Source organism: Taudactylus pleione, unplaced genomic scaffold, assembly GCF_031769625.1.
Source record: "Taudactylus pleione unplaced genomic scaffold, aTauple2 ptg000253l, whole genome shotgun sequence".
Taxonomy (NCBI): domain Eukaryota; kingdom Metazoa; phylum Chordata; class Amphibia; order Anura; family Myobatrachidae; genus Taudactylus; species Taudactylus pleione.
The window spans coordinates 6,010,510-6,114,263 of record NW_028284655.1 but is presented as its reverse complement, the minus strand read 5'-3'; the positions used below and the strand labels follow the sequence as shown (position 1 = coordinate 6,114,263).

At 47.0% G+C, this 103,754-nt stretch overlaps 13 protein-coding genes and 1 pseudogene across 13 annotated transcripts; 3 read left to right on the top strand and 11 right to left on the bottom strand.

The window, feature by feature from the left end:
- Window positions 1-36,329: 36,329 nt before the first annotated feature.
- On the bottom strand, window positions 36,330-37,178 carry LOC148515167 (histone H2B 1.1-like). Its single transcript, XM_088480479.1, has one exon. The coding sequence runs from the start codon at window positions 37,145-37,147 to the stop codon at window positions 36,767-36,769; it is 381 nt and encodes a 126-aa protein (XP_088336605.1). The 5' UTR covers window positions 37,148-37,178; the 3' UTR covers window positions 36,330-36,766.
- A 272-nt stretch (window positions 37,179-37,450) lies between these two features.
- Window positions 37,451-38,376, top strand: LOC148515166 (histone H2A type 1-like). Its single transcript, XM_088480478.1, has one exon. It carries the CDS (start codon window positions 37,494-37,496, stop codon window positions 37,884-37,886), a length of 393 nt encoding a protein of 130 aa, XP_088336604.1. The 5' UTR covers window positions 37,451-37,493; the 3' UTR covers window positions 37,887-38,376.
- Window positions 38,377-38,717: 341 nt separating this feature from the next.
- Window positions 38,718-39,227, bottom strand: LOC148515165 (histone H3). The gene has a single exon (XM_088480477.1). It carries the CDS (start codon window positions 39,182-39,184, stop codon window positions 38,774-38,776), a length of 411 nt encoding a protein of 136 aa, XP_088336603.1. The 5' UTR covers window positions 39,185-39,227; the 3' UTR covers window positions 38,718-38,773.
- A 1,362-nt stretch (window positions 39,228-40,589) lies between these two features.
- On the bottom strand, window positions 40,590-40,901 carry LOC148515164 (histone H4). The gene has a single exon (XM_088480411.1). It carries the CDS (start codon window positions 40,899-40,901, stop codon window positions 40,590-40,592), a length of 312 nt encoding a protein of 103 aa, XP_088336537.1.
- Window positions 40,902-42,425: 1,524 nt separating this feature from the next.
- Window positions 42,426-43,135, bottom strand: LOC148515163 (uncharacterized). The gene has a single exon (XM_088480476.1). The coding sequence runs from the start codon at window positions 43,126-43,128 to the stop codon at window positions 42,490-42,492; it is 639 nt and encodes a 212-aa protein (XP_088336602.1). The 5' UTR covers window positions 43,129-43,135; the 3' UTR covers window positions 42,426-42,489.
- Window positions 43,136-72,710: 29,575 nt separating this feature from the next.
- On the bottom strand, window positions 72,711-73,559 carry LOC148515162 (histone H2B 1.1-like). Its single transcript, XM_088480475.1, has one exon. It carries the CDS (start codon window positions 73,526-73,528, stop codon window positions 73,148-73,150), a length of 381 nt encoding a protein of 126 aa, XP_088336601.1. The 5' UTR covers window positions 73,529-73,559; the 3' UTR covers window positions 72,711-73,147.
- A 257-nt stretch (window positions 73,560-73,816) lies between these two features.
- LOC148515161 (histone H2A type 1-like) lies at window positions 73,817-74,588 on the top strand. The gene has a single exon (XM_088480474.1). The coding sequence runs from the start codon at window positions 73,874-73,876 to the stop codon at window positions 74,264-74,266; it is 393 nt and encodes a 130-aa protein (XP_088336600.1). The 5' UTR covers window positions 73,817-73,873; the 3' UTR covers window positions 74,267-74,588.
- Window positions 74,589-75,097: 509 nt separating this feature from the next.
- On the bottom strand, window positions 75,098-75,607 carry LOC148515160 (histone H3). The gene has a single exon (XM_088480473.1). The coding sequence runs from the start codon at window positions 75,562-75,564 to the stop codon at window positions 75,154-75,156; it is 411 nt and encodes a 136-aa protein (XP_088336599.1). The 5' UTR covers window positions 75,565-75,607; the 3' UTR covers window positions 75,098-75,153.
- A 1,360-nt stretch (window positions 75,608-76,967) lies between these two features.
- LOC148515159 (histone H4) lies at window positions 76,968-77,279 on the bottom strand. The gene has a single exon (XM_088480410.1). The coding sequence runs from the start codon at window positions 77,277-77,279 to the stop codon at window positions 76,968-76,970; it is 312 nt and encodes a 103-aa protein (XP_088336536.1).
- Window positions 77,280-90,057: 12,778 nt separating this feature from the next.
- Window positions 90,058-90,508, bottom strand: LOC148515158 (histone H2B 1.1-like). Its single transcript, XM_088480472.1, has one exon. It carries the CDS (start codon window positions 90,480-90,482, stop codon window positions 90,102-90,104), a length of 381 nt encoding a protein of 126 aa, XP_088336598.1. The 5' UTR covers window positions 90,483-90,508; the 3' UTR covers window positions 90,058-90,101.
- A 291-nt stretch (window positions 90,509-90,799) lies between these two features.
- On the top strand, window positions 90,800-91,286 carry LOC148515157 (histone H2A type 1-like; annotated as a pseudogene).
- Window positions 91,287-92,095: 809 nt separating this feature from the next.
- On the bottom strand, window positions 92,096-92,551 carry LOC148515156 (histone H3). The gene has a single exon (XM_088480471.1). It carries the CDS (start codon window positions 92,535-92,537, stop codon window positions 92,127-92,129), a length of 411 nt encoding a protein of 136 aa, XP_088336597.1. The 5' UTR covers window positions 92,538-92,551; the 3' UTR covers window positions 92,096-92,126.
- A 1,398-nt stretch (window positions 92,552-93,949) lies between these two features.
- On the bottom strand, window positions 93,950-94,324 carry LOC148515155 (histone H4-like). The gene has a single exon (XM_088480409.1). The coding sequence runs from the start codon at window positions 94,322-94,324 to the stop codon at window positions 93,950-93,952; it is 375 nt and encodes a 124-aa protein (XP_088336535.1).
- A 1,525-nt stretch (window positions 94,325-95,849) lies between these two features.
- Window positions 95,850-96,560, bottom strand: LOC148515154 (uncharacterized). The gene has a single exon (XM_088480470.1). It carries the CDS (start codon window positions 96,550-96,552, stop codon window positions 95,914-95,916), a length of 639 nt encoding a protein of 212 aa, XP_088336596.1. The 5' UTR covers window positions 96,553-96,560; the 3' UTR covers window positions 95,850-95,913.
- Window positions 96,561-103,754: the final 7,194 nt, after the last annotated feature.

Sequence of the window (103,754 nt, the reverse complement as noted above, 5' to 3'; positions counted from 1 at the left end):
TAGGTGATTGTTCAAGTTAGCCTGTGACTAGTTGCTGAACTTTGTGAACAGCTTTAATGGCTATATAAAGGATGAATCAGCCCACATGACTCTGCTTCCAATGCCTCAAACAGTTTATGGGCTGCTACATCGCTATAGAATCTCGTCTTACAGAATGCCAGAAACGAAGTGCAAGACACAGCATTCCGCTTCCTCCCCAACTTGTCCTGCCTTGTTTAAACCTTTTGCACCTTACCTTGAAGTTTAGAATTCTGAGCCCATGCAAAATGGCAGAGTACACAGTCACATAACATCTTAGGAAAGACGATTTCATAGAGAACTTCATTTACACCTTTACTGTGCCAAAACTGTGCAATTCTTGTCTGACTGTCCTTTACAAAGAAAAAACTCCCTTGTTTAGCGTGGCAGATGGGTGGGGTGTTGGTCATGACATTATTTTTGCTAAGTATTGTTTATATGGTTACTAGTGTTTCACTTTCTGTATTGAGTATTATGTATTTCACTTTGTGTATTATGTATTTCCCCCAATATGCATCACATCACCACCTAGGAGCCATGCCTAACCCTTTCTCCTCTGACAATAAAGCAACCCAGCTCACTTTTGATGGCTTGCTTGTAACTGCAACTTTAAGCATTCTGGAATTCGCTTATTGAGGTTACAACTCAGGCAGTGTAGAGGTTTTAGAACAGAGGAGCCTGTCTGACCACAGTCAGGGCTAGATGAACAATTGGTGGATGGAGCCAGTGGCAAATGCAGGATTTCTAGAGGGAGGTTTCCAAATGAATGATTTTAGAGTGAGTGTGGCCAGTCCATGAAGAGGGCATAATTACCACTTATCCAGCTTTCATATGCGTCATACAAAGTGTATTGTGTGTCATAATTCCAGCATATACAGGACCAGCGATCACAGTAAGCCATTAGATGCGGCAGTAGGACAATCTTGCCTGAGCTGCATGTTTTTATGTCATATGTGGGCACCATTCCAGAGCATGGGAGCGAGACCGGGAGTCTGGGAGAGCAGCAGTATAACCTAGCACTGCCCTGGACATATTTGTACGGTACGCAATTGGGAAGCCGACTGCCTAAATACCGGCAGCCGGCTTCCCGACTGTCATATCCCGGCAAGGGTGAAATGCCAGGTGTCTAGATGTGGACGCCCGGAATTTCCCTGATGCCGGGAGACCGGCGCCCGGCATCCCGATCGTAGTGATGCCGGGCGCCACGAGCGGACAGCCGGGGGGGAGGGTTAGCTTTAGGTCTCCTGCGGGGGACTTAGGGTTAGGCACCCCCCGGGAGGGTTAGGGTTAGGCTAGGAGGAGGGACTTAGGCTTAAGCACCCCCTGGGGGACTTAGGTTTAGGCAGCGGGGAAAGGGGTGGTTAGGGTTAGGCACTTAGAGGGGGGATTAGGGTTAGGCACTTGGGGGGGAGGTTAGGGTTAGGCACCCCTAAGGAGGGTTAGGGGGGTTAGGTTAGGTTAAACAATACTTACCTATCCACGATCAGTATTTCCAGTGCTGTCGGGCTTCCACTGCCCGGATCTCTGCTGATGTCGGGCATACCAATTCCATTTGTACATATTGGGCTCTATAGCAGCACATCTCTAACAGTGCATGTTTCCAAGATCTCCTAGTTGGTACACAGGTGTATTTATTACTGACTGACACTTAAAAGATCCCCAGGTGGTGCTAATTATTTCATTTGTGATACTGTGAAGAACATGCAGCACTAGTAAAATTCTATTACATTACTATTTCTATTGTGGTTATGGTGTGGGCTGGGGAGGGGGGTTTCCAAGCAGATGGAAACCCCCCCCCCTGCGTTTGCCTATGGGAGCTACAGCTTCAAGCCTTCACATTAAAATAGTCCCATCACCATGACAACATGATGATGATCAGCAGCCCAGCTAGTCCCATGGTCACCCAAAAATCTAAATTTGTTTACCGCTCCACCCCTCCGCACCCAGAAATTAATGTTCACCTCTGCTCAATGTCATCATCCAGTGATAGTAGCACATGTAAGGGGTCCTATGGGGAAGCAATTGGTCTCTAAATAACCCACCTGTCAGCATTCAGGAAGTAAGCACCAATTACCATCTGCACCAGTATGGATTATTACTTGTATGATAATCTCTTCTTGTTATTCATTATATCTCAGTAATAATACATCATGCTTGCCTACTTTTGAAAAACCATTTCAGGGAGATTGTGAAAATTACACCTATGAGCACATCATTAAAATGGACGTGTACTGTTTAACCTGAGAACCATGTCATAAAGCAAAATATAAAAACAATTAATGAATTTACAGAAAGACAAATATAGGGATTAATGTAGATATAAGTGATTGCTTTTATACACTGTGACTTTAGTATTTTCTCTGAATTTTATTTCCACCCAATCCAGTGTATTATGAGCCTCTAAATTCTATCCAGATGTAGCCCTGTATTTCTTCACGTAGTTTCTCCGATTTATGAGGTTTAGCTTGTGGACTTGGGCACAAATTGTATCCACTAATGTTTCATAGAATAGTAACGATTGTATAATAACATTTACATCCACTACACAATGCTGCTACTGTTAGTCAAGCAGTTGCTCTCTAGAAATGAGGATAACCTACCCCTCATCAGAACTCTTGGAGCCCCCACCCTACCCTCTGGATAAGACATGGATTTTTCATTTCCATATAATGGCAGTCCCCACACTGCCTGTAATATGCATCTTGTCCAGGTAGTGACATGTGTCCTATTTCCCCCATAATAAGGGAAAATGGGTGGGATGGAGAAATAGAAGGAAGAATAAGGATGATGGAGAGACAGAAGGAACAGGGGGAAGAATAGAGGAAGAAAAGATGAATAGGATTATAGAGATGGAAAGGGCTTGAAGAGAAAGGGGTAAAAAGAAAACCCTGCATAACAGCTAGTGAGTTGGCGAATGAGGGTCCAAAATACTAGTTTTATAATAGCTTTTAATTCCACCTAGCATCCCCACTTACCCAGTCAACCCTGGGTGGTGCAGGAGTTCACCTAATATGAGACAGGTGGTCCAGAGACCAAGGCAAGAGTTACAAATGGCCATACTTCAGGTGAGGCTGGCATCTTTTAGAGGAAAACATGAGCAGGTAGGCCCACCAGCTTGCAGGCCCAAGGAGTGGAGCAATGATGCAGAAAACTTACTTAGGTGCAGAGCTGTGCCACAAGCAAGTGTACTGAAGAATGAGCACGTTTCTGGAGATGAAGGACTGGATGTCATGGATGAACAGCAGGAGAATGTCAAACTTGAACCTCAAGGCTGAATCCTTAGACTAGAGGCAGAGGACCGGAGTATCAGAACCACTGGAAGAAGCATTGGGCCAGCAGAGATCCATTGAGGATGCAGTGCTGTGAGGAGATTTCTATTCCAAATTACCATGCTTCAGCTCTGGCCTTAACCAATGACGGCAGGCCCAGATGTGGTCTGAGGCAGGCCTGAAGCCATGTTAAGAGGAGATGATCAGTGTTGAGAGGAGTGGGTCAGTATCCTGGAGTGGAGGGCACATAGGCATATTTATAATGGGTGCAGGGTGTGTACCCAAAGTATAGTTACCTTTCTCCGGCAAGTAGGACCGTGCCATTTTCAAAGTGACATCATTGGGAAAATGGTACTGCACAGTAGAAGCAAAGACTCTGGCATGCTTCCAGAACCTGTGCTCTCTTGTGAGTATGCGTCATCTTTACGAATATCACCAGGAAGATGGCTTTTTACAAGAGAAGGGATCCACTTTGTTTGTCGGAGCAAGTTAAGATGAGGGGCTAGGGAACCCGCTGCACAGAGGGTGCCCGCTGCACACTGCCCTCTCAGATGTTTATACATCCCTGGGACATCAAGTAGAGAGGGAAGCACAAACTGGACAACACCAGATGCCAACTGACACGAGGGCACGACTAGCAAGAAACATCTTGAGGACAAGACCTGAATCAGTTCCCCAACCCATGATGTCATGGTTGAATTTGGGTCCAGAGTGCAGGGAGTCTGCAGAGAAACTGCAGAGCAGGTAATGGGGAAAGGATAAAGGGATCACGAACTGGGATACGCCAAAGGATTTTTGGGGCACCAATGCTGGTAAATAACAAACCTGCTCGGCAGTAAAGGTCACATCAGGATCCCTTTTTCAAATGGAATTCATGTTTCAATTACATGCATTTGAAGATACAAGAATTGCCAACATGTTGAATAGAACCAGGTTGACATTTTGCCCAAACATGTTGACTTGGCGATTACATATCCTTTGGAACAGTGTGACTAGGAATTACAGCTCCTCTTTAAAGTCTTGCAATGTGAAATTCTAAGGAGGTCAACGCCAACTGTCTGTGTGGCACTAGCCAGCTTGAGATTCAAGTCAGGAAATGGTATCTTATCACAGGGGAAAATGCTACAGAATACAGACTTGCCCAATTAATCCTCATGGCTCTCTGCATCTTTGCTGCTGTTGTAGAAATATGAGAAGTGACTGCATATAATTCTGAATGAAAGACGACCACGAACAATGGTGAATTGTATAGTCTGTGTGCAAAGGTTGCTAGACAGGTATACAGGAATAAGGTGACACACAGACCCTATGTAGCAATTATACAGCTAGCAGTGCAGAAAGACACTCTCAGGCCCATCGGTCTTATCCGCAGCACTGGGCCGCTCACCTCTGGCCCGAGTCAGTTATTTCAAGGGTTGTAATTGAGGTTAAGACAAACTCACTGTACCTTGTCTGTGTTGATCTCATCCGCGGAAACAAACTACATATGCATGACAGTCAGCAATCCCTTGTGTCCTTGACAGGGCCGTAACTAGGGTGGTGCTACCTGTGCCCATGGCATAGGCCACTGCAGGACAGGTAGCACTGTTTGGAACTGTCAATTTCTGTTTATTATCATTCTTACTTGTTGCTTCATCTTATTTTATCTCAGCATCTCCTGGCCCCCCCTATCTCTTCCCTGGCCCTTCCCCATGAGGCCATGCCCCTTTTTTTGGATACGTTATATCTCTATTTGAAAAATAGGGGGGACATCAATGATCTTTCTGGCACAGGGCACCAAACAGTCTAGTTACAGCTCTGGTCCTTGACCCCTGCCCTCTTGCTACAATAATGATGGCCAGACCTAGAAAATCATGCTAGGTGATTGTTCAAGTTAGCCTGTGACTAGTTGCTGAACTTTGTGAACAGCTTTAATGGCTATATAAAGGATGAATCAGCCCACATGACTCTGCTTCCAATGCCTCAAACAGTTTATGGGCTGCTACACCGCTATAGAATCTCGTCTTACAGAATGCCAGAAACGAAGTGCAAGACACAGCATTCCGCTTCCTCCCCAACTTGTCCTGCCTTGTTTAAACCTTTTGCACCTTACCTTGAAGTTTAGAATTCTGAGCCCATGCAAAATGGCAGAGTACACAGTCACATAACATCTTAGGAAAGACGATTTCATAGAGAACTTCATTTACACCTTTACTGTGCCAAAACTGTGCAATTCTTGTCTGACTGTCCTTTACAAAGAAAAAACTCCCTTGTTTAGCGTGGCAGATGGGTGGGGTGTTGGTCATGACATTATTTTTGCTAAGTATTGTTTATATGGTTACTAGTGTTTCACTTTCTGTATTGAGTATTATGTATTTCACTTTGTGTATTATGTATTTCCCCCAATATGCATCACATCACCACCTAGGAGCCATGCCTAACCCTTTCTCCTCTGACAATAAAGCAACCCAGCTCACTTTTGATGGCTTGCTTGTAACTGCAACTTTAAGCATTCTGGAATTCGCTTATTGAGGTTACAACTCAGGCAGTGTAGAGGTTTTAGAACAGAGGAGCCTGTCTGACCACAGTCAGGGCTAGATGAACAATTGGTGGATGGAGCCAGTGGCAAATGCAGGATTTCTAGAGGGAGGTTTCCAAATGAATGATTTTAGAGTGAGTGTGGCCAGTCCATGAAGAGGGCATAATTACCACTTATCCAGCTTTCATATGCGTCATACAAAGTGTATTGTGTGTCATAATTCCAGCATATACAGGACCAGCGATCACAGTAAGCCATTAGATGCGGCAGTAGGACAATCTTGCCTGAGCTGCATGTTTTTATGTCATATGTGGGCACCATTCCAGAGCATGGGAGCGAGACCGGGAGTCTGGGAGAGCAGCAGTATAACCTAGCACTGCCCTGGACATATTTGTACGGTACGCAATTGGGAAGCCGACTGCCTAAATACCGGCAGCCGGCTTCCCGACTGTCATATCCCGGCAAGGGTGAAATGCCAGGTGTCTAGATGTGGACGCCCGGAATTTCCCTGATGCCGGGAGACCGGCGCCCGGCATCCCGATCGTAGTGATGCCGGGCGCCACGAGCGGACAGCCGGGGGGGAGGGTTAGCTTTAGGTCTCCTGCGGGGGACTTAGGGTTAGGCACCCCCCGGGAGGGTTAGGGTTAGGCTAGGAGGAGGGACTTAGGCTTAAGCACCCCCTGGGGGACTTAGGTTTAGGCAGCGGGGAAAGGGGTGGTTAGGGTTAGGCACTTAGAGGGGGGATTAGGGTTAGGCACTTGGGGGGGAGGTTAGGGTTAGGCACCCCTAAGGAGGGTTAGGGGGGTTAGGTTAGGTTAAACAATACTTACCTATCCACGATCAGTATTTCCAGTGCTGTCGGGCTTCCACTGCCCGGATCTCTGCTGATGTCGGGCATACCAATTCCATTTGTACATATTGGGCTCTATAGCAGCACATCTCTAACAGTGCATGTTTCCAAGATCTCCTAGTTGGTACACAGGTGTATTTATTACTGACTGACACTTAAAAGATCCCCAGGTGGTGCTAATTATTTCATTTGTGATACTGTGAAGAACATGCAGCACTAGTAAAATTCTATTACATTACTATTTCTATTGTGGTTATGGTGTGGGCTGGGGAGGGGGGTTTCCAAGCAGATGGAAACCCCCCCCCCTGCGTTTGCCTATGGGAGCTACAGCTTCAAGCCTTCACATTAAAATAGTCCCATCACCATGACAACATGATGATGATCAGCAGCCCAGCTAGTCCCATGGTCACCCAAAAATCTAAATTTGTTTACCGCTCCACCCCTCCGCACCCAGAAATTAATGTTCACCTCTGCTCAATGTCATCATCCAGTGATAGTAGCACATGTAAGGGGTCCTATGGGGAAGCAATTGGTCTCTAAATAACCCACCTGTCAGCATTCAGGAAGTAAGCACCAATTACCATCTGCACCAGTATGGATTATTACTTGTATGATAATCTCTTCTTGTTATTCATTATATCTCAGTAATAATACATCATGCTTGCCTACTTTTGAAAAACCATTTCAGGGAGATTGTGAAAATTACACCTATGAGCACATCATTAAAATGGACGTGTACTGTTTAACCTGAGAACCATGTCATAAAGCAAAATATAAAAACAATTAATGAATTTACAGAAAGACAAATATAGGGATTAATGTAGATATAAGTGATTGCTTTTATACACTGTGACTTTAGTATTTTCTCTGAATTTTATTTCCACCCAATCCAGTGTATTATGAGCCTCTAAATTCTATCCAGATGTAGCCCTGTATTTCTTCACGTAGTTTCTCCGATTTATGAGGTTTAGCTTGTGGACTTGGGCACAAATTGTATCCACTAATGTTTCATAGAATAGTAACGATTGTATAATAACATTTACATCCACTACACAATGCTGCTACTGTTAGTCAAGCAGTTGCTCTCTAGAAATGAGGATAACCTACCCCTCATCAGAACTCTTGGAGCCCCCACCCCACCCTCTGGATAAGACATGGATTTTTCATTTCCATATAATGGCAGTCCCCACACTGCCTGTAATATGCATCTTGTCCAGGTAGTGACATGTTGTCCTATTTCCCCCATAATAAGGGAAAATGGGTGGGATGGAGAAATAGAAGGAAGAATAAGGATGATGGAGAGACAGAAGGAACAGGGGGAAGAATAGAGGAAGAAAAGATGAATAGGATTATAGAGATGGAAAGGGCTTGAAGAGAAAGGGGTAAAAAGAAAACCCTGCATAACAGCTAGTGAGTTGGCGAATGAGGGTCCAAAATACTAGTTTTATAATAGCTTTTAATTCCACCTAGCATCCCCACTTACCCAGTCAACCCTGGGTGGTGCAGGAGTTCACCTAATATGAGACAGGTGGTCCAGAGACCAAGGCAAGAGTTACAAATGGCCATACTTCAGGTGAGGCTGGCATCTTTTAGAGGAAAACATGAGCAGGTAGGCCCACCAGCTTGCAGGCCCAAGGAGTGGAGCAACGATGCAGAAAACTTACTTAGGTGCAGAGCTGTGCCACAAGCAAGTGTACTGAAGAATGAGCAAGTTTCTGGAGATGAAGGACTGGATGTCATGGATGAACAGCAGGAGAATGTCAAACTTGAACCTCAAGGCTGAATCCTTAGACTAGAGGCAGAGGACCGGGAGTATCAGAACCACTGGAAGAAGCATTGGGCCAGCAGAGATCCATTGAGGATGCAGTGCTGTGAGGAGATTTCTATTCCAAATTACCATGCTTCAGCTCTGGCCTTAACCAATGACGGCAGGCCCAGATGTGGTCTGAGGCAGGCCTGAAGCCATGTTAAGAGGAGATGATCAGTGTTGAGAGGAGTGGGTCAGTATCCTGGGAGTGGAGGGCACATAGGCATATTTATAATGGGTGCAGGGTGTGTACCCAAAGTATAGTTACCTTTCTCCGGCAAGTAGGACCGTGCCATTTTCAAAGTGACATCATTGGGAAAATGGTACTGCACAGTAGAAGCAAAGACTCTGGCATGCTTCCAGAACCTGTGCTCTCTTGTGAGTATGCGTCATCTTTACGAATATCACCAGGAAGATGGCTTTTTACAAGAGAAGGGATCCACTTTGTTTGTCGGAGCAAGTTAAGATGAGGGGCTAGGGAACCCGCTGCACAGAGGGTGCCCGCTGCACACTGCCCTCTCAGGTGTTTATACATCCCTGGGACATCAAGTAGAGAGGGAAGCACAAACTGGACAACACCAGATGCCAACTGACACGAGGGCACGACTAGCAAGAAACATCTTGAGGACAAGACCTGAATCAGTTCCCCAACCATGATGTCATGGTTGAATTTGGGTCCAGAGTGCAGGGAGTCTGCAGAGAAACTGCAGAGCAGGTAATGGGGAAAGGATAAAGGGATCACGAACTGGGATACGCCAAGGATTTTTGGGGCACCAATGCTGGTAAATAACAAACCTGCTCGGGCAGTAAAGGTCACATCAGGATCCCTTTTTCAAATGGAATTCATGTTTCAATTACATGCATTTGAAGATACAAGAATTGCCAACATGTTGAATAGAACCAGGTTGACATTTTGCCCAAACATGTTGACTTGGCGATTACATATCCTTTGGAACAGTGTGACTAGGAATTACAGCTCCTCTTTAAAGTCTTGCAATGTGAAATTCTAAGGAGGTCAACGCCAACTGTCTGTGTGGCACTAGCCAGCTTGAGATTCAAGTCAGGAAATGGTATCTTATCACAGGGGAAAATGCTACAGAATACAGACTTGCCCAATTAATCCTCATGGCTCTCTGCATCTTTGCTGCTGTTGTAGAAATATGAGAAGTGACTGCATATAATTCTGAATGAAAGACGACCACGAACAATGGTGAATTGTATAGTCTGTGTGCAAAGGTTGCTAGACAGGTATACAGGAATAAGGTGACACACAGACCCTATGTAGCAATTATACAGCTAGCAGTGCAGAAAGACACTCTCAGGCCCATCGGTCTTATCCGCAGCAGGGCCGCTCACCTCTGGCCCGAGTCAGTTATTTCAAGGGTTGTAATTGCGGTTAAGACAAACTCACTGTACCTTGTCTGTGTTGATCTCATCCGCGGAAACAAACTACATATGCATGACAGTCAGCAATCCCTTGTGTCCTTGACAGGGCCATAACTAGGGTGGTGCTACCTGTGCCCATGGCATAGGCCACTGCAGGACAGGTAGCACTGTTTGGAACTGTCAATTTCTGTTTATTATCATTCTTACTTGTTGCTTCATCTTATTTTATCTCAGCATCTCCTGGCCCCCCCTATCTCTTCCCTGGCCCTTCCCCATGAGGCCATGCCCCTTTTTTTGGATACGTTATATCTCTATTTGAAAAATAGGGGGGACATCAATGATCTTTCTGGCACAGGGCACCAAACAGTCTAGTTACAGCTCTGGTCCTTGACCCCTGCCCTCTTGCTACAATAATGATGGCCAGACCTAGAAAATCATGCTAGGTGATTGTTCAAGTTAGCCTGTGACTAGTTGCTGAGCTTTGTGAACAGCTTTAATGGCTATATAAAGGCTGAATCAGCCCACATGACTCTGCTTCCAATGCCTCAAACAGTTTATGGGCTGCTACACCGCTATAGAATCTCGTCTTACAGAATGCCAGAAACGAAGTGCAAGACACAGCATTCCGCTTCCTCCCCAACTTGTCCTGCCTTGTTTAAACCTTTTGCACCTTACCTTGAAGTTTAGAATTCTGAGCCCATGCAAAATGGCAGAGTACACAGTCACATAACATCTTAGGAAAGACGATTTCATAGAGAACTTCATTTACACCTTTACTGTGCCAAAACTGTGCAATTCTTGTCTGACTGTCCTTTACAAAGAAAAAACTCCCTTGTTTAGCGTGGCAGATGGGTGGGGTGTTGGTCATGACATTATTTTTGCTAAGTATTGTTTATATGGTTACTAGTGTTTCACTTTCTGTATTGAGTATTATGTATTTCACTTTGTGTATTATGTATTTCCCCCAATATGCATCACATCACCACCTAGGAGCCATGCCTAACCCTTTCTCCTCTGACAATAAAGCAACCCAGCTCACTTTTGATGGCTTGCTTGTAACTGCAACTTTAAGCATTCTGGAATTCGCTTATTGAGGTTACAACTCAGGCAGTGTAGAGGTTTTAGAACAGAGGAGCCTGTCTGACCACAGTCAGGGCTAGATGAACAATTGGTGGATGGAGCCAGTGGCAAATGCAGGATTTCTAGAGGGAGGTTTCCAAATGAATGATTTTAGAGTGAGTGTGGCCAGTCCATGAAGAGGGCATAATTACCACTTATCCAGCTTTCATATGCGTCATACAAAGTGTATTGTGTGTCATAATTCCAGCATATACAGGACCAGCGATCACAGTAAGCCATTAGATGCGGCAGTAGGACAATCTTGCCTGAGCTGCATGTTTTTATGTCATATGTGGGCACCATTCCAGAGCATGGGAGCGAGACCGGGAGTCTGGGAGAGCAGCAGTATAACCTAGCACTGCCCTGGACATATTTGTACGGTACGCAATTGGGAAGCCGACTGCCTAAATACCGGCAGCCGGCTTCCCGACTGTCATATCCCGGCAAGGGTGAAATGCCAGGTGTCTAGATGTGGACGCCCGGAATTTCCCTGATGCCGGGAGACCGGCGCCCGGCATCCCGATCGTAGTGATGCCGGGCGCCACGAGCGGACAGCCGGGGGGGAGGGTTAGCTTTAGGTCTCCTGCGGGGGACTTAGGGTTAGGCACCCCCCGGGAGGGTTAGGGTTAGGCTAGGAGGAGGGACTTAGGCTTAAGCACCCCCTGGGGGACTTAGGTTTAGGCAGCGGGGAAAGGGGTGGTTAGGGTTAGGCACTTAGAGGGGGGATTAGGGTTAGGCACTTGGGGGGGAGGTTAGGGTTAGGCACCCCTAAGGAGGGTTAGGGGGGTTAGGTTAGGTTAAACAATACTTACCTATCCACGATCAGTATTTCCAGTGCTGTCGGGCTTCCACTGCCCGGATCTCTGCTGATGTCGGGCATACCAATTCCATTTGTACATATTGGGCTCTATAGCAGCACATCTCTAACAGTGCATGTTTCCAAGATCTCCTAGTTGGTACACAGGTGTATTTATTACTGACTGACACTTAAAAGATCCCCAGGTGGTGCTAATTATTTCATTTGTGATACTGTGAAGAACATGCAGCACTAGTAAAATTCTATTACATTACTATTTCTATTGTGGTTATGGTGTGGGCTGGGGAGGGGGGTTTCCAAGCAGATGGAAACCCCCCCCCCTGCGTTTGCCTATGGGAGCTACAGCTTCAAGCCTTCACATTAAAATAGTCCCATCACCATGACAACATGATGATGATCAGCAGCCCAGCTAGTCCCATGGTCACCCAAAAATCTAAATTTGTTTACCGCTCCACCCCTCCGCACCCAGAAATTAATGTTCACCTCTGCTCAATGTCATCATCCAGTGATAGTAGCACATGTAAGGGGTCCTATGGGGAAGCAATTGGTCTCTAAATAACCCACCTGTCAGCATTCAGGAAGTAAGCACCAATTACCATCTGCACCAGTATGGATTATTACTTGTATGATAATCTCTTCTTGTTATTCATTATATCTCAGTAATAATACATCATGCTTGCCTACTTTTGAAAAACCATTTCAGGGAGATTGTGAAAATTACACCTATGAGCACATCATTAAAATGGACGTGTACTGTTTAACCTGAGAACCATGTCATAAAGCAAAATATAAAAACAATTAATGAATTTACAGAAAGACAAATATAGGGATTAATGTAGATATAAGTGATTGCTTTTATACACTGTGACTTTAGTATTTTCTCTGAATTTTATTTCCACCCAGTCCAGTGTATTATGAGCCTCTAAATTCTATCCAGATGTAGCCCTGTATTTCTTCACGTAGTTTCTCCGATTTATGAGGTTTAGCTTGTGGACTTGGGCACAAATTGTATCCACTAATGTTTCATAGAATAGTAACGATTGTATAATAACATTTACATCCACTACACAATGCTGCTACTGTTAGTCAAGCAGTTGCTCTCTAGAAATGAGGATAACCTACCCCTCATCAGAACTCTTGGAGCCCCCACCCCACCCTCTGGATAAGACATGGATTTTTCATTTCCATATAATGGCAGTCCCCACACTGCCTGTAATATGCATCTTGTCCAGGTAGTGACGTGTCCTATTTCCCCCATAATAAGGGAAAATGGGTGGGATGGAGAAATAGAAGGAAGAATAAGGATGATGGAGAGACAGAAGGAACAGGGGGAAGAATAGAGGAAGAAAAGATGAATAGGATTATAGAGATGGAAAGGGCTTGAAGAGAAAGGGGTAAAAAGAAAACCCTGCATAACAGCTAGTGAGTTGGCGAATGAGGGTCCAAAATACTAGTTTTATAATAGCTTTTAATTCCACCTAGCATCCCCACTTACCCAGTCAACCCTGGGTGGTGCAGGAGTTCACCTAATATGAGACAGGTGGTCCAGAGACCAAGGCAAGAGTTACAAATGGCCATACTTCAGGTGAGGCTGGCATCTTTTAGAGGAAAACATGAGCAGGTAGGCCCACCAGCTTGCAGGCCCAAGGAGTGGAGCAACGATGCAGAAAACTTACTTAGGTGCAGAGCTGTGCCACAAGCAAGTGTACTGAAGAATGAGCAAGTTTCTGGAGATGAAGGACTGGATGTCATGGATGAACAGCAGGAGAATGTCAAACTTGAACCTCAAGGCTGAATCCTTAGACTAGAGGCAGAGGACCGGAGTATCAGAACCACTGGAAGAAGCATTGGGCCAGCAGAGATCCATTGAGGATGCAGTGCTGTGAGGAGATTTCTATTCCAAATTACCATGCTTCAGCTCTGGCCTTAACCAATGACGGCAGGCCCAGATGTGGTCTGAGGCAGGCCTGAAGCCATGTTAAGAGGAGATGATCAGTGTTGAGAGGAGTGGGTCAGTATCCTGGAGTGGAGGGCACATAGGCATATTTATAATGGGTGCAGGGTGTGTACCCAAAGTATAGTTACCTTTCTCCGGCAAGTAGGACCGTGCCATTTTCAAAGTGACATCATTGGGAAAATGGTACTGCACAGTAGAAGCAAAGACTCTGGCATGCTTCCAGAACCTGTGCTCTCTTGTGAGTATGCGTCATCTTTACCAATATCACCAGGAAGATGGCTTTTTACAAGAGAAGGGATCCACTTTGTTTGTCGGAGCAAGTTAAGATGAGGGGCTAGGGAACCCGCTGCACAGAGGGTGCCCGCTGCACACTGCCCTCTCGGGTGTTGATACATCCCTGGGACATCAAGTAGAGAGGGAAGCACAAACTGGACAACACCAGATGCCAACTGACACGAGGGCACGACTAGCAAAAAACATCTTGAGGACAAGACCTGAATCAGTTCCCCAACCCATGATGGCATGGTTGAATTGGGGTCCAGAGTGCATGGAGTCTGCAGAGAAACTGCAGAGCAGGTAATGGGGAAAGGATAAAGGGATCACGAACTGGGATACGCCAAAGAAGTTTGGGGGCACCAATGCTGGTAAATAACAAACCTGCTCGGCAGTAAAGGTCACATCTGGATGCCTTTTCAAATGGAATTCATGTTTCAATTACATGCATTTGAAGATACAAGAATTGCCAACATGTTGAATAGAACCAGGTTGACATTTTGCCCAAACATGTTGACTTGGCGACTACATATCCTTTGGAACAGTGTGACTAGGAATTACAGCTCCTCTTTAAAGTCTTGCAATGTGAAATTCTAAGGAGGTCAACGCCAACTCTGTCTGTGTGGCACTAGCCAGCTTGAGATTCAAGTCAGGAAATGGTATCTTATCACAGGGGAAAATGCTACAGAATACAGACTTGCCCAATTAATCCTAATGGCTCTCTGCATCTTTGCTGCTGTTGTAGAAATATGAGAAGTGACTGCATATAATTCTGAATGAAAGACGACCACGAACAATGGTGAATTGTATAGTCTGTGTGCAAAGGTTGCTAGACAGGTATACAGGAATAAGGTGACACACAGACCCTATGTAGCAATTATACAGCTAGCAGTGCAGAAAGACACTCTCAGGCCCATCGGTCTTATCCGCAGCACTGGGCCGCTCACCTCTGGTCCGAGTCAGTTATTTCAAGGGTTGTAATTGAGGTTAAGACAAACTCACTGTACCTTGTCTGTGTTGATCTCATCCGCGGGAACAAACTACATATGCATGACAGTCAGCAATCCCTTGTGTCCTTGACAGGGCCGTAACTAGGGTGGTGCTACCTGTGCCCATGGCATAGGCCACTGCAGGACAGGTAGCACTGTTTGGAACTGTCAATTTCTGTTTATTATCATTCTTACTTGTTGCTTCATCTTATTTTATCTCAGCATCTCCTGGCCCCCCCTATCTCTTCCCTGGCCCTTCCCCATGAGGCCGTGCCCCTTTTTTTGGATACGTTATATCTCTATTTGAAAAATAGGGGGGACATCAATGATCTTTCTGGCACAGGGCACCAAAAAGTCTAGTTACAGCTCTGGTCCTTGACCCCTGCCCTCTTGCTACACTAATGATGGCCAGACCTAGAAAATCATGCTAGGTGATTGTTCAAGTTAGCCTGTGACTAGTTGCTGAGCTTTGTGAACAGCTTTAATGGCTATATAAAGGATGAATCAGCCCACATGACTCTGCTTCCAATGCCTCAAACAGTTTATGGGCTGCTACATCGCTATAGAATCTCGTCTTACAGAATGCCAGAAACGAAGTGCAAGACACAGCATTCCGCTTCCTCCCCAACTTGTCCTGCCTTGTTTAAACCTTTTGCACCTTACCTTGAAGTTTAGAATTCTGAGCCCATACAAAATGGCAGAGTACACAGTCACATAACATCTTAGGAAAGACGATTTCATAGAGAACTTCATTTACACCTTTACTGTGCCAAAACTGTGCAATTCTTGTCTGAATGTCCTTTACAAAGAAGAAAGTCCCTTATTTAGCGTGGCAGATGGGTGGGGTGTTGGTCCTGACATTATTTTTGCTAAGTATTGTTTATATGGTTACTAGTGTTTCACTTTCTGTATTGAGTATTATTTATTTCACTTTGTGTATTATGTATTTCCCCCAATATGCATCACATCTCCACCTAGGAGCCATGCCTAACCCTTTCTCCTCTGACAATAAAGCAACCCAGCTCACTTTTGATGGCTTGCTTGTAACTGCAACTTTAAGCATTCTGGAAATCACTTATACCTCTTTTCCACCAAAAACCCAGGTCCGACCTGGGTTTTTGGACATGGTTCCAACCCTGGTCAGACCCAGGTCAGACCCATTTACACTGCACCTTTGATCTGGGTTACTCCCAGGTCAGCCCTGTTCACACTGAACTCAGGTCTGCCCTGCTAAACCTGTGAGGTCATAAAAAGTGGGAGGTGAATGCTCCACAACCACCAATCCGCTCATTTTAGGCATGATCCAGGTCAGATAACACGGGTTGCACCGTTTACACTGCACCATTACCTGGGTCCATCCTGGGTCCAACCCTGGTAGCTACCGGGGTTAGATTGCATGGTCACTTGACCCGGGTTATTTTTCAGGGACCCTTTTACACTGAGCTGCAACCCGGGTAGACCCAGCAAAAACCCAGGTTTTTGCTCTGGTGTAAAAGGGGTATTATTGAGGTTACAACTCAGGCAGTGTAGAGGTTTTAGAACAGAGAAGCCTGTCTGATCACAATCAGGGCTAGATGAACAATTGGTGGATGGAGCCAGTGGCAAACGCAGGATTTCTAGACGGGGGTTTCCAAATGAATGATTTTAGAGTGAGTGTGGCCAGTCCATGAAGAGGGCATAATTACCACTTATCCAGCTCTAATATGTATCATACAAAGTGTATTGTGTGTCATAATTCCAGCATATACAGGACCAGCGATCACAGTAAGCCATTAGATGCGGCAGTAGGGCAATCTTGCCTGAGCTGAATGCTTTTATGTCATATGTGGGCACCATTCCACAGCATGGGAGCGAGACCGGGAGTCTGGGGGAGCAGCAGTATAACCTAGCACTGCCCTGGACATATTTGTACATATTGGGCTCTATAGCAGCTCATCCCTAACAGTGCATGTTTCCCAGATCTCCTAGTTGGTACACAGGTGTATTTACTACTGACTGACACATGTTAAAAGATCCCCAGGTGGTGCTAACTATTTCATTTGTGATACTGTGAAGAACATGCAGCACTAGTAAAATTCTATTACATTACTATTTCTATTGTGGTTATGGTGTGGGCTGGGGAGGGGGGTTTCCAGGCAGACGGATACCCCCCCTGCGTTTGCCTATGGGAGCTACAGCTTCAAGCCTTCTCATTAAAATAGTCCCATCACCATGACAACATGATGATGATCAGCAGCCCAGCTAGTCCCATGGTCACCCAAAAATCTAAATTTGTTTACCGCTCCACCCCTCCGCACCCAGAAATTAATGCTCACCTCTGCTCAATGTCATCATCCAGTGATAGTAGCACATGTAAGGGGTCCTATGGGGAAGCAATTGGTCTCTAAATAACCCACCTGTCAGCATTCAGGAAGTAAGCACCAATTACCATCTGCACCAGTATGGATTATTACTTGTATGATAATCTCTTCTTGTTATTCATTATATCTCAGTAATAATACATCATGCTTGCCTACTTTTGAAAAACCATTTCAGGGAGATTGTGAAAATTACACCTATGAGCACATCATTAAAATGGACGTGTACTGTTTAACCTGAGAACCATGTCATAAAGCAAAATATAAAAACAATTAATGAATTTGCAGAAAGACAAATATAGGGATTAATGTAGATATAAGTGATTGCTTTTACACACTGTGACTTTAGTATTTTCTCTGAATTTTATTTCCACCCAGTACAGTGTATTATGAGCCTCTAAATTCTATCCAGATGATGCCCTGTATTTCTTCATGTAGTTTCTCCGATTTATGAGGTTTAGCTTGTGGACTTGGGCACAAATTGTATCCACTAATGTTTCATAGAATAGTAACAGGAGGCAATCGGGAAGCCGACTGCCTAAATACCGGCAGCTGGCTTCCCGACTGTCTTATCCCGGCAAGGGTGAAATGCCGGGCGTCTAGATGTAGACGCCCGCATTTCCCCGACGCCGGGAGACCGGCGCCCGGCATCACGATCGTAGTGATGCCGGCCGCCGCGAGCGGATAGCTGCGGGGGGGGGGGAGGGTTAGGTTTAGGGCTCCCGGGGGGGACTTAGGGTTAGGCACCCCCCCGATGGAAGGTTAGGGTTAGGCTAGGGGGAGGGAGGGTTAGGATTAGGCACCCCCGGGGGGGACTTAGGGTTAGGCAACCCCCCGGGGGACTTAAGTTTAGGCAGCGGGGAAGGGGGTGGTTAGGGTTAGGCACTTAGAGGGGGGATTAGGGTTAGGCACTTGGGGGGTAAGTTAGGGTTAGGCACCCCTAAGGAGGGTTAGGGTTGTTAGGTTAGGTTAGTGGATACTTACCTATCCACGATCGGGATTTCCAGCGCTGTCGGGCTTCCGCTGCGTCGGACTCTGCTCCTGTCGGGCTGCCGCTGACGGGAATCGATCCCGCCGGCCATGCGGCCGGCAGTATTTCATACCAATTCCATAGTAACGATTGTATAATAACATTTACTATTTCCCATTAGTATCATATTGTGTCCAATGATGCAGCTGTTCTGATTATACTCAAATCTAATATTACTCACAATATGACAGCTGATGCCTTACATACAAATGTATTTGTAATGCTTTAATAATTAAATGATCATCATTTTATTGTCAATTTTGCATCGTTTGCTGATATATTGATCTATGTGGTTTTACTGCAATTATATGCTATGATCTCCCGGGCATTTGAGTAAAGATTGAATGTATCATATTGTTTAAATACAAAACTATCACCTCCCATGGTAGACAGACAGTGTACTGTTGGCGATTACGTTATCTCTTTCAAAAGTTTTTAGACCAGACAAGAGTCCTATTTTGTAGTGATGCAATATCACCGTCTGTACTGTATGTAGGTGGCGACTCTTTGCTGGGATACAAGTAAATAATTCCTGGTTAAATTGTCTCTTCCAGACATGCTTGTTCTACCAATGTGGCAAATTATTATAAAAATTTGCGCAACTACCCTCGGCTCCTCCTTATATGCACTTAGAAGGGATCCACTGCTTGCTCTGTGATTGGTCCACTTACACAGGAACCAATGAATTTTAGGTTCATGCACAGACCAATCAGCACATGTAAGATGGGGTTAACATGCCAATCAACTTCACCTGACAAGGCTACCCAATGGCGAAGCCAGTAAGCCTTATTTGCATGGGCTGCCTATAAATACTGTAGATCTGGGGACTGTAACATAGTAGTCACAGTTTTCCTTCTCTATAGCTAGAGGTTTGTCAGTGAAAATGCCTGAACCAGCCAAGTCTGCTCCTGCACCCAAGAAAGGCTCTAAGAAAGTGGTGACCAAGACCCAGAAGAAAGATGGGAAGAAGCGTAGGAAGACCAGGAAGGAGAGTTACGCCATTTACGTCTACAAGGTGCTGAAGCAGGTGCACCCTGATACCGGCATCTCCTCCAAGGCTATGGGCATCATGAATTCCTTTGTGAATGATATCTTTGAGCGCATTGCGGGGGAATCTTCCCGCCTGGCTCATTACAACAAGCGCTCCACCATCACATCCCGGGAGATCCAGACCGCTGTATGCCTGCTGCTGCCGGGAGAGCTGGCAAAGCACGCCGTGTCCGAGGGCACCAAGGCCGTCACCAAGTACACCAGCGCCAAGTGATTGTTTTCCTTTTCCGCCGGCCTCATTTGAACACAAAGGCTCTTCTAAGAGCCACCCACATCCGCTCTAATCGGGCTGTAATCATTGCTGTGACCTTATACTGTCTTATAGTAATCTGCTGTGTTCGCAACTCTAAAGTGTCCCCTCTTAACAACAGATTTGTATATGGCTTCCTGGACAGACTCCGGGCCTGATTCAGACCCACTCGTGAGAGGCTGTCCGCTCGCAAGTGGGTCGATGGTCTGCACTGCGCATGCGCACGACGGAGGGAGCTCCGTTGTGCGCATGTGCGAGACGCGACGAGCGAAGGACTTTCCTTCGCTCGTAGTGTCTGATCAAAGGGGGCGTGCTGTCGATGTTGATTGACAGCACGCCCCCTTTGGTGGGCGTGCCGGGGGGCGTGCCTGCCAGCCGGAGGCGTTCCCTAGGGAACGCCTACCGTCAGAAGCCGGCCCCACTGACATCACTAGTGATGTCAGTGGGAGTGATTTTGGCTCTGATAGAGCCAAAATCACTCCGGGCCTTGCGGTTGAGAAACTCAACCGCAGGCTTCTGCTCTCACTGGCGATGGTCGCGATGGTCAAGACCATCGCGACCATCATCCTGCACGCTCGTATAGGCTGTGGGTGGTGACCCACAGCTATACGAGCATCCAGGAGGACGCGCCATATTTATGGAGGTGGGCCCTGATTCAGAGCGAGCGCTCTGGTCAGAGCGTCCAGCTCTGAATCAGGGCCTCCGTGCGTTGTGCTAGAGGATTTAAGTTCTGCTTAAATTGGGGTTTCGTAGTTAATAACGGACCATGCTCTTAGTCTATATTTCCATATGAAATTATTTTAGCCTTTCGGTTTGATTTACAAATTAATTGACCAAAATGAGCTGTTTTTAATGGTAATGCTCCACGTGAGTTGCTCTATTTAATACAGCCTATGCAAAACATTAAAATGGCAATTCCATTCATCAGCATTTATAGGTCATGGCATTGTCTCCCGTAGGTTGGTGTTGGCGCTCAGTTAGAACATTCTTTGCTTTAAATCTGTAATAAAAGCGAGACGGATTTTGAACATTTCACTGATCTTTGCAACAATAGTGACCTCATGTGGCCACAGAGAGAATTGCTGTCTCTATGAATTACCTGTATTGCATGATGCATTATATTGCAGAGATGAGTTTTACACCATCTTTCACTGTGATAAGAGTAGTGTGTGCCATACATCCCCTGAAGCATTTCATCCGGTTCACTTCACCATTGCCAGCACCGGATGAAATGCTTCATCTGTAATATCTGTCCCCAGGATTATTCCTGCACAATTCTAAAATGCTGCCTGGTAAATTCCACAAAGCTTTAGTTTATTTCCATCATCTACCAGGGGTTTGGGTACACAATCCTGGTGCTCAGAATCCCGACGCATTATGGTAAGTATTTTAATTCTAACCCTTTCTCCAACCCACCTTTCTTGCAGCCTAACCGTGCTGTCACCCCTTCCCTCACAGTCTGACTCTAACCCTCACGCAGCATAACTCTAACCGTCCACCTTTTGGCTAGCCCTAATACTCACTGTTGGCATTCTGGAGCCAGGATACTGACTGCTGTTGGGATTCCGGCGCCAGGATTCTGACCGCCAGCATTGTGTACGCCAGGATGCAGACTACATCCCTTACCAGGAATTCCCGACTGTGAAATCCCGGCATGGGACTAATGATAGGCGTCAAAATCCTGACGCCTATCATTATCCACCCGCCGGAATCCCAACGCCCAGAATACCAAACCGGGCGTCATGAGCGGACAACAGCCAGGGGGGAGGGTTAGGTTTAGGGGCTCCCAGGAGGACCTCGGGTTAGACTAGGGGAAGGGGTGTTAGGTTTAGTGAGCGGGGCAGGGGGGATTAGGTTTAGGCACCCCTGGGGGGATGTTAGGTTTAGGCACAAGGGGGGAGGATAGGGTTAGGCACCCCTAAAGGAGGGTTAGAGGGGGGAGAGGGTTAGTTAAAATATTTACCTTGTCGGGATCTTCAGTCTTCTGCCTTCCGGCGTCGGGATTACATCTGCCTGGCTTATGTCTGGCAGTATGTCATACCGATTCCTGACTTGCTATAGAAAGGTTCCACAATATGCTGTCTGCAGTAACGCCTCTAGGGGTGTTCGACCTCTGCGGTCGCACATGGGCGCTCTCGTAGAGAGTGCACTCCTCTCCAGCATCCCGATTTTAGCGGGTCAGTAATGTCCTGCTGTTCCACCCGTGGGCTTAAGTGGTCCACGGGTGATCAATTCAGGAGGTTGGGGACCCCCTGCGGCGGTGCCGGACCCCCGGAGTGTGAATGTGTGAATGGATGCCGCACGCATGTGCGCGACATCCATTCACTGACAGGAGAGGGCTGGGGGAAGCCCAGCCAGTGACGGAGAGCTGGGCTTTACCCCCAGCCTGACATTATTTGGAGGCGTCCCATGCGGGCACGCCTCCAAATAACGTCACGCATAGGGCGTGGCCTATGGTAATTAGGCCACGCCACCAATTTTGGTCGTGCGCTGCGAACCTGCGCACGATATAAAGGCGCCTTGTTATGGGCCGGCACAGGGTACTCCGACCCCTGGAGCCGGCCCTGGCTGTCTGATACAGATTACATAAACCATACAGTATGTGCCATTATACTCCAGAGCTTGATACACTTTTTAGAAGTACAATACAATGCATCAGGTCTGCTATGCCGATGATGGAGAAACCCTTATTTTTCCTTAAAAAGATATAAACATAATATGCATAAATTAAACACAAGACATTACATTCAAGTGTACTGTGTCACATACGAAAGGGGGTACTAGTAGAAAAGGTGTGCTGGGCGCCAAGATACTGAGATGCCCTTGCCACTCAGACTGGGCTCTGCAGTCACCAAAGTTCTGGCCGCTGCCACTACAGGGTATACTGCAGGCCATTGGCAAGAAGAGTAAGAATAGAGCAATAAAGGCTTTATTTTAATTTTGCAACAAAGTATGCAGTAGATCGCACAGCAGAAAGGCGCTTCAAGGAGGAGCATCAGAAGAAAGAAAAGATAAGCTTAAGTGATGAAAGAAACTGATGCCATAGAGACACATGGGTGGGGTGGAGAATGGGTTGCTGGAGCCAGGGAGACACTTAGTGGCTAGCTTTATGAGGGGAGTTGGAAGCGAAAAGATGGGAGTGGGGATGGAAGAGAGGGGTAAGAGGCTGGATCCTTCTGGAACCTTCTCTCGGAAATGCTTAAAGAGCATTACTGTGTGGCATAATGTGTATAAGGGGCTCTACTATGTAGTGTAATGTGTATAAGGGGCAATACTGTATGGCATGATGCATATCAGGAGCTCTACTGTGTGGCGTAACGTGAATAAGGGACACTACTGTGTGTAGTGGTGTAAGGTGAATAAGAGTTTGAAATAAGTAAGAGATAGAAGTAGCGGTGTACCTGGAGAAACCATGTTGCAATGAAAGGGGTGCAAATACATTTATTTGATTTATTTTTGCATGTGGGCTAAATACTGGCTACTTTTACATGTAGCCCAGAAATGCTGGACAGCTTTATTTTTACACTGCAATTTAGATGTCAGTTTGGACACTCCCCTCCCAAATCTAACTCTCTGTAAACATTTTAAATCTGCCCCACCTGCAGTGCAGAATGGTTTTTAGCATGATCCACAGATACTTGCTCTTCCTTACATTGAATCAGGCCAAGTCTGAGGTGCTTGTTAATTATACTGGCCCCACTTGACATGGTGACAGGGCCCAACTTTTATATCTCTGCAGATTTGGAGGATTGAGTTTAAAAAGCCAACTCTCCATAAAGTGGATGGGAGCAGGTGGACTCTGCAGTAAGTACTGTAGCTGTAACATGAACACACACACATATTATATTTATATATAAATGTATATATATATATATATACTATAGATTAGGGATGAGCGGGTTCGGATTTCTGAATCCGAATCCCCCCGAGCCCCCCCCGATCCGAGACGCATCCGAGTCAGGCTCGACTTTTCCCACCTGACTCGGAACTGAAATCGAGGCAAAACATCATCATCCCGCCTTCAGGATCTCGCGGGTTTTGGATTCTATAAAAGGTACCCGCGTCGGCGCCATTTCTCACTCTGGCTGTGGACAGTGAAGAGGGAGGGTGGGAGCTAGGGCTGGCTGGGCTGTGTTGTGCTGCTGTTGTCCATAGGGGCTGTGACCACTCAGTCCATAGAGGCTGACTGGGCTGAGTTGTGCTGCTGTTGTCCATAGGGGCCGGCTGGGCTGTTTTGTGCTGCCGTCATAGGGGCTGGCTGGGCTGTGTTGTGCAGTCAGTTGTCCATAGGGGCTGTGTCCACTCCAAAGTCTATAGGGGCTGGCTGGACTGTGTTGTGCAGTGTCCCATAAAGGCTGTAGTCCTAGAGGGGTGCTGTAGTGTTGTCCAGGGGGTGATCTGTGCATCAGGGGTGCTCCCACAAAGTGCACTCCAAAAAAAAAAATTTTTTTCTCTGTTTGTGAATTGTGTGCGCTGTAGCCGCACATGCATCAACAAAGTAACGCCAAGCGTGCGCCTGTGTCATAGGTAAAGGGCCAGCTGGCTTGACCGTTAAAGGGTGCTGTAACCCCCAAAGTGCACTCCAAACAAAATAAAAAAATTATTTTCTGTGTTTGTGAATTGTGTGCACTGTGGCTGCACGTGCATCAACAAAGGAGCAGCGACAAGCGTGCGCCTGTGTCCCATAAGGTGACGTAACCCCCAAAGTGCACTCCACAAAAAATAAACAATTCTTTTTTTTCTGTGTTTGTGTGCGAAATGTATGCGCAGTAGCCACACGTGCATCAACACAGCAGCAGCGCCAAGCATGCGCCTGTGTCATAAGTCAAGGGCCGATTTGGACATCTGGTCCGGACTGAAGGACGTGCCAACAATGTCAATTTCTGACATGTCTACTGTCACTGCATATGATACTGTCACCACTGACAGAATGGTGGAGGAATTATTTTCTGTGTTTGTGAATTGTGTGCACTGTGGCTGCATGTGCATCAACAAAGGAGCAGCGCCAAGCGTGCGCCTGTGTCATAAGTAAAGGGCCAGCTGGCTTATCCGTTAAAGAGTGCTGTAACCCCCAAAGGGCACTCCAAAAAAAAAATTTCTGTCTTTGTGAATTGTGTGGGCTGTAGTCGCACCTGCATCCTCAAAGCAGCAGCGACAAGCGTGGGTCTGTCTGTTAAAGGGTGGTGTAACCCCCAAAGTGCACTCCAAACAAAATAAAAAAATTATTTTCTGTGTTTGTGAATTGTGTGCACTGTGGCTGCACATGCATCAACAAAGGAGCAGTGCCAAGCGTGCGCCTGTGTCCCATAAGGTGGTGTAACCCCCAAAGTGCACTCCACAAAAAAATAAACAATTCTTTTTTTTTCTGTCTTTGTGAATTGTGTGGGCTCTAGCCGCACCTGCATCCTCAAAGCAGCAGCGACAAGCGTGCATCTGTCTGTTAAAGGGTGGTGTAACCCCCAAAGTGCGCTCCACAAAAAATAAAAAATTCTTCTTTTTTTTCTGTCTTTGTGAATTGTGTGCACTGTAGCTGCACGTGCATCAACAAAGGAGCAGCGCCAAGCGTGCGCCTGTGTCCCATAAGTAAAGAGCCAGCTTGCTCATTTCTTAAAGGGTGGTGTAACCCACAAAGTGCACTAGTCTCCAACAAAAATAAAAAATTATTTTCTGTGTTTGTGTGCGCCTTAGCCGCACGTATATATCAATATAACATAAATGGAGGACCAAACTCTCTCCGATAAAAATAAAATAGGGAAATATCAAGAACCACTTCCTCCTAGTGCTGAAGCTGCTGCCACTAGTCATGACATAGACGATAACATGCCATCAACGTCGTCTGCCAAGGCCGATGCCCAATGTCATAGTAGAGGGCATATACAATCCCAATGACAAAAGTTCAGGAAAATTACCTTAAAAAAAAACATTTAAATCATCTGAGGAGAAACGTAAACTTGCCAATATGCCATTTACGACATGGAGTGGCAAGGAACGGCTAAGGTCTTTCCCTATGTTCATGACTAGTGGTTCAGCTTCACATGACAAAGGAAGCCCTCCTCCCGCTACAAAAATCAAACGAGTTAAGCTGGCAAAAGCACAGCGAAGAACTGTGCGTTCTAAGAAGATATCACAAATCCCCAAGGAGAGTCCAAGTGTGGTGGCGGTTGCGATGCCTGACCTTCCCAGCACTGGAGGGGAAGAGGTGGCTCTTTCCACCATTTGCACGCCCTCTGCAAGTGCTGAAAGGAGCACCCACAGTCCGCTTGCTGATATGCAAATTGAAGATGTCACTGTTGAAGTACAACAGGATGAGGATACTGGTGTAGCTGGCGCTGAGGAGGAAGTTGGCGAGGAGGATTCTGATGGTGATGTTGTTTGTTTAAATCAGGCTCCAGGAGAGACAGTTGTTGTCCGTGGGATGAAAGAGCCCATCACGGTAATGCCTGGGCAGAAGACCAAACATTCCACCTCTTTGGTCTGGCAATATTTCTATCCAAATCCGGACAACAACTGTCTTGCCATATGTACCATATGTAAAGATGAAATAACTAGGGGTAGGCACGTTAACCACCTAGGAACATCCTCCCTTATACATCACCTGCAGCGCGTTCATAAAAAGTTACTGTCAAGTTCAGAAACTTTGGCTAAGACCGTAAGCAGTCCAGGGACACCTAAATCCATTTGTCCTGTTGTATCCAAGCGTCTGCAAACCACACCGTCAACTCCCTCCTCATCAATTTCCTCCTCAGTCAGGATCGGAAGTAGTCCTGCAGGCCATGTCACTGGCATGACTGACTCTCCTATCCGGGATTCCTCCGGAGGATCCTGCATTGCTACGCCTACTGCTGCCGCTGCTGCTATTGCTGCTGGGAGTCGTTCATCATCCCAGAGAGGAAGTAGGAATACCACTACTTTTACTAAACAATTGACCCTCCAACAGTCCTTAGCGAGGAGGATGAAGTACGACAGCAGTCATCCTCAAGCAAAACGTATAACTGAGGCCTTGACTGCTATGTTGGTGTTAGATGTGCGTCCGGTATCCGCCATTAGTGCAGTGGGATTTAGACAATTGATGGAGGTACTGTGTCCCCGGTTCCAAAGCCCATCTAGATTCCACTTCACTAAGCAGTTAATACCGAGACTGTACAGAAACGTCAGAAAAAGTGTCCTCAGTGTCCTGAAAAATGCGGTTGTACCCAATGTCTACTTAACCATGGACATGTGGACAAGTGGAACAGGGCAGACTAAGGACTATATGACTGTGACAGCCCACTGGGTAGATGTATCACCTTACGCAGCAACAACAGCAGCGTCACCAGTAGCAGCATCTCAGAAACGCCAGCTCATTCCAAGGCAGGCTACGCTGTGTATCACCGGTTTCAGTAAGAGGCACACCGCTGACAACCTCTTAGAGAAACTGAGGGAAATTATCGCCCAGTGGCTTACCCCACTTAGTCTCTCCTCTGGATTTGTGATATCTGACAATGCCACCAATATTGTGCGAGCATTACATCTGGGCAAATTCCAGCACGTCCCATGTTTTGCTTACACAATAAATTTTGTGGTGCAGAATTTTCTGAAAAGCGACAGGGGCGTGCAGGAGACGCTTTGGGTGGCCCGAAAAATTTCGGGCCACTTTTGCCATTCAGCAACTGTGTGCCGAAGACTGGAGCACCAGCAAACACTCTTGAACCTGCCCCGCCATCACCTGAAGCAAGAGGTTGTGATGCGGTGGAACTCAACCCTCTATATGCTTCAGAGGATGGAGGAGCAGCAAAAGGCCATTCAAGCATATACATCCACCTATGACATAGGCAAAGGAGGGGGTATGCACCTGACTCAAGCACAGTGGAGAATGATTTCCATGTTGTGCAAGGTTCTCCAGCCCTTCGAACTTGCCACACGTGAAGTCAGTTCAGACACTGCCAGCTTGAGTCAGGTCATTCCCCTCATCAGGCTTTTGCAGAAGCAGCTGGAGAAAGTGAAGAGGAGCTGAGACGGAGCAATTCCGCTCGGCATGTGGGACTTGTGGATGAAGCCCTTCATTCGCTTTGCCAGGATTCCAGGGTGATCAATCTGTTGAAATCAGACCACTACATTTTGGCCACCGTGCTTGTTCCTAGGTTTAAAGCCTATGTGGTGTCTCTAATTCTGGCCAACACAAGCCTGCAGAGGTGCAAAGACCTGCTGGTGAAAACACTGTCAGCTGAAGCGGAACGTGACATGTCACAGCTCCTTCTTCACTTTCTCCCGCAAGTGGGGCTGCCAGGAAACAACTTAGGTATCCTAAGCAACCCGCTGGTGGTGATGCAGGGCAGGCAGGACCAAGTTTGGACATCTGGTCCGGACCGAAAGACCTGCCAACAATTGCTGACATGTCTACTGTCACTGCATATGATACAATCACCATTGACAGAATGGTGGAGGATTACATCGGTGACAGCATCCAAGTAGGCATGTCAGACAGTCCGTACCTGTACTGGCAGGAAAAAGAGGCAATTTGGAGGCCCCTGTACAAACTGGCTCTATTTTACCTGAGTTGCCCCCCCATCCAGTGTGTACTCTGAAAGAGTGTTTAATGCAGCCGGGAACCTTGCCAGCGAAAGGTGTAGGAGGTTGCTTCCACAAAATGCGGAGAAGATGATGTTCATAAAAATTAATTATCAACTCGTCCAGGGAGACCAGCCTCCAGAACGTACAGAGGGACCTGTGGTGGTGGATTCCAGCGGGGACGAATTAATATTCTGTGAGGATGAGGATGTACACAACACTGAAGAGGGTGAAGAATCGGTGGATGAGGACGACATCTTGCCTCCGTAGAGCCAGTTTGTGAAGGGACAGATTAATTGCCAGCTTGTTTTGTGGGGGCCCAAACGAACCAATCATTTCAGCCACAGTCGTGTGGCAGACCCTGGTGCTGAAATGATTGGTTTGTTAAAGTGTGCATGTCCTGTTTATGCAACATAAGGGTGGGTGGGAGGGCCCAAGGACAATTCCATCTTGCACCTCTTTTTTTTCTTTGCATTATGTACTGTTGGGGCCTAGTTTTTCAAACTGCCATCCTGTCTGCCACTGCAGTGTCACTCCTAGATGGGCCACGTGTTTGTGCTGCCCACTCATGTCGCTTAGCATAGTCATCCAGCTACCTCGGTGCAACCTTTTGGACTAAAACAATATTGTGACGTGTGAGGTGTTCAGAATAGACTGGAAATGAGTGGAAATGAATGCTATTGAGGTTAATAATAGCATAGGAGCAGAAAAACCCACAAATTCTGTGATTTTAGCTGTTTTTATGCTTTTTTTCAAAAAAATACAGATCCAAATCACAAAACCCAGAACCCAAAACACGGAAGGGTGGTTTTGGCAAAACCAATCCAGATCCAAAACACGAAGAGAGATCCAGATCCAAAACCAAAACACAAATCACGAAAAGTGGCCGCTGCACACCCCTACAATATATATATATAGTTATATACATATATATATATATATATATATATATACTCCAAAGCTGTAGACGGCACTCCAAAGTAAAGGTGTATAGCCAGGGTGCACTTCCGGAAGCCCTCTGCAGAACCCTTCAATACATAAGTAATGGCAGCACTCCGTGGACTTTAAAATAAATACAGTACTCCGTCTGGTATGACCAACGTTTCAGATGTTTACTACATCTTTTTTCAAGGTCCTTGAAAAAAGATGTAGTAAACATCTGAAACGTTGGTGATACCAGACGGAGTACTGGTAATCTGCCTTCCTCTTTAAAAGGGCCCCACTATTCTTAATCTGGCCTCACAACAGTACCATTATGACACAATCGCGACACTTGCCCGCTACACGCCTCCCACAGTGCTGACCTGGCTTCCCCCTTCTAGGTCAGTAGTGAAAGGCATAAGTAAAAAAGGCAACCATGAGAAGACCAGGGTTATTAGAGGGCAGCCAAGTACAAGACAGCACCTGTCAAGGTGACAAGGCTCAGCAGTAGTGTGCAGGGGCGTTTTAAGAAAGGAGGGGGCCCGTGTGCAGACTCAATGTGGGCCCCCTCCTCTTTCTAGCAGTGGCGCAGCAGTGCCAGAATACACTACTCATGCGTGGGTCTCCAGGGAAATGGCACCCGCGCCACTTTCCCAGGGACAGCAGTACTGAGCATGCACCACCATTTTCCCAGTGACTTTTGCTGCTCTGCAGTCCCGGAAAGTAGCAGCACTACTGGAGATAATGGACAGATACATACAGTGTCAGACTGGGGCATGAAGGGCCCACCAAGAAAATGCAACAGAAGGGGCCCGCTGAACAGAGCCGGCCCTAGGCATAGGCATAATAAACAAATGCCTAGGGGCGACTCTAATGTCTAGTGGCATTACAGGGCTCTGCCACGTGTTCACCACCACCGGCGCTGCATGCCCCTCCTCCCTACCATGCTGCTGCCGCGATCTGAGCGTTGAGCCGCCCAGGTCAGAATGAGCTTCTGTTCAGAAGCTCATTCTGGCTACAGGAGGAAACAAGATGGCCACGGGAGGTCATGCTGCGCATGCCCAGCCGCGTCCATTCCTCCCATGGGCCTTTGCGGAGCAGAGCCGTGACTGACACGGCTCTGCCTCCACCTCCACAGGACCAGGCACACGGTGGTAGTGTGGACCGCACATAAGTGCAGTCCGCACTACACTGCCAGGGACAAACACACAGCCACCGGTGCCGGCAGCTGTGTGCATGTTTTAGCAGCCGATGAGAGTCAGACAGACTCTCATCGGCTGCTGTGCCCACTGCCGGAGCCGAGCTTCTGGCTCCCGCAGTGGCTGATGGTAGAGACGTAATGGAATTTTTATTTTTTTTCCGTGTGTGTGTGTCGGGCACTGCTGGGGAGGGACTACTACCATTTGCACTGTTTGGGGGGATCTACTACCAGGGGCACTGCTGGAGGGGGGACTACTACCATTTGCACTGTTAGGGGGGACTACTACCAGGGGCACTGCTGGAGGGGGGACTACTACTATTTGCACTGTTAGGGGGGACTACTACCAGTGGCACTGCTGGATGGTGGGGACTACTACCATTTGCACTGTTAGGGGGGACTACTACCAGGGGCACTGCTGGAGGTGGGACTACTACCATTTGCACTGTTAGGGGGGACTACTACCAGTGGCACTGCTGGATGGTGGGGACTACTACCATTTGCACTGTTAGGGGGGACTACTACCATTTGCACTGTTAGGGGGGACTACTACCAGGGGCACTGCTGGAGGGGGGACTACTACTAGGGGCACTGCTGGGGGGAACTATATATATATATACTGTATATACATATATAATATATATGTATATACACACACATTATATATATGTGTGTGTGTGTATATATATATATGTATATATATACACACTTACTGTATATACACACACACACACACACACACACACACATATATATATACACATACATTCAGCCCGACACTCTGGATATATTTACTGGTAATCTCGAGGGTGCCCTCCTAGCATAATAAACTAATTCCTATACCGAGCTGAACATCCCCTCAGGAAAAAAACATGCGGCACTCCTCAGTAGTTGTAACAAAGTGATATTTTGTCACAAATCACATAGGTTCTGTTGATGTTTCACGACCCATTGGTTTTTTCATCATGACATGTCCTGATGAAAAGACAGATGGGTCTTAAAACGTTGACAGCACCTACTGAGGAGGGCCACCTGTTTTTTTTCCTGAGGGGCCATCTGGCTTGCGACAAGACCCTAGTAGTAGGGTCTTGTTGCCGCAAGCCCCAGAGAGATTTCGACTCTAACAGAGCCGAAATCTCTCCCACTGACATCACTCGTTTGGGCAATCAATCTCTCCCCCTCCCTTTTGGGCAGCCACTCCCCCGGTCCGCCCACCAAAGGGGGCGAGGTGTCACTCAACATCGACAGCTCGCCCCCTTTGTTGCGAGACCCGGAGCGACGGAGTGCCCGTCGCTATCTGGGTCTCGCGCATGCGCACGATGGAGCCGGCTCCGTCATCCGCAAGCGCACTGGTCCACCATCGACCCGGTTGCGAGCGCATAGCACTTGCGACCGGGTTTGAATCAGGCCCAGTGTTACTGGAATCTCTACTCTAAATCTGCCAATATGTCCCCAAAATATAATACAAAAGGTGCATACACACGTAACGATTTTTTGAACGATTTAATGATAACGACGTCGCAGTTGTTCAAAAAATTGTTCACTTTCTGAGTTACAACGATGAACGATAATCGTTCAAGCGCGCTCCCGTTTGTACTGTAGTTTGTAGTTCATCGTCCATTTCAGACTGTCCAACATAACGATTTTCATTAAGGGAAGGAACATTTTTCGTTCATCATTCAAAAAATCGTTTTCAAGGGAAAAACTGAACGAAAATCGTTCATTAACAAAATCGTTACGTGTGTATGCACCAAAAGGGTTAACAAAACTGCCACAGACTGGTGCACACACAAGTACCACATGCCTGCACTGACAGGGACATAGGTAAGCCCATACCCTCACAGATAGTGGCATAGGTACGTCCATGCCCGTACAGACAAGGGCACAGACAGGTAAGCATATACCCACGCAGACAGGTGCACACACAGGTGACCACATGCCAGCATAGACAGGGACACAGGTAAGCCCATGTCCGTACAAAAAGGGGCACAAATACGCCCATGCCCATCCAATGGGCACAGGTAATCACATGCAGATAGGGACTCAGGTAACCCATGCCTGCACTTACACAAGTACAATGTACAGGTAAACACCACACAACACATTACTGTACAGAAATCTGATAACCCCAGAACGACACAGCCCCTCCCCATTCTACAATCTAAGAATCAAGGTAATAGGGGATAGGGTATATGAATGGTGATGGCTCTTCCTCTTTATAATAAAGTAAAACAGCAGAAAGTTTGTGTTATAATATATACAATTCTATAAATGGATGTATATGGGATATTTTTATTATTGTAACTTTTCCAATATCTATTATGCTGGGTTTGCTGTGTACATGGAATGACTGCTCCAGCCAGATGAGACAGTTTATGGACTGAGGGCCTGATTCAGACCCGGACGCTAACCGCAGTGCGCTCGCTATTCCCGATGGTTGCTAATCTGCGCATGCCTATGCATCGCAGTGCGCGTGCACAAACTACACAGTGCGTTCTCAGATTCCTCGTTCGCCCAGCACAGCCAGCCCAGCACAGCCAGCCCAGCAGAGTGAGTGACAGGAGAGGCCGTTTGTGGGTGGTGACGGGGGCAGTCCAGTAAAAACAGGGGGTTGGAGATGAGAACGCAGGCGTGCATAATAAACAGGCAGCGGCATAGTACACGTCACCAGCCATTTTTTTACTCTGTTTTCCTCGCAATGCTTGCGGTAGAAAAAAGCTGCCACAAGCACTGCGTTCACATCCGATAGTGGTCCATGTACCAATGTTTTCACAAACTTCCAGGAGATGACGTGGGGCAGTGGGCGTCTCTGCATTCGCTAAGGGGAGTCTGCATGCACAAAGCGAACGCTCGTACATGTAAGATGGGCGTGCTTATGCCTTGGCGAGCAGTCGCTCCCCGCCGCATCACTTTCAAATATTTGCATACACATCGAGCGAGCGTACGCTCATAGCGACCGGGTCTGTATCAGGCCCTGAGTGCTGTCACGGCACACACACACACACGTAGTCTCTGCAAGCACACAGCCTCAGCACATATGTATACACATATCTTGTAGTCCCAGCACACACCATGAGTTCTTAGAACACACCATGCAGTCTCAGCACACATGCACACACCATGCAGTCTCAGCACACATGCACACACCATGCAGTCTCAGCACGCATGCACACACCATGCAGTCTCAGCACGCATGCACACACCATGCAGTCTCAGCACGCATGCACACACCATGCAGTCTCAGCACGCATGCACACACCATGCAGTCTCAGCACACATGCACACACCATGCAGTCTCAGCACACATGCACACACCATGCAGTCTCAGCACACATGCACACACCATGCAGTCTCACTAGGGAACTACTGTAGCCAGAACTTACCTTTAGCCCTATAGCAAATGATAGGTGTTGGGATTTCAACACCTATCTTTAGTCCCATGTCGGGCTTTTAGTGTCGGGATTTCGGCATCCGGGATAGCGGCCGCCAGTAGGGTTAGGCACCACCTAACAGTACGTCACTGGTGCCCAGCTGCTAAGAGTGTTACGATCGCTTATACAGCAATGTGTATATAAACCCCATGTCCTTGTCCTGCAAGTCACTGATTTCTTGTTCACTTGTTTATGCACTTTAAAAGGTTCTGCGGAACACTTGTGGCGCCATATAAATATAATTACCTTTGCGGTAATCATTAATGATGAACAAACTGCACGATAGCTGAAAATCAACCGCAGTGGTGTAACTAGGGGGGTCGGGCAGGGTGCGTGCCCTGGGCGCCGTGGGCCCGGTGGCGCAGGGGGGCACCGCCGGCCACGGTCCGGCCCGCCCTAGTTAGCCACCAGTGTAGCGCCGACCGCAGTGAGTGCGGCCAGTGCTACACATTTAGACAGGACCGGTGCTAGGCTTCCAGCGCCGGTCCTGTGCTGCACAGCTGAGCCCGTTCCCTCCCCCTGAGTGCTTGCCCAATAGCGCTAGGAGGCGGGCTCAGGTTGTGCATAACACACGCATCGCCGCCAGCGCTGGCGGCGATGCATGTGTTAAACAGCAGCCAATGAGAGTCAGATAGACTCTCATTGACTGCTGCAGCACCCACTGCAAGAGCCGGGCTTCCATCCGGCTCCTGCAGTGGGTAATGGGACAGACGTCATGACATCATGACGTCTCTCCCATAATGCTGAGCGTGCCAGCCTGGGAGGACTGGCAGGCGGCGGCGGGAGAGATGTCGCGGACCGGAGCAGCAGCAGTGTGGATTCAGGTAAGTATATTTTTATATATTTTTTTTTTAAACCTGTCTGCACTACTGGGGGCACAAAGGGGGAGGGGGTGGCTACTACTGGGGGGACCTCTACTGGGGGTGGGGGCACAACGGGGAGGGGTAGCTACTACTGGGGGCACCATTATTGGGAGAACCTCTACTGGGGGGGGCTACTACTGGGGGCACTTAATCGGGAGGGGGAACCTCTACTGGGGACTACTACTTGGGGGGGGTATCTACCACTGGGGGCATTATAAAAGGGGCCTACTACTAGAGGCACTGCACTGGGGGGACCACTACTGGGGGCAATAATAGGAAGGGGGGACTACTACTGGGGGCACTATATAAAGGGCACTGCATAAGGGTATACCGCTACATGGCGCACTGCATTGTGGGGACTGCTACTGGGGGCACTGCATAAGAGGGAACACAACATGGGGCACTGCATTTGGGGGGCCACTACTGAGGGTACTGACTAAGGGGAACTAACTGGGGGCTGTATAAGGGGGACCACTACTGGGGATACTGTATAAGGGGCACTACTATGGGCCTGCATAACAGGGACCACAACTGCATACTGGGGGTACTGTATAAGGGGTACTACTGGGGTTAAGGTGCATATGGATAGGAATGTTCAGCGTGAAAATAAAGGGGTGTTTCATGTTGACACGCCCATTTTTTCCTGCATGTGCACATCGGGGGTGGGGGGGCTCCCTTTTCAAATTTGCCCTGGGCTCCAAATACCCTAGTTACGCCACTGATCAACCGTATTCTTATTTACAACAAAATAAATTTTAGGCTGTTCAGTATGACTCCAGCGTTGACAATGCATACAGTCTAAAAAAAAATTATTATTATTTATTAACAGTTTCTTATATAGCGCAGCATATTCCGTTGCGCTTTACAATTGTAAACATTAATAGAACAAAACTGGGTAATAACAGACAGATATATAGGTAGGGAGGACCTGCTCGCAAAAATGAAAATCTACATGTTAATCAAGCTCATTTGGATTATTGTAGGTGGCCCTTAAAATGGCCTTAGTAAGGGTTTTTGAAAACGAGATCATCTGGACCTATTTAACCTCCAAAGCCTTACAGAGTGCGGCCCTGGCGCTTGAGAGCATAGACCACATCCATAGCGGTCACAGTCTTCCCCTTGGCGTGCTTGGTGTAAGTGACGGCGTCCGGATCACATTCTCCAGAAATACTTTCAGCACCCCGCGGGTCTCCTCATAGATGAGGCCAGAACTGCGCTTCACGCCCCCTCTCCGGGCTAGACGTCGGATGGCGGGCTTTGTGATACCCTGGATGTTATCCCGCAGCACCTTCCTATGACGCTAGGCTCCACCTTTCCCGAGTCCCTTATTGCCTTTGCCTTTCCGTGACATCTTGCAAACTGCTACAGATCAGCACCAAGCTAGAATAAGCAGCACGTGTACCAGCTGCCATGTCTTAAGATGAATGCGGACCTGATGGAAGACATATTTGAGAGGAGGAGCCTTCTGCATTACTCCCTTTCTTTTCTAAAGACAGGACATAGTTCTCTGTGAGGCTACTTATCACCATTAAATTGCAGTCTCTGAAAATCAGCCGCAGCGTAACTTTAATTCTATCTCAGCTGCCTGAGACTGTTAGTAAAAAGAACTTGCAACAGTATCCATTACAATGAATACTATTTCAAATTCAGAAATATGTAACTTTTTCTAAGTCCTTGAAAATCAGCAGCAGGCCAACCACACCGATCCTAACAATTCCGCTGCCAGTGAAAACAGGATTCAAGATTAAATTATCATTATAAATCTATACCAATATAGTTATTTCCAGTATACAGTATGATGTGGATAATGTGCTGTTATTCTCTTATCCAGATTTTAATCAATCAAGGGTTGTAATTACATGTTTGTATTCTTTCAGAGATCAATTGTAATTATTTTTTTCAAACAAAGCGAGTGTTAATTTTCATGTACATTAAATTTAAAGCTGGAGGGTGTGTGTATACGGTCAGAAGAAAATCAGTCTATATAACCTCGGTTACTGCCATTCAGCCATGTGTAGGGAGTAGAGACAGCACAAACTGCGATTGTTACAGCCCGTTTAGGGAGGAGATGGGTGGCTCTTAGAAGAGCCTTTGTGTTCATGTGGGATTGGTGTGTTCACTTGGCGCTGGTGTATTTGGTGACGGCCTTGGTGCCCTCGGACACTGCGTGCTTGGCCAGCTCACCCGGTAACAGCAGGCGTACAGCGGTCTGGATCTCCCGGGAGGTGCTGGTGGAGCGCTTGTTGTAATGAGCCAGGCGGGAAGATTCCCCTGCAATGCGCTCAAAGATATCATTCACAAAGGAGTTCATGATGCCCATAGCCTTGGAGGAGATGCCGGTATCAGGGTGCACCTGTTTTAGCACCTTGTAAACGTAAATAGCGTAACTCTCCTTCCTGGTCTTCCTACGCTTCTTCCCGTCTTTCTTCTGGGTCTTGGTCACCGCTTTCTTAGAGCCTTTCTTGGCCGCCAGAGCAGACTTCGGGGGATCAGGCATTCTTAACCAACCAAACCAATATATCCAGGAACAAAAGAGAAAATGTGTTGCTAATCTAGCCCAGATCTACTCTATTTATAGCACCCCATGCAAATGAGGCTTCAGTCTTCTGGCTGCACTATTGGGTATACGTTAATTTGCAGCGACATCATAACTCCACACTCTACATGCTGATTGGTTTGTGCATGAACTTGAGCTGCATTTCGCACTGTGAAAAGAGGACCAATCACAGAGCAAAACTTTGGATACATATGTGTGTGTGTATATAAGGAGTAGGGCTGGATTATAATAGAAACACATTTATTGCGCAGTTTTAACGAGAGTTTATTTACGCTAGTACCTCATCATGTCTGGAAGAGGAAAACAAGGCGGCAAGACCCGGGCTAAAGCCAAGACTCGTTCATCTCGGGCCGGTCTCCAGTTCCCGGTTGGTCGCGTTCACCGTCTACTGAGAAAGGGAAACTATGCCGAGCGTGTTGGTGCCGGGGCCCCGGTGTATTTGGCTGCAGTACTCGAATACCTGACTGCTGAGATTCTAGAGCTTGCAGGGAACGCCGCCCGTGACAACAAGAAGACCCGCATCATCCCCCGCCACCTTCAGCTCGCCGTGCGCAACGATGAGGAGTTAAACAAGCTGCTGGGTGGGGTGACCATCGCCCAGGGAGGAGTCCTGCCCAACATCCAGGCCGTGCTGCTGCCCAAGAAAACTGAGAGTCACAAGGCAGCTAAGGGCAAGTAATGTGATGCGGGTAACTTCCACCACAGAACCGATGTCCCTAAAACACAACAAAGGCTCTTTTCAGAGCCAACCACGTCTTCCCAGGAGAGCTGAGAGAACTGCGCTTTAGTTGCTGCTTTGCTTTATTAGTACTACGGTTTATAACTTCCATACACAAGCAGCATTGAGACTGGATTAGAGTGGCAGTGTGTCTACAAAACGATCTGTGCACGGTACTGTGAGATGTTGCTCTATGCTTGCATAGAAGCCTTCACCTCCCAAGAAAGATTTTAGGGGAATTGCCAAACTACACAATCATTTTATATCAATTTGATTAGGGGAACTAGGGGACTGGTTGGGCAACACGCATAAGTAACTTACCAGTGTGAGACGCTTACACCTAGAATCCTGGTACTGTGTGAAACGTCAGGAGAGTGGAGCCCAGGTGTCTCTGGTCAGACACCGCCCGTATCAGTTCTTGGAGTTAGTAGGAGAGTAGTGCAGAGAGCCTACTATGTTCGTCGGGTAAAATTCTATATGTAGGATGAAAAGATGTGGTGGACAAAGTGACGATTTAGCCACAATCACTGATTTGGCTGAAATAGTGCAGTTTTCACTGTAGAAAAAGAATAGCTAGCCTTGGCGAGGGAAATAATCAGTTACATTGTAGTTTGACCGTATGTGTAAGTGGATGAAATTATTCACTGACGTGACCCAAAATATCATGACAGTACACAGTCAGATCCAATAAAGGGTCCTCGTCTCCTATCTGTCCCGCTGAGCTAAGGATTTATCAGCAGCCTATCGCACCAACCCTAACATGCAGTTTATGCTTCAGCTCGTTTCGAAAGATTTGGTGGCTCTGAAAAGAGCCTTTGTGTTGCGTGTTTACTAGTGCCGAGTATCATCTATGCCCTCTCCCCTCGAATCCTGCGGGCCAGCTGGATGTCTTTAGGCATGATGGTCACCCTCTTGGCATGGATGGCACACAGGTTAGTGTCCTCGAAGAGCCCCACCAGATAAGCCTCGCTGGCCTCTTGTAGGGCCATGACGGCAGAGCTCTGGAAGCGTAGGTCGGTCTTGAAGTCCTGGGCGATCTCCCTCACCAGACGCTGGAAGGGCAGCTTACGGATCAGCAACTCGGTGGATTTCTGGTAGCGGCGGATCTCTCGGAGAGCAACAGTTCCGGGACGGTATCGGTGAGGCTTCTTCACGCCACCTGTAGCTGGAGCGCTCTTCCGGGCGGCTTTCGTTGCCAGCTGTTTGCGGGGAGCTTTCCCGCCGGTGGACTTCCGAGCTGTTTGCTTGGTCCTGGCCATGCTTCCAACAAAAAAACTACAAACTCAAAAAGAATGAGAAATCTGTCTACTAACAATCCTATTTATACGTAGTGATGATCGCTGATTGGAAGATGTAAGCAAGCCCACTCCACCGATTGGTGTTCAGTAATCGTATGATTTTAATTGTTTTTTTTAAATCCCGCAGTTAATATCGTTGCAGCCGCCTCTGTCAGTTTCAAGGAATAAATTATCTGGGCGGAAAGGTGTTGATTCCTTTTCATCAATCGTACAAGAGGTTGATATATTTATATGTAATTTAACCACATTAGCAAGCCATGCTCTAACAGACATGCTGCACCTTCATAGAACTGATGCAATGTCCAATGGTTTGACTTTGTACACAGACACAAAGGCTTTGTGCCGTCTCAGTAATAAGCCCATGGTCTAACGTAACCAAATAGACGCTGTCACTGATGACATAGCGTCAAGCTATGAATCAGGCCCATAATGTTGAATAACATTTTCTGATGCATTTATGAGGCGGCCATCATTGCAAGTACTGAGGTTTTCAGACGACTATTCCTTTGTGTAGTGTTTGGTGAAACTAGCCTACATTGTAGCTTTATCACATGTAACAAGCCGTCAGCGATTGCTACAATGTTGCTTAAACTTTAACCACGGGAATCCCCTGCAGCCAGCATACACGACTTTGTCAATTTCATGTACAGCTTCCAAGTATGCAGCTATAAAAGATTCATGTTTTTCAGCAGATTTCTCTCGTGTATTGGTATAATATCATGATGGTCACTTGCTATGATCATGGATTGCACGTTGACTATACTATTTTACTGGGGCAATATGCAGCTTTATTAGTCGTAGTCTCGGTGATCTAATGAACTATTCTTTTCCCAGATTAGAGCAGATACACTTCAGGCAGACAAAAGGGTTGCAGTGCCTTTAAACAGAACATGGAATTCTTACAGTTAACTCTTTATACATCTCCTTAGCCGTTTATCTACGATTAAAAAAAAAAATGATTACTTGTATCCATCAGACTCTACAGTACCAAACAAATGACTAAACTATTTCTAGCATTAGAACGTGAGAAGCTGCTCACCCAGCACTAACGTGTATAAAACAAAACATTCACTAACCTCTATTAGCCAGCTGTACCGTTTAGATTTGGTAACTTTGTGTCAGATATCGATCTGTATAGAGATCAGACTAGAATGAGCAACCACTAGTACTTACGCGCTTTATACAATGGAACAAAATCTTATGAAGTATATAAATTAGAACCACGTCAGTCCTCTCCCTAGAGTTATAGTCGGAAAGCTGTCAAGCACTGTAGTGAAATGCTAGTACGTTATTTTAGCTCTCTAATAAAAGAGATGGGTGGCCCTGAAAAGGACCTTTGTGTGGGGGATGGGATGCGCATCAGTGTTTAACCCCCAAATCCATAGAGAGTGCGGCCCTGGCGCTTCAGAGCATACACCACATCCATAGCGGTGACCGTTTTCCTCTTGGCGTGCTCGGTGTAAGTAACGGCATCCCGGATCACATTCTCCAGGAAAACCTTCAGCACCCCGCGGGTCTCCTCATAGATGAGGCCAGAAATGCGCTTCACACCTCCTCTCCGGGCCAAACGACGGATGGCGGGCTTAGTAATACCCTGGATGTTATCCCGCAGCACCTTCCTGTGCCGCTTGGCGCCTCCTTTTCCGAGTCCTTTTCCGCCTTTGCCTCTACCAGACATGTTTCACCGGGACAATGCTCTCACAAGACACAACCAAACAAAAAATTCTCACTCTGACACTACTGTTGCAGCGAAGTCCTCCTCTTATACAGTGCAGGCGGACCTGATAGGAAACCTCAGAGCTATGGGGGAGGAGTCCCTGTAAGCGTCATATTCTGCTCCTTGTGACACCGATAATATTGGGACAATATCAGTTTTCGTCCTACTCCATCTGATGCAATTATTGATGTTTCTCGTCCTTCATACTGTACATGTATGGACTTAAGACTGTTTGGTGTCTTGTCTATATGTACCCCTTATTAGCTAATAAATATGTCATTCATTACTTTCATTATGCACTGGTGTGTCCCTTTCTCATTTTGAAATATCACTTTTTACTATAGCACGAAAGACCAACAGAAACACTTTAATTCCCTCAGATTCACTGCTGGTATCTCAAATACAAAACCACATTATTTTTAGAACTGCAGTATTTGATGTACAGGCGGCTGTAGAAACAAATTATAAAGCACTACAACTACTTATATGTGGCTACATTGAACTGGTTTGGCAACACTGTTACATTTCAAATTCATTGCAAGACATAAAACTGTTGGCACTTCCTCTAGTGAAAATCGGTGCAATACTGCCTGGATTAAGGAGACATATAAACAAGTATTTGGGTACATAGTGCTCTATTCATCAGGATCCAGTGAATATTACCTGATATTGGAGCTTTATACATTTTTTTATTATGAATACTAGATATCAGGCACCTGATGCAATAAGATCTCTAGATAGACTGTATATATGGGAGGATTTTTATATTTATTATGTATGCGTGGCTAATGTAAATTTTCCAAAGTTTTATTTTTTACTTGTGGTATATTATATGTTTAATAAATAGACCAACGCTATTCGATACTTGCGATCTATTAATCAGCGAATCCTTTCATGTAACCCCGACTCCACCTGATGCAATGTATTAATGTTTTCTACATGAACTCATCCTTAATACACTGTTTGGACTAAGACCGTTTATGTGAATACTGATGTGTGTGTCCCTATTACACAATAAATGTCATTACTTTCTTTATGTACTGGCGTGTCCTGCCCGTGACCCCAACGTTCTCTCCAGAACGCTTATATTTATAATATGACACAGTTCGAATTCGTTCTTGCCTCTGATCATCTGCAGTCTCTGCGGAGATTTCTAAACTGCCGGGTGACCATTTTAGATACACCTGGTTAGAGCCTGCCTTACTGTACATTTGCTGTACCAGCACCTGTAGTGGATAGGGAAGGTGTTGGTGATCCCAGAGTTTTTGCCAGGCATCCTCAGCAGGAAGAGGCTACAGAAATTGAGCGGGGCTCATGATTTACAGACGACATGGATCGGAACGGGCAGCATGATCACGTGTCGTATACCCCAAGTTTGAGAAAGTAAATGATTAAACCCTGGATGCTTACAGGTTTAGGGGTCTATAGTCTCTAGACACGGAACATGTGAAACAAAAAGGTGCCTTCAGCTCTGCCGAGACAGGGTGGGTGGCTCTGAAAAGAGCCTTTGTGGTGATAACAAGGAAGCGAGGCTGCCGCGGCTCATCCATTACTTCTTTGCCGCAGATTTCTTGGGCTTAGCCGCTTTCTTGGCTGGACTTTTAGCGGCTATGGGCTTCACGGCTTCCTTGGCTGGACTCTTGGCAGCTTTGGGCTTCGCTGCCTTCTTAGCCGCCTTCTTAGGCTTCACGGCTTTAGGCTTCTTTGGGCTTTTGGCAGCAGCCGCTTTTGTTGGTTTCTTGACCTTCTTCGGGCTCTTCGCTGCACTCGGAGCTTTCTTGGGCTTCTTCGGGGATTTAACCACTTTCTTTGCCGCAGGTTTCTTGGGCTTCTGGGCGGCCTTCTTGTTTTCCAACTGGTTCTTGTTGAGCTTGAAGGAGCCGGAAGCGCCGGTGCCCTTCACCTGGGTGAGGGTTCCTTTGGTCACCAAAGCTTTCACACCCAGTTTGACGCGGCTGTTATTCTTCTCCACATCATAGCCTCCGGCAGCCAGAGCCTTCTTCAGGGCGGCAAGAGAAACCCCACTGCGCTCTTGGGAGGCGGCCACGGCTTTTACGATCAGCTCGGAGACACTGGAACCAGAAGACTTGTTGCTTTTCTTGGCTCCTCCTGCAGCTTTCTTCGGCTGCCTTTTCTTTTTGGCTGCGGCCTCTGATGGAGGAACGACGGCTGGTGCAGTTTCTGCCATATTTAAGAACAAGAAGCACTAATACATTGTCTGCAGCTTCTGATGTCGCTTATATATACTGCCGGCTGTGTTGTGATTGGCTGCTCAACGTGGTGCTCCCATTGGTGGAATAAGCAGCCGTGCAAATCTTTCCATGTCTGAGAATAAGGGACAATCTACTCTTACCGTGTGTTTCCTAGGGCAGAAATAAAGTCTTTTATACGGCATAAGAAGCGCAGCCAGCTGGCTTTCTGCACCACAACCTTACTCCAAGGTCTGTCCTAACCTTTTATGGCCCTTGCTGGTTTAGGCGCTAAGAAGGAGGGCCGGAATACCCACTGGCAGCTCACCCACACCAGGCTGCATCTGCCCGGCATTTAACACATCTCTCATCTCTGTGAGGCTAATATGTCCCATCAGGGCTTTTTTGTCTCCTCTTGATCCTGGAGATAATGAAGGTGCTCTGCGCCACAATCTGTGTAAAGCAGGGCACATATTGAAACACTTACAAGTAGTGTGTGGGCTCTTGTACACCAGGGTGGATAGCACAGGCAGGCTGCCTCACAAGGTAATTGCACTCTTGTCTAGGAACTCTAGTTACAATGACAAGGTAAGTATACTTGCAAGACTTAATTACAGGTTAATCCTGCCTGGGACTTTTCTGATTGTGAAGAATGTGACTGGCATCTCCCTTAAATGTTCTTAGTGATTCATACTGTATGGCTAGTCGCTTCAGTGCATTTATGCAATATACAGTAGATGTGTCGGTAAGATAGCTATGCTTACCTGGTCCCATTACTTTGAGACTGCTACGAAACAAACCTCCAGCCAAGGAGTATCAGGTTACCTTGGGCCAGCCCAGAAGCTTAAATCTGGCTTGAGTGCTACAAATGGTGGAAAAGATACTCATAGGTAAATGTTAGGATGATTCCATCACAGTGGCAGGACCAGAGTGCCAAGCATCCACTACACAATGCTGCTACTGTTAGTCAAGCAGTTGCTCTCTAGAAATGAGGATAATCTACCCCTCATCAGAACTCTTGGAGCCCCCACCCTACCCTCTGGATAAGACATGGATTTTTCATTTCCATATAATGGCAGTCCCCACACTGCCTGTAATATGCATCTTGTCCAGGTAGTGACATGTGTCCTATTTCCCCCATAATAAGGGAAAATGGGTGGGATGGAGAAATAGAAGGAAGAATAAGGATGATGGAGAGACAGAAGGAACAGGGGGAAGAATAGAGGAAGAAAAGATGAATAGGATTATAGAGATGGAAAGGGCTTGAAGAGAAAGGGGTAAAAAGAAAACCCTGCATAACAGCTAGTGAGTTGGCGAATGAGGGTCCAAAATACTAGTTTTATAATAGCTTTTAATTCCACCTAGCATCCCCACTTACCCAGTCAACCCTGGGTGGTGCAGGAGTTCACCTAATATGAGACAGGTGGTCCAGAGACCAAGGCAAGAGTTACAAATGGCCATACTTCAGGTGAGGCTGGCATCTTTTAGAGGAAAACATGAGCAGGTAGGCCCACCAGCTTGCAGGCCCAAGGAGTGGAGCAATGATGCAGAAAACTTACTTAGGTGCAGAGCTGTGCCACAAGCAAGTGTACTGAAGAATGAGCACGTTTCTGGAGATGAAGGACTGGATGTCATGGATGAACAGCAGGAGAATGTCAAACTTGAACCTCAAGGCTGAATCCTTAGACTAGAGGCAGAGGACCGGAGTATCAGAACCACTGGAAGAAGCATTGGGCCAGCAGAGATCCATTGAGGATGCAGTGCTGTGAGGAGATTTCTATTCCAAATTACCATGCTTCAGCTCTGGCCTTAACCAATGACGGCAGGCCCAGATGTGGTCTGAGGCAGGCCTGAAGCCATGTTAAGAGGAGATGATCAGTGTTGAGAGGAGTGGGTCAGTATCCTGGAGTGGAGGGCACATAGGCATATTTATAATGGGTGCAGGGTGTGTACCCAAAGTATAGTTACCTTTCTCCGGCAAGTAGGACCGTGCCATTTTCAAAGTGACATCATTGGGAAAATGGTACTGCACAGTAGAAGCAAAGACTCTGGCATGCTTCCAGAACCTGTGCTCTCTTGTGAGTATGCGTCATCTTTACGAATATCACCAGGAAGATGGCTTTTTACAAGAGAAGGGATCCACTTTGTTTGTCGGAGCAAGTTAAGATGAGGGGCTAGGGAACCCGCTGCACAGAGGGTGCCCGCTGCACACTGCCCTCTCAGATGTTTATACATCCCTGGGACATCAAGTAGAGAGGGAAGCACAAACTGGACAACACCAGATGCCAACTGACACGAGGGCACGACTAGCAAGAAACATCTTGAGGACAAGACCTGAATCAGTTCCCCAACCCATGATGTCATGGTTGAATTTGGGTCCAGAGTGCAGGGAGTCTGCAGAGAAACTGCAGAGCAGGTAATGGGGAAAGGATAAAGGGATCACGAACTGGGATACGCCAAAGGATTTTTGGGGCACCAATGCTGGTAAATAACAAACCTGCTCGGCAGTAAAGGTCACATCAGGATCCCTTTTTCAAATGGAATTCATGTTTCAATTACATGCATTTGAAGATACAAGAATTGCCAACATGTTGAATAGAACCAGGTTGACATTTTGCCCAAACATGTTGACTTGGCGATTACATATCCTTTGGAACAGTGTGACTAGGAATTACAGCTCCTCTTTAAAGTCTTGCAATGTGAAATTCTAAGGAGGTCAACGCCAACTGTCTGTGTGGCACTAGCCAGCTTGTGATTCAAGTCAGGAAATGGTATCTTATCACAGGGGAAAATGCTACAGAATACAGACTTGCCCAATTAATCCTCATGGCTCTCTGCATCTTTGCTGCTGTTGTAGAAATATGAGAAGTGACTGCATATAATTCTGAATGAAAGACGACCACGAACAATGGTGAATTGTATAGTCTGTGTGCAAAGGTTGCTAGACAGGTATACAGGAATAAGGTGACACACAGACCCTATGTAGCAATTATACAGCTAGCAGTGCAGAAAGACACTCTCAGGCCCATCGGTCTTATCCGCAGCACTGGGCCGCTCACCTCTGGCCCGAGTCAGTTATTTCAAGGGTTGTAATTGAGGTTAAGACAAACTCACTGTACCTTGTCTGTGTTGATCTCATCCGCGGAAACAAACTACATATGCATGACAGTCAGCAATCCCTTGTGTCCTTGACAGGGCCGTAACTAGGGTGGTGCTACCTGTGCCCATGGCATAGGCCACTGCAGGACAGGTAGCACTGTTTGGAACTGTCAATTTCTGTTTATTATCATTCTTACTTGTTGCTTCATCTTATTTTATCTCAGCATCTCCTGGCCCCCCCTATCTCTTCCCTGGCCCTTCCCCATGAGGCCATGCCCCTTTTTTTGGATACGTTATATCTCTATTTGAAAAATAGGGGGGACATCAATGATCTTTCTGGCACAGGGCACCAAACAGTCTAGTTACAGCTCTGGTCCTTGACCCCTGCCCTCTTGCTACAATAATGATGGCCAGACCTAGAAAATCATGCTAGGTGATTGTTCAAGTTAGCCTGTGACTAGTTGCTGAACTTTGTGAACAGCTTTAATGGCTATATAAAGGATGAATCAGCCCACATGACTCTGCTTCCAATGCCTCAAACAGTTTATGGGCTGCTACACCGCTATAGAATCTCGTCTTACAGAATGCCAGAAACGAAGTGCAAGACACAGCATTCCGCTTCCTCCCCAACTTGTCCTGCCTTGTTTAAACCTTTTGCACCTTACCTTGAAGTTTAGAATTCTGAGCCCATGCAAAATGGCAGAGTACACAGTCACATAACATCTTAGGAAAGACGATTTCATAGAGAACTTCATTTACACCTTTACTGTGCCAAAACTGTGCAATTCTTGTCTGACTGTCCTTTACAAAGAAAAAACTCCCTTGTTTAGCGTGGCAGATGGGTGGGGTGTTGGTCATGACATTATTTTTGCTAAGTATTGTTTATATGGTTACTAGTGTTTCACTTTCTGTATTGAGTATTATGTATTTCACTTTGTGTATTATGTATTTCCCCCAATATGCATCACATCACCACCTAGGAGCCATGCCTAACCCTTTCTCCTCTGACAATAAAGCAACCCAGCTCACTTTTGATGGCTTGCTTGTAACTGCAACTTTAAGCATTCTGGAATTCGCTTATTGAGGTTACAACTCAGGCAGTGTAGAGGTTTTAGAACAGAGGAGCCTGTCTGACCACAGTCAGGGCTAGATGAACAATTGGTGGATGGAGCCAGTGGCAAATGCAGGATTTCTAGAGGGAGGTTTCCAAATGAATGATTTTAGAGTGAGTGTGGCCAGTCCATGAAGAGGGCATAATTACCACTTATCCAGCTTTCATATGCGTCATACAAAGTGTATTGTGTGTCATAATTCCAGCATATACAGGACCAGCGATCACAGTAAGCCATTAGATGCGGCAGTAGGACAATCTTGCCTGAGCTGCATGTTTTTATGTCATATGTGGGCACCATTCCAGAGCATGGGAGCGAGACCGGGAGTCTGGGAGAGCAGCAGTATAACCTAGCACTGCCCTGGACATATTTGTACGGTACGCAATTGGGAAGCCGACTGCCTAAATACCGGCAGCCGGCTTCCCGACTGTCATATCCCGGCAAGGGTGAAATGCCAGGTGTCTAGATGTGGACGCCCGGAATTTCCCTGATGCCGGGAGACCGGCGCCCGGCATCCCGATCGTAGTGATGCCGGGCGCCACGAGCGGACAGCCGGGGGGGAGGGTTAGCTTTAGGTCTCCTGCGGGGGACTTAGGGTTAGGCACCCCCCGGGAGGGTTAGGGTTAGGCTAGGAGGAGGGACTTAGGCTTAAGCACCCCCTGGGGGACTTAGGTTTAGGCAGCGGGGAAAGGGGTGGTTAGGGTTAGGCACTTAGAGGGGGGATTAGGGTTAGGCACTTGGGGGGGAGGTTAGGGTTAGGCACCCCTAAGGAGGGTTAGGGGGGTTAGGTTAGGTTAAACAATACTTACCTATCCACGATCAGTATTTCCAGTGCTGTCGGGCTTCCACTGCCCGGATCTCTGCTGATGTCGGGCATACCAATTCCATTTGTACATATTGGGCTCTATAGCAGCACATCTCTAACAGTGCATGTTTCCAAGATCTCCTAGTTGGTACACAGGTGTATTTATTACTGACTGACACTTAAAAGATCCCCAGGTGGTGCTAATTATTTCATTTGTGATACTGTGAAGAACATGCAGCACTAGTAAAATTCTATTACATTACTATTTCTATTGTGGTTATGGTGTGGGCTGGGGAGGGGGGTTTCCAAGCAGATGGAAACCCCCCCCCTGCGTTTGCCTATGGGAGCTACAGCTTCAAGCCTTCACATTAAAATAGTCCCATCACCATGACAACATGATGATGATCAGCAGCCCAGCTAGTCCCATGGTCACCCAAAAATCTAAATTTGTTTACCGCTCCACCCCTCCGCACCCAGAAATTAATGTTCACCTCTGCTCAATGTCATCATCCAGTGATAGTAGCACATGTAAGGGGTCCTATGGGGAAGCAATTGGTCTCTAAATAACCCACCTGTCAGCATTCAGGAAGTAAGCACCAATTACCATCTGCACCAGTATGGATTATTACTTGTATGATAATCTCTTCTTGTTATTCATTATATCTCAGTAATAATACATCATGCTTGCCTACTTTTGAAAAACCATTTCAGGGAGATTGTGAAAATTACACCTATGAGCACATCATTAAAATGGACGTGTACTGTTTAACCTGAGAACCATGTCATAAAGCAAAATATAAAAACAATTAATGAATTTACAGAAAGACAAATATAGGGATTAATGTAGATATAAGTGATTGCTTTTATACACTGTGACTTTAGTATTTTCTCTGAATTTTATTTCCACCCAGTCCAGTGTATTATGAGCCTCTAAATTCTATCCAGATGTAGCCCTGTATTTCTTCACGTAGTTTCTCCGATTTATGAGGTTTAGCTTGTGGACTTGGGCACAAATTGTATCCACTAATGTTTCATAGAATAGTAACGATTGTATAATAACATTTACATCCACTACACAATGCTGCTACTGTTAGTCAAGCAGTTGCTCTCTAGAAATGAGGATAACCTACCCCTCATCAGAACTCTTGGAGCCCCCACCCCACCCTCTGGATAAGACATGGATTTTTCATTTCCATATAATGGCAGTCCCCACACTGCCTGTAATATGCATCTTGTCCAGGTAGTGACGTGTCCTATTTCCCCCATAATAAGGGAAAATGGGTGGGATGGAGAAATAGAAGGAAGAATAAGGATGATGGAGAGACAGAAGGAACAGGGGGAAGAATAGAGGAAGAAAAGATGAATAGGATTATAGAGATGGAAAGGGCTTGAAGAGAAAGGGGTAAAAAGAAAACCCTGCATAACAGCTAGTGAGTTGGCGAATGAGGGTCCAAAATACTAGTTTTATAATAGCTTTTAATTCCACCTAGCATCCCCACTTACCCAGTCAACCCTGGGTGGTGCAGGAGTTCACCTAATATGAGACAGGTGGTCCAGAGACCAAGGCAAGAGTTACAAATGGCCATACTTCAGGTGAGGCTGGCATCTTTTAGAGGAAAACATGAGCAGGTAGGCCCACCAGCTTGCAGGCCCAAGGAGTGGAGCAACGATGCAGAAAACTTACTTAGGTGCAGAGCTGTGCCACAAGCAAGTGTACTGAAGAATGAGCACGTTTCTGGAGATGAAGGACTGGATGTCATGGATGAACAGCAGGAGAATGTCAAACTTGAACCTCAAGGCTGAATCCTTAGACTAGAGGCAGAGGACCGGAGTATCAGAACCACTGGAAGAAGCATTGGGCCAGCAGAGATCCATTGAGGATGCAGTGCTGTGAGGAGATTTCTATTCCAAATTACCATGCTTCAGCTCTGGCCTTAACCAATGACGGCAGGCCCAGATGTGGTCTGAGGCAGGCCTGAAGCCATGTTAAGAGGAGATGATCAGTGTTGAGAGGAGTGGGTCAGTATCCTGGAGTGGAGGGCACATAGGCATATTTATAATGGGTGCAGGGTGTGTACCCAAAGTATAGTTACCTTTCTCCGGCAAGTAGGACCGTGCCATTTTCAAAGTGACATCATTGGGAAAATGGTACTGCACAGTAGAAGCAAAGACTCTGGCATGCTTCCAGAACCTGTGCTCTCTTGTGAGTATTCGTCATCTTTACCAATATCACCAGGAAGATGGCTTTTTACAAGAGAAGGGATCCACTTTGTTTGTCGGAGCAAGTTAAGATGAGGGGCTAGGGAACCCGCTGCACAGAGGGTGCCCGCTGCACACTGCCCTCTCGGGTGTTGATACATCCCTGGGACATCAAGTAGAGAGGGAAGCACAAACTGGACAACACCAGATGCCAACTGACACGAGGGCACGACTAGCAAAAAACATCTTGAGGACAAGACCTGAATCAGTTCCCCAACCCATGATGGCATGGTTGAATTGGGGTCCAGAGTGCAGGGAGTCCACAGAGAAACTGCAGAGCAGGTAATGGGGAAAGGATAAAGGGATCACGAACTGGGATACGCCAAAGAATTTTGGGGGCACCAATGCTGGTAAATAACAAACCTGCTCGGCAGTAAAGGTCACATCTGGATGCCTTTTCAAATGGAATTCATGTTTCAATTACATGCATTTGAAGATACAAGAATTGCCAACATGTTGAATAGAACCAGGTTGACATTTTGCCCAAACATGTTGACTTGGCGACTACATATCCTTTGGAACAGTGTGACTAGGAATTACAGCTCCTCTTTAAAGTCTTGCAATGTGAAATTCTAAGGAGGTCAACGCCAACTCTGTCTGTGTGGCACTAGCCAGCTTGAGATTCAAGTCAGGAAATGGTATCTTATCACAGGGGAAAATGCTACAGAATACAGACTTGCCCAATTAATCCTAATGGCTCTCTGCATCTTTGCTGCTGTTGTAGAAATATGAGAAGTGACTGCATATAATTCTGAATGAAAGACGACCACGAACAATGGTGAATTGTATAGTCTGTGTGCAAAGGTTGCTAGACAGGTATACAGGAATAAGGTGACACACAGACCCTATGTAGCAATTATACAGCTAGCAGTGCAGAAAGACACTCTCAGGCCCATCGGTCTTATCCGCAGCACTGGGCCGCTCACCTCTGGCCCGAGTCAGTTATTTCAAGGGTTGTAATTGAGGTTAAGACAAACTCACTGTACCTTGTCTGTGTTGATCTCATCCGCGGGAACAAACTACATATGCATGACAGTCAGCAATCCCTTGTGTCCTTGACAGGGCCGTAACTAGGGTGGTGCTACCTGTGCCCATGGCATAGGCCACTGCAGGACAGGTAGCACTGTTTGGAACGGTCAATTTCTGTTTATTATCATTCTTACTTGTTGCTTCATCTTATTTTATCTCAGCATCTCCTGGCCCCCCCTATCTCTTCCCTGGCCCTTCCCCATGAGGCCGTGCCCCTTTTTTTGGATACGTTATATCTCTATTTGAAAAATAGGGGGGACATCAATGATCTTTCTGGCACAGGGCACCAAAAAGTCTAGTTACAGCTCTGGTCCTTGACCCCTGCCCTCTTGCTACACTAATGATGGCCAGACCTAGAAAATCATGCTAGGTGATTGTTCAAGTTAGCCTGTGACTAGTTGCTGAGCTTTGTGAACAGCTTTAATGGCTATATAAAGGATGAATCAGCCCACATGACTCTGCTTCCAATGCCTCAAACAGTTTATGGGCTGCTACATCGCTATAGAATCTCGTCTTACAGAATGCCAGAAACGAAGTGCAAGACACAGCATTCCGCTTCCTCCCCAACTTGTCCTGCCTTGTTTAAACCTTTTGCACCTTACCTTGAAGTTTAGAATTCTGAGCCCATACAAAATGGCAGAGTACACAGTCACATAACATCTTAGGAAAGACGATTTCATAGAGAACTTCATTTACACCTTTACTGTGCCAAAACTGTGCAATTCTTGTCTGAATGTCCTTTACAAAGAAGAAAGTCCCTTATTTAGCGTGGCAGATGGGTGGGGTGTTGGTCCTGACATTATTTTTGCTAAGTATTGTTTATATGGTTACTAGTGTTTCACTTTCTGTATTGAGTATTATTTATTTCACTTTGTGTATTATGTATTTCCCCCAATATGCATCACATCTCCACCTAGGAGCCATGCCTAACCCTTTCTCCTCTGACAATAAAGCAACCCAGCTCACTTTTGATGGCTTGCTTGTAACTGCAACTTTAAGCATTCTGGAAATCACTTATACCTCTTTTCCACCAAAAACCCAGGTCCGACCTGGGTTTTTGGACATGGTTCCAACCCTGGTCAGACCCAGGTCAGACCCATTTACACTGCACCTTTGATCTGGGTTACTCCCAGGTCAGCCCTGTTCACACTGAACTCAGGTCTGCCCTGCTAAACCTGTGAGGTCATAAAAAGTGGGAGGTGAATGCTCCACAACCACCAATCCGCTCATTTTAGGCACGATCCAGGTCAGATAACACGGGTTGCACCGTTTACACTGCACCATTACCTGGGTCCATCCTGGGTCCAACCCTGGTAGCTACCGGGGTTAGATTGCAGGGTCACTTGACCCGGGTTATTTTTCAGGGACCCTTTTACACTGAGCTGCAACCCGGGTAGACCCAGCAAAAACCCAGGTTTTTGCTCTGGTGTAAAAGGGGTATTATTGAGGTTACAACTCAGGCAGTGTAGAGGTTTTAGAACAGAGAAGCCTGTCTGATCACAATCAGGGCTAGATGAACAATTGGTGGATGGAGCCAGTGGCAAACGCAGGATTTCTAGACGGGGGTTTCCAAATGAATGATTTTAGAGTGAGTGTGGCCAGTCCATGAAGAGGGCATAATTACCACTTATCCAGCTCTAATATGTATCATACAAAGTGTATTGTGTGTCATAATTCCAGCATATACAGGACCAGCGATCACAGTAAGCCATTAGATGCGGCAGTAGGGCAATCTTGCCTGAGCTGAATGCTTTTATGTCATATGTGGGCACCATTCCACAGCATGGGAGCGAGACCGGGAGTCTGGGGGAGCAGCAGTATAACCTAGCACTGCCCTGGACATATTTGTACATATTGGGCTCTATAGCAGCTCATCCCTAACAGTGCATGTTTCCCAGATCTCCTAGTTGGTACACAGGTGTATTTACTACTGACTGACACATGTTAAAAGATCCCCAGGTGGTGCTAACTATTTCATTTGTGATACTGTGAAGAACATGCAGCACTAGTAAAATTCTATTACATTACTATTTCTATTGTGGTTATGGTGTGGGCTGGGGAGGGGGGTTTCCAGGCAGACGGATACCCCCCCTGCGTTTGCCTATGGGAGCTACAGCTTCAAGCCTTCTCATTAAAATAGTCCCATCACCATGACAACATGATGATGATCAGCAGCCCAGCTAGTCCCATGGTCACCCAAAAATCTAAATTTGTTTACCGCTCCACCCCTCCGCACCCAGAAATTAATGCTCACCTCTGCTCAATGTCATCATCCAGTGATAGTAGCACATGTAAGGGGTCCTATGGGGAAGCAATTGGTCTCTAAATAACCCACCTGTCAGCATTCAGGAAGTAAGCACCAATTACCATCTGCACCAGTATGGATTATTACTTGTATGATAATCTCTTCTTGTTATTCATTATATCTCAGTAATAATACATCATGCTTGCCTACTTTTGAAAAACCATTTCAGGGAGATTGTGAAAATTACACCTATGAGCACATCATTAAAATGGACGTGTACTGTTTAACCTGAGAACCATGTCATAAAGCAAAATATAAAAACAATTAATGAATTTGCAGAAAGACAAATATAGGGATTAATGTAGATATAAGTGATTGCTTTTACACACTGTGACTTTAGTATTTTCTCTGAATTTTATTTCCACCCAGTACAGTGTATTATGAGCCTCTAAATTCTATCCAGATGATGCCCTGTATTTCTTCATGTAGTTTCTCCGATTTATGAGGTTTAGCTTGTGGACTTGGGCACAAATTGTATCCACTAATGTTTCATAGAATAGTAACAGGAGGCAATCGGGAAGCCGACTGCCTAAATACCGGCAGCTGGCTTCCCGACTGTCTTATCCCGGCAAGGGTGAAATGCCGGGCGTCTAGATGTAGACGCCCGCATTTCCCCGACGCCGGGAGACCGGCGCCCGGCATCACGATCGTAGTGATGCCGGCCGCCGCGAGCGGATAGCTGCGGGGGGGGGGGAGGGTTAGGTTTAGGGCTCCCGGGGGGGACTTAGGGTTAGGCACCCCCCCGATGGAAGGTTAGGGTTAGGCTAGGGGGAGGGAGGGTTAGGATTAGGCACCCCCGGGGGGGACTTAGGGTTAGGCAACCCCCCGGGGGACTTAAGTTTAGGCAGCGGGGAAGGGGGTGGTTAGGGTTAGGCACTTAGAGGGGGGATTAGGGTTAGGCACTTGGGGGGTAAGTTAGGGTTAGGCACCCCTAAGGAGGGTTAGGGTTGTTAGGTTAGGTTAGTGGATACTTACCTATCCACGATCGGGATTTCCAGCGCTGTCGGGCTTCCGCTGCGTCGGACTCTGCTCCTGTCGGGCTGCCGCTGACGGGAATCGATCCCGCCGGCCATGCGGCCGGCAGTATTTCATACCAATTCCATAGTAACGATTGTATAATAACATTTACTATTTCCCATTAGTATCATATTGTGTCCAATGATGCAGCTGTTCTGATTATACTCAAATCTAATATTACTCACAATATGACAGCTGATGCCTTACATACAAATGTATTTGTAATGCTTTAATAATTAAATGATCATCATTTTATTGTCAATTTTGCATCGTTTGCTGATATATTGATCTATGTGGTTTTACTGCAATTATATGCTATGATCTCCCGGGCATTTGAGTAAAGATTGAATGTATCATATTGTTTAAATACAAAACTATCACCTCCCATGGTAGACAGACAGTGTACTGTTGGCGATTACGTTATCTCTTTCAAGAGTTTTTAGACCAGACAAGAGTCCTATTTTGTAGTGATGCAATATCACCGTCTGTACTGTATGTAGGTGGCGACTCTTTGCTGGGATACAAGTAAATAATTCCCGGTTAAATTGTCTCTTCCAGACATGCTTGTTCTACCAATGTGGCAAATTATTATAAAAATTTGCGCAACTACCCTCGCCTCCTCCTTATATGCACTTAGAAGGGATCCACTGCTTGCTCTGTGATTGGTCCACTTACACAGGAACCAATGAATTTTAGGTTCATGCACAGACCAATCAGCACATGTAAGATGGGGTTAACATGCCAATCAACTTCACCTGACAAGGCTACCCAATGGCGAAGCCAGTAAGCCTTATTTGCATGGGCTGCCTATAAATACTGTAGATCTGGGGACTGTAACATAGTAGTCACAGTTTTCCTTCTCTATAGCTAGAGGTTTGTCAGTGAAAATGCCTGAACCAGCCAAGTCTGCTCCTGCACCCAAGAAAGGCTCTAAGAAAGTGGTGACCAAGACCCAGAAGAAAGATGGGAAGAAGCGTAGGAAGACCAGGAAGGAGAGTTACGCCATTTACGTCTAGAAGGTGCTGAAGCAGGTGCACCCTGATACCGGCATCTCCTCCAAGGCTATGGGCATCATGAATTCCTTTGTGAATGATATCTTTGAGCGCATTGCGGGGGAATCTTCCCGCCTGGCTCATTACAACAAGCGCTCCACCATCACATCCCGGGAGATCCAGACCGCTGTGTGCCTGCTGCTGCCGGGAGAGCTGGCAAAGCACGCCGTGTCCGAGGGCACCAAGGCCGTCACCAAGTACACCAGCGCCAAGTGATTGTTTTCCTTTTCCGCCGGCCTCATTTGAACACAAAGGCTCTTCTAAGAGCCACCCACATCCGCTCTAATCGGGCTGTAATCATTGCTGTGACCTTATACTGTCTTATAGTAATCTGCTGTGTTCGCAACTCTAAAGTGTCCCCTCTTAACAACAGATTTGTATATGGCTTCCTGGACAGACTCCGGGCCTGATTCAGACCCACTCGCGAGCGGCTGTCCGCTCGCAAGTGGGTCGATGGTCTGCACTGCGCATGCGCACGACGGAGGGAGCTCCGTTGTGCGCATGTGCGAGACGCGACGAGCGAAGGACTTTCCTTCGCTCGTAGAGTCTGATCAAAGGGGGCGTGCTGTCGATGTTGATTGACAGCACGCCCCCTTTGGTGGGCGTGCCGGGGGGCGTGCCTGCCAGACGGAGGCGTTCCCTAGGGAACGCCTACCGTCAGAAGCCGGCCCCACTGACATCACTAGTGATGTCAGTGGGAGTGATTTTGGCTCTGATAGAGCCAAAATCACTCCGGGCCTTGCGGTTGAGAAACTCAACCGCAGGCTTCTGCTCTCACTGGCGATGGTCGCGATGGTCAAGACCATCGCGACCATCATCCTGCACGCTCGTATAGGCTGTGGGTGGTGACCCACAGCTATACGAGCATCCAGGAGGACGCGCCATATTTATGGAGGTGGGCCCTGATTCAGAGCGAGCGCTCTGGTCAGAGCGTCCAGCTCTGAATCAGGGCCTCCGTGCGTTGTGCTAGAGGATTTAAGTTCTGCTTAAATTGGGGTTTCGTAGTTAATAACGGACCATGCTCTTAGTCTATATTTCCATATGAAATTATTTTAGCCTTTCGGTTTGATTTACAAATTAATTGACCAAAATGAGCTGTTTTTAATGGTAATGCTCCACGTGAGTTGCTCTATTTAATACAGCCTATGAAAAACATTAAAATGGCAATTCCATTCATCAGCATTTATAGGTCATGGCATTGTCTCCCGTAGGTTGGTGTTGGCGCTCAGTTAGAACATTCTTTGCTTTAAATCTGTAATAAAAGCGAGACGGATTTTGAACATTTCACTGATCTTTGCAACAATAGTGACCTCATGTGGCCACAGAGAGAATTGCTGTCTCTATGAATTACCTGTATTGCATGATGCATTATATTGCAGAGATGAGTTTTACACCATCTTTCACTGTGATAAGAGTAGTGTGTGCCATACATCCCCTGAAGCATTTCATCCGGTTCACTTCACCATTGCCAGCACCGGATGAAATGCTTCATCTGTAATATCTGTCCCCAGGATTATTCCTGCACAATTCTAAAATGCTGCCTGGTAAATTCCACAAAGCTTTAGTTTATTTCCATCATCTACCAGGGGTTTGGGTACACAATCCTGGTGCTCAGAATCCCGACGCATTATGGTAAGTATTTTAATTCTAACCCTTTCTCCAACCCACCTTTCTTGCAGCCTAACCGTGCTGTCACCCCTTCCCTCACAGTCTGACTCTAACCCTCACGCAGCATAACTCTAACCGTCCACCTTTTGGCTAGCCCTAATACTCACTGTTGGCATTCTGGAGCCAGGATACTGACTGCTGTTGGGATTCCGGCGCCAGGATTCTGACCGCCAGCATTGTGTACGCCAGGATGCAGACTACATCCCTTACCAGGAATTCCCGACTGTGAAATCCCGGCATGGGACTAATGATAGGCGTCAAAATCCTGACGCCTATCATTATCCACCCGCCGGAATCCCAACGCCCAGAATACCAAACCGGGCGTCATGAGCGGACAACAGCCAGGGGGGAGGGTTAGGTTTAGGGGCTCCCAGGAGGACCTCGGGTTAGACTAGGGGAAGGGGTGTTAGGTTTAGTGAGCGGGGCAGGGGGGATTAGGTTTAGGCACCCCTGGGGGGATGTTAGGTTTAGGCACAAGGGGGGAGGATAGGGTTAGGCACCCCTAAAGGAGGGTTAGAGGGGGGAGAGGGTTAGTTAAAATATTTACCTTGTCGGGATCTTCAGTCTTCTGCCTTCCGGCGTCGGGATTACATCTGCCTGGCTTATGTCTGGCAGTATGTCATACCGATTCCTGACTTGCTATAGAAAGGTTCCACAATATGCTGTCTGCAGTAACGCCTCTAGGGGTGTTCGACCTCTGCGGTCGCACATGGGCGCTCTCGTAGAGAGTGCACTCCTCTCCAGCATCCCGATTTTAGCGGGTCAGTAATGTCCTGCTGTTCCACCCGTGGGCTTAAGTGGTCCACGGGTGATCAATTCAGGAGGTTGGGGACCCCCTGCGGCGGTGCCGGACCCCCGGAGTGTGAATGTGTGAATGGATGCCGCACGCATGTGCGCGACATCCATTCACTGACAGGAGAGGGCTGGGGGAAGCCCAGCCAGTGACGGAGAGCTGGGCTTTACCCCCAGCCTGACATTATTTGGAGGCGTCCCATGCGGGCACGCCTCCAAATAACGTCACGCATAGGGCGTGGCCTATGGTAATTAGGCCACGCCACCAATTTTGGTCGTGCGCTGCGAACCTGCGCACGATATAAAGGCGCCTTGTTATGGGCCGGCACAGGGTACTCCGACCCCTGGAGCCGGCCCTGGCTGTCTGATACAGATTACATAAACCATACAGTATGTGCCATTATACTCCAGAGCTTGATACACTTTTTAGAAGTACAATACAATGCATCAGGTCTGCTATGCCGATGATGGAGAAACCCTTATTTTTCCTTAAAAAGATATAAACATAATATGCATAAATTAAACACAAGACATTACATTCAAGTGTACTGTGTCACATACGAAAGGGGGTACTAGTAGAAAAGGTGTGCTGGGCGCCAAGATACTGAGATGCCCTTGCCACTCAGACTGGGCTCTGCAGTCACCAAAGTTCTGGCCGCTGCCACTACAGGGTATACTGCAGGCCATTGGCAAGAAGAGTAAGAATAGAGCAATAAAGGCTTTATTTTAATTTTGCAACAAAGTATGCAGTAGATCGCACAGCAGAAAGGCGCTTCAAGGAGGAGCATCAGAAGAAAGAAAAGATAAGCTTAAGTGATGAAAGAAACTGATGCCATAGAGACACATGGGTGGGGTGGAGAATGGGTTGCTGGAGCCAGGGAGACACTTAGTGGCTAGCTTTATGAGGGGAGTTGGAAGCGAAAAGATGGGAGTGGGGATGGAAGAGAGGGGTAAGAGGCTGGATCCTTCTGGAACCTTCTCTCGGAAATGCTTAAAGAGCATTACTGTGTGGCATAATGTGTATAAGGGGCTCTACTATGTAGTGTAATGTGTATAAGGGGCAATACTGTATGGCATGATGCATATCAGGAGCTCTACTGTGTGGCGTAACGTGAATAAGGGACACTACTGTGTGTAGTGGTGTAAGGTGAATAAGAGTTTGAAATAAGTAAGAGATAGAAGTAGCGGTGTACCTGGACAAACCATGTTGCAATGAAAGGGGTGCAAATACATTTATTTGATTTATTTTTGCATGTGGGCTAAATACTGGCTACTTTTACATGTAGCCCAGAAATGCTGGACAGCTTTATTTTTACACTGCAATTTAGATGTCAGTTTGGACACTCCCCTCCCAAATCTAACTCTCTGTAAACATTTTAAATCTGCCCCACCTGCAGTGCAGAATGGTTTTTAGCATGATCCACAGATACTTGCTCTTCCTTACATTGAATCAGGCCAAGTCTGAGGTGCTTGTTAATTATACTGGCCCCACTTGACATGGTGACAGGGCCCAACCTTTATATCTCTGCAGATTTGGAGGATTGAGTTTAAAAAGCCAACTCTCCATAAAGTGGATGGGAGCAGGTGGACTCTGCAGTAAGTACTGTAGCTGTAACATGAACACACACACATATTATATTTATATATAAATGTATATATATATATATATACTATAGATTAGGGATGAGCGGGTTCGGATTTCTGAATCCGAATCCCCCCGAGCCCCCCCCGATCCGAGACGCATCCGAGTCAGGCTCGACTTTTCCCACCTGACTCGGAACTGAAATCGAGGCAAAACATCATCATCCCGCCTTCAGGATCTCGCGGGTTTTGGATTCTATAAAAGGTACCCGCGTCGGCGCCATTTCTCACTCTGGCTGTGGACAGTGAAGAGGGAGGGTGGGAGCTAGGGCTGGCTGGGCTGTGTTGTGCTGCTGTTGTCCATAGGGGCTGTGACCACTCAGTCCATAGAGGCTGACTGGGCTGAGTTGTGCTGCTGTTGTCCATAGGGGCCGGCTGGGCTGTTTTGTGCTGCCGTCATAGGGGCTGGCTGGGCTGTGTTGTGCAGTCAGTTGTCCATAGGGGCTGTGTCCACTCCAAAGTCTATAGGGGCTGGCTGGACTGTGTTGTGCAGTGTCCCATAAAGGCTGTAGTCCTAGAGGGGTGCTGTAGTGTTGTCCAGGGGGTGATCTGTGCATCAGGGGTGCTCCCACAAAGTGCACTCCAAAAAAAAAATTTTTTTTCTCTGTTTGTGAATTGTGTGCGCTGTAGCCGCACATGCATCAACAAAGTAACGCCAAGCGTGCGCCTGTGTCATAGGTAAAGGGCCAGCTGGCTTGACCGTTAAAGGGTGCTGTAACCCCCAAAGTGCACTCCAAACAAAATAAAAAAATTATTTTCTGTGTTTGTGAATTGTGTGCACTGTGGCTGCACGTGCATCAACAAAGGAGCAGCGACAAGCGTGCGCCTGTGTCCCATAAGGTGACGTAACCCCCAAAGTGCACTCCACAAAAAATAAACAATTCTTTTTTTTCTGTGTTTGTGTGCGAAATGTATGCGCAGTAGCCGCACGTGCATCAACACAGCAGCAGCGCCAAGCATGCGCCTGTGTCATAAGTCAAGGGCCGATTTGGACATCTGGTCCGGACTGAAGGACGTGCCAACAATGTCAATTTCTGACATGTCTACTGTAACTGCATATGATACTGTCACCACTGACAGAATGGTGGAGGAATTATTTTCTGTGTTTGTGAATTGTGTGCACTGTGGCTGCATGTGCATCAACAAAGGAGCAGCGCCAAGCGTGCGCCTGTGTCATAAGTAAAGGGCCAGCTGGCTTATCCGTTAAAGAGTGCTGTAACCCCCAAAGGGCACTCCAAAAAAAAAATTTCTGTCTTTGTGAATTGTGTGGGCTGTAGTCGCACCTGCATCCTCAAAGCAGCAGCGACAAGCGTGGGTCTGTCTGTTAAAGGGTGGTGTAACCCCCAAAGTGCACTCCAAACAAAATAAAAAAATTATTTTCTGTGTTTGTGAATTGTGTGCACTGTGGCTGCACATGCATCAACAAAGGAGCAGTGCCAAGCGTGCGCCTGTGTCCCATAAGGTGGTGTAACCCCCAAAGTGCACTCCACAAAAAAATAAACAATTCTTTTTTTTTTCTGTCTTTGTGAATTGTGTGGGCTCTAGCCGCACCTGCATCCTCAAAGCAGCAGCGACAAGCGTGCATCTGTCTGTTAAAGGGTGGTGTAACCCCCAAAGTGCGCTCCACAAAAAATAAAAAATTCTTCTTTTTTTTCTGTCTTTGTGAATTGTGTGCACTGTAGCTGCACGTGCATCAACAAAGGAGCAGCGCCAAGCGTGCGCCTGTGTCCCATAAGTAAAGAGCCGGCTTGCTCATTTCTTAAAGGGTGGTGTAACCCACAAAGTGCACTAGTCTCCAACAAAAATAAAAAATTATTTTCTGTGTTTGTGTGCGCCTTAGCCGCACGTATATATCAATATAACATAAATGGAGGACCAAACTCTCTCCGATAAAAATAAAATAGGGAAAGATCAAGAACCACTTCCTCCTAGTGCTGAAGCTGCTGCCACTAGTCATGACATAGACGATAACATGCCATCAACGTCGTCTGCCAAGGCCGATGCCCAATGTCATAGTAGAGGGCATATACAATCCCAATGACAAAAGTTCAGGAAAATTACCTTAAAAAAAACATTTAAATCATCTGAGGAGAAACGTAAACTTGCCAATATGCCATTTACGACATGGAGTGGCATGGAACGGCTAAGGTCTTTCCCTATGTTCATGACTAGTGGTTCAGCTTCACATGACAAAGGAAGCCCTCCTCCCGCTACAAAAATCAAACGAGTTAAGCTGGCAAAAGCACAGCGAAGAACTGTGCGTTCTAAGAAGATATCACAAATCCCCAAGGAGAGTCCAAGTGTGGTGGCGGTTGCGATGCCTGACCTTCCCAGCACTGGACGGGAAGAGGTGGCTCTTTCCACCATTTGCACGCCCTCTGCAAGTGCTGAAAGGAGCACCCACAGTCCGCTTGCTGATATGCAAATTGAAGATGTCACTGTTGAAGTACAACAGGATGAGGATACTGGTGTAGCTGGCGCTGAGGAGGAAGTTGGCGAGGAGGATTCTGATGGTGATGTTGTTTGTTTAAATCAGGCTCCAGGAGAGACAGTTGTTGTCCGTGGGATGAAAGAGCCCATCACGGTAATGCCTGGGCAGAAGACCAAACATTCCACCTCTTTGGTCTGGCAATATTTCTATCCAAATCCGGACAACAACTGTCTTGCCATATGTACCATATGTAAAGATGAAATAACTAGGGGTAGGCACGTTAACCACCTAGGAACATCCTCCCTTATACATCACCTGCAGCGCGTTCATAAAAAGTTACTGTCAAGTTCAGAAACTTTGGCTAAGACCGTAAGCAGTCCAGGGACACCTAAATCCATTTGTCCTGTTGTATCCAAGCGCCTGCAAACCACACCGTCAACTCCCTCCTCATCAATTTCCTCCTCAGTCAGGATCGGAAGTAGTCCTGCAGGCCATGTCACTGGCATGACTGACTCTCCTATCCGGGATTCCTCCGGAGGATCCTGCATTGCTACGCCTACTGCTGCCGCTGCTGCTATTGCTGCTGGGAGTCGTTCATCATCCCAGAGAGGAAGTAGGAATACCACTACTTTTACTAAACAATTGACCCTCCAACAGTCCTTAGCGAGGAGGATGAAGTACGACAGCAGTCATCCTCAAGCAAAACGTATAACTGAGGCCTTGACTGCTATGTTGGTGTTAGATGTGCGTCCGGTATCCGCCATTAGTGCAGTGGGATTTAGACAATTGATGGAGGTACTGTGTCCCCGGTTCCAAAACCCATCTAGATTCCACTTCACTAAGCAGTTAATACCGAGACTGTACAGAAACGTCAGAAAAAGTGTCCTCAGTGTCCTGAAAAATGCGGTTGTACCCAATGTCTACTTAACCATGGACATGTGGACAAGTGGAACAGGGCAGACTAAGGACTATATGACTGTGACAGCCCACTGGGTAGATGTATCACCTTACGCAGCAACAACAGCAGCGTCACCAGTAGCAGCATCTCAGAAACGCCAGCTCATTCCAAGGCAGGCTACGCTGTGTATCACCGGTTTCAGTAAGAGGCACACCGCTGACAACCTCTTAGAGAAACTGAGGGAAATTATCGCCCAGTGGCTTACCCCACTTAGTCTCTCCTCTGGATTTGTGATATCTGACAATGCCACCAATATTGTGCGAGCATTACATCTGGGCAAATTCCAGCACGTCCCATGTTTTGCTTACACAATAAATTTTGTGGTGCAGAATTTTCTGAAAAGCGACAGGGGCGTGCAGGAGACGCTTTGGGTGGCCCGAAAAAAATCGGGCCACTTTTGCCATTCAGCAACTGTGTGCCGAAGACTGGAGCACCAGCAAACACTCTTGAACCTGCCCCGCCATCACCTGAAGCAAGAGGTTGTGATGCGGTGGAACTCAACCCTCTATATGCTTCAGAGGATGGAGGAGCAGCAAAAGGCCATTCAAGCATATACATCCACCTATGACATAGGCAAAGGAGGGGGTATGCACCTGACTCAAGCACAGTGGAGAATGATTTCCATGTTGTGCAAGGTTCTCCAGCCCTTCGAACTTGCCACACGTGAAGTCAGTTCAGACACTGCCAGCTTGAGTCAGGTCATTCCCCTCATCAGGCTTTTGCAGAAGCAGCTGGAGAAAGTGAAGAGGAGCTGAGACGGAGCAATTCCGCTCGGCATGTGGGACTTGTGGATGAAGCCCTTCATTCGCTTTGCCAGGATTCCAGGGTGATCAATCTGTTGAAATCAGACCACTACATTTTGGCCACCGTGCTTGTTCCTAGGTTTAAAGCCTATGTGGTGTCTCTAATTCTGGCCAACACAAGCCTGCAGAGGTGCAAAGACCTGCTGGTGAAAACACTGTCAGCTGAAGCGGAACGTGACATGTCACAGCTCCTTCTTCACTTTCTCCCGCAAGTGGGGCTGCCAGGAAACAACTTAGGTATCCTAAGCAACCCGCTGGTGGTGATGCAGGGCAGGCAGGACCAAGTTTGGACATCTGGTCCGGACCGAAAGACCTGCCAACAATTGCTGACATGTCTACTGTCACTGCATATGATACAATCACCATTGACAGAATGGTGGAGGATTACATCGGTGACAGCATCCAAGTAGGCATGTCAGACAGTCCGTACCTGTACTGGCAGGAAAAAGAGGCAATTTGGAGGCCCCTGTACAAACTGGCTCTATTTTACCTGAGTTGCCCCCCCATCCAGTGTGTACTCTGAAAGAGTGTTTAATGCAGCCGGGAACCTTGCCAGCGAAAGGTGTAGGAGGTTGCTTCCACAAAATGCGGAGAAGATGATGTTCATAAAAATTAATTATCAACTCGTCCAGGGAGACCAGCCTCCAGAACGTACAGAGGGACCTGTGGTGGTGGATTCCAGCGGGGACGAATTAATATTCTGTGAGGATGAGGATGTACACAACACTGAAGAGGGTGAAGAATCGGTGGATGAGGACGACATCTTGCCTCCGTAGAGCCAGTTGGTGAAGGGACAGATTAATTGCCAGCTTGTTTTGTGGGGGCCCAAACGAACCAATCATTTCAGCCACAGTCGTGTGGCAGACCCTGGTGCTGAAATGATTGGTTTGTTAAAGTGTGCATGTCCTGTTTATGCAACATAAGGGTGGGTGGGAGGGCCCAAGGACAATTCCATCTTGCACCTCTTTTTTTTCTTTGCATTATGTACTGTTGGGGCCTAGTTTTTCAAACTGCCATCCTGTCTGCCACTGCAGTGTCACTCCTAGATGGGCCACGTGTTTGTGCTGCCCACTCATGTCGCTTAGCATAGTCATCCAGCTACCTCGGTGCAACCTTTTGGACTAAAACAATATTGTGACGTGTGAGGTGTTCAGAATAGACTGGAAATGAGTGGAAATGAATGCTATTGAGGTTAATAATAGCATAGGAGCAGAAAAACCCACAAATTCTGTGATTTTAGCTGTTTTTATGCTTTTTTTCAAAAAAATACAGATCCAAATCACAAAACCCAGAACCCAAAACACGGAAGGGTGGTTTTGGCAAAACCAATCCAGATCCAAAACACGAAGAGAGATCCAGATCCAAAACCAAAACACAAATCACGAAAAGTGGCCGCTGCACACCCCTACAATATATATATATAGTTATATACATATATATATATATATATATATATATACTCCAAAGCTGTAGCCGGCACTCCAAAGTAAAGGTGTATAGCCAGGGTGCACTTCCGGAAGCCCTCTGCAGAACCCTTCAATACATAAGTAATGGCAGCACTCCGTGGACTTTAAAATAAATACAGTACTCCGTCTGGTATGACCAACGTTTCAGATGTTTACTACATCTTTTTTCAAGGTCCTTGAAAAAAGATGTAGTAAACATCTGAAACGTTGGTGATACCAGACGGAGTACTGGTAATCTGCCTTCCTCTTTAAAAGGGCCCCACTATTCTTAATCTGGCCTCACAACAGTACCATTATGACACAATCGCGACACTTGCCCGCTACACGCCTCCCACAGTGCTGACCTGGCTTCCCCCTTCTAGGTCAGTAGTGAAAGGCATAAGTAAAAAAGGCAACCATGAGAAGACCAGGGTTATTAGAGGGCAGCCAAGTACAAGACAGCACCTGTCAAGGTGACAAGGCTCAGCATTAGTGTGCAGGGGCGTTTTAAGAAAGGAGGGTGCCCGTGTGCAGACTCAATGTGGGCCCCCTCCTCTTTCTAGCAGTGGCGCAGCAATGCCAGAATACACTACTCATGCGTGAGTCTCCAGGGAAATGGCACCCGCGCCGCTTTCCCAGGGACAGCAGTACTGAGCATGCACCACCATTTTCCCAGTGACTTTTGCTGCTCTGCAGCCCCGGAAAGTAGCAGCACTACTGGAGATAATGGACAGATACATACAGTGTCAGACTGGGGCATGAAGGGCCCACCAAGAAAATGCAACAGAAGGGGCCCGCTGAACAGAGCCGGCCCTAGGCATAGGCATAATAAACAAATGCCTAGGGGCGACTCTAATGTCTAGTGGCATTACAGGGCTCTGCCACGTGTTCACCACCACCGGCGCTGCATGCCCCTCCTCCCTACCATGCTGCTGCCGCGATCTGAGCGTTGAGCCGCCCAGGTCAGAATGAGCTTCTGTTCAGAAGCTCATTCTGGCTACAGGAGGAAACAAGATGGCCACGGGAGGTCATGCTGCGCATGCCCAGCCGCGTCCATTCCTCCCATGGGCCTTTGCGGAGCAGAGCCGTGACTGACACGGCTCTGCCTCCACCTCCACAGGACCAGGCACACGGTGGTAGTGTGGACCGCACATAAGTGCAGTCCGCACTACACTGCCAGGGACAAACACACAGCCACCGGTGCCGGCAGCTGTGTGCATGTTTTAGCAGCCGATGAGAGTCAGACAGACTCTCATCGGCTGCTGTGCCCACTGCCGGAGCCGAGCTTCTGGCTCCCGCAGTGGCTGATGGTAGAGACGTAATGGAATTTTTTTTTTTTTTCCGTGTGTGTGTGTCGGGCACTGCTGGGGAGGGACTACTACCATTTGCACTGTTTGGGGGGATCTACTACCAGGGGCACTGCTGGAGGGGGGACTACTACCATTTGCACTGTTAGGGGGGACTACTACCAGGGGCACTGCTGGAGGGGGGACTACTACTATTTGCACTGTTAGGGGGGACTACTACCAGTGGCACTGCTGGATGGTGGGGACTACTACCATTTGCACTGTTAGGGGGGACTACTACCAGGGGCACTGCTGGAGGTGGGACTACTACCATTTGCACTGTTAGGGGGGACTACTACCAGTGGCACTGCTGGATGGTGGGGACTACTACCATTTGCACTGTTAGGGGGGACTACTACCAGGGGCACTGCTGGAGGGGGGACTACTACCATTTGCACTGTTAGGGGGGACTACTACCAGGGGCACTGCTGGAGGGGGGACTACTACTAGGGGCACTGCTGGGGGGAACTATATATATAATATATATGTATATACACACATTATATATATATGTGTGTGTGTATATATATATGTATATATATACACACTTACTGTATATACACACACACACACACACACACACACATATATATATATATACACATACATTCAGCCCGACACTCTGGATATATTTACTGGTAATCTCGAGGGTGCCCTCCTAGCATAATAAACTAATTCCTATACCGAGCTGAACATCCCCTCAGGAAAAAAACATGCGGCACTCCTCAGTAGTTGTAACAAAGTGATATTTTGTCACAAATCACATAGGTTCTGTTGATGTTTCACGACCCATTGGTTTTTTCATCATGACATGTCCTGATGAAAAGACAGATGGGTCTTAAAACGTTGACAGCACCTACTGAGGAGGGCCACCTGTTTTTTTTCCTGAGGGGCCATCTGGCTTGCGACAAGACCCTAGTAGTAGGGTCTTGTTGCCGCAAGCCCCAGAGAGATTTCGACTCTAACAGAGCCGAAATCTCTCCCACTGACATCACTCGTTTGGGCAATCAATCTCTCCCCCTCCCTTTTGGGCAGCCACTCCCCCGGTCCGCCCACCAAAGGGGGCGAGGTGTCACTCAACATCGACAGCTCGCCCCCTTTGTTGCGAGACCCGGAGCGACGGAGTGCCCGTCGCTATCCGGGTCTCGCGCATGCGCACGATGGAGCCGGCTCCGTCATCCGCAAGCGCACTGGTCCACCATCGACCCGGTTGCGAGCGCACAGCACTTGCGACCGGGTTTGAATCAGGCCCAGTGTTACTGGAATCTCTACTCTAAATCTGCCAATATGTCCCCAAAATATAATACAAAAGGTGCATACACACGTAACGATTTTTTGAACGATTTAATGATAACGACGTCGCAGTTGTTCAAAAAATTGTTCACTTTCTGAGTTACAACGATGAACGATAATCGTTCAAGCGCGCTCCCGTTTGTACTGTAGTTTGTAGTTCATCGTCCATTTCAGACTGTCCAACATAACGATTTTCATTAAGGGAAGGAACATTTTTCGTTCATCATTCAAAAAATCATTTTCAAGGGAAAAACTGAACGAAAATCGTTCATTAACAAAATCGTTACGTGTGTATGCACCAAAAGGGTTAACAAAACTGCCACAGACTGGTGCACACACAAGTACCACATGCCTGCACTGACAGGGACATAGGTAAGCCCATACCCTCACAGATAGTGGCATAGGTACGTCCATGCCCGTACAGACAAGGGCACAGACAGGTAAGCATATACCCACGCAGACAGGTGCACACACAGGTGACCACATGCCAGCATAGACAGGGACACAGGTAAGCCCATGTCCGTACAAAAAGGGGCACAAATACGCCCATGCCCATCCAATGGGCACAGGTAATCACATGCAGATAGGGACTCAGGTAACCCATGCCTGCACTTACACAAGTACAATGTACAGGTAAACACCACACAACACATTACTGTACAGAAATCTGATAACCCCTGAACGACACAGCCCCCTCCCCATTCAACAGTCTAAGAATCAAGGTAATAGGGGATAGGGTATATGAATGGTGATGGCTCTTCCTCTTTATAATAAAGTAAAACAGCAGAAAGTTTGTGTTATAATATATACAATTCTATAAATGGATGTATATGGGATATTTTTATTATTGTAACTTTTCCAATATCTATTATGCTGGGTTTGCTGTGTACATGGAATGACTGCTCCAGCCAGATGAGACAGTTTATGGACTGAGGGCCTGATTCAGACCCGGACGCTAACCGCAGTGCGCTCGCTATTCCCGATGGTTGCTAATCTGCGCATGCCTATGCATCGCAGTGCGCGTGCACAAACTACACAGTGCGTTCTCAGATTCCTCGTTCGCCCAGCACAGCCAGCCCAGCACAGCCAGCCCAGCAGAGTGAGTGACAGGAGAGGCCGTTTGTGGGTGGTGACGGGGGCAGTCCAGTAAAAACAGGGGGTTGGAGATGAGAACGCAGGCGTGCATAATAAACAGGCAGCGGCATAGTACACGTCACCAGCCATTTTTTTACTCTGTTTTCCTCGCAATGCTTGCGGTAGAAAAAAGCTGCCACAAGCACTGCGTTCACATCCGATAGTGGTCCATGTACCAATGTTTTCACAAACTTCCAGGAGATGACGTGGGGCAGTGGGCGTCTCTGCATTCGCTAAGGGGAGTCTGCATGCACAAAGCGAACGCTCGTACATGTAAGATGGGCGTGCTTATGCCTTGGCGAGCAGTCGCTCCCCGCCGCATCACTTTCAAATATTTGCATACACATCGAGCGAGCGTACGCTCATAGCGACCGGGTCTGTATCAGGCCCTGAGTGCTGTCACGGCACACACACACACACGTAGTCTCTGCAAGCACACAGCCTCAGCACATATGTATACACATATCTTGTAGTCCCAGCACACACCATGAGTTCTTAGAACACACCATGCAGTCTCAGCACACATGCACACACCATGCAGTCTCAGCACACATGCACACACCATGCAGTCTCAGCACGCATGCACACACCATGCAGTCTCAGCACGCATGCACACACCATGCAGTCTCAGCACGCATGCACACACCATGCAGTCTCAGCACGCATGCACACACCATGCAGTCTCAGCACACATGCACACACCATGCAGTCTCAGCACACATGCACACACCATGCAGTCTCAGCACACATGCACACACCATGCAGTCTCACTAGGGAACTACTGTAGCCAGAACTTACCTTTAGCCCTATAGCTAATGATAGGTGTTGGGATTTCAACACCTATCTTTAGTCCCATGTCGGGCTTTTAGTGTCGGGATTTCGGCATCCGGGATAGCGGCCGCCAGTAGGGTTAGGCACCACCTAACAGTACGTCACTGGTGCCCAGCTGCTAAGAGTGTTACGATCGCTTATACAGCAATGTGTATATAAACCCCATGTCCTTGTCCTGCAAGTCACTGATTTCTTGTTCACTTGTTTATGCACTTTAAAAGGTTCTGCGGAACACTTGTGGCGCCATATAAATATAATTACCTTTGCGGTAATCATTAATGATGAACAAACTGCACGATAGCTGAAAATCAACCGCAGTGGTGTAACTAGGGGGGTCGGGCAGGGTGCGTGCCCTGGGCGCCGTGGGCCCGGTGGCGCAGGGGGGCACCGCCGGCCACGGTCCGGCCCGCCCTAGTTAGCCACCAGTGTAGTGCCGACCGCAGTGAGTGCGGCCAGCGCTACACATTTAGACAGGACCGGTGCTAGGCTTCCAGCGCCGGTCCTGTGCTGCACAGCTGAGCCCGTTCCCTCCCCCTGAGTGCTTGCCCAATAGCGCTAGGAGGCGGGCTCAGGTTGTGCATAACACACGCATCGCCGCCAGCGCTGGCGGCGATGCATGTGTTAAACAGCAGCCAATGAGAGTCAGATAGACTCACATTGACTGCTGCAGCACCCACTGCAAGAGCCAGGCTTCCATCCGGCTCCTGCAGTGGGTAATGGGACAGACGTCATGACATCATGACGTCTCTCCCATAATGCTGAGCGTGCCAGCCTGGGAGGACTGGCAGGCGGCGGCGGGAGAGGTGTCGCGGACCGGAGCAGCAGCAGTGTGGATTCAGGTAAGTATATTTTTATATATTTTTTTTTTAAACCTGTCTGCACTACTGGGGGCACAAAGGGGGAGGGGGTGGCTACTACTGGGGGGACCTCTACTGGGGGTGGGGGCATAACGGGGAGGGGTAGCTACTACTGGGGGCACCATTATTGGGAGAACCTCTACTGGGGGGGGCTACTACTGGGGGCACTTAATCGGGAGGGGGAACCACTACTGGGGACTACTACTTGGGGGGGGTATCTACCACTGGGGGCATTATAAAAGGGGCCTACTACTAGAGGCACTGCACTGGGGGGACCACTACTGGGGGCAATAATAGGAAGGGGGGGACTACTACTGGGGGCACTATATAAAGGGCACTGCATAAGGGTATACCGCTACATGGCGCACTGCATTGTGGGGACTGCTACTGGGGGCACTGCATAAGAGGGAACACAACATGGGGCACTGCATTTGGGGGGCCACTACTGAGGGTACTGACTAAGGGGAACTAACTGGGGGCTGTATAAGGGGGACCACTACTGGGGATACTGTATAAGGGGCACTACTATGGGCCTGCATAACAGGGACCACAACTGCATACTGGGGGTACTGTATAAGGGGTACTACTGGGGTTAAGGTGCATATGGATAGGAATGTTCAGCGTGAAAATAAAGGGGTGTTTCATGTTGACACGCCCATTTTTTCCTGCATGTGCACATCGTGGGTGGGGGGGCTCCCTTTTCAAATTTGCCCTGGGCTCCAAATACCCTAGTTACGCCACTGATCAACCGTATTCTTATTTACAACAAAATAAATTTTAGGCTGTTCAGTATGACTCCAGCGTTGACAATGCATACAGTCTAAAAAAAAATTATTATTATTTATTAACAGTTTCTTATATAGCGCAGCATATTCCGTTGCGCTTTACAATTGTAAACATTAATAGAACAAAACTGGGTAATAACAGACAGATATATAGGTAGGGAGGACCTGCTCGCAAAAATGAAAATCTACATGTTCATCAAGCTCATTTGGATTATTGTAGGTGGCCCTTAAAATGGCCTTAGTAAGGGTTTTTGAAAACGAGATCATCTGGACCTATTTAACCTCCAAAGCCTTACAGAGTGCGGCCCTGGCGCTTGAGAGCATAGACCACATCCATAGCGGTCACAGTCTTCCCCTTGGCGTGCTTGGTGTAAGTGACGGCGTCCGGATCACATTCTCCAGAAATACTTTCAGCACCCCGCGGGTCTCCTCATAGATGAGGCCAGAACTGCGCTTCACGCCCCCTCTCCGGGCTAGACGTCGGATGGCGGGCTTTGTGATACCCTGGATGTTATCCCGCAGCACCTTCCTATGACGCTAGGCTCCACCTTTCCCGAGTCCCTTATTGCCTTTGCCTTTCCGTGACATCTTGCAAACTGCTACAGATCAGCACCAAGCTAGAATAAGCAGCACGTGTACCAGCTGCCATGTCTTAAGATGAATGCGGACCTGATGGAAGACATATTTGAGAGGAGGAGCCTTCTGCATTACTCCCTTTCTTTTCTAAAGACAGGACATAGTTCTCTGTGAGGCTACTTATCACCATTAAATTGCAGTCTCTGAAAATCAGCCGCAGCGTAACTTTAATTCTATCATCTCAGCTGCCTGAGACTGTTAGTAAAAAGAACTTGCAACAGTATCCATTACAATGAATACTATTTCAAATTCAGAAATATGTAACTTTTTCTAAGTCCTTGAAAATCAGCAGCAGGCCAACCACACCGATCCTAACAATTCCGCTGCCAGTGAAAACAGGATTCAAGATTAAATTATCATTATAAATCTATACCAATATAGTTATTTCCAGTATACAGTATGATGTGGATAATGTGCTGTTATTCTCTTATCCAGATTTTAATCAATCAAGGGTTGTAATTACATGTTTGTATTCTTTCAGAGATCAATTGTAATTATTTTTTTCAAACAAAGCGAGTGTTAATTTTCATGTACATTAAATTTAAAGCTGGAGGGTGTGTGTATACGGTCAGAAGAAAATCAGTCTATATAACCTCGGTTACTGCCATTCAGCCATGTGTAGGGAGTAGAGACAGCACAAACTGCGATTGTTACAGCCCGTTTAGGGAGGAGATGGGTGGCTCTTAGAAGAGCCTTTGTGTTCATGTGGGATTGGTGTGTTCACTTGGCGCTGGTGTATTTGGTGACGGCCTTGGTGCCCTCGGACACTGCGTGCTTGGCCAGCTCACCCGGTAACAGCAGGCGTACAGCGGTCTGGATCTCCCGTGAGGTGATGGTGGAGCGCTTGTTGTAATGAGCCAGGCGGGAAGATTCCCCTGCAATGCGCTCAAAGATATCATTCACAAAGGAGTTCATGATGCCCATAGCCTTGGAGGAGATGCCGGTATCAGGGTGCACCTGTTTTAGCACCTTGTAAACGTAAATAGCGTAACTCTCCTTCCTGGTCTTCCTACGCTTCTTCCCGTCTTTCTTCTGGGTCTTGGTCACCGCTTTCTTAGAGCCTTTCTTGGCCGCCGGAGCAGACTTCGGGGGATCAGGCATTCTTAACCAACCAAACCAATATATCCAGGAACAAAAGAGAAAATGTGTTGCTAATCTAGCCCAGATCTACTCTATTTATAGGCACCCCATGCAAATGAGGCTTCAGTCTTCTGGCTGCACTATTGGGTATACGTTAATTTGCAGCGACATCATAACTCCACACTCTACATGCTGATTGGTTTGTGCATGAACTTGAGCTGCATTTCGCACTGTGAAAAGAGGACCAATCAAAGAGCAAAACTTTGGATACATGTGTGTGTGTATATAAGGAGTAGGGCTGGATTATAATAGAAACACATTTATTGCGCAGTTTTAACGAGAGTTTATTTACGCTAGTACCTCATCATGTCTGGAAGAGGAAAACAAGGCGGCAAGACCCGGGCTAAAGCCAAGACTCGTTCATCTCGGGCCGGTCTCCAGTTCCCGGTTGGTCGCGTTCACCGTCTACTGAGAAAGGGAAACTATGCCGAGCGTGTTGGTGCCGGGGCCCCGGTGTATTTGGCTGCAGTACTCGAATACCTGACTGCTGAGATTCTAGAGCTTGCAGGGAACGCCGCCCGTGACAACAAGAAGACCCGCATCATCCCCCGCCACCTTCAGCTCGCCGTGCGCAACGATGAGGAGTTAAACAAGCTGCTGGGTGGGGTGACCATCGCCCAGGGAGGAGTCCTGCCCAACATCCAGGCCGTGCTGCTGCCCAAGAAAACTGAGAGTCACAAGGCAGCTAAGGGCAAGTAATGTGATGCGGGTAACTTCCACCACAGAACCGATGTCCCTAAAACACAACAAAGGCTCTTTTCAGAGCCAACCACGTCTTCCCAGGAGAGCTGAGAGAACTGCGCTTTAGTTGCTGCTTTGCTTTATTAGTACTACGGTTTATAACTTCCATACACAAGCAGCATTGAGACTGGATTAGAGTGGCAGTGTGTCTACAAAACGATCTGTGCACGGTACTGTGAGATGTTGCTCTATGCTTGCATAGAAGCCTTCACCTCCCAAGAAAGATTTTAGGGGAATTGCCAAACTACACAATCATTTTATATCAATTTGATTAGGGGAACTAGGGGACTGGTTGGGCAACACGCATAAGTAACTTACCAGTGTGAGACGCTTACACCTAGAATCCTGGTACTGTGTGAAACGTCAGGAGAGTGGAGCCCAGGTGTCTCTGGTCAGACACCGCCCGTTTCAGTTCTTGGAGTTAGTAGGAGAGTAGTGCAGAGAGCCTACTATGTTCGTCGGGTAAAATTCTATATGTAGGATGAAAAAATGTGGTGGACAAAGTGACGATTTAGTCACAATCACTGATTTGGCTGAAATAGTGCAGTTTTCACTGTAGAAAAAGAATAGCTAGCCTTGGCGAGGGAAATAATCAGTTACATTGTAGTTTGACCGTATGTGTAAGTGGATGAAATTATTCACTGACGTGACCCAAAATATAATGACAGTACACAGTCAGATCCAATAAAGGGTCCTCGTCTCCTATCTGTCCCGCTGAGCTAAGGATTTATCAGCAGCCTATCGCACCAACCCTAACATGCAGTTTATGCTTCAGCTCGTTTCGAAAGATTTGGTGGCTCTGAAAAGAGCCTTTGTGTTGCGTGTTTACTAGTGCCGAGTATCATCTATGCCCTCTCCCCTCGAATCCTGCGGGCCAGCTGGATGTCTTTAGGCATGATGGTCACCCTCTTGGCATGGATGGCACACAGGTTAGTGTCCTCGAAGAGCCCCACCAGATAAGCCTCGCTGGCCTCTTGTAGGGCCATGACGGCAGAGCTCTGGAAGCGTAGGTCGGTCTTGAAGTCCTGGGCGATCTCCCTCACCAGACGCTGGAAGGGCAGCTTACGGATCAGCAACTCGGTGGATTTCTGGTAGCGGCGGATCTCTCGGAGAGCAACAGTTCCGGGACGGTATCGGTGAGGCTTCTTCACGCCACCTGTAGCTGGAGCGCTCTTCCGGGCGGCTTTCGTTGCCAGCTGTTTGCGGGGAGCTTTCCCGCCGGTGGACTTCCGAGCTGTTTGCTTGGTCCTGGCCATGCTTCCAACAAAAAAACTACAAACTCAAAAAGAATGAGAAATCTGTCTACTAACAATCCTATTTATACGTAGTGATGATCGCTGATTGGAAGATGTAAGCAAGCCCACTCCACCGATTGGTGTTCAGTAATCGTATGATTTTAATTTTTTTTTTTAAATCCCGCAGTTAATATCGTTGCAGCCGCCTCTGTCAGTTTCAAGGAATAAATTATCTGGGCGGAAAGGTGTTGATTCCTTTTCATCAATCGTACAAGAGGTTGATATATTTATATGTAATTTAACCACATTAGCAAGCCATGCTCTAACAGACATGCTGCACCTTCATAGAACTGATGCAATGTCCAATGGATTGACTTTGTACACAGACACAAAGGCTTTGTGCCGTCTCAGTAATAAGCCCATGGTCTAACGTAACCAAATAGACGCTGTCACTGATGACATAGCGTCAAGCTATGAATCAGGCCCATAATGTTGAATAACATTTTCTGATGCATTTATGAGGCGGCCATCATTGCAAGTACTGAGGTTTTCAGACGACTATTCCTTTGTGTAGTGTTTGGTGAAACTAGCCTACATTGTAGCTTATCACATGTAACAAGCCGTCAGCGATTGCTACAATGTTGCTTAAACTTTAACCACGGGAATCCCCTGCAGCCAGCATACACGACTTTGTCCATTTCATGTACAGCTTCCAAGTATGCAGCTATAAAAGATTCATGTTTTTCAGCAGATTTCTCTCGTGTATTGGTATAATGTCATGATGGTCACTTGCTATGATCATGGATTGCACGTTGACAATACTATTTTACTGGGGCAATATGCAGCTTTTTAGTCGTAGTCTCGGTGATCTAATGAACTATTCTTTTCCCAGATTAGAGCAGATACACTTCAGGCAGACAAAAGGGTTGCAGTGCCTTTAAACAGAACATGGAATTCTTACAGTTAACTCTTTATACATCTCCTTAGCCGTTTATCTACGATTAAAAAAAAAAATGATTACTTGTATCCATCAGACTCTACAGTACCAAACAAATGACTAAACTATTTCTAGCATTAGAACGTGAGAAGCTGCTCACCCAGCACTAACGTGTATAAAACAAAACATTCACTAACCTCTATTAGCCAGCTGTACCGTTTAGATTTGGTAACTTTGTGTCAGATATCGATCTGTATAGAGATCAGACTAGAATGAGCAACCACTAGTACTTACGCGCTTTATACAATGGAACAAAATCTTATGAAGTATATAAATTAGAACCACGTCAGTCCTCTCCCTAGAGTTATAGTCGGAAAGCTGTCAAGCACTGTAGTGAAATGCTAGTACGTTATTTTAGCTCTCTAATAAAAGAGATGGGTGGCCCTGAAAAGGACCTTTGTGTGGGGGATGGGATGCGCATCAGTGTTTAACCCCCAAATCCATAGAGAGTGCGGCCCTGGCGCTTCAGAGCATACACCACATCCATAGCGGTGACCGTTTTCCTCTTGGCGTGCTCGGTGTAAGTAACGGCATCCCGGATCACATTCTCCAGGAAAACCTTCAGCACCCCGCGGGTCTCCTCATAGATGAGGCCAGAAATGCGCTTCACACCTCCTCTCCGGGCCAAACGACGGATAGCGGGCTTAGTAATACCCTGGATGTTATCCCGCAGCACCTTCCTGTGCCGCTTGGCGCCTCCTTTTCCGAGTCCTTTTCCGCCTTTGCCTCTACCAGACATGTTTCACCGGGACAATGCTCTCACAAGCCACAACCAAACAAAAAATTCTCACTCTGACACTACTGTTGCAGCGAAGTCCTCCTCTTATACAGTGCAGGCGGACCTGATAGGAAACCTCAGAGCTATGGGGGAGGAGTCCCTGTAAGCGTCATATTCTGCTCCTTGTGACACCGATAATATTGGGACAATATCAGTTTTCGTCCTACTCCATCTGATGCAATTATTGATGTTTCTCGTCCTTCATACTGTACATGTATGGACTTAAGACTGTTTGGTGTCTTGTCTATATGTACCCCTTATTAGCTAATAAATATGTCATTCATTACTTTCATTATGCACTGGTGTGTCCCTTTCTCATTTTGAAATATCACTTTTTACTATAGCACGAAAGACCAACAGAAACACTTTAATTCCCTCAGATTCACTGCTGGTATCTCAAATACAAAACCACATTATTTTTAGAACTGCAGTATTTGATGTACAGGCGGCTGTAGAAACAAATTATAAAGCACTACAACTACTTATATGTGGCTACATTGAACTGGTTTGGCAACACTGTTACATTTCAAATTCATTGCAAGACATAAAACTGTTGGCACTTCCTCTAGTGAAAATCGGTGCAATACTGCCTGGATTAAGGAGACATATAAACAAGTATTTGGGTACATAGTGCTCTATTCATCAGGATCCAGTGAATATTACCTGATATTGGAGCTTTATACATTTTTTTATTATGAATACTAGATATCAGGCACCTGATGCAATAAGATCCCTAGATAGACTGTATATATGGGAGGATCTTTATATTTATTATGTATGCGTGGCTAATGTAAATTTTCCAAAGTTTTATTTTTTACTTGTGGTATATTATATGTCTAATAAATAGACCAACGCTATTCGATACTTGCGATCTATTAATCAGCGAATCCTTTCATGTAACCCCGACTCCACCTGATGCAATGTATTAATGTTTTCTACATGAACTCATCCTTCATACACTGTCTGGACTAAGACCGTTTATGTGAATACTGATGTGTGTGTCCTTATTACACAATAAATGTCATTACTTTCTTTATGTACTGGCGTGTCCTGCCCGTGACCCCAACGTTCTCTCCAGAACGCTTATATTTATAATATGACACAGTTCGAATTCGTTCTTGCCTCTGATCATCTGCAGTCTCTGCGGAGATTTCTAAACTGCCGGGTGACCATTTTAGATACACCTGGTTAGAGCCTGCCTTACTGTACATATGCTGTACCAGCACCTGTAGTGGATGGGGAAGGTGTTGGTGATCCCAGAGATTTTGCCAGGCATCCTCAGCAGGAAGAGGCTACAGAAATTGAGCGGGGCTCATGATTTACAGACGACATGGATCGGAACGGGCAGCATGATCACGTGTCGTATACCCCAAGTTTGAGAAAGTAAATGATTAAACCCTGGATGCTTACAGGTTTAGGGGTCTATAGACTCTAGACACGGAACATGTGAAAAAAAAAGGTGCCTTCAGCTCTGCCGAGACAGGGTGGGTGGCTCTGAAAAGAGCCTTTGTGGTGATAACAAGGAAGCGAGGCTGCCGCGGCTCATCCATTACTTCTTTGCCGCAGCTTTCTTGGGCTTAGCCGCTTTCTTGGCTGGACTTTTAGCGGCTTTGGGCTTCGCTGCCTTCTTAGCCGGACTCTTGGCCGCCTTTTTAGGCTTCACGGCTTTAGGCTTCTTTGGGCTTTTGCCAGCAGCCGCTTTTGTTGGTTTCTTGACCTTCTTCGGGCTCTTCGCTGCACTCGAAGCTTTCTTGGGCTTCTTCGGGGATTTAACCACTTTCTGTAGCTGCACGTGCATCAACAAAGGAGGAGCGCCAAGCGCGCGCTTGTGTTCCATAAGTAAAGAGCCGGCTGGCTCATTTCTTAAAGGGTGGTGTAACCCACAAAGTGCACTAGTCTCCAACAAAAATCAAAAAATATTTTCTGTGTTTGTGTGCGCCCTAGCCGCACGTATATATCAATATAATATAAATGGAGGACCAAGCTTTCTCCGATAAATATAAAATAGGGAAAGATCAAGAACCACTTCCTCCTAGTGCTGAAGCTGCTGCCACTAGTCATGACATAGACGATAACATGCCATCAACGTCGTCTGCCAAGGCCGATGCCCAATGTCATAGTAGAGGGCATATACAATCCCAAAGACAAAGTTCAGGAAAATTACCTTAAAAAAAACATTTAAATCATCTGAGGAGAAACGTAAACTTGCCAATATGCCATTTACGACATGGAGTGGCAAGGAACGGCTAAGGTCTTTCCCTATGTTCATGACTAGTGGTTCAGCTTCACATGACGATGGAAGCCCTCCTCCCGCTACAAAAATCAAACGAGTTAAGCTGGCAAAAGCACAGCGAAGAACTGTGCGTTCTAAGAAGATATCACAAATCCCCTAGGAGAGTCCAAGTGTGGTGGCAGTTGCGATGCCTGACCTTCCCAGCACTGGAGGGGAAGAGGTGGCTCTTTCCACCATTTGCACGCCCTCTGCAAGTGCTGAAAGGAGCACCCACAGTCCACTTGCTGATATGCAAATTGAAGATGTCACTATTGAAGTACAACAGGATGAGGATACTGGTGTAGCTGGCGCTGAGGAGGAAGTTGGCGAGGAGGATTCTGATGGTGATGTTGTTTGTTTAAATCAGGCTCCGGGAGAGACAGTTGTACGTGGGATGAAAGAGCCCATCACGGTAATGCCTGGGCAGAAGACCAAACATTCCACCTCTTTGGTCTGGCAATATTTCTATCCAAATCCGGACAACAACTGTCTTGCCATATGTACCAAATGTAAAGGTGAAATAAGTAGGGGTAGGCACGTTAACCACCTAATAACATCCTCCCTTATATGTCACCTGCAGCGTGTTCATAAAAAGTTACTGTCAAGTTCAGAAACTTTGGCTAAGACCGTAAGCAGTCCAGGGACACCTAATTCCATTTGTTCTGTTGTATCCGAAGCGCCTGCAAACCACACCGTCAACTTCCTCCTCATCAATTTCCTCCTTAGTCAGGATCGGAAGTAGTCCTGCAGGCCATGTCACTGGCATGACTGACTCTCCTATCCGGGATTCCTCCGGAGGATCCTGCATTGCTACGCCTACTGCTGCCGCTGCTGCTATTGCTCCTGGGAGTCGTTCATCATCCCAGAGAGGAAGTAGAAATACCACTACTTTTACTAAACAATTGACCCTCCAACAGTCCTTAGCGAGGAGGATGAAGTACGACAGCAGTCATCCTGAAGCAAAACGTATAACTGAGGTCTTGACTGCTATGTTGGTGTTAGACGTGCATCCGGTATCCGCCATTAGTGCAGTGGGATTTAGACAATTGATGGAGGTAGTGTGTCCCCGGTTCCAAATCCCATCTAGATTCCACTTCACTAAGCAGGCAATACCGAGACTGTACAGAAACGTCAGAAAAAGTGTCCTCAGTGTCCGGAAAAATGCTGTTGTACCCAATGTCCACTTAACCATGGACATGTGGACAAGTGGAACAGGGCAGACTAAGGACTATATGACTGTGACAGCCCACTGGGTAGATGTATCACCTTACGCAGCAACAACAGCAGCGTCACCAGTAGCAGCATCTCAGAAACGCCAGCTCATTCCAAGGCAGGCTACGCTGTGTATCACCGGTTTCAGTAAAAGGCACACCGCTGACAACCTCTTAGAGAAACTGAGGGAAATCATCGCCCAGTGGCTTACCCCACTTAGACTCTCCTGGGGATTTGTGATATCTGACAACGCCACCAATATTGTGCGAGCATTACATCTGGGCAAATTCCAGCACGTCCCATGTTTTGCTCACACAATAAATTTTGTGGTGCAGAATTTTCTGAAAAGCGACAGGGGCGTGCAGGAGACGCTTTGGGTGGCCCGAAAAATTTCTGGTCATTTTTGCCATTCAGCAACTGTGTGCCGAAGACTGGAGCGCCAGCAAACACTCTTGAACCTGCCCCGCCATCACCTGAAGAAAGAGGTTGTGATGCGGTGGAACTCAACCCTCTATATGCTTCAGAGGATGGAGAAGCAGCAAAAGGCCATTCAAGCATATACATCCACCTATGACATAGGCAAAGGAGGGGGTATGCACCTGACTCAAGCACAGTGGAGAATGATTTCCGTGTTGTGCAAGGTTCTCCAGCCCTTCAAACTTGCCACACGTGAAGTCAGTTCACACACTGCCAGCTTGAGTCAGGTCATTCCCCTCATCAGGCTTTTGCAGAAGCAGCTGGAGAAAGTGAAGGAGGAGCTGAGAAGGAGCGATTCCGTTCGGCATGTGGGACTTGTGGATGAAGCCCTTCATTCGCTTTGCCAGGATTCCAGGGTGATCAATCTGTTGAAATCAGACCACTACATTTTGGCCACCGTGCTTGTTCCTAGGTTTAAAGCCTATGTGGTGTCTCTCTTTCCAGCCAACACAAGCCTGCAGAGGTGCAAAGACCGTGCTGGTGAAAACACTGTCAGCTGAAGCGGAACGTGACATGTCAACAGCTCCTTCTTCACTTTCTCCCGCAATTGGGGCTGCCAGGAAACAACTTAGGTATCCTAAGCAACCCGCTGGCGGTGATGCAGGGCAGGCAGGACCAAGTTTGGACATCTGGTCCGGACTGAAGGACCTGGCAACAATTGCTGACATGTCTACTGTCACTGCATATGATACAATCACCATTGACAGAATGGTGGAGGATTACATCGGTGACAGCATCCAAGTAGGCATGTCAGACAGTCCGTACCTGTACTGGCAGGAAAAAGAGGCAATTTGGAGGCCCCTGTACAAACTGGCTCTATTTTACCTGAGTTGCCCCCCCATCCAGTGTGTACTCTGAAAGAGTGTTTAGTGCAGCCGGGAACCTTGCCAGCGAAAGGTGTAGGAGGTTGCTTCCACAAAATGCGGAGAAGATGATGTTCATAAAAATTAATTATCAACTCGTCCAGGGAGACCAGCCTCCAGAACGTACAGAGGGACCTGTGGTGGTGGATTCCAGCGGGGACGAATTAATATTCTGTGAGGATGAGGATGTACACAACACTGAAGAGGGTGAAGAATCGGTGGATGAGGACGACATCTTGCCTCCGTAGAGCCAGTTTGTGAAGGGACAGATTAATTGCCAGCTTGTTTTGTGGGGGCCCAAACGAACCAATCATTTCAGCCACAGTCGTGTGGCAGACCCTGGTGCTGAAATGATTGGTTTGTTAAAGTGTGCATGTCCTGTTTATGCAACATAAGGGTGGGTGGGAGGGCCCAAGGACAATTCCATCTTGCACCTCTTTTTTTTCTTTGCATTATGTACTGTTGGGGCCTAGTTTTTCAAACTGCCATCCTGTCTGCCACTGCAGTGTCACTCCTAGATGGGCCACGTGTTTGTGCTGCCCACTCATGTCGCTTAGCATAGTCATCCAGCTACCTCGGTGCAACCTTTTGGACTAAAACAATATTGTGACGTGTGAGGTGTTCAGAATAGACTGGAAATGAATGCTATTGAGGTTAATAATAGCATAGGAGCAGAAAAACCCACAAATTCTGTGATTTTAGCTGTTTTTATGCATTTTTTTCAAAAAAATACAGATCCAAATCACAAAACCCAGAACCCAAAACACGGAAGGGTGGTTTTGGCAAAACCAATCCAGATCCAAAACACGAAGAGGGATCCAGATCCAAAACCAAAACACAAATCACGAAAAGTGGCCGCTGCACACCCCTACAATATATATATATATAGTTATATACATATATATATATACTCCAAAGCTGTAGCCGGCACTCCAAAGTAAAGGTGTATAGCCAGGGTGCACTTCCGGAAGCCCTCTGCAGAACCCTTCAATACATAAGTAATGGCAGCACTCCGTGGACTTTAAAATAAATACAGTACTCCGTCTGGTATGACCAACGTTTCAGATGTTTACTACATCTTTTTTCAAGGTCCTTGAAAAAAGATGTAGTAAACATCTGAAACGTTGGTGATACCAGACAGAGTACTGGTAATCTGCCTTCCTCTTTAAAAGGGCCCCACTATTCTTAATCTGGCCTCACAACAGTACCATTATGACACAATCGCGACACTTGCCCGCTACACGCCTCCCACAGTGCTGACCTGGCTTCCCCCTTCTAGGTCAGTAGTGAAAGGCATAAGTAAAAAAGGCAACCATGAGAAGACCAGGGTTATTAGAGGGCAGCCAAGTACAAGACAGCACCTGTCAAGGTGACAAGGCTCAGCATTAGTGTGCAGGGGCGTTTTAAGAAAGGAGGGTGCCCGTGTGCAGACTCAATGTGGGCCCCCTCCTCTTTCTAGCAGTGGCGCAGCAATGCCAGAATACACTACTCATGCGTGAGTCTCCAGGGAAATGGCACCCGCGCCGCTTTCCCAGGGACAGCAGTACTGAGCATGCACCACCATTTTCCCAGTGACTTTTGCTGCTCTGCAGCCCCGGAAAGTAGCAGCACTACTGGAGATAATGGACAGATACATACAGTGTCAGACTGGGGCATGAAGGGCCCACCAAGAAAATGCAACAGAAGGGGCCCGCTGAACAGAGCCGGCCCTAGGCATAGGCATAATAAACAAATGCCTAGGGGCGACTGGAATGTGTAGGGGCATTCCAGGGCTCTGCCACGTGTTCACCACCACCACTAGCTCTGCATGCCCCTCCTCCCTACCCTGCTGCTGCCGCGATCTGAGCGTTGAGCCGCCCAGGTCAGAATGAGCTTCTGTCCAGAAGCTCATTCTGGCTACAGGAGGAAACAAGATGGCCACGGGAGGTCATGCTGCGCATGCCCAGCCGCGTCCATTCCTCCCATGGGCCTTTGCGGAGCAGAGCCGTGACTGACACGGCTCCGCCTCCACCTCCACAGGACCAGGCACACGGCGGTAGTGTGGACCGCACATAAGTGCAGTCCGCACTACACTGCCAGGGACAAACACACAGCCACCGGTGCCGGCAGCTGTGTGTTTGTTTTAGCAGCCGATGAGAGTCAGACAGACTCTCATCGGCTGCTGCGTCCACTGCGGAGCCGAGCTTCTGGCTCCCGCAGTGGCTGATGGGAGAGACGTCATTGAATTTTTTTTTTCCTTTTGTGTGTCTGTCGGGCACTGCTGGGGAGGGACTACTACTAGGGGCACTGCTGGATGGGGGGGACTACTACCATTTGCACTGTTAGGGGGGACTACTACCAGGGGCACTGCTGGGGGGAACTATATATATATATATACACATACTGTATATACATACACACACACATATATATATACACATACATTCAGCCCGACACTCTGGATATATTTACTGGTAATCTCGAGGGTGCCCTCCTAGCATAATAAACTAATTCCTATACCGAGCTGAACATCCCCTCAGGAAAAAAACATGCGGCACTCCTCAGTAGTTGTAACAAAGTGATATTTTGTCACAAATCACATAGGTTCTGTTGATGTTTCATGACCCATTGGTTTTTTCATCATGACATGTCCTGATGATAAGACAGATGGGTCTTAAAACGTTGACAGCACCTACTGAGGAGGGCCACCTGTTTTTTTTCCTGAGGGGCTGTTCAGCTCAGTATGGGAAGTTGTTAGGGGGCACCAGTCAAAATTTTGCCTAGGGCACCAAATGGGCTAGGGCCGGCGAGCGGCCAGGAAGATGGTCGCGATGGTCAAGACCATCGCGACCATCGGGCTTGCGACAAGACCCTAGTGGTAGGGTCTCGTTGCCGCAAGCCCCAGAGAGATTTCGACTCTAACAGAGCCGAAATCTCTCCCACTGACATCACTCGTGGTGTCAGTGTGGCCGCCCCCAAACGGAGGCGTTCACATGGGAACGCCTCCGTTTGGGCAGCCACTCCCCCGGCCTGCCCACCAAAGGGGGCGAGGTGTCACTCAACATCGACAGCTCATTCCCTTTGTTGCGAGACCCGGAGCGACGGAGTGCCCGTCGCTATCCGGGTCTCGCACATGCGCACGACGGAGCCGGCTCCGTCGTGCGCATGCGCACTGGCCCACCATCGACCCGGTTGCGAGAGCACAGCACTTGCGACCGGGTTTGAATCAGGCCCAGTGTTACTGGAATCTCTACGCTAAATCTGCCAATATGTCCCCAAAAGGTGCATACACACGTAACGATTTTTTGAACGATTTAATGATAACGACGTCGCAGTAGTTCAAAAAATCGTTCACTTTCTGAGTTACAATGATGAACGATAATCGTTCAAGCGCGCTCCCGTTTGTACTGTAGTTTGTAGTTCATCGTCCATTTCAGACTGTCCAACATAACGATTTTCATTAAGGGAAGGAACATTTTTCGTTCATCATTCAAAAAATCGTTTTCAAGGGAAAAACTGAACGAAAATCGTTCATTAACAAAATCGTTACGTGTGTATGCACCAAAAGGGTTAACAAAATAGCCACAGACTGGTGCACACACAAGTACCACATGCCTGCACTGACAGGGACATAGGTAAGCCCATACCCTCACAGATAGTGGCATAGGTACGTCCATGCCCGTACAGACAAGGGCACAGACAGGTAAGCATATGCCCACGCAGACAGGTGCACACACAGGTGACCACATGCCAGCATAGACAGGGGCACAGGTAAGCCCATGTCCGTACAAAAAGGGGCACAAATAAGCCCATGCCCATCCAATGAGCACAGGTAAGCCCATGCAGATAGGAACTCAGGTAACCCATGCCTGCACTTACACAAGTACAATGTACAGGTAAACACCACACAACACATTACTGTACAGAAATCTGATAACCCCAGAACGACACAGCCCCTCCCCATTCTACAATCTAAGAATCAAGGTAATAGGGGATAGGGTATATGAATGGTGATGGCTCTTCCTCTTTATAATAAAGTAAAACAGCAGAAAGTTTGTGTTATAATATATACAATTCTATAAATGGATGTATATGGGATATTTTTATTATTATAACTTTTCCAATATCTATTATGCTGGGTTTGCTGTGTACATGGAATGACTGCTCCAGTCAGATGAGACAGTTTATGGACTGAGGGCCTGATTCAGACCCGGACGCTAACTGCAGTGCGCTCGCTATTCCCGATGGTTGCTAATCTGCGCATGCGTATGCATCACAGTGCATGTGCACAAACTACACAGTGCGTTCGCAGATACCTCGCTCGCCCAGCACAGCCAGCCCAGCAGAGTGAGTGACAGGAGAGGTTTGTGGGTGGTGACGGGGGCAGTCCAGTAAAAACAGGGGGTTGGAGATGAGAAAGCAGGCGTGCCTTGAGTGTTTCAACGCCATTTTAGAGGCGTGCATAATAAACAGGCAGCGGCATAGTACACGTCACCAGCCATTTTTTTACTCTGTTTTCCTCGCAATACTTGCGGTAGAAAAAAGCTGCCACAAGCACTGCGTTCACATCCGATAGTGGTCCATGTACCAATGTTTTCACAAACTTCCAGGAGATGACGTGGGGCAGTGGGCGTCTCTGCATTCGCTAAGGGGAGTCTGCATGCACAAAGCGAACGCTCGTACATGTAAGATGGGCGTGCTTATGCCTTGGCGAGCGGTCGCTCCCCGCCGCATCACTTTCAAATATTTGCATACACATCGAGCGAGCGTACGCTCATAGCGACCGGGTCTGTATCAGGCCCTGAGTGCTGTCACGGCACACACACACATGTAGTCTCTGCAAGCACACAGCCTCAGCACATATGTATACACATATCTTGTAGTCCCAGCACACACCATGAGTTCTTAGAACACACCATGCAGTCTCAGCACACATGCACACACCATGCAGTCTCACTAAGGAACTACTGTAGCCAGAACTTACCTTTAGCCCTATAGCTAATGATAGGTGTTGGGATTTCAACACCTATCTTTAGTCCCATGTCGGGCTTTTAGTGTCGGGATTTCGGCATCCGGGATAGCGGCCACCAGTAGGGTTAGGCACCACCTAACAGTACGTCACTGGCGCCCAGCTGCTAAGAGTGTTACGATCGCTTATACAGCAATGTGTATATAAACCCCATGTCCTTGTCCTGCAAGTCACTGATTTCTTGTTCACTTGTTTATGCACTTTAAAAGGTTCTGCGGAACACTTGTGGCGCCATATAAATATAATTACCTTTGCAGTAATCATTAATGATGAACAAACTGCACGATAGCTGAAAATCAACCGCAGTGGTGTAACTAGGGGGGCCCTAGTTAGCCACCAGTGTAGCGCTGACCGCAGTGAGTGCAGCCAGCGCTACACATTTTGACAGGACCGGTGCTAGGCTTCCAGCGCCGGTCCTGTGCTGCACAGCTGAGCCCGTTCCCTCCCCCTGAGTGCTTGCCCAATAGCGCTAGGTGGCGGGCTCAGGCTGTGCATAACACACGCATCGCCGCCAGCGCTGGCGGCGATGCATGTGTTAAACAGCAGAAAATGAGAGTCAGATAGACTCTCATTGACTGCTGCAGCACCCACTGCAAGAGCCGGGCTTCCATCCGGCTCCTGCAGTGGGTAATGGGACAGACGTCATGACATCATGACGTCTCTCCCATAATGCTGAGCGCGCCAGCCTGGGAGGACTGGCGGGCGGCGGCAGGAGCGGTGTCGCGGATGGAGCAGCAGCAGTGTGGATTCAGGTAAGTATATTTTTATATATATTTTTTTTTTTTTAAACCTGTCTGCACTACTGGGGGCACAAAGGGGGAGGGGGGTGGCTACTACTGGGGGGACCTCTACTGGGGGTGGGGGCACAACTGGGAGGGGTAGCTACTACTGGGGGCACCATTAATGGGAGAACCTCTACTGGGGGGGGCTACTACTGGGGGCACTTAATCGGGAGGGGGAACCTCTACTGGGGACTACTACTTGGGGGGGTAACTACCACTGGGGGCATTATAAAAGGGGCCTACTACTAGAGGCACTGCACTGGGGGGACCACTACTGGGGGCAATAATAGGAAGGGGGGGGACTACTACTGGGGGCACTATATAAAGGGCACTGCATAAGGGGATACCGTTACATGGCGCACTGCATTGTGGGGACTGCTACTGGGTGCACTGCATAAGAGGGAACACTACATGGGGCACTGCATTTGGGGGGGCCACGACTGAGGGTACTGACTAAGGGGAAATAATTGGGGGCTGTATAAGGGGGACAACTACTGGGGATACTGTATAAGGGGCACTACTATGGGCCTGCACAACAAGGACCACAACTGCATACTGGGGGTACTGTATAAGGGGTACTACTGGGGTTAAGGTGCATATGGATAGGAATGTTCAGCGTGAAAATAAAGGGGTGTGTCATGTTGACACGCCCCATTTTTAAGTGACCACGCCCATTTTTTTCCTGCGTCTGCACATCGGGGGTGGGGGGGCTCCCTTTTCAAATTTGCCCTGGGCTCCAAATACCCTAGTTACGCCACTGATCAACCGTATTCTTATTTACAACAAAATAAATTTTAGGCTGTTCAGTATGACTCCAGCGTTGACAATGCATACAGTCTAAAAAAAAATTATTATTATTTATTAACAGTTTCTTATATAGCGCAGCATATTCCGTTGCGCTTTACAATTGTAAACATTAATAGAACAAAACTGGGTAATAACAGACAGATATATAGGTAGGGAGGACCTGCTCGCAAAAATGAAAATCTACATGTTCATCAAGCTCATTTGGATTATTGTAGGTGGCCCTTAAAATGGCCTTAGTAAGGGTTTTTGAAAACGAGATCATCTGGAGCTATTTAACCTCCAAAGCCTTACAGAGTGCGGCCCTGGCGCTTGAGAGCATAGACCACATCCATACCGGTCACAGTCTTCCCCTTGGCGTGCTCGGTGTAAGTGACGGCGTCCGGATCACATTCTCCAGAAATACTTTCAACACCCCGCGGGTCTCCTCATAGATGAGGCCAGAACTGCGCTTCACGCCTCCTCTCCGGCCTAGACGTCGGATGGCGGGCTTTGTGATACCCTGGATGTTATCCCGCAGCACCTTCCTATGACGCTAGGCTCCACCTTTCCCGAGTCCCTTATCACCTGTGCCTTTCCGTGACATCTTGCAAACTGCTACAGATCAGCACCAAGCTAGAATAAGAAACACGTGTACCAGCTGCCATGTCTTAAGATGAATGCGGACCTGATGGAAGACATATTTGAGAGGAGGAGCCTTCTGCATTACTCCCTTTCTTTTCTAAAGACAGGACATAGTTCTCTGTGAGGCTACTTATCACCATTAAATTGCAGTCTCTGAAAATCAGCCACAGCGTAACTTTAATTCTATCATCTCAGCTGCCTGAGACTGTTTGTAATGGATACTGTTGCAAGTTCTTTTTACTATGAATACTATTTCAAATTCAGAAATATTTAACTTTTTCTAAGTCCTTGAAAATCAGCAGCAGGCCAACCACACCGATCCTAACAATTCCTAACAATTCCGCTGCCAGTGAAAACAGTATTCAAGATTAAATTATCATTATAAATCTATACCAATATAGTTATTTCCAGTATACAGTATGATGTGGATAATGTGCTGTTATTCTCTTATCCAGATTTTAATCAATCAAGGGTTGTAATTACATGTTTGTATTCTTTCAGAGATCAATTGTAATTATTTTTTTTCAAACAAAGCGAGTGTTAATTTTCATGTACATTAAATTTAAAGCTGGAGGGTGTGTGTATACGGTCAGAAGAAAATCAGTCTATATAACCTCGGTTACTGCCATTCAGCCATGTGTAAGGAGTGGAGACAGCACAAACTGCGATTGTTACAGCCCGTTTAGGAAGGAGATGGGTGGCTCTTAGAAGAGCCTTTGTGTTCATGTGGGATTGGTGTGTTCACTTGGCGCTGGTGTATTTGGTGACGGCCTTGGTGCCCTCGGACACTGCGTGCTTGGCCAGCTCACCCGGTAACAGCAGGCGTACAGCGGTCTGGATCTCCCGGGAGGTGATGGTGGAGCGCTTGTTGTAATGAGCCAGGCGGGAAGATTCCCCTGCAATGCGCTCAAAGATATCATTCACAAAGGAGTTCATGATGCCCATAGCCTTGGAGGAGATGCCGGTATCAGGGTGCACCTGTTTCAGCACCTTGTAAACGTAAATAGCGTAACTCTCCTTCCTGGTCTTCCTACGCTTCTTCCCGTCTTTCTTCTGGGTCTTGGTCACCGCTTTCTTAGAGCCTTTCTTGGCCACCGGAGCAGACTTCGGGAGATCAGGCATTATTAATTAACTAAACCAATTTCTACAGGAACAATAGAAAAAATGTGCTACTAATCGAGGCCAGATCTGCTCTATTTATAGGCACCCCATGCAAATGAGGCTTCAGTCTTCTGGCTGCACTATTGGGTAAACGTTTATTTGCAGCGACATCATAACTCCACCCTCTACATGCTGATTGGTTTGTGCATGAGCTTGAGCTGCATTTTGCACTGTGAAAAGAGGACCAATCACAGAGCAAAACTTTGGATACCTTCGTGTGTGTGTATATAGGGAGTAGGGCTGGATTATAATAGAAACACATTTATTGCGCAGTTTAAACGAGAGTTTTGTTTACGCTAGTACCTCATCATGTCTGGAAGAGGAAAACAAGGCGGCAAGACCCGGGCTAAGGCTAAGACTCGTTCATCTCGGGCCGGTCTCCAGTTCCCGGTTGGTCGCGTTCACCGTCTACTGAGAAAGGGAAACTATGCTGAGCGTGTTGGTACCGGGGCCCCGGTGTATTTGGCTGCAGTACTCGAATACCTGACGGCTGAGATCCTGGAGCTTGCAGGGAACGCCGCCCGTGACAACAAGAAGACCCGCATCATCCCCCGCCACCTGCAGCTCGCCGTGCGCAACGATGCTGCTGGGTGGGGTGACCATCGCCCAAGCTGCTGGGTGGGGTGACCATCGCCCAGGGAGGAGTCCTGCCCAACATCCAGGCCGTGCTGCTGCCCAAGAAAACTGAGAGTCACAAGGCAGCTAAGGGCAAGTAATGTGATGCGGGTAACTTCCACCACAGAACCGATGTCCCTAAAACACAACAAAGGCTCTTTTCAGAGCCAACCACGTCTTCCCAGGAGAGCTGAGAGAACTGCGCTTTAGTTGCTGCTTTGCTTTATTAGTACTACGGTTTATAACTTCCATACACAAGCAGCACTGAGACTGGATTAGAGTGGCAGTGTGTCTACAAAACGATCTGTGCACGGTACTGTGAGATGTTGCTCTATGCTTGCATAGAAGCCTTCACCTCCCAAGAAAGATTTTAGGGGAATTGCCAAACTACACAATCATTTTATATCAATTTGATTAGGGGAACTAGGGGACTGGTTGGGCAACACGCATAAGTAACTTACCAGTGTGAGACGCTTACACCTAGAATCCTGTTACTGTGTGAAACGTCAGGAGAGTGGAGCCCAGGTTTTTCTCTGGTCAGACACCGCCCGTATCAGTTCTTGGAGTTAGTAGGAGAGTAGTGCAGAGAGCCTACTATGTTCGTCGGGTAAAATTCTATATGTAGGATGAAAAGATGTGGTGGACAAAGTGACGATTTAGCCACAATCACTGATTTGGCTGAAATAGTGCAGTTTTCACTGTAGAAAATGAATAGCTAGCCTTGGCGAGGGAAATAATCAGTTACATTGTAGTTTGACCGTATGTGTAAGTGGATGAAATTATTCACTGACGTGACCCAAAATATCATGACAGTACACAGTCAGATCCAATAAAGGGTCCTCGTCTCCTATCTGTCCCGCTGAGCTAAGGATTTATCAGCAGCCTATCGCACCAACCTTATCATGCAGTTTATGCTTCAGCTCGTTTCGAAAGATTTGGTGGCTCTGAAAAGAGCCTTTGTGTTGCGTGTTTACTAGTGCCGAGTATCATCTATGCCCTCTCCCCTCGAATCCTGCGGGCCAGCTGGATGTCTTTAGGCATGATGGTCACCCTCTTGGCATGGATGGCACACAGGTTAGTGTCCTCGAAGAGCCCCACCAGATAAGCCTCGCTGGCCTCTTGTAGGGCCATGACGGCAGAGCTCTGGAAGCGCAGGTCGGTCTTGAAGTCCTGGGCGATCTCCCTCACCAGACGCTGGAAGGGCAGCTTACGGATCAGCAGCTCGGTGGATTTCTGGTAGCGGCGGATCTCTCGGAGAGCAACAGTTCCGGGACGGTAACGGTGAGGCTTCTTCACGCCACCGGTAGCTGGAGCGCTCTTCCGGGCGGCTTTCGTTGCCAGCTGTTTGCGGGGAGCTTTCCCGCCGGTGGACTTCCGAGCTGTTTGCTTGGTCCTGGCCATGCTTCCAACAAAAAAACTACAAACTCAAAAAGAATGAGAAATCTGTCAACTAACAATCCTATTTTTACGTAGTGATGATCGCTGATTGGAAGATGTAAGCAAGCCCCCTCCACCGATTGGTGTTCAGTAACCGTATGATTTTAATTGTTTTTTTTTGTTTTGTTTTTTTTTTTTTAATCCCGCCGTTAATATCGTTGCAGCCGCCTCTGTCAGTTTCAAGGAATAAATTATCTGGGCGGAAAGGTGTTGATTCCTTTTCATCAATCGTAGAAGAGGTTGATATATTTATATGTAATTTAACCACATTAGCAAGCCATGCTCTAACAGACATGCTGCACCTTCATAGAACTGATGCAATGTCCAATGGTTTGACTTTGTACACAGACACAAAGGCTTTGTGCCGTCTCAGTAATAAGCCCATGGTCTAACGTAACCAAATAGACGCTGTCACTGATGACATAGCGTCAAGCTATGAATCAGGCCCATAATGTTGAATAACATTTTCTGATGCATTTATGAGGCGGCCATCATTGCAAGTACTGAGGTTTTCAGACGACTATTCCTTTGTGTAGTGTTTGGTGAAACTAGCCTACATTGTAGCTTATCACATGTAACAAGCCGTCAGCGATTGCTACAATGTTGCTTAAACTTTAACCACGGGAATCACCTGCAGCCAGCATACACGACTTTGTCCATTTCATGTACAGCTTCCAAGTATGCAGCTATAAAAGATTCATGTTTTTCAGCAGATTTCTCTCGTGTATTGGTATAATGTCATGATGGTCACTTGCTATGATCATGGATTGCACGTTGACAATACTATTTTACTGGGGCAATATGCAGCTTTATTATTCGTAGTCTCGGTGATCTAATGAACTATTCTTTTCCCACGTTCACATATTAGAGCAGATACACTTCTTCGGGCAGACAAAAGGGTTGCAGTGCCTTTAAACAGAACATGGAATTCTTACAGTTAACTCTTTATACATCTCCTTAGCCGTTTATCTTCGATTATACAAAAAAAAAAAAAAAAAAGGATAATTACTTGTATCCATCAGACTCTACAGTACAAGTCACCAACACGAGGTTTGAGGCATTTTAGAAACAACATGACTAAACTATTTCTAGTATTAGAACGTGAGAAGCTGCTCACCCAGCACTAAAGTGTATAAAACAAAACATTCACTAACCTCTATTAGCCAGTTTACCGTTTAGATTTGGTAACTTTGTGTCAGATATCGATCTGGAGAGATCAGACTAGAATGAGCAACCACTAGTACTTACGCGCATTATACATTGGAACAAAAACTTATGAAGTATATAAATTAGAACCACGTCAGTCCTCTCCCTAGAGTTATAGTCGGAAAGCTGTCAAGCACTGTAGTGAAATGCTAGTACATTATTTTAGCTCTCTAATAGAAGAGATGGGTGGCCCTTAAAAGGACCTTTGTGTGGGGGATAGGATGCGCATCAGTGTTCAACCCCCAAATCCATAGAGTGCGGCCCTGGCGCTTCAGAGCATAGACCACATCCATAGCGGTGACCGTTTTCCTCTTGGCGTGCTCGGTGTAAGTAACGGCATCCCGGATCACATTCTCCAGGAAAACCTTCAGCACCCCACGGGTCTCCTCATAGATGAGGCCAGAAATGCGCTTCACACCTCCTCTCCGGGCCAAACGACGGATGGCGGGCTTAGTAATACCCTGGATATTATCCCGCAGCACTTTCCTGTGCCGCTTGGCGCCTCCTTTTCCGAGTCCTTTTCCGCCTTTGCCTCTACCAGACATGTTTCTCCGGGACACTACTCTCACAAACCACAACGAAACAAAATGTTATCACTCTCTGACTCTACTGTTGCGGCGAAGTCCTCCTCTTATACAGTGCAGGCGGACCTGATAGGAAACCTCAGAGCTATGGGGGAGGAGTCCTTGTAAGCGTCACATTCTGCTCCTTGTGACACCGATAATATTGGGACAATATCAGTTTTCGTCCTACTCCATCTGATGCAATTATTGATGTTTCTCGTCCTTCATACTGTACATGTATGGACTTAAGACTGTTTGGTGTCTTGTCTATATGTACCCCTTATTAGCTAATAAATATGTCATTCATTACTTTCATTATGCACTGGTGTGTCCCTTTCTCATTTTGAAATATCACTTTTTACTATAGCACGAAAGACCAACAGAAACACTTTAATTCCCTCAGATTCACTGCTGGTATCTCAAATACAAATCCACATTATTTTTAGAACTGCAGTATTTGATGTACAGGCGGCTGTAGAAACAAATTATAAAGCACTACAACTACTTATATGTGGCTACATTGAACTGGTTTGGCAACACTGTTACATTTCAAATTCATTGCAAGACATAAAACTATTGGCACTTTCTCTAGTGAAAATCGGTGCAATACTGCCTGGATTAAGGAGACATATAAACAAGTATTTGGGTACATAGTGCTCTATTCATAAGGATCCAGTGAATATTATCTGATATTGGAGCTTTATACATTTTTTATTATGAATACTAGATATCAGGCACCTGATGCAATAAGATCTCTAGATAGACTGTATATATGGGAGGATTTTTATATTTATTATGTATGCGTGGCTAATGTAAATTTTCCAAAGTTTTATTTTTTACTTGTGGTATATTATATGTTTAATAAATAGACCAACGCTATTCGATACTTGCGATCTATTAATCAGCGAATCCTTTCATGTAACCCCGACTCCACCTGATGCAATGTATTAATGTTTTCTACATGAACTCATCCTTAATACACTGTCTGGACTAAGACCGTTTATGTGAATACTGATGTGTGTGTCCCTATTACACAATAAATGTCATTACTTTCTTTATGTACTGGCGTGTCCTGCCCGTGACCCCAACGTTCTCTCCAGAACGCTTATATTTATAATATGACACAGTTCGAATTCGTTCTTGCCTCTGATCATCTGCAGTCTCTGCGGAGATTTCTAAACTGCCGGGTGACCATTTTAGATACACCTGGTTAGAGCCTGCCTTACTGTACATTTGCTGTACCAGCACCTGTAGTGGATGGGGAAGGTGTTGGTGATCCCAGAGTTTTTGCCAGGCATCCTCAGCAGGAAGAGGCTACAGAAATTGAGCGGGGCTCATGATTTACAGACGACATGGATCGGAACGGGCAGCATGATCACGTGTCGTATACCCCAAGTTTGAGAAAGTAAATGATTAAACCCTGGATGCTTACAGGTTTAGGGGTCTATAGTCTCTAGACACGGAACATGTGAAACAAAAAGGTGCCTTCAGCTCTGCCGAGACAGGGTGGGTGGCTCTGAAAAGAGCCTTTGTGGTGATAACAAGGAAGCGAGGCTGCCGCGGCTCATCCATTACTTCTTTGCCGCAGATTTCTTGGGCTTAGCCGCTTTCTTGGCTGGACTTTTAGCGGCTATGGGCTTCACGGCTTTCTTGGCTGGACTCTTGGCAGCTTTGGGCTTCGCTGCCTTCTTAGCCGCCTTCTTAGGCTTCACGGCTTTAGGCTTCTTTGGGCTTTTGGCAGCAGCCGCTTTTGTTGGTTTCTTGACCTTCTTCGGGCTCTTCGCTGCACTCGGAGCTTTCTTGGGCTTCTTCGGGGATTTAACCACTTTCTTTGCCGCAGGTTTCTTGGGCTTCTGGGCGGCCTTCTTGCTTTCCAACTGGTTCTTGTTGAGCTTGAAGGAGCCGGAAGCGCCGGTGCCCTTCACCTGGGTGAGGGTTCCTTTGGTCACCAAAGCTTTCACACCCAGTTTGACGCGGCTGTTATTCTTCTCCACATCATAGCCTCCGGCAGCCAGAGCCTTCTTCAGGGCGGCAAGAGAAACCCCACTGCGCTCTTGGGAGGCGGCCACGGCTTTTACGATCAGCTCGGAGACACTGGAACCAGAAGACTTGTTGCTTTTCTTGGCTCCTCCTGCAGCTTTCTTCGGCTGCCTTTTCTTTTTGGCTGCGGCCTCTGATGGAGGAACGACGGCTGGTGCAGTTTCTGCCATATTTAAGAACAAGAAGCACTAATACATTGACTGCAGCTTCTGATGTCGCTTATATATACTGCCGGCTGTGTTGTGATTGGCTGCTCAACGTGGTGCTCCCATTGGTGGAATAAGCAGCCGTGCAAATCTTTCCATGTCTGAGAATAAGGGACAATCTACTCTTACCGTGTGTTTCCTAGGGCAGAAATAAAGTCTTTTATACGGCATAAGAAGAGCAGCCAGCTGGCTTTCTGCACCACAACCTTACTCCAAGGTCTGTCCTAACCTTTTATGGCCCTTGCTGGTTTAGGCGCTAAGAAGGAGGGCCGGAATACCCACTGGCAGCTCACCCACACCAGGCTGCATCTGCCCGGCATTTAACACATCTCTCATCTCTGTGAGGCTAATATGTCCCATCAGGGCTTTTTTGTCTCCTCTTGATCCTGGAGATAATGAAGGTGCTCTGCGCCACAATCTGTGCAAAGCAGGGCACATATTGAAACACTTACAAGTAGTGTGTGGGCTCTTGTACACCAGGGTGGATAGCACAGGCAGGCTGCCTCACAAGGTAATTGCACTCTTGTCTAGGAACTCTAGTTACAATGACAAGGTAAGTATACTTGCAAGACTTAATTACAGGTTAATCCTGCCTGGGACTTTTCTGATTGTGAAGAATGCGACTGGCATCTCCCTTAAATGTTCTTAGTGATTCATACTGTATGGCTAGTCGCTTCAGTGCATTTATGCAATATACAGTAGATGTGTCGGTAAGATAGCTATGCTTACCTGGTCCCATTACTTTGAGACTGCTATGAAACAAACCTCCAGCCAAGGAGTATCAGGTTACCTTGGGCCAGCCCAGAAGCTTAAATCTGGCTTGAGTGCTACAAATGGTGGAAAAGATACTCATAGGTAAATGTTAGGATGATTCCATCACAGTGGCAGGACCAGAGTGCCAAGCATCCACTACACAATGCTGCTACTGTTAGTCAAGCAGTTGCTCTCTAGAAATGAGGATAATCTACCCCTCATCAGAACTCTTGGAGCCCCCACCCTACCCTCTGGATAAGACATGGATTTTTCATTTCCATATAATGGCAGTCCCCACACTGCCTGTAATATGCATCTTGTCCAGGTAGTGACATGTGTCCTATTTCCCCCATAATAAGGGAAAATGGGTGGGATGGAGAAATAGAAGGAAGAATAAGGATGATGGAGAGACAGAAGGAACAGGGGGAAGAATAGAGGAAGAAAAGATGAATAGGATTATAGAGATGGAAAGGGCTTGAAGAGAAAGGGGTAAAAAGAAAACCCTGCATAACAGCTAGTGAGTTGGCGAATGAGGGTCCAAAATACTAGTTTTATAATAGCTTTTAATTCCAAATGGCATCCCCACTTACCCAGTCAACCCTGGGTGGTGCAGGAGTTCACCTAATATGAGACAGGTGGTCCAGAGACCAAGGCAAGAGTTACAAATGGCCATACTTCAGGTGAGGCTGGCATCTTTTAGAGGAAAACATGAGCAGGTAGGCCCACCAGCTTGCAGGCCCAAGGAGTGGAGCAACGATGCAGAAAACTTACTTAGGTGCAGAGCTGTGCCACAAGCAAGTGTACTGAAGAATGAGCAAGTTTCTGGAGATGAAGGACTGGATGTCATGGATGAACAGCAGGAGAATGTCAAACTTGAACCTCAAGGCTGAATCCTTAGACTAGAGGCAGAGGACCGGAGTATCAGAACCACTGGAAGAAGCATTGGGCCAGCAGAGATCCATTGAGGATGCAGTGCTGTGAGGAGATTTCTATTCCAAATTACCATGCTTCAGCTCTGGCCTTAACCAATGACGGCAGGCCCAGATGTGGTCTGAGGCAGGCCTGAAGCCATGTTAAGAGGAGATGATCAGTGTTGAGAGGAGTGGGTCAGTATCCTGGAGTGGAGGGCACATAGGCATATTTATAATGGGTGCAGGGTGTGTACCCAAAGTATAGTTACCTTTCTCCGGCAAGTAGGACCGTGCCATTTTCAAAGTGACATCATTGGGAAAATGGTACTGCACAGTAGAAGCAAAGACTCTGGCATGCTTCCAGAACCTGTGCTCTCTTGTGAGTATGCGTCATCTTTACCAATATCACCAGGAAGATGGCTTTTTACAAGAGAAGGGATCCACTTTGTTTGTCGGAGCAAGTTAAGATGAGGGGCTAGGGAACCCGCTGCACAGAGGGTGCCCGCTGCACACTGCCCTCTCAGGTGTTTATACATCCCTGGGACATCAAGTAGAGAGGGAAGCACAAACTGGACAACACCAGATGCCAACTGACACGAGGGCACGACTAGCAAGAAACATCTTGAGGACAAGACCTGAATCAGTTCCCCAACCCATGATGTCATGGTTGAATTTGGGTCCAGAGTGCAGGGAGTCTGCAGAGAAACTGCAGAGCAGGTAATGGGGAAATGATAAAGGGATCACGAACTGGGATACGCCAAAGGATTTTTGGGGCACCAATGCTGGTAAATAACAAACCTGCTCGGCAGTAAAGGTCACATCAGGATTCCTTTTTCAAATGGAATTCATGTTTCAATTACATGCATTTGAAGATACAAGAATTGCCAACATGTTGAATAGAACCAGGTTGACATTTTGCCCAAACATGTTGACTTGGCGATTACATATCCTTTGGAACAGTGTGACTAGGAATTACAGCTCCTCTTTAAAGTCTTGCAATGTGAAATTCTAAGGAGGTCAACGCCAACTGTCTGTGTGGCACTAGCCAGCTTGAGATTCAAGTCAGGAAATGGTATCTTATCACAGGGGAAAATGCTACAGAATACAGACTTGCCCAATTAATCCTCATGGCTCTCTGCATCTTTGCTGCTGTTGTAGAAATATGAGAAGTGACTGCATATAATTCTGAATGAAAGACGACCACGAACAATGGTGAATTGTATAGTCTGTGTGCAAAGGTTGCTAGACAGGTATACAGGAATAAGGTGACACACAGACCCTATGTAGCAATTATACAGCTAGCAGTGCAGAAAGACACTCTCAGGCCCATCGGTCTTATCCGCAGCACTGGGCCGCTCACCTCTGGCCCGAGTCAGTTATTTCAAGGGTTGTAATTGCGGTTAAGACAAACTCACTGTACCTTGTCTGTGTTGATCTCATCCGCGGAAACAAACTACATATGCATGACAGTCAGCAATCCCTTGTGTCCTTGACAGGGCCATAACTAGGGTGGTGCTACCTGTGCCCATGGCATAGGCCACTGCAGGACAGGTAGCACTGTTTGGAACTGTCAATTTCTGTTTATTATCATTCTTACTTGTTGCTTCATCTTATTTTATCTCAGCATCTCCTGGCCCCCCCTATCTCTTCCCTGGCCCTTCCCCATGAGGCCATGCCCCTTTTTTTGGATACGTTATATCTCTATTTGAAAAATAGGGGGGACATCAATGATCTTTCTGGCACAGGGCACCAAACAGTCTAGTTACAGCTCTGGTCCTTGACCCCTGCCCTCTTGCTACAATAATGATGGCCAGACCTAGAAAATCATGCTAGGTGATTGTTCAAGTTAGCCTGTGACTAGTTGCTGAGCTTTGTGAACAGCTTTAATGGCTATATAAAGGATGAATCAGCCCACATGACTCTGCTTCCAATGCCTCAAACAGTTTATGGGCTGCTACACCGCTATAGAATCTCGTCTTACAGAATGCCAGAAACGAAGTGCAAGACACAGCATTCCGCTTCCTCCCCAACTTGTCCTGCCTTGTTTAAACCTTTTGCACCTTACCTTGAAGTTTAGAATTCTGAGCCCATGCAAAATGGCAGAGTACACAGTCACATAACATCTTAGGAAAGACGATTTCATAGAGAACTTCATTTACACCTTTACTGTGCCAAAACTGTGCAATTCTTGTCTGACTGTCCTTTACAAAGAAAAAACTCCCTTGTTTAGCGTGGCAGATGGGTGGGGTGTTGGTCATGACATTATTTTTGCTAAGTATTGTTTATATGGTTACTAGTGTTTCACTTTCTGTATTGAGTATTATGTATTTCACTTTGTGTATTATGTATTTCCCCCAATATGCATCACATCACCACCTAGGAGCCATGCCTAACCCTTTCTCCTCTGACAATAAAGCAACCCAGCTCACTTTTGATGGCTTGCTTGTAACTGCAACTTTAAGCATTCTGGAATTCGCTTATTGAGGTTACAACTCAGGCAGTGTAGAGGTTTTAGAACAGAGGAGCCTGTCTGACCACAGTCAGGGCTAGATGAACAATTGGTGGATGGAGCCAGTGGCAAATGCAGGATTTCTAGAGGGAGGTTTCCAAATGAATGATTTTAGAGTGAGTGTGGCCAGTCCATGAAGAGGGCATAATTACCACTTATCCAGCTTTCATATGCGTCATACAAAGTGTATTGTGTGTCATAATTCCAGCATATACAGGACCAGCGATCACAGTAAGCCATTAGATGCGGCAGTAGGACAATCTTGCCTGAGCTGCATGTTTTTATGTCATATGTGGGCACCATTCCAGAGCATGGGAGCGAGACCGGGAGTCTGGGAGAGCAGCAGTATAACCTAGCACTGCCCTGGACATATTTGTACGGTACGCAATTGGGAAGCCGACTGCCTAAATACCGGCAGCCGGCTTCCCGACTGTCATATCCCGGCAAGGGTGAAATGCCAGGTGTCTAGATGTGGACGCCCGGAATTTCCCAGATGCCGGGAGACCGGCGCCCGGCATCCCGATCGTAGTGATGCCGGGCGCCACGAGCGGACAGCCGGGGGGGAGGGTTAGCTTTAGGTCTCCTGCGGGGGACTTAGGGTTAGGCACCCCCCGGGAGGGTTAGGGTTAGGCTAGGAGGAGGGACTTAGGCTTAAGCACCCCCTGGGGGACTTAGGTTTAGGCAGCGGGGAAAGGGGTGGTTAGGGTTAGGCACTTAGAGGGGGGATTAGGGTTAGGCACTTGGGGGGGAGGTTAGGGTTAGGCACCCCTAAGGAGGGTTAGGGGGGTTAGGTTAGGTTAAACAATACTTACCTATCCACGATCAGTATTTCCAGTGCTGTCGGGCTTCCACTGCCCGGATCTCTGCTGATGTCGGGCATACCAATTCCATTTGTACATATTGGGCTCTATAGCAGCACATCTCTAACAGTGCATGTTTCCAAGATCTCCTAGTTGGTACACAGGTGTATTTATTACTGACTGACACTTAAAAGATCCCCAGGTGGTGCTAATTATTTCATTTGTGATACTGTGAAGAACATGCAGCACTAGTAAAATTCTATTACATTACTATTTCTATTGTGGTTATGGTGTGGGCTGGGGAGGGGGGTTTCCAAGCAGATGGAACCCCCCCCCCCCTGCGTTTGCCTATGGGAGCTACAGCTTCAAGCCTTCACATTAAAATAGTCCCATCACCATGACAACATGATGATGATCAGCAGCCCAGCTAGTCCCATGGTCACCCAAAAATCTAAATTTGTTTACCGCTCCACCCCTCCGCACCCAGAAATTAATGTTCACCTCTGCTCAATGTCATCATCCAGTGATAGTAGCAAATGTAAGGGGTCCTATGGGGAAGCAATTGGTCTCTAAATAACCCACCTGTCAGCATTCAGGAAGTAAGCACCAATTACCATCTGCACCAGTATGGATTATTACTTGTATGATAATCTCTTCTTGTTATTCATTATATCTCAGTAATAATACATCATGCTTGCCTACTTTTGAAAAACCATTTCAGGGAGATTGTGAAAATTACACCTATGAGCACATCATTAAAATGGACGTGTACTGTTTAACCTGAGAACCATGTCATAAAGCAAAATATAAAAACAATTAATGAATTTACAGAAAGACAAATATAGGGATTAATGTAGATATAAGTGATTGCTTTTATACACTGTGACTTTAGTATTTTCTCTGAATTTTATTTCCACCCAGTCCAGTGTATTATGAGCCTCTAAATTCTATCCAGATGTAGCCCTGTATTTCTTCACGTAGTTTCTCCGATTTATGAGGTTTAGCTTGTGGACTTGGGCACAAATTGTATCCACTAATGTTTCATAGAATAGTAACGATTGTATAATAACATTTACATCCACTACACAATGCTGCTACTGTTAGTCAAGCAGTTGCTCTCTAGAAATGAGGATAACCTACCCCTCATCAGAACTCTTGGAGCCCCCACCCCACCCTCTGGATAAGACATGGATTTTTCATTTCCATATAATGGCAGTCCCCACACTGCCTGTAATATGCATCTTGTCCAGGTAGTGACGTGTCCTATTTCCCCCATAATAAGGGAAAATGGGTGGGATGGAGAAATAGAAGGAAGAATAAGGATGATGGAGAGACAGAAGGAACAGGGGGAAGAATAGAGGAAGAAAAGATGAATAGGATTATAGAGATGGAAAGGGCTTGAAGAGAAAGGGGTAAAAAGAAAACCCTGCATAACAGCTAGTGAGTTGGCGAATGAGGGTCCAAAATACTAGTTTTATAATAGCTTTTAATTCCACCTAGCATCCCCACTTACCCAGTCAACCCTGGGTGGTGCAGGAGTTCACCTAATATGAGACAGGTGGTCCAGAGACCAAGGCAAGAGTTACAAATGGCCATACTTCAGGTGAGGCTGGCATCTTTTAGAGGAAAATATGAGCAGGTAGGCCCACCAGCTTGCAGGCCCAAGGAGTGGAGCAACGATGCAGAAAACTTACTTAGGTGCAGAGCTGTGCCACAAGCAAGTGTACTGAAGAATGAGCAAGTTTCTGGAGATGAAGGACTGGATGTCATGGATGAACAGCAGGAGAATGTCAAACTTGAACCTCAAGGCTGAATCCTTAGACTAGAGGCAGAGGACCGGAGTATCAGAACCACTGGAAGAAGCATTGGGCCAGCAGAGATCCATTGAGGATGCAGTGCTGTGAGGAGATTTCTATTCCAAATTACCATGCTTCAGCTCTGGCCTTAACCAATGACGGCAGGCCCAGATGTGGTCTGAGGCAGGCCTGAAGCCATGTTAAGAGGAGATGATCAGTGTTGAGAGGAGTGGGTCAGTATCCTGGAGTGGAGGGCACATAGGCATATTTATAATGGGTGCAGGGTGTGTACCCAAAGTATAGTTACCTTTCTCCGGCAAGTAGGACCGTGCCATTTTCAAAGTGACATCATTGGGAAAATGGTACTGCACAGTAGAAGCAAAGACTCTGGCATGCT

What these genes read in the sequence shown, in the direction of transcription:
- LOC148515158 (XM_088480472.1), bottom strand. Translation starts at nt 90,482, where the DNA reads ATGCCTGATCTCCCGAAGTCTGCTCCGGTGGCCAAGAAAGGCTCTAAG.
- LOC148515167 (XM_088480479.1), bottom strand. Translation starts at nt 37,147, where the DNA reads ATGCCTGATCCCCCGAAGTCTGCTCTGGCGGCCAAGAAAGGCTCTAAG.
- LOC148515155 (XM_088480409.1), bottom strand. Translation starts at nt 94,324, where the DNA reads ATGTCTGGTAGAGGCAAAGGCGGAAAAGGACTCGGAAAAGGAGGCGCC.
- LOC148515165 (XM_088480477.1), bottom strand. Translation starts at nt 39,184, where the DNA reads ATGGCCAGGACCAAGCAAACAGCTCGGAAGTCCACCGGCGGGAAAGCT.
- LOC148515154 (XM_088480470.1), bottom strand. Translation starts at nt 96,552, where the DNA reads ATGGCAGAAACTGCACCAGCCGTCGTTCCTCCATCAGAGGCCGCAGCC.
- LOC148515163 (XM_088480476.1), bottom strand. Translation starts at nt 43,128, where the DNA reads ATGGCAGAAACTGCACCAGCCGTCGTTCCTCCATCAGAGGCCGCAGCC.
- LOC148515161 (XM_088480474.1), top strand. Translation starts at nt 73,874, where the DNA reads ATGTCTGGAAGAGGAAAACAAGGCGGCAAGACCCGGGCTAAAGCCAAG.
- LOC148515164 (XM_088480411.1), bottom strand. Translation starts at nt 40,901, where the DNA reads ATGTCTGGTAGAGGCAAAGGCGGAAAAGGACTCGGAAAAGGAGGCGCC.
- LOC148515166 (XM_088480478.1), top strand. Translation starts at nt 37,494, where the DNA reads ATGTCTGGAAGAGGAAAACAAGGCGGCAAGACCCGGGCTAAAGCCAAG.
- LOC148515162 (XM_088480475.1), bottom strand. Translation starts at nt 73,528, where the DNA reads ATGCCTGATCCCCCGAAGTCTGCTCCGGCGGCCAAGAAAGGCTCTAAG.
- LOC148515160 (XM_088480473.1), bottom strand. Translation starts at nt 75,564, where the DNA reads ATGGCCAGGACCAAGCAAACAGCTCGGAAGTCCACCGGCGGGAAAGCT.
- LOC148515156 (XM_088480471.1), bottom strand. Translation starts at nt 92,537, where the DNA reads ATGGCCAGGACCAAGCAAACAGCTCGGAAGTCCACCGGCGGGAAAGCT.
- LOC148515159 (XM_088480410.1), bottom strand. Translation starts at nt 77,279, where the DNA reads ATGTCTGGTAGAGGCAAAGGCGGAAAAGGACTCGGAAAAGGAGGCGCC.